The sequence below is a fragment of the Chiloscyllium plagiosum genome, unplaced genomic scaffold (genome assembly GCF_037043375.1).
Source record: "Chiloscyllium plagiosum isolate Xiang-an unplaced genomic scaffold, Cpla_swu_hap1 HiC_scaffold_17, whole genome shotgun sequence".
Taxonomy (NCBI): Eukaryota; Metazoa; Chordata; class Chondrichthyes; order Orectolobiformes; family Hemiscylliidae; genus Chiloscyllium; species Chiloscyllium plagiosum.
Window position 1 is genome coordinate 36,063,453 of NW_028270155.1, and position 116,310 is coordinate 36,179,762.

The following is a 116,310-nucleotide window of genomic DNA, read 5'->3' on the forward strand; positions in this document are numbered from 1 at the left end:
TTGAATGCAAAGCAGGCTTGAAAAGCTAAGTAACCTATTCTTGTTCATATGTTCAAATACAATCCACTCTTGCATTTATGAAAGATGCCTCCACATCTTGTCAAAATTGCTGCTGAGTACCAGAAACAAGTTTCAGAGTAAGTAAGTAAAGCAAAAACATCAATAATAAAGATATATTTAATTGTTTAGTTTATTTCAAAGAGAAAAATACTAGTGTTGCACTACATGAATCTGTGAAAAATTTGTAACTTGGAGGATGCAGTGAAGGATTGTCGAACACTGGCCCTCAGAAGTAAATGTTTTAAGAACTCATCATTTAAACCCCTCTTCTCAACTGTTTAAAATGATACTACGAAAAGCTTAAATTTACTTTTGAATAAAATATATCTCTTTCATAATACTGAAAACTCAAGATTGAAGCTTCAAGAAAATTTATTGAAAGTGCTTTGAACACTGCAATATAGCATGCAGCACCCCCTTAAGGAAAATACAAAATGCTGCATGTGTTTCAGATATTAGATGTCAATCCTTATTTGACGACGAGTTATCATTTATGCTACAATCTCACACCATTTAAAGATATTGTAGTCTATTTTTTACTATGCATTTTTATTTAAACCGTACTCAGTAGGCAACTAATACATGAAACAAGGTAAAGATATTCTCCATCGATGTTTTAACATGAATAAAATTCCACACTATACTAATACTTCACTGGCTGCTGCCAATTGAATGGCAATTTTTCCAGGAGCTGGTCCAAAAGACTCTGAGTTTCTAACAGGTTTGTGCCCCCCTATTTCATTGAGTTGTAAAATAGAGTGGTCATCAAAATGCACTTATGTCAGTTTATGGTGAAATCTCCTCAAGCTGAATATGAGTAGTAAGGCCAACTGTGACGATTCCTTCACCCATTAGCCAGAACTGAATTATGCTTCCAGATTCCTTCCATTCTCACAGGATGCATCTCTTTGACCATGTGCCTTCCCAGATTTTTGCTTGGGGTAACTCACTGAATGGATGCATTCTCCTCTCTCCCTAAATGGGATAGCTCTTGTCTCTCAGTGAGATCTCTCTCTTCATCCTTTCTTTTAAAATTTTCAGAAAGCAAAAGCCTGCCAAGAGTCAGGCCCAATGCCCCTTCCCATGTTTCAGGTGTAAACATTTTGTACCTTACTCTTAGTAACTTGAGTCAAGATGATAACCTTGCCACCTGACCTGTGTTGTCAGGTAGAACTGGAGACAGATCACATTGTCCTCGACATTACTGCATTTTACCTTGAATTAAAGAGTTTTCCCAAAACCTAATTATCTATACTATGCATACTATTATTGAAGAACTTCGGCTCTTGTACTAATATATACAGCTTCCGATATAAAGGGATTGTTCACATTGCTGAAAAGGCCCACATGCCTTCTTTCTTTCTCATTTATTCTTGCAAGAGAAAAGGGCACACAATGAGACAAGTGCCTCAGTTCACCATTCTCACTGCTCTTGAAGAGGCAGCAATAGGTATCCCAAGGAGGTACAACTAGAAGAAGTGGAAATTGGAGAAATAGGAATATTTGGAGGGGAGGATGGAGCAATATTTTAATTCTGCCACTGAAGAGGGTAGCATGCATTAGCACACCAGAGCTTCATCTGTAATGGAAAGCCTCAGCTCTGCAGAGACGTCTACTGTCAGCGACAAGTTCTCATAATCCCTATCTTATGTCACCCACAGGCTGACTGGGAGATGGGAAGGTTGCCAGTACTGCTGCAGCATCCCCTGTATGCATAGAAAATGTGGAATTTTGGTGGGGCCTTATGCATGACTAGGAAAGCTGAAGGTAAGTAAATCATGCATCACAAATGAACAAGGTGGAGATTACACAGCAGAGGCCGCTGGAGGAAGTTCTCTTTGGAGGATAAGTGACAGACACAAATATGCTCAGCTGGGCACAGAAGCAGGGCTTCTGATGTGAAAAGTGAGACAATTCTACTTTGATCAATTATATGAAGTGCATTGCCAAACAAGCCTTCCTGAAGCAGTTTGAGGTTATGGGTTGTGATGGAGGACTCCATTCAGTTCGTGCACCACTATGTATCAGTGTTTTGAGCACTGAGAGAACAGTCAACTTCATGTGGCCTCATTTTAAGTGCATTCAGATACAGTGCATGATATGCACAAAATGCATGCAATGCACTGCAGCAATAACAGGTTAGAGACAAAAAACTGCAGATGCTGGAATCCAAAGTAGATAGGCAGGAGGGTGGAAGAACACAGCAAGCCAGGAGGTGTTGAAGTTGGTATTTCGGGTGTAACCCTTCTTCAGGACTGGGGTGTGTGTGGGGGGAGCTGCAGATAAAGGGGCAAGCAGGGGGCAGGGTGGTGAAGTCGGGATAGGTGAAGATAGGTAGAGGCTACAGTCTGGGGTTGGTCAATGGGAGGAATGAATCCGGTTGGTGGCAGGAAAGAATGGCAGGGAGGGGAAGGGCTGGGAAGGGAGTCGGGGGATGGGGAGAGAGGGAAACTTGGGGAACTCTGTAGCATTAACTAGTCAGTTCATCCAAATGGATCAAAGATACATGGAGTGGTTGCCAACTGTGCCCAGCTTGTAGTCTCCTCTGTATCCAGAATGCCAAAAAAAATGCTGAGGCAGTCACTGAAGAGATGAGGATGCCAAGTCCAAAAGAAGGACCACTGACATCTGCATCTCAGTTACAAGCAGATACAAGAGAGAAGGTTGCCTGTATATCATGTGAAGCAACAACAGGAGCATCACTTAGAGTCACTGACAGTGAAGAGGCACCTTATCAGTCATTACATTGTGTTTCATTTGGGTGACTTTCATTTAGGCCTATGTAGATTACTATCTATTAAGGGCTATGGTGAGAGGCCAAGTAAGTGGTACTGAGGCCATGAAAAGATCAGCCATGATCTTATTGAATGGCAGAGAAGGCTTGAAGGGCCAGATGGCCTATTCCTGCTCATATTTCTTACATTCTTATATAATTACATTAGGAATGTTGAATTTGATTTGTGGATCCTCGGTCTTTGATCCCAGATAGGTGAGCTTCCACTTTTTAATACCAAAACTGGAAAAGAAAGAAGAAATACAAGCCTTTGAACTGGGACAATGACCCTGTTGAAGAGATGATAATGATGTAATGATGATAAGAATGGAATACTTCAAAATTGTGCATATTGTGAATGTGTTCTCACAAGCAGATCAAAGTGAATGCCAGAACATGCAGTCCTACTGGATGAGGAACACAAGTGAAACATGTCTGGATCAGATATGCCCTAGTGTTCACGTCATCCTGATGAGAACTTAGACTCAAGCTGGCTCCAGCCACACGCCCTAAACAATATAGCTACTGTACTGTTCTGCGTATTCATCCCATCTGATGAACTGTGGTGATGTAGCATGATCCACTCCTCTCTGAAAGGATATGTTGTCGACAGCAGACAACCATGATATGTAAGACCCTTGCATTGAATCAAAGACACACACATACACACACACACACACACACTCTCCTCCCTGCTTCCCCACCTCACCCCCCCATCCTACCTCACGGATCACCCCCTGTTGATGAATCTCACCGATTGCTTACTTTACACTTTTGTGGCCATATGCATGTGATTGATAATGCCCTGCACTCACACTTCATGTAATTTCCTTGCTGCCATGCAAACCTCCAAGGTCTATGCAGAGGCAGCAGCCTTCAGATGTGAAAGTTATGCATTGGCATGCCAATCAACAAGCATTAATGCAGTATACTTTGTTTGATTTCCACTTATGTAACAAAGGTGAGTCACTGAGTTTTTTTATTTTAATTACAGGATATGTGTGTCACTAGCTAGGCCAGAATTTATTAACTATCTCTCATTGTCCAGAGGACAGTTAAGAGTCAATCTCATTTCCATGCTCCTTATTTTTGCAAAGCATACAAGACATTGTAATTCCTGATGAAAGGTTTTTGCCCGAAACATCGATTTTCCTGCTCCTCAGATGCTGCTTGACCTGCTGTGCTTTTCTAGCAACACACTCTCAACTCTAATCTCCAGCATCTGCAGTCCTCATTTTCACCTAAGATACTGTAAAGACCAAGTGAGGAAGGGGAATTGGCTAACCCCAACTCCCATTCCATTTCTGTTGTTCACCTGTGGGAACATGAGGGACCGAGCATCCAAATTTATTGTAACTGTGACAATGTTGTCAGTTTAAAAAGATTATTTTGCCCGAGTTGTTTTGAAGAGAGGTTGTAAAGGCAAAAGTACCGAATTGACTACAGGATACTGCTTAAGTCAACAATCAGAGGACACCTTTAAAATGGGAGGGGTGTGGCTAATTCTCCCAGATCAGGCTTTCTAGTTTTTTAGGTGTAGCAGTGAGAAGCTGGTTGGGTCCCTGAAGGATTGCTAGCTTCAGTAAATGATTCCTAATTGTGAATTTCTCTGAAATCTCTCTTGACATTATTCCATCCTGGATTGGGAAACTGCAAGTAAGAATCTGTGATTGAATTTTCTTTTTTGCCAAGGGGTATGTTTACGTGATGTTACTATATTAGAACAATTAATTTGTCATAGGTCCTGTATCTATTATCCGGTTAAGTATTCCAATAGTTTAGTTATTCTAAATTCCTCTTTCTTTTGTTAGTATATTAACTATAGTGTTTAAATAAATTGTGCTTTGCTTAACATTGAGTGGTTTGACCAGTTGCATCACATCTGGAATATTCACTTCACAACTGCCTTGAAAGTAGGAAAAACAGTTACGGTCTATGCTACCATCTTAAAATATTTTGAGGCAATCTGGTCTGGCTTATAACATAACAAAAAGAGGAGAGGGAATCAGCAGTTCTCTTTTTAACTCATAGTTGATCACAACAAATATTTTGATTTTTTTTAGCACATGATTATCATACTTCAATTAGAATTTATTTGACTAAATCAAAGTTAAAGAACGAAATACAAGATTTTCTTGAGTGAAAGAAACAGGAATTTTCTTACCTACTGCCCAACAAAAACAACTCATCAAATACACACAGTATTGCATTTATGAAGAAGGACATAGAAAAGAGAAAAAAAATTAATTGTGGTTTTAAGTTCTTAGAATTCTGGATTTGTGAGGGTGACAGAGTCCTTACTATTGTTTTGTTTCTGCAGCAGTATCAATGTTTGCAGATATCCTTGAGTTCTCAGTAAATGGTTACACTCTCAAGCTGTTTTTCTTTTCTGACATTGACTTTGAGGTTGAGAGAGAGAGAGAGCTCCATCTTCTTGCTGTTATCAAATCATCTTTTTGTCTCTCAATAGTCTATATTTACCATTACCATTAACATCTCTATAAAGCTAATTTATACTTATTAAACATTAACAAATATTACACTGAAACAGTAATTCCACTTTGACAGCTACTGAGAGGTGCGTAAGGTAAGTGGGAGAGGGAATAGAATGGTAGGTAGGTGGGTGGATGAGGAGAGAGTGTGGGTAAGTGGATATGGTGGCAGGTGGGTAAAGAGTTAGAGACCAGGTGGGTGAGCAGGAGGGATGCTGGGTGAGGTGACAAAAGGGTTGCCTGCAAGGTGAGTGAGGAAGTAGGGTAGTGAGTGGGTAGGGTGGCAGGTGGATAAGGGAATATAGTGCAGATATGTAAAGGGGTGTCAGGTGGCTAGTGTGGCCAGGAGGTGACAGATTATAGTTGGAAAGTGTGTGTGAGAATAGAGTGGTGAAGGATTTTGGAACTGGTTATGAGGGGAGTAGGGGCGAAGTATCTGGAGGATGGGGATCTCAGCACAAATGTTGGGTGGCCGAGTTGCAATTTGAGAGTGGGTGTCAGTCTTATAGTAGCTTAGAGTCTAAATTCTGACTAATCTTCTAACTTTTCCTGGCTAACAATTAAATAACTGCAAATCCTTTGAAATCTCCAACTCCAACTCTCACTCAGAGTTGAGAATATTTTTAGAAGGGTTCCAGATGCTTTGTAATTGCCAATTGGAAGTTAGATTTCACGGGAATTACCACATAGATAGTGATTTCAGACTTCTAACAAGACCCGACATGCATCTTTTTGGGGAATGTCTAGTCTCTGACCATCTGGAGACGAGAAGATCACGATATTTACTTCTTCAGCTTCCCATATTCCCCAGTGCCATGTCAACTGTTACTTTACTATAGCAATATCCAACTTCTCCAGATCTAAGAATATTTCACTTCAGAATGGATGAAGTGTGTTTGTTTCTGTGAATTCTATCACTCTCCTATTTCAGTTGATATTTGAAAAGGAAACAAGTCTTTCACAGGGGATGGAAACGCTAGAAGTGTACCTTTAGACTGATTGCAATGAAATAAGATATTGATTTTATGGGACATATTTCATGACCTCTGTTGTACAATCTATGAACTACTGTTTAGAAATACTTCCTCTCGTCATATAAAAACACAGAAGTCAATTTATACACAGCACGATGTCATGAAAAAAAAAGATAATGACCACATTATTAGCATTTTCAATGATTTTGGAGAATTCCCGATTATCTTCAGGCCTGGAATCTTCTATGCTCATCTCAAGAGCAGATGGTTTAGCCTCGTATCCAAAAGTCACTCCCTGTGCATTGCTCTGTTTGTTAAATTGGGACTTTGGCTTCTACAAAGTAGTCTGAAGAGGGGATTTGGAGACTTTGTGGTCACTTAAATGACTGCTATGTATCAAGGAAATCAGCTGACCTCATTCCATCTATAGAACATCAAAGGATGGTCAAAGCAGTGATCTACACCCGCAAGTCAGCAAAGATTGGAGGAGGGCTTGTGCGAGGTGCATTGAGGGTCACTTGGAGTAGTATACGCATTTCGACTGTAAATTAATTATTATATAATTATTGCTACTTTGTATTTTGAACACTGAAACAGAATAAATTCAAACTGAAATTAAAACAGAAATTAGTGGAGAAACTCAAGAGGTCTGACAGCATTTGTGGAGAAAAAGCAGAATGAATGTTTCGAGTCTGGTGATCCTTCTTCAGAACTTATGGTAGCTAGGACAAGGTGGTATATATACTAAAGACAGGGTGGGAAGAGGGAAGCAATGAGTGCTATGGATGGAGATGGAGCCCAGTCAGTGAGAACAACAGTTTGGCAGTCAAAGGGATGGATGATGGTATGACAGGGAAGGAAAAAAAGCTGATAATGAGGACCATAAGTGGGTGAAAATGGGTTGGCTGTGCTGAAAGCAGCCCATGTCATGACAGGGCTTGGGGTGTGGGGTCGGTAAAGGACATCAAAGGTATTCAGTTTCTGAAATTATTGAACTCGATATTGAGTCCCGAAGGCTGCAACGTTCCCATGCAGAAAATCTGATTGTGTTGAGCTCTACTGGAGTATTGCAGCAACAGTGAGACATAAAGGTTGGTCGGCTATCATGATGGTGTATTGAAGTGGCAGGCAATTGGAAGCTCAGAGTCATTTTTGCAGACAAAATGTAGGTGTTCTGCAAAGTGGTCACCCTGTTTGCACTGAACAATCTTCCCAGTGTAGAAGAGACCACATTGTGTGCAGTTACTACAGTAGACTAGATTGAGTGAAGTGCAGGTAAATTGCTGCATCTGGGTTCTTGGATAGTGGAAGTGTGCCCAAATCAACATTTCTATTTTGGGCCTGGTGCAGTGCTTCAGTGAAGTTCAGCACAAATTGGAAGAACAACATGCCATTTTCCACTTGGGGACCTTGTAGCCGTCATAATTCAATATTAAGTTCAATAATTTTAGAACCTGATCACTTTCTCTAATGTCCCTTACTGAACCCTAGAGCCTTGGTCGTGCCATGACATGGACTGCTTTTAGTACCAACCAGGTCATAGCCTCTACCTGTCTTCACCTCACCCTACTTCACCACCCTGGACCCACCTCTCCCCACACCCAGCCCCAGTCCTGAAGGGTTACATCCGAAACATTGACTTCTGCACCTCCTGATGCTGCCTGGCCTACTGTGTTCTTCCAGCCTCCTACCTATCTACTTTGGATTCCAGCATCTGCAGTTCTTTTGTCTCGAACCAGTTAATGCTCCAGAGCATTGCATGCATTCTGTGCATATCATGCACGGAATCTGAATGCACTTAAAGTGATGTCACATGACCTTGACTGCTCTCAGTACAATCAACCCATTTTCTCCAATTTATGGTCCTCAATATCAGATTTTTTCCTTCCCTAGCATACTATCATGACTATCTTTGTCTGCCAAACTATCGTTCTCTATTTCGAGGCTCCTTCTCCATCCATCGCCTTATTGCTTCCCCCAAACACCGTCTTTAACATATATACCACCTTTTCTTAGCTACTACCAATTCCGAATAAGGGTCTCCAGAGTTGAAACGTTAACTCTGCTTTCTGACCACAAATACTGCCAGACCTGCTGAGTTTCTCCACTAATTTCTGCTTTAATTTTAGATTTCCAGCACGGGCAGTTCTTCAGTTATTTTAATGGTAGTTGCAATGTCGGCCAGTCGCCGATTGATGGCGCCGTGCAGCGTCACGACAGCCGTAGCCTCAGCAACAACGACCATGTTTGATATTTCTATTGTTTCTCAGATGAATTGAAGCGTCAAGAGGTGCGTGGGAGGTTGAATTCACAAATGTGAAGGGGTTTACGTCGTGCGTGTCTCTTGTGACAACACTCTTTGACCCGGATGCGTTTATTTGTACGTATTCAGTGTCTGACCGCATGTTGAGAATTCTGAGCTTCACAACCGGCTAGCAGTGAGAGACGAAAGGATTGGGAGGGTCGCATAATGGGCAAAAAAAGTAAAAAGGATAAAAAGGGAAAGGGAGCTGATAAAAATGCGGCCAAGATGGAGAAAAAGATCGTCAAACATTCTAAGAAGGAGGAGGTGAGGAGGGAGACTGGGAGAGAAAGAAGCCGGAAGTCAGTGGAAACTGTCGCTTTGCTCCTGGTTTCAGGCCTCAGACTTTGCAAAGATGACATTGTCATTAACAATTATAGTTCCAAAAAAAGGCACAATTTGCTCTTTTTTAAATGATTAATGTAAACCTTAAGATGGGAGTGGGGAAAGAGTAGACAGTTCATGTTTGGGGACTGAGACCTGAAACATCGATTCTCCTGCTCCTCAGATGCTGACTGACCTGCTGTGCTTTTCCAGCACCACCCTCTCAACTGTAATCTCCAGCATCTGCAGTCCTCACTTTCATGAAGCTAATCTTTGAGAGACCGCTGAGTGACCACAGACTTCATGCACCCACATCCACTTAATGCCTTACCTGTACCTTTATGTTGCTGCAGTGAAATTACTTTTCTTCCAAGGAGTTGATTCTACCTTGAGGTCAAGGAGGGGGCATTGTGAATGTGCCAACCTTTGTATGGGAGCTATCTATGTATAAACATGAAGTCATTGTTTTTGTGTTGCTCTGCATATAGCCTTAAACCCAGCTAGACAGTGTAATCTTTGTCCTGTTTTGACTCCTGATTGGTCTCAACACCAGGAGAACTCTGAAATGTTTGAAAAACAATTTTATGCCTACTTTAGATATATATTCCAAAAACACACGAAGACACTATTCATCTAGGCTTGATTTGATTTTGGAATTACTGTCAGTTTTAGTGTTTTCTAGAGGGAACTACTTTGCAGTTAGCCGACAGTAATGTTGTGTTTTCACTTGTTGGGTTACTTGCACGTGGCAAGTTTTTTAAGAACAGAACCAAATTGTGGAGGATTAAAAGTCTTTTTGGTCCATCAGTATCATCCCTCAAGTGAATCATTCTGATGTCTAATTTATATTTTGAATGATTATGTTTTTACTATGGTTGATAGATATTGAAGTGTTCTTAAGTTAAGGGGTTTTAACGGAAACTACAAATAGAAATTCAATTTTTAAAATAGTTTGTGCACTTGCATTTTAGCAATGTCAGTGTTAAAGTTTATTAACTAACTATCAATAAAGAATAAACTCAAATTGTCCAGCTATAATTTCATCCTTGCTTGCCTTTTTCCCCCCTTTTTGAATTTGGACCTGTGACAAATCAAAGTGAACATTCTGAATATTAACCTTCACAGCCAAAGTTATTTGAAATTGGACTGGAATTAGATATTTTCTAATTGTCGCGATGCTATTGCACAGCCCTGGATGAGGTGGGACTTGAACCTAGCCCTCCTAACACAGAGGTAGGAACACTAGCACTGTGAAATGAGAGCCCTTTGGACTGGAGTAGCATCGCCTCATGCTACTCACCTGTGCTTTGCATATCCACTTGTGTAATAAAATCATCATTGACCAGGTTTCCTCAAGTTATTTGCTGGTGGCCCTGCTTGAAGTGATTGGTGTTGCTGCACACTGAGGGAAATTCTTACAAAGTTGCGAATTTCTGTAATCATGGCAATCTTGCAGGGATTTCTGCAACCGATCTATAACCATGGCAATCCTGGAGAAAATTCTAGTAAGAAGGAATTTGGGAAAATGTAAGATCATAAGAAATAACCATCTTGGCCATACAGTCCCTTTGAGCCTACTCAATCATTCAATTAAATCACAGACATCCGTAACACCAGCTTGTACACCAGTCAATGAAGGTAAGCATGCAGGTACAGCAGGTAGTGAAGAAGGCTACTAGCATGCTGGCCTTCATAACAAGAGGGATTGAGTATAGAAGCAAAGAGATTCTTCTGCAGCTGTACAGGGCCCTGGTGAGACCACATCTGTGCAGTTCTGGTCTCCAAATTTGAGGAAACACATTCTGGCTATTGAGGGAGTGCAGTGTAGGTTCACGAGGTCAATTTCTAGTATGGCGGGACTACCTTACACTGAAAGACTGGAGCGACTGGGCTTGTATACCCTTGAGATTAGAAGACTGAGAGGGGATCTGATTGAGACATATAAGATTATTAAAGGATTGGACACTCTGGAGGCAGGAAACATGTTTCCGCTGATGGGTGAATGCCGAATCAGAGGACACAGCTTAAAAATACGGGGTAGACCATTTAGGAGAGAGATGAGGAGAAACTTCTTCACCCAGAGAGTGGTGGCTGTGTGGAATGTTCTGCCCCAGAGGGCAGTGGAGGCCCAGTTTCTGGATTCATTTAAGAAACAGTTGGATAGAGCTCTCAAGGATTGTGGAATCAAGGGTTATGGAGATAAGGCAGGAACAGGATACTAATTAAGGATGATCAGCCATGATTATATTGAATGGTGGTGCAGGCTCAAAGGGCAGAATGGCCTACTCCTGCACCTATTATCTATTGTCTAACACACAATTTATAATATAACACTTAAATCTCTAAAGTTGTCTATCTATGGAGGGGAGCAGGTTGAAGTGACTGCTTGGTGCGAGGGAAATACTTTCACCCCTTTTTTCATTATCCTGTCTACTTTTTTTTTTCAATCTGGTACAAGTGAAAGAATGCTTGGTCAGAAGGATTCTTCAATTTTTTTATTTGGTCAAACATTTCCAGATTTTGTTTTTAGAGTTGTTGAATTGGTAAAACAGATTCCTAAATGTAATGAAATGAACCTAAGTGATATTTTCTTTACACCAGAAAACAAAACTACTGTTATTTCTAAATATTTTTGCCTGGGAACGATTTTCAGCCAAAGTTTGTTTTAACAGCACCGTAATATTACTTGGATTTCCTGCAGTCCATTTTTTTTTCTTTGATTATCACTGGCAATTCAGTGGTAAAGTTGAACATGAAAAGAAGATGAATTTTGTTTTGTTGATTTAAAAAATTATAAGCTAATGATCCTTAGTGACAAATAACGTCCTTCTTTTCTGCACTTTCAACATGTTTGGTTGTTTTAATGGGTCAAAAGTTTATATTCAGTGCAGTTTGAAAGTTGCCAGCTTTTTGAAGCAGTTTTTAAATCTTTTGTTAATTTTCCATGTATGTAATAGAGGAATGACTGGGATGCTGATGTTGATTTTGCTAAGTGTACAAGGCATTAAATAAACAAATAAATGTTAGGGTATCCAACTGAGTATGTTGTACTATTATCACTTAAAATAATATAATATGACTCACTATTTTCACTGTTAATTTGAGTGTTTTTGTAACTCAGTGCCTAATTATCTTGGATGTACAATATGTCTCACTGGAGAGTGACTGTGTTTGTATCTGTGAATTCTGTCAGTTCTCAATCTCAATTAAGGTTTGAAGTGAAGTCTAAATTTCCACATGACAGAGAAACCAAAGGTGCCACACTTGGGTAGCTGCAGACAAATGACTACAGTAAAGAAAGAACTTGTATTTATATGCAAAAGCAAAACACTGAGGATTGGAAAGTAAAATGGTAAAGGGCAGAAATACAAAACTCTGCAGAAAACAAAGCTAGCATTTCAGATTGACCTTTGAGAAGAACAGAAGTTTTACTCAAATACAGAGGCAAGTAGGAGGAATAAAAAATGGAGTAGGAAAAATGAAAATCAAAATCTGAAAGCTGGAAGACAGGAGACATGGAGGGTTACAGTACAGCTGTCATGGAAGATCACTGACCTGGAAGGTAAACACTTTCAGTCTTTGTGGGTGTATGTTCATGATCTGCTTCAATATTTTGAGCAGTTATGAATGATGCAGACATTAGTGAGTGCCCCTACTTTTGACGTGGTGAATCTTTTCCTGTTTTCTTTCTCTGTATTTAAAACCTATTGCATTTTTAATTTTGTGTCAGTTTTCATAATGTTTAAAAAAAGGTATAGCAGGTTTTATACAAGTACAGAAGAAGAGTAAAGGGATAGGAGAGGAAGTAGTGAAAGAGAAAGTTTGTGACAGGGTCGAAACGAGGAGAGATCAAGAATTAAGGTTGTATGTTTGCTCGCTGAGCTGGTAGATTTGATCTCAGACTTTACCATGCTAGGTAACATCCATCAGTGAGCCAGTCCTGATGAAGAGCTTTTGTCCGAAATGTCGATTTTCCTGCTCCTCGGGTGCTGCCTGACCGGCATGCTTTTCCAGCACCACTCTGATTTCCAGCATCTGCAGTCCTCACTTTTGCCTAACATCATCAGTGAGCTTCCACTGAAGCGTTGTTGTTCTGTCACGCTTGTTATTTATCTATCTCGATTTGTTGTGGTAAGTGATACCATTTCTGGTTCTGTTTGTGAGAGGTTGGTAAATGGGGTCCAAATCTATGTTTGTTAATGGAGTTCCTATTTGAATGCCAGGCCTCTAGGAATCCCCATGCGTATCTTTGTTTAGCCTGTCCAAGGATGGATGTATTGTCCCAGTTGAATTGGTGTCCCTCTTCATCTGTGTGTATGGATACCAGTGATTATTGGTCATGTCTTTTGGTGGCTAGTTGGTGCTTATGTATCCTGGTGGCTAGCTTCCTGCCTGTTTGTCCAATGTAATGTTTTTTGCAGTCCTGTAGGGTATTTTGTATATGATGTTCATTCTGCTGGTTGTTGGTACAGGGTCCTTTATATTCATTAGGAGTGTTTCATTGTGGTAGTAGGTTTGTGGGCTACCATGATGCCGAGGGGTTGGAGTAGTCTGGTCGGCATCTCTGAGATGTCTTTGTATGGCAGGGTGGTGACAGTCTCTGGGCATGTTGTGTCTTCCTGTTTTGGTCTGTTGCGCAGGAATCAGCGGACTGCACTTATCAGTTACCTGTTGTTCCTGAATCCGTTGTTTTTCCTCGGCTTCTCATAGTTCCTGGGTGCTGCAATGTCCTGATGCAGCTCCGTTTGTGGGTGTTGGGATGATTGCTCCTATAGTTGAGTATCTGGTCAGTGTGTGTGGCTCTCCTGTAGACGCTGGTCTGCAGCTCTCCATTTTTGTTCTTATGTGATGTCCAGGAAGGGGAGTCTGTTATTGTTCTCTTCCTCTTTTTGGTGAACTTTATACCGGTAAGAAAATTGTTTATGTGTTTGTGGGTTTCTTCTAATTTGTTGCGTTTCATGATGACAAAGGCATCATCCACAGAGTGGACTTGGGCTGGATTGTGGGAAGGACTGCTTGTTCTAACCTAGGCATAACTGCTTCCACTAAAGGTCCTGATATTGGTGACCCCATAGGCATCCCATGGATTTGTTTGTAGATCTTGTCGTTAAAAGTGAAGTAGGTTGTGAGGCACAGATTTACGAGTGTGAAGATGCTGTCCATACTGATTGAGTTGGAGTTGTCTGGTATTTGTGTTCTTGGTTTATCTAGCAGTGATGTCAGTGTTTCTTTGGTGGTAGTGTTTATTGATTTGAAAAGGGCCGATACAATGTATTCCGGAGCAACGGGTACCCAATAAGCACAGTCCACCGATTCCTGCAAACAGACCTAAACAGGAAGACACAATATGTCCAGAGACTGTAGCCACCCTACCATACGTCAAAGACATCTTAGAGATGCCAACCTCGCAGCTAGGCATCATGGTAGCCCACAAACCTACTACCACCACACTGAACAGCTCCTGATGAATTTAAAGGTCACTGTACCAACAACCAGCAGAACGAACATCATATACAAAATACCCTGCAGGGACTGCAACAAATATTACTTTGGACAAATGGGCAGGAAGCTAGCTACCAGGATACATGAGCACCAATTAGCCACCAAAAGACATGACCAACTATCACTGATATTCATACACACAGATGAAGAAGGACACCAGTTTGACTGGGACAATAGATCCATCTTAGGACAGGCTAAACAAAGACACGCACGGGAATTCCTAGAGACTTGGCATTCAAACCAGAACTCCATCAATAAACACATTGATTTGGACCCCATTTACTAACCTCTCAGAAACAGAACCAGAAATGGTATCACTTACCACAACAAACCGAGACAAATAAATAACAAGCATGACAGAAAACCAACGCTTCACCGGAGGCTCACTGATGTTGTTAGGCAAAAATGAGGACTGCAGATGCTGGAAATCAGAGTCCAGATTAGAGTGGTGCTGGAAAAGCTGATGTTGTTACCCAGCGTGGTGATGAAACGTCTGAAAACAAATCTACTAACTCAACGAGCAAACCTACAACCTGATCCACAAAATCTCCAAAATCTCAAGAATTGAGAATCACAGTATAGCTTTGGTGAAAAGCCGTAAATCTGAAATGAATACTTAGGTACTGTTTGTGCAGGTTGTTTTCAGATCTGTGGAATATTTCCAGTATTTCTCATTTTAAATTGCGTTTATACAGCACATTTCAAGGCTGACCCAAAGTGTTTTGCAGTCAACCAGCTTTTTTTGGTAAGTGAAATGGCTGTTGTAAAGAAAGAAATATGTCCACTTTTTTTTAATATAAGGCCTCCCACAAATACAAATGAGGTAATGATTAAATACTTGACTATACCAATATTGGTTGAGGGACAGATATTTACCAAGAAACAGAGTTGGAAAACACTACCCTTCAAAACATAACCATGTGATTTTTAATGCTCACCCAAAACAGCAAGTGGCATCTCAGTTAAAATATCTAAAAGTTAGCACCTCTGACTGATGAAGCACTGTTCATTACTGTACACAAATGACAGTTTTGAAGTCCCTGAAGTTGCATTTGAAAGCATGTCTTTTGTCTCATACAAGAGTACTACCTTTGAGGCAAGGCTGTTAAGTTAATGCTATTGTCATTTATCTGTGAGCAGAATAGTCCGTGCAGGACAAACAAGAATCAAAAGAAATCCATTTTTTTTAAATCACCCATAATTCCATTAGGGAGGAAGTTCCAGGATTTTGACCCACTGACAGTGAGGAAGCAGTAATATATTTCCAAATTGGGATGATGAATGGCTTGGAAAGGAACTTGCAGATGTTTGTTTGCCATGCACTTACTGTCATTATCCTTCTAGATGATGGTTCTTGTAGATTTGGTACTTACTATCCAACAAGCTTTTGTGAATTTCTGCAGTATATCTGGCCAGTGGTACATATTGCTGCTACTGACCTTTGGTGGTGGAGAGTGAATGTGGATGTGGTGCTTTATCCTGGATGGTATCAAGCTTTTTGAGTTTTCTTATACCTATAAATCATCCTGGCAAGAGAAAAATATAACATCACGCTTGTGACTTGAACTTTTTAGATTGTGTTTTGGGTGGCATGGTGGCTCAGTGGTTAGCACTGCTGCCTCACAGCACCAGGGTCCCAGGTTCGATTCCAGCCTCGGGTGACTGTCTGTGTGGAGTTTGCACATTCTCCCCATGTCTGCGTGGGTTTCCTCCGGGTGCTCCAGTTTCCTCCCACAGTCCAAAGATGTGTAAGTCAGGTGAATTGGCCACGCTAAATTGCCCATAGTGTTAGGTGCATTAGTCAAAGTGGAAATGGGTCTGGGTGGATTATTCTTCGGAGGGTCGGTGTGGACTGGTTGGGCCGAAAGGCCTGTTTCCACACTGTAGGGAATCTAAGTGAATTACTTGCCCCAAGACTCTTAGATTTTGACCTCCTGTTTTAGCTGCATATTTATTTGCCTCATTCTATTTAGTGGTAATTCCCCCCAGGGGGTTGATAGTGGTGGATTTAGTGATAATAATTCTATTGAATGTTCAGAGGTGATAGTTTAATTTATATTGATGATGATGGTCATTGCTTGGCACTTCAGTGGCATGAATACTATTGCCACTCATGAGCTGAAACCTGGCTGTTGTCTAAATCATGCTATATTTGGACATGAACTACTTCAATATCTGAGGAGTTGCAAATGATCCTGAACATTGTGCAGTCATCAGTGAACTTTCCCATCTCTAACCTTGGAAAGTTATTGATGAAGCAGAAGAAGGTGGTTGGACTGAGGACAGTACCCTGATGAATTCTTGCAGCATGTCATGGAGCTGAGATGACTAACTTCCAACAACTTTAACTGCCTTCCTTTGTGCTACGTATGACTCCAACCAACATAGAGTTTCTCCCAATTGCAATTGACTCTAGTTTTGCTCCGCTCCTTGATACCACAATCAATGTGGCTTTGATATTGAGTGTAGTCAGTCTCACCTCCCCTCAGGAATTAAACGCTTGTTCACATTTTAAGCCAAGGCTGTAGTGAGGTCAGGACCTGGGTGGTTCTGCTGGAACCCAAACTAAGCATCAGTTAGTAGTTTAATGCAATGTGAATTCTGCTTTAAGATTTTACTGATGATCATCAGTAGATTGATGGAGTGGTAACTGACTCAATTGGATTTGTTCTGCTTTTTGTGTACAGGATATGTGTGCCAATTTTCCTTAGCTTGGCTAGGGGTATGGCATGTTCTGGAGTATGTGGCTTCAGTACTTCTGCTGGAATGTTGTCAGGCCCCATAGCCATGGCAGTATCCAGTGCCTTCAGCTATTTCTTAATATCACATGAAGCGTCTCAAATTGAGTAATGACTGGCATCTATGAAGCTAGGGACCTCTGCAGGAGGCAGCAGTGGATCTTGTACTTGGTACTTTTGGCTGAAGGTTGTTGTAAATGCTTCAGCCTTATCTTTTGCACTGATGTGCTGAGCTCACCCTTCTTTGAGGATGGGATATTTGTGGATCCTCCTCCTTTGGTGAGTTGTTTATTTTTCCACCACTGTTCATGATTACATGTGGAAAGACTTGTCAGCTGTTTGTGGAATCCTTAGCCCTCTATTCACTTGCATTTTATGTAGCTTGGCATGTGAGTAGTCCTATTTTGTAGCTTCACTGGGTTGGCACCTCATTTTTAGGTACGCTTGTTGCTGCTCCTGGCAGGTACTCCTGCATTCTTCAGTCGATCCCCTGGGTGGATGTTAATGGTACTGTAGGGATACGTGGAGACATGAGATTGCAAGTTTCATACTGTGCTGCTGCTGGTGGCCCACTGTACTTCGTGAATGTCTGAAGTATATCACATTTAGCGTGGTGATTGTGCCACACGAAATGATGGAAAGTATTCCGAATGTCAGGATGGGACTTATCACCACACACTCCTTAGGGAGACTCTGTCTTATTAATATTGTCATGGCCCCATACACCTGTGGCAGGCAGATTGGTGAGGATGAGGTCAAGCATGTTTTTTTTCTTCTTGCTAGACCCAGTCTAGCAGCAATGTCCTTGGGACTTTATCAGTTCAGTCAGTAGTGCTGTCAACAATCCACTGTTGGTGATGGACATTAGAGTCCCCCAATCTTGAGTACATTCTGCACCCTTGCTTCCTTCAAGTAATATTTAACATGGAGGAGTACTGATTTATCAACCAAGAGCTTCCTTGCCCATGCTTGATCTTGTGCCATGCAAGGTCATGGGGTTTGGAGTCAGTGTTTAGATCTCTGAAGGCATTCCCTCCTTCCTTTATATCACTCTGCTACCACCTCTGAAGGGCTTTTCCTGCCAGTGGGACAGGACCTGTGGTGATGGTGTTAACAGGGAATTGTCTAAGGTATTATTCTGTGAATGTGATGGTAAGGTTAGTCTGATGAGTCTATAGATATTTTGCCCAATGTTGACACTGGCCCCCAGATTTTAGTGAAGAGAAGTTTACATGGTTTGATGTCTTTTCAGTGTCTTGTTCAATATCACATCTTTCATATGCTTTCAAATATTTTTGGGGGCATTTTAGCAGTTGATACAAATGAGTGACTCACTGAGCCATTTCAGAGAGCAGTTAAAAGTCCATTACATTTCTGTGGAACTGGAATCACATGTATGCCAGATCATGGAGTCCTAAAGGGTAAGGATGACAGCTTTCCTTCCCTCAAGGACATAGTGAACCAGATGGCTTTTTAAGACAGTTCATAGTGGGTTATTAAGTCATCATGAGACTTTGTTGAACTCAAAATCCTCTATCTACCATAAACTAGTAGCAATATTACTACACCAGAGCTTCGTCTAATCCTGAACCAATTGGAATTCAGTAGCACTTTTCTCCCCTTTTTTTTACGTTTTTCTTTTTATTGATATTATTCATCTTCAGTCATATTTTAAGTTATGGTTGAAGTCCTGAAAAGAGTTTACTAAAAAAAAATTTGTTTGCTCCACTCAGGAAGATCTAGAAACTCTAATAGCTGAATTCAGGCAACTTGATGCAAAAAAGACTCAAATCACAGAGGAGGCTTGTGCTCATCCTTTGCCACGGTAAGTAATGAAAAGAGAGAAGTCATGTTTTTTGATTTGAATGTCTGTTTTGAACTTTGGCCTTTGTATCACTTCTTCCTTTCTGAACAATTGCTTAGGCAGAGATGTCATATTTTAAACTTTCTTTGGAATCAGTATACAAATAAAGCAACAAAGGAACATGAAAAGTCTTCAGCTCACTTTACCTCAATTGTTTTGTTTCAGAACTTGTTCTGATGACTGAAGGAGAATATTTATGGAAACATGTACTTTCTGTGCATGTTCCGTAATAGTAAAGATTACTAAGAACAGCTATCTTGAAGGAGGTAGAATTGTAGAATCTCCGGAACACCTGCACCAACCAACTCCACGGCCCCGTGGCCGAACACTTCAACACCCCCTCCCACTTCACCAAGGACATGCAGGTCCTGGGCCTCTTCCATTGCCACTTCCTTACCACCCGATACTTGGATGAAGAACGCCTCATCTTGTGCCTTAGGACCCTCCAACCCCATGGCATCAAAGTGGATTTCACCAGTTTCCTCATTTCCCCTCCCCCAACCTTATCCTAGTTCCAACCTTCCAGCTCAGCACCGCCCTCATGACCTGTCCTACCTGTCCATCTTTCTTCCTACCTATCTGCTCCAATCTCCCCTCTGACCTATCACCATTACTCCCACCTCCATCCACCTATTACACTCTCAGCTACATTCTCCTCCCACCCCAGCCCCACCCCCTCCTATTTATCTCTCCATCCCCAAGGCTCCCAGCCTCATTCCTGATGAAAGGTTTTTGCCCGAAACGTCGATTTTTCTGCTCCTCGGATGCTGCCTGACCTGCTGTGCTTTTCTAGCACCACACTCTCTAACCTCCAGCATCTGCAGTCCTCACTTTCACCCTGTAGAATTTTATAGTACAGCATGATGCTGCATACCAATGCTGCCACTCCAAAGGCCTTTCCCCACATCAATGAATTTTTTTTCTATTTACCTTTTGTTTAAACGGTATAATAATTTTGTGTTTCACCATCATTTCTGACAGGGCATTGTAAACCCGAAAGGTCATCTATGGAAAATATTCCTCTTAACTGTAACTTGTCTTTTTTCATTTTTCTGTTTTTGAAATGAGAAAAGTGTTTTAAAAGTCAAGGATTGGTGAGGGTTTTTGGTACTTTTTAAATGTAAGCTTCTTGATACCATTTGTGAGTATTGTATGCCCAGGTATTGATTCAAGCAGTGGGAAAAGCCTAGTTACGGATGAGCTGGGGGCAGGGAGCTGTATGTAAATGAAGATTTGACCAATGGCTAGTAGCTGATTGTCTGTGGAATAGTGTTTAGTTAATAACAAAGGCCTCCTACTTGCCAACAACTATGTGATTGGCTGCTGAACAACTTATATGTGGGTGTTTGGGCAGAAGCAATGAGATCTCTAGTAAATAAGAAGCTGATCTTCTGCATTTAAAAAGCAACTCAAACCTGAAGATAGCCACTTTATTGACCCTCATCAGTTGCTTGAAACATATGCACAAATTCTAGTTCTCATACAACAATAATGTTGTGTTTAGCATTATCCCTATTGCTATGTGTATGTGAAAAATGCCAGAAGCTTGAATTGACTTATTTGCTCATTGGACATTTAACTCAGGTGGCAATATCAAACAAGTATTCAAAAGAGGGCTCAGTTATGTTGGTATGTCAGTTTTGCATTACAAACTCATGAGGATAAGCGAATTGCATATACTTCATACTTCGACATAAATTAGGGGCTGTTGTGGTAGTGTCCCTATCTCTGATCCATAAGGGTTGGGTTCAAATCCTACCTGCTCCAGAGGTGTGTGATGATATTTCTGAACAGGTTAATTAAAAAATATCTCCATTCAAGTGCATATTTTGTAGGGAATCGTGACAATACTGAAAACCTGGGTGATTATCACCTGTATGTTAAGTTCCTCCTCAATACTTGGAAGCATTTTTAGGAATGAAAGACAGCAATTTATTGTTGAATGCTCCAGCAATAAAAACCAAAACTAAAGGAAATGGTGCAATATTGATATTGTTGCAGGAGATAAACATGCATTGTTTTGTAGAATATTTCCTTTGGTGAGCAAAAAAAGCAGACCTGGTATTTGCCTGTACTGAAAGCGCCAAATCTGGATAAAATGCATGGAAAGATAATGAAGTGAGGGTGGTAATTGCAGTGGCACCACCCATCATTATCTAACCTGGATAGCTTTGAGGAATTGGCAGCTATGTGGAAGAATAAATTTTAATGCAGAGAGGTATGAAGTGATTCAATTTGATAGGGAAAATGCAGTGAGACAGTAACAGTGCAGTTATACAGGGCATGTAGGAACTGTTTATAAATGTGCGCAATAGGTAGAGAGCATTTGACATTCTTGCTTTGTCCTTAGGGGCATAGAGTTCAAAAACAATTAAGTTATTTTAAATTTGTGTAAATTGTTAGTTTGGCTTCAGCTACAGTATTGTATCCAATTCTGGTCACTCCACTTCAGGAATATTTAGATGATACAGAAGATTTATGGGAATAGTTAGAGATGAGAAGGTTCACAGAAGATTTATAAGAGTCATAGTTATACAGCATGGAAATTTGTCTAACTTGTCCATGCTGATCAGATATTCTAAATGAATCTAGCCGTGTTTGCCAGCATTTGGCAATGTGGAAATGAAGTGGCATCCATTTTTTTGTATTGGCAGTGTATTTGGTTCACTCTTTTCTGTTGTCTGATTTTTCAGCTGTTATTTTAGAAATTATATGTACAGTCTCAACGGAAAATTCATGTTCAACAAGGAGATTTACAATTAAAAGTGGGAAATTGATGTAACTGTTGGTTAATTATGTTGTCCTTATGAAATTACTTCCAACTTTGACCCAAGAAGCTCCAAACATGGCATTTCTACCATGTTAACTCTGCATTATATTTTCAATCCTAGAAGTTATTGATCATCATTTGGTGCACATTTGCTCATTGCTGAAGAGGCCACGATTCTGCCACAAGAATCGCATGTGTGGCTGCCAGATATTACTATGGGTTGTTTCAGACATTGACATACATTGGTAGGATACTGTTGCTGCTGAAGATTGTGATGATGCATACTAGCCCTCTGGAGAAGTTGCCATTTTCTTTTGTTGCCAGCTGGTGATTCCGAGGTGTGATAATCAATAATGAGTTGTCATACTTGCAAGCATCCTTGAAGCTCCACTTTTGCATCCTCCTAAGCTGGTTCCAGCTACCTTCCCATATGGAAAGTCTTTGGATTTATGATCATGTTCTATCCTGCAAATGTGGCCAACCAACAAAGCCCCCTCTATTTTGGCACTAATAAATTTTAGAGTTCTACCTTTGAGAGAACTGCCACGTTCATGATTTTGTCCTACTGAGGTATACTGATAAAATGCCACAGACAGCAAAGATAAAATCATTGAAGTTCTTTTCTTTGTTCTAAGTCTGTGTATCATAGCTGCACAGCAAGAGACAGGGATTTTACTGTTATCAGGGTGGAGGGGTTGGATGGTTTGGTAATAAACCCTGCAGGGTTGGTTAAAACCAAGACCCTAGTTTTTGAATTCTAAATTGTTTTGTATTTTCCAATCAATATGCCAACCATAACATAACTGTTTTATATAGGAAAATGCATTGGCCAAATTAGATCTTTGCTTTAGGAAACATTTGGATAATTGAGCTGCATTTTGAATTGTGATGGGATGCACATCCTTAGTGGGTAACCAAAGTGGAGAAAAATGAAGTTCCTTAGTACTAGCATGCGTCATTTAAAAGAACATGCATATCTGTTTCAGTATTGTAAATTTGATATTTTTGTTTTTTTTTGACAGGTTGAATGCATCATTGTCACCTCACCCTGAGAAAAATGAATTCATCCTCTTTGGGGGTGAATACTTCAATGGCCACAAAGTAACGTATTTCACTTTTTTATGATAGCAGTTTTAGAACTCACCCTGGCACTTAACCTATATGTTGCTAGGTCAATAAGAAAGAAAAAGCTTCAGCTACATAACTCTTTCCAATGCCTCGAGACATCCCTAAGTACTCCATAGTCAAAGAAGAATGCTTAAGGTACAGTTGCATTCTAATTGCAAATGTGGCAGTTTGCACACAGTGAAATCTCACAATCACTAATGAGATTTATGATGAAATAATCTTAATTACTAGTGTTACTAAAGGATGAATTTTCATCTGGACATTAGATCAACTGCTGTGCTATTCTTTGAACATTTTAATGCAATCTTGAGTGTACAGCTTTTTACTGCTTCGTATGAAGGGCAGCACCTCTGAAAATGTATCAGTCCCTCAATTTTGCATTGAGATGCCAAATTAAGTCTTTAAAGTAAAGCTTGAATTTGCAACTTGCTGCTTCAGAGCAAAATTACTATCTCTGAGCCATGGCAAGTGATTTGTAATGTTAGATTGTATTTTTCTGGGATTGATGAGTGCAAAGTCACAAAAGCATAAATAAGTCTCGTCAAACATGCTTTCAATATAGCTTTTCCTTAGCATTCAGTTACTTTGTGCAGTCCTTTAAATAATAGGAAATTAGAGTGTTTAGGATAAGCCATAATGTTGTTTATATGCTTCAATTGATGTCAGCACATCATGGAATAATTCATTGTTTGGAACGTTAAGATGTGATAAAATAGGATATCAGTTCATTACAAGTGTATAAAATTTGGACAATCAACCTAAAATATGCATGTATCTCCAGTTGACATTTGAAAACTGCAAGTGACGGAGTCTCAAAAAAGTCCTTTTGACAATTCAAAGCAGTTTATAAACCACCCTGACACTGTTTAATGGACATCATTTTTGTATCTAATGAAATTAGAATATATTGCACATTTGGGCTTTTGTGACACAGTAATACTAATCCTCACTCTGATCCCGGATACCCCAGGTTTAAGTCCCTCCTGCTCCAGGGATGTGTAATACAATCTCTGGACAGGTTGATTGGAAAATACACACTGCAAATTCTACAGGTCTACAGTTCTCTTGGAGAAGCATCCCGAATTAGGATTTTATCAAGTTATGCCTTTCTACCAAGAACAGGAAAACATTATTGTGTAAATAGCAATAGGTTAGGAAAGGGGTGAGGGTGTCCTTGAACACCAGTCACTGAAATTAAGAATACAGGTGCAGCAAAAAGTGAAAAAGGCAAATATTGTAGTATGTTGGCATTCATAGCAAGAGGATTTGTGTACAAGTGAGAGATGTCTTGCTGCAATTGTACAAAGCATTGGTGAGACCACACCTGGAGTATTGTATGAAGTTTTGGTTTCCCTATCTAAAGAAGGATATTTCTGGCTATGGATGAAGCACAGTGAAGGTTTACTTGACTTATTTAGAGTCATAAAGTCATGCAGCATGGTGGGATGGCAGGATTGACATATGAAGAGTCATAGAGTCAGACACTGGATCAATTAGGACTGTACTCAGAGGTTCAGAAAAAGGAGTGGTGATCTCATAGAAACCTATAAAATTAAACAGGGCAAACACAGGAAGGATGTTCCTGATGACCAAGAAGTTCAAAACAAGGAATCATGTTCTTAGGATATAGGGTCGGCCCTGGATGTAGATTTGCTCGCTGAGCTGGAAGGTTCATTTCCAGACGTTTCGTCACCCTACTAGGTGACATCTTCAGTAAGTCTCTGGGCGAAGCACTGTTGATAATTCCTGCTTTCTATTTGTATGATTGGGTTGGCGATGTCATTTCCTGTGTTGGTGTAATTTCCTATTCTTTTACTCGGGGGGGTGGTAGATGGGGTCTAACTTGATGTTTGTTGATAGAGTTCCGGTTGGAATGCCATGCTTCTAGGAATTCTCATGCATGTCTGTTTGGCTTGTCCTAGGATGGATGTGTTGTCCCAATTGAAGTGGCGTCCTTCCTCATCTGTATATAAGATGTTTTGTCACCCTACTAGGTGACATCTTCAGCAGGCCTCCAGGCAAAGCACTGTTGATAATTCCTGCTTTCTATTTATATGTTTGGGTTTCTTTGGGTTGGCGATGTCATTTCCTGTGGTGACATTTCCTGTGGTGATGTAATTTCCTGTTCTTTTTCTCAGGAGGTGGTAGATGGGGTCTAACTCGATGTGTTTGTTCATAGAGTTCTGGTTGGAATGCCATGCTTTTAAGAATTCTCGTGTGTGTCTGTTTGGCTTGTCCTAGGATGGATGTGTTGTCCCAATTGAAGTGGCGTCCTTCCTCATCTGTATATAAGGATACTAGTGAGAGAGCCTCTCTCACTAGTATCCTTATATACAGATGAGGAAGGACGCCTCATGGCAGAGTATGCTCGAAGGATTGAGCGGCCGACTTCCTCTTCTGTTTTCTATGTTTACATTGTTTGAAATTTTACATAGAAATTGGGAGCAGATGTAGGGCCTCCCCTCTTTAAGGCTGGAAATTGTCTTGGAGAATGTGTCAGTTAATGATTGTCAGTTTATTGTAAAGCTAATTTGGCTAGTAAGCTTCGTTGGTGAGGCCTGCTCTGAAAAATGAATGAGAGAATAGCTGTCACCTCTTCGAATTATAACAGTTGCAGTACTTGTACATTTTTTTATTTCTGCAAAGAAGAGGGCTCCATGTATTAATGTAAGTACCTTCAGTTGTCAGTAATCATTTACTGAGGTATGATTGTCCACCTAGCAAGTTCTGTGTCTTGGTCACAGGTTCGTTGTGTCCTTGTACAATTACTGAACTCAAGACTGGAGTCTCATCTTCGACCACACGTTTGGCAGGTATTTCCAGACCTCAGGATTGCTGGCATTCTTTTCCCTGGTTCCTTTTCCTTGCTTCCTCTTGCCAGTGGGTGTTCTCATACAAGAGCTTCCTTCAAGTCTGTATCTTCTGAGCAAGGGTCTCGCAGGCCTTAATATCTATGTTGCGTTCCTAAGGTAAGCCTTCAGAGAGCCTTTGAAGCACTTCCTTGGTCCTCCTGTCATTTGAATGTTTTCCTTGAGCTGGATGAAGAAGATTTGCTTTGGCATTTGGAAACTAGGCATTCTGAGTACCTGGCTTGCCCAGTGAAATTAGTTTCAGTTGATTGTGACCTTGATGCTGGTGCGATTAGTTCCTTCAAGACCGCTGATATTAGTTAGCCTGTTGTCCCAGCTGATTCGGAGAATCTGTCCATAACAGCATTGTTGGTACTTCTCCAGGGCCTTGAGGTGGCGTCTATACATAGTTTTGGATCATATAAAAAAATCGTAAAGTTGACTGCCTTATACACAAGGGTCTTATATCAGGACAGATGTTGCAATCATCGAAGACATTCATCTTTGAGTGTCCGAAGATGGCACTTCTGGATAGGTTGCAGTGTTAGATTGCTGCAAGAATGTTATCCTTAGATGAAAGGTGGCTCCCCAACAGGGAAATGACCCCAGTTTGGGAGGACTTCTCCACTGATCTTAATGGAGGGTCTTGCCCTGGGACATTTGGTAAAGGACTTGAGTGTTGCTGAGGTTGAGTCTGAGACCAGTTCTTCGGTTTGCTTTGAGGTATTAAGCAAGGCTTGAAGATCCCTTTGCAAAGTACAGAGATGACATTTTAATCCACAGTCTGAAGTTCAGAGAGCGACGTCAATATTGTTTTCTTCTAGATTTTAACCAGTTGAGATCGTCTACAGGATAGATGGAAACTTTATCACCATTTTCCAATATGGAAGCTTGATCTTGATAAGATAAAGGATGGTGGTGATGCAAGTGGAGAAAAAGTTGGGGGTGATGACTGATCCCTGCTTGACTCCTCTTCAAAAGGTTCTGCTGTATTACAGGAGGTCGGACTATTGTTGACAATTTGCCATCTAGATGGAGGATGTTGATGAATTCCTCTGGACAGCTTGCCTTTGACAGGTCTTCCATAACACTCAGCAATTGATCTGACCAAAGTTTTTGACTGGTCAATGAAGACCATGTAGAGTGGTTGGTGTTGTTCCAGGCATTCCTCTTGGATTTGCCAGCTGTGATAATCATGTTCATTGTTCCAAGAAACAGAAACCACATTGGCTTTTTGAAGGATTTCTTCAGAGACAAGAAGTCGTCCATTAAGAATTCCTGCAGTGATCTTTGATGAGGGAGACTAAGCAGATTCCTTGGTCATACCCACAGACTACTTTGTTGCCTTTCTAGAAGAAGGTGGTTGTGACAACATCCTTGAGATTGGCAGCAGTTTCTTTTCTGTCCCAGATTTTAAAGAACTGTTGGTAGAGATGACTGATTAAGCTTTGCTGGAATCCCATCCACTCTTTGTGTTTAATGCAGCTTTGACTTCTGCAACATTTTGAATAACACCTAATAATAACATTCTGTGGAAGACCAAGATCATCTTTGGGGAGTTGGGGATTTCCTCACATGTGTCCTTAACTATGATTATATCATGGTTGAGGAGTTCTTTGACGTGTTCTCTCCATTGAAGGCTGATGGTTTCTCTGCTTGTCTCAAAAGGGTTCCATCCTTATCCTGCGCTGATTTGAAGCCAAGGGTATTTGGTCCAATCATTAGTGGCATGGAAGAGGCCCCAGGTGTTGTGATTATTGATAAAAAGTTGCAGCCCCTTTAGCTTTCTCAGTCCACCATTTAGATTAAATTAGATTACCTATAGTGTGGAAACAGGCCCTTCGGCCCAACCAGTCTACACCGACCCTCCGAAGAGTAACCCACCCAGACCCATTTCCTTTTTGATTTCCCTCCTCCTTCTTTGTGCCTCCACTTTTGCTGTTGGAGTTACCTTTGCATTGCTGATGATGTTTTACCAATTACAGAGAACTTTCCTCTTGTTGATGAAATCTTGGGTATTGTGGTCATTCTCATCGAGCCAGTGTTGGTGTTTCCTGGCCTTGTAGCTGAAGGTTTCTTCACCACATACAATCATGGCTATCTTCAGCTCTTTCTAGATTTCATCCACTAAATGAATGCTTTGGAGATTTTGGTGAAAACGTTGAAAAGGTTGGGGGTGATAGAGCCCTGCTTGGCTACTTTGCTTGGCTCTTAAAGCTGCTCACCATTGATCTTCTTTCTGAACAGTTTCTGCAGCTTATTTTAGTGGCATTTGATGGACATAGAGGAACTGATGCTTTGTTCAACTATCGACTGCAATGGTCATTGCTTTGATAATGAGGACATGCTTTTGGTCTGTAGATCAAATTATGTAGTTGATGATGTGTCAGTACTTTGCTCATGTATGCCTCCAAGAAGTCTTGAACTTCTTGTCTTTGTGGACAGTCTGTTGGTGATGACCAACTGTCTTGACCACAAAATGGGAGGAAGACCAATGTGGAAAATTCCCCAGGTGTCTTCTGTACATGAAATAAAGAACAAATCCAACCCATCTAATTACTGCCCAACAGCTTGTTCTTGATCATCAATAAAGTGAAGTAAGATGTCATCAGCAATGTTATCAAGCAGCATCTGCTCAGTGACGCCCAGTTTGGATTCTGTAAGGGTCATTCATCTGACCTTATTATGGCCTTGTGCAAACACAGACCGAACAACTGAGTTTGAAGTGAAAGTGACTTCCCTTGACTTCAAGTACCACGTTTGAGTGAGTTTAACATTAAGGAGCCCTGGCAAAACTAGATTAAATGGGAATTGGGGCAAACTCTTCACTGCTTAGAGTCATACCTGGCATATAGGAAAAATTGGTTGTGGTTGTTGGAGGTAAGTCATCTCTGCAGGAGTTCCTCAGGGTAGTGTTCTCGGCCCAACCATCTTTAAATGCTTCATCAATGCTGTCCCATACTCAGAATTGGTGATGTTCACTGATAATTGCACCATTTGTGACTCCTCAGATACTGAAGTAGTCCATATCTGAATGCATCAAGATCTGGACAATAACCAGGTTTGGGCTGATAAGTGCAACTAACATTCACACTACACCAAATCCAGTCAATGACTATCTCTAGTAAGAGACAATTCAACCACTCTTCCTTGACAATCAGAGGTGTTATTATCACTGAATGCCTCAGGATAAATATCCTGCAGAGTTACCATTATATGATGATTAGATGATTATTTATCAGAAATAATGTGCAGGATTATGAGGGATGTGACAACATAGGGGGGATGGTATTAAGTCAGGATGTTTTCTCAGAAATATTCCTGATGAAGGGCTTTTGCCCGAAATGTCGATTTTCCTGCCCCTCGGAAAAGCACCTGCTGTGCTTTTCCAGCACCACTCTGATCTAAACTCTGGTTTCCAGCATCTGCAGTCCTCACTTTTGCCCTGTTTACTCAGAAAGCCAGTGCAGCCACAATGTGCCAAATAGCCACAATGTGCCAAATAGCCACATTTGTACCATTACAACTCTTGAGATTCGGTGAAATGAGTGCAGCGGTAGATCGATACCTTCTCAAGGGCAATTATAAATACAGTGGCTACAAGAGCAGGTCAAAGACTAGGAATCCATGCCCCACTAAGTAACTCCTCAAATTCTGTCCACCTTATACAAGTCAGAAATGTGATGTCATTAAGAATACCATTACTTTTGAAGATCCTGAAGAAGGCTGCTCAAAAGTGGAGAAAGCTGTTGAAGTTCTGTCCTGTTCCTAATCCAAGAGCGAACAACTGAATCAAACTCGACCTTCTACATATCTCTCCAGTGATAATTCTGTCTCTATCACCTCTCGCTGAATGCCGCAGATCTCTGTTGTGTGGGGGAGTATGAATTCCTCTAGTTGGACGCCTTGCATGGGACACATTTTTAATGTAGGAATGCTGTTACACATCAGCAAGAAGGACGTTCCAGTTCCAGTGGCAAGGAAACTTTGACTGGGTCTCTCCTACTGCTGCAGTCTTCATCTGCTGTCACAGCTTCAGTGTATACAGTTGCACCACACTGTGAGTCAACTAAGAATCCTAAATTGGTTACCTGTAAAATTCTTAGCACAGTCAATATTATTTAGCAAATGTTGTAAGATAAAAAGCTTTGACAAAATTCTTCTAGTAGTACTCAAATAATATATAAGCATTTGTCATAATCTCAGGGCTATGCTATTTCACTGCTCTTTTGTTGGTGTAGAATATTCTTTATTGTCACATGTACTCCCGTATAGAAGTACAGTGAAAAATGTTTACAATGGCTGCCTTTAATAGCACCATCTTAGGTACAAGTACCTAGGTGCAAATCTTGAATACAAAAGAGGATTGAAAGGAAAAGTAGTAGCATTACTTAGTGTATAAAAAAAAGTTAAGGTAGTTGTAAAGAATAAAGGATTTATGTTACAGTCCAGTAAAGAGTTCCAAATAGCAGCAGTTCAGCATGGGATCTGACTGCCCGTGCCAGGCACAATCCCCTCCTATAGGAAGGGTGTTGTGAAACGTGAAAGGGTTGAGAAAAGATTTACAAGGTGTTGCCAGGATTGGAGGGTTTGGGCTATAGGGAGAAGCTGAATTGGCTGAGACTGTTTTCCGTGGAGTATCAGAGGCTGATGGGTGACCTAATATAGAGGTTTATAAAATCATGAGGGGCATGGACAGGGTAAATAGGCAAGGTCTTTTCCCTGGGGTGGGGGAGTCCAGAACGAGAGGGAATAAGTTTAGAGTGAAAGGGGAAAGATTTGAAAGGGACCTAAGGGACAACTTTTTTCATGCAGAGGGAATGAGCTGCTAGATGAAGTGGTGAAGGTGTACAATTACAATATTTAAAAGCCATCTGGATGGGTATATGAATAGGAAATGTTTAGAGGGATATTGCCCAAGTGTTGGCAAATGGGACTAGATTAATTTAGTTTATCTGGTTGGCATGGACGAGTTGGACTGAAGGATCTCTACAACTCATTAACTGTCCTGCTCCGCTCCCCTCCAACCTACAATCTGCTCCTCACTGGTAAGTTGCACTTCTCATGTACTCCGGACTCTTCCCCCCGCACAACTCTGGGACTGCTGCATGAGAGAATAAGTAGAAAAGGAACAAAAAGAACAGGCAGAGCAGAACAGCTCCTGCTGGAGCATCCTACTCTGCTGCCATCTTGCCGTTAAGTTATCTTGAATCTTCTGCCATAATTTTAGAGTGTTCTATCTTTATCCTAACTGACATTTAATCCCAGTCATCCGTAACCCCCATGCTTGAAGACCTATAGAATTTCCTAGACCACAAATGTCTAGATTTAGGCTTGTTGATCTTCATGTTCATTCACTGCTTTGTTTGCTGCACAATTTTTGTCAAGGTTTCAGCACCTACACCCCAGACTCTAGAATTTCCTCCTTACGCCTCTCAATTTTTCTTGTTAAGATGCTTTTTAAAACCAAGCTTTTAACCTTTAGCCTTTGGATTGGTGTTGGGCTATTACACCAAGTTGAAGGTTTTATATAAATGGTTGTTGAGAATAAATTCCAGTATTAATTTTAGTTCTTGACCCTTAGCAATTTCTTAAAGGAAAGAGAAAATAAACAATGATATCTATGTATCACAGATTGATTCTTCCATTTTACTGGTATGAGGATCTCTACACTACATTTGTGTAGGTCAAGTGTCCTGTTCACCTTTTGTTCACCATAAATGCTATTATGTGGTGTTACCACCCTGTTGAAGTGCAATAAAGAGCAACTTTGGCAACCCAAAGCTTGACATTGATGACAAAGTCCCCCATTGAGGAAAACAAAATTTTATGTCACCGCGATCTAACTACGTGACCAAACACCATTATCATTAAGTGATATCAAACTCTAGTTCAAAAGAAGTGTAGAGTACAAGAAAGAACAGGACAATGTGGGAAAATGTGATACTGACCTGTGAAGTTTTAATATAGGATTATTTCCATGCTAGTCAAGAAATTCTATGATTGTATAAATAGCATGCTATAGACAAAGCAAAATGATCCCACAGATAACGGGCTCAAACTCTAATGATTTGCAATATTCTGAGATGAAAAATGGTGTTCAGTTAACTAATTAAATGGAAGATGAGGCTTCTTGTGCTCAATAGTGGTGAAGAACATTGTGAGTAGATATGATAAAGCTAAAGTATTTGCAATCTTGCTCAACAATGTCTGTCTAAGGTGAATAATCCTCCTCTGATTCCTCCTGAGGACCCACCACGACTAATGTCAATTCTTAAAAGGATGATGTTGTACATACTCGCACATTGCAAGTCGTTTTCTCAAATTAGAAACTTTGCGGTGAATTGTTGTTGGAAGAAAGATGAATCCTCAGGCTATTAGATTTCAATTGTATAATTATGTTATGACGTGAGTCATTATAGCTCACTCTAAGAGTTTGAGTTCAACTTGCTGTTTATGCAGCACCTTTCACAACTTGAGGCCTTACCAAAATGCTTTACAATGAAGTATTTATGAAATGTAGTCACTTTTTGTGGGGCCTTGTAGCATTAATCGATTAATGACAACATTTTTTTTGAAATTTGAGAGAAAACTGTTATTCTGGTTGCTGAAATAGTTCTCCTGCTCTTCTTCAAATCTTGCTATATGCTTAACATCCATCATGGAGGGCAAATGGAACCTTAGATTAAAGTTTTGTCTGAAAGATGATACCTCCTTGTGTGTAGCATGTTGTATTTCTGGAACAGACAATACTTAGTTGTGAAATTTCCAGCTGAGAGGAAAATGGGTAAGAGGTTAATCAATTGTAAAGAAGTAAGGACTATGTTTTGATAATTTATAAAAGTGTTTGTCATGTGCTCAGGGAATAGCCAAATGGAATCCTGCTAATTGTACCTTGACTTCTACTTTTTTTCTCATTGTTCATTGTAGCTTTGTAGTCTGTCAGATAATAACTAATTCTTAGTTAATCAAGTGACTGTATCACAATTTAACTGAGCGGGGCGCAATGATGTTTGTGCCCCAATATTTAAGATGTCACAAAATGTATAAAATCCCATTTAGACCATCAAGGTGATAAATTTGCCTGATAGACTGACTGCTATTCAGTGCAAAAGTAATTCACACTAAGTTTTATCATTAACAGGAAATATTTGTTTCTTGATTAGTTGTCTTCAACAAATGGCCAGAGAAAGTAAAGGATTCCCGATGTACGACTATTGGACTTAAGCTATACTGGTTTTAAAAAACCAAAAAATACCTATTTATGACTAGGATAGACAAAGACTGAAAACAAAAGTCCAGATCTCAAGGGTGGGTTAACTCATTTGTTGGCTTCTTTTGATTCTGCTATTATGTCATACTGTTGGCTGCAAAATGATTGCTGTTCTTCATTTTGATAGTTCATCTATCTAGATTAGATTAGATTAGATTACTTTACAGTGTGGAAACAGGCCCTTCGGCCCAACAAGTCCACACCGACCTGCCGAAGCGCAAGCCACCCACACCCCAACATTTACCTCTTACCTAACACTACGGACAATTTAGCATGGCCAGTTCACCTGACCTGCACATCTTTGGACTGGTCTTATTTGAATTCTTGCCTTTAAGCTTTCTTGGTTTTGCTGTCTTCAAGCGCACAGGCATCTCTGGACAGAGACTGAAGTTTTCAGTTCACAAGCTCTAGATGTCTCTGGCTGCACTGCGGCCAAAGTTTGGTAGCAAACTGTAGCTCACCCAGTCCAAGGGCTGTTACCAAGCAACATTTCCTTAATTCAGTGACTCATGTGGTCACTCAATCACTAAGTAACAATCTCACTGCTTCACAGAGCGCCATTGGTCTTGCAGTGCTGAAAAAGTATACCATGTGATTCTTCCTTAGTTGCAAAACTCTCCTGCCATTTCAGCTATATAACAATATCTGCTTTCCATTTAGTTCATAGTTCAGAATGGAAGAACATGTGGTCCTTCCAAATGTAAGAGTAATATAAGAAATTATACATGCCTTGTGTGCACCTTTCCACACAGGTACTTCATATATTTGACAGTATAAGATTTCCTTTCTAAACTAATATACTTAATTAGAATTTTAAGAACTAATATAACAGCCTTTGATATCTGTTACCATTGCTGGGTGCTCTTCTGTGTTTACCTTAATGATAAGGAACTGGCGATACACCCATCAGGTACGTCATCTCGTGTTTTTGTCAAATGACGTGAATATTTGTGTATTACTTAACACTCTTAAAGCTTTCACCAAAATACTGAATGATTAATTTTTGGAATTTTAAAAAAAATGAATACTTTGTGTTGAACTGTGAAGTACATTTTACAAAAACCTGTAAACGTTTTGAAAAAATTCTAAAAGTTGGCTTGGGAGGTTTTTGATCAGTACTGTTTCCTATTTTGAGTAACTCACTCTCTGGAAATATGAAATTCTTCTGGTAGAAAACTGATGGAAGTGGATTGTTTGCTTACCTCTCTTGCCATGATGTTGGAACACAAGACTGATTACTGTTCTGATCTTGTCAGTTTCCTGACAAGTTGATTTGGTTTAAAATTAGTCCAAGACATTTGTCTAGATTTAGAGAAAATTAAAGAAATATATATTTGTTAAGCTGTTCTGCATTGTCAGATGTCAAAGAGCAATACATAAAAGGCTTTGTTAACTTTTTTCTATTATTGCAGACTTTTCTCTACAATGAACTATATTTTTACAATATCAAGAAGAACTCATGGACAAAACTGGAAATCCCAAATTCACCAGCTCCTCGTTCTGCTCACCAGGTATATTTGAGTGAAGGAAAGTAGAGTGTATGAGAGCGGCAACAATTTTTATTCTTTTTATGGTTTAGTCCTTCAGGCAATAATGATGACTGACTTGTTGTTATATGCGTATGCAATGCCAGCATATTGGGTGTATAGCTGCCTCCATCCTCCCCTTAATTACTGAGTCTACAGAGCCTACTTGGTGTAACGTGGTGCAGGAAAACCATGAAGTAGTGTAACAAGAAGAGGCTGGTGTCTTAAAAAGATATTGTTTGTTTCCACGATAGCAATCTGATCCAAGTTCCTACACATTAGATTAGCAGAATTAATACAAAGATAGTTTGGAGACCTAGGATAAGAGTTTAGTGACCTTCAAGATCCTACATTGTTCTGCCTTTCCCTCGTTCAAGCCCTTTTAACATCATCAGATTGGGTGTAAGCTTCATGCTATCTTCAACATTACTCCTTTCAGAACTGTTCCCTTACATACACTATCTCATATCTTACCACCTTCTGTCCTTTCCACCCCCTCACTCACTCAGTCCACCAAACTTTCTTACCAATATTAACATTTATAGATGTGTATATTTAATTACAATTGCCACAACTCCTCCTACCCCAAGCTTCTGACTTATAAATTCATATTTATAATTAAATTTATATAATATTTATATAATTTATATATTTATAATTATATATAATATTATATATTATAAATTATAAATTCGGATCATCTGGAAGTTTTACCTTTCCTCCAGAATGCATTCACATTGATTTTAATAGATTGGTAGATAGATCTTTGACTTGAGGCCTCCTGATCTTGATTCTCTTCTGGATCTTGTGAAGTCTGCAAAGTTTCTCTGCACGGGAGAATCTTTTATCTCTTGGATAACCTTAGCAGAGGATGTAGTTCTTGCTGAGCTAGGCAATTGATCCATTAGGAGAAAGTGAGGACTGCAGATGCTGGAGACCAGAGTTGAAAAATGTGATGCTGGAAAAACACATCAGGCCAGGCAGCATCCGAGGAGCAGGAGAATCGACGTTTCGGGCATAAGCCCTTCTTCAGATCCAAACAAGATCCATTACCTCATCTGGAGTGCCTTAAATCTCCTGAAGTTTCCTTTGAAGAGCAACCTTGCCTGCTGAAGCATGTAATTGTTCCACATCATCATTTGGGGAACTTTTTTTATCTCATGGAAAAAACATCTGCACTGATGAAATTTTGTTTGAAGGGTGTAGGATTTCTGAGCTTAGCAGTTTTTATGTTGACAATACTGTAGATCTTGTTCCAGATAATTTCTTCTTGACAGTGTCCTGAATCTGTGGATTTTGTACTTCTCACCTCAGTAGTTGCTTCCATGGAGTCTTATATGCATTGGTGAGCTATAACCTCATCAAATACAGTGTCAATCAAATACGAAATGTGTGTTTATTTGTTCAGTTTCTGATTTAGTATCTAGTTTGGAAACAATTCTATATGGTAAAACAACTGTTTTCTCCAAGGTGTACTGTGTCAATCTGGTCCATCTCTGAAATTAAATTGTCCTGACTATTATTTCTCTTGCCATTTCTTCCTAATGTGATTATTTGTTCTTTTAAAGATTTTCAATTCTGCAATGTCTCAATGCTGCTTTACTCTTCTTCCTATGAAAGCTTTTAATCCTGCAGAATATTGTTGGTGCTTTATTCTCTTTGTCTTAGACACTTCAAATTTTCTGTATAGCAATCCTGTTTTATTTTACTTAAAACCTTTTAACTCTACAGTTCATCATGTTTCCCTGTACAGATTACTTTTATGGCTAAAATAGAAGTTTCCCACCTTCTTGCAAGCAACATGGCAAATTTTTCCACCATTTGCACTCTTAAAAACAATTTCCGGCCTTTTCTCTGACTTTATTGAATAAATCCTGCTGCCTTGCAAATAAATCCTTTTCTCCTAACAGTTTTCCGTTTATGTTTTTGACAGTACTTCTAATAATGCCTGTTGCCTTACAGTTTTAATAAAGACTTGTGTTTGCCTTAATGGCTACTCTGAATGAGTCCCAGTTTCTGCAGACTTAATAATTTCTGCCCCCCACAACTTCAATTTTGGATCACCTGCTCTTAGTGCAACCTAAATGTTACTTTTCTTTCCTTCTTTTATTAGACTTTGCTGTTTAGGCTTCTAAATTTCCATTTTATTGCTTTAATTTTGGCTTGGTGACAATCCTGGTGCTACAAGCTTTTTAAATTCTATGATCATTAATTTGCCTTATTGCAGCTGTGCCATGTGGTGTCTGTCCACTGTGTCAGCAGCACTGATGCTCTACTGTAAGATGCTCTTCTTTTACTTCTAGCTTTTTCAATCTGTAACTATGTATTGTTTAGTCTTTTAAACTTTTCCCCTTGACCATCAAGAATCTCAACTCATGGAGCTTTTGACATTTGTTCACTCATTGGCTGAACTAAAACTCAGGATCACTCCCACAGAGTGCTGACATCCGATGCAATCTATAAATGCCTTGGAGTGACTGCTTCTCCAGTTCCATGGAGTTCCAAGCTCATGGTTACTTCTATGCTTCTCTTTCCAGGTTTGAAATATTTTTAGTATTGACTGTGGATACTTCTTTATCGACCTGGCTAGGAGATTGAGTCTTGTTAGCTCTTTGATTGTTCAGCTCCTTCTGTTGCTGGCTAACTGCCGGTGCCCTCCTAAAGATATAACTGGAAATTTATTTTAGGTTCAATGGAGTTAATTCTATACAGTTAAATTGGATTTTAATTTACACAGTCGCTGCCCATGTCATATTAGCATGTGGTAGAAGTTTTCCTCCTCTCTGTACAAGAATCTCAGGGAGTCCCTCTCCCACTGCAACTCCCAGGTCATTTCCTCTGCCCTGAAGCTCTTACTCTATGCTACTTTCTCACCACCCCCACCCTCCTCTCATTTATCTCTCCACCCTGCAGGCACTCTGCCTCTATTCCTGATGAAGGGCTTTTGCCTGCTCCTCGGATGCTGCCTGAACTGCTGTGCTTTTCCAGCACCACTCTAATCTAGAGTCTGGTTTCCAGCATCTGCAGTCCTTGTTTTTATCATATTAACACATGGCAAATGGTTGCCACCATCTTACTTTACAGACTGGTACGCAGGGTGGAGAGTGTGATGCTGGAAAAGCATAGCAGGTCAGGCAGCATCCGAGGAGCGGGCGAATCAACGTTTCGGGCACAAGCCCTTCATCAGGAATTGATAATATGACTGGTACACAGGGCCTACTTGGCCTGAATTGGTGAAGGAAAGCTGCTAGCTAATTTAAAGGGAAGGGCTGTGTCTTAAAAAGAGTTAGCTTGTTGTATGACAGCAACTAGGCATAAAGTACTTTAGGAAGATAGACATTGTTATGAAGACTGGGAGTAATAGAGTTGGAGCAGAGATGGAAATTACAGGCACCAATGCTTCACCAGGCTGTGGCCCAACTCCTGATGCACGCAAAGAGGGCTTTGCTAGAGCCCAGGACCTTGTCATAGAACAGTCTTCAGCATTAACTTTTTCAGAACCATTACATTATTTAATAATAATGTGATGTTTTACCTGTGAAAACGTTTTGACATTTTTATTTTATCATTGGAATTTCTCAGTTTTAAAAATTATTTCCTTTTAACGTGATTCCAGCTAATATTTTGAAACATATGGGAGGGGGAGGTGGTGGCATGGGGATTGGTGCTGAGGGGAAGATAGCTGAGAATGAAGGTGATAGGCTAGGGAGGAGGGTGGAGCGGATAGATCGGAAGCAAGATGGACAGGTCAAGAGAGCATGCCGAGTTGGAATGTTGGATCTGGGATAAGGTGGGGGGAGGGGAATGAGGAAACTGATGAAATCCACATTGATCCCGTGTGGTTGCAGGGTCCGAAGGCAGAAGATGAGGCTTTCTTTCTCCAGGCATTTAGTGGTAAAAGTTTGATGATGGAGAAGGCCCAGGGGACTTGCATGTCCTTGGGGGAGCACTTTAACTCTCCCTCCCAACTCCCCCAAGGACATGCAGGTTCTGGGCCTTCTCCATTGCCAAACCCTTACCACCCAATGCCTGGAGGAAGAATACCTCATCTTCCACCTTGGGACTGTCCAACCACATGGGATCAATGTAGATTTCACCAGTTTCCTTTTTTCCCCTCTCCCCACCTTATCCCTGATCCACCCTTCCAACTCGGCGCCGCCCTCTTGACCTGTCCTATCTGTCCATCTTCCTTCCCAGCTATCCACTCCACCCTCCTCTCTGACCTACCACCTTCAGCCCCACATTCTAAGCTACCTTCCTGCCAACCTCACCCTGCCCTCCCATTTATCTCTCAGCCCCCTGGCCACAAGCCTCATTCCTGATGAAGACCTTATGCTGGAAACTTCGATCTTCTAGCTCCTCAGATCCTGCCTGCACGGCTGTACTTTTCCAGCACCGCATTCTTAATTTGAAGAAATTAGCGTCAAATTATGGTATTGATCAAATTCTCGATTTCAGTATTGACTGACATATCCCTTTAAAAACTTGCAGCATGAGATCGAGTTTCACTTTTGCTTGTGGAGAGTTTCTGTTGGGCTTAGATCAGGAGCTGAGAATATGACTTTTAATTAATTGTGCAAAGTTCTGGTCACGACACAGGAGAATGGAGGAGGTTTTGGAGAAAGTACAGAAAAGGTTTATCAGGAGGTTGCCTGGTTTGGAGGAAATTAGTGAGGAGGAGAGATATGGGCGAACTTAGTTTGTTTTCACTTGAACATCGGAGACTGAGGGACAACTTGATGGAGGTTTACTAAATTGTGAGAGTTATGGTTGGAGTGAATAGTCAGGAGTCTTTTCCCTGGAGTAGAAATGTCAATTACTAGGTAACATAGATTAAAGGTTAAAGGGGGAACGTTTTAAAAGAGATGTGAGAGACAAAGTTTTTACATACAGAATAGCAAGTGCTAGAATGTGCTGTCAGAGGAAATGGTAGTAGCAAATACGTGGTCAGCCGAAGACCTGTTCCAGGTTCTGTACTGTTCTTTGTTGTTCTTCTTTGTTAAAGTAACAATGAAACATTTATTTATTTCCCAACAGATAAAAATTGTATCCGTTCATCATGGATTGTCACTATCATATGTTGTGTTGCCATCCTTTCTTCAATAATTCTTAAGAATTTAGTATAAAACTGTGTTTTGCAGGTGCTAGTGTAACATTATTTTATTACCATGATAGGCTGTGGTGGTACCTCAAGACGGTGGACAACTTTGGGTGTTTGGAGGAGAATTTGCATCTCCTAATGGTGAACAATTTTACCATTATAAGGATCTTTGGGTGCTATATCTTGCAACTAAAACATGGGAACAAATCAAGTAAGTACTATTTTGTACGTATTCTCATGATTAGGAAAAGGTTTCATTTGTTTTCCTTATGCATTATTGCTATATTTTTTACCAGGGTTGAATCTTGTGGCTAGTCTTGCCACAATTGACTTCCGACACCACAGATACATCACTGTGCTGAACAGTAGTTCAGTAGTTCTACAATGCTTGGACTGGAAACTACCTTTGCTTTTGTTTTTTAACTTTTCAAGGCGTATGTTTTCTTACATAGACATTACTTAGTAATTTGTTAATGGATGGTAGGTCAGAAGATGCAAAAGTAAAGCTAGAAATTGTGGTTTTTCTTTATATAGAAAATATTAAAGATACTCTCTGGGCTTTAGATCAGTACAGCAGACCACGTTGCGCTGGCACTTAACTTCCAGTCCGTGGCTCCATACTGTGCTAGTGGGGCACCATGCTGGGAGGCTGCTGCAGGTGACCAGAAGACTCCTATGAGAGGAGGCCGCTGCGCGTGGCCGGGTGGTTGCCGAGCTGGTAGGTTGCTGTGAAAGAATACTGCACAATGGTGGGAGGATGCTACAGGAGGCTGGGGGTCATTGCTGAAGGCCAGAAGTCATCACTTGCCGGCAGGGGATCATTGCTCCTCACCAGAGGTCACTGTAGATCAGGAGTCATCGTTGGAGGCTGGGAGTTGAAGGGGAGAAAAGGAGAAGGGGGAAAAAAAAAACCTGAAGGTAGAGAATCCTATTCTGCTGCAATCTTGCAATGGAGGAACATGGAACAGAGGAAGTAGTGGAGCCAAGTACAATTACAATAGTTAAAAGACGTTTGGACAGGTAGATGGATAGGAAATGTTTAGAAGAATATGAGCCAAATGCAGGCAAATGGGACCGTGCAGTTTAGGAAGCCATGTCGGCATGGATGAGTTGGGTCGAAGGGCTCTATGACTTCTTAAAGCTTATACATAATCTACAGTGCATAAGTCAGAAATGTGGTTGCATACTCTTCACTTGCCTGGATAGTGCAACTCCTACAACAGACAAGAAGCTTAGCACCATCCAGGAAAAAGCTTGATGGACACTTCATCCGCCATCTTCCAAAACATTCACTTTGCCACAGATGCTGAGTGGCAGCAATGTGCCTCATTGAGAAGATGTGCTGTAACAAGTCACCAAGGCTCCTTTGAAACCATCTTCTAAACCTGCAACCATTGTCAATGTGCAGGTGAGGGTGGCAGATGCATGGGAGCACTACCTCTTGCAAGTTTCCTTCTAAGCCACACACCATTTTGAATTGGAACTGTGTGTTCTTTTTGTTCCTTTACTTGGATCAAACTCCTTTCCAAGCACCTCTGTAGGGTGACCAACATACTAAGGACAGCAGCAGTTCAAGAATGCTGCCCATCACCACTTTCTAAAGGGCAATTAAGGATGGGCAGCAAAAGTTGGTATAGCCAGTGGCACCTATATCCCATAAATGAATTTACAAATAAGTTGTCTTGTGTAAAATTGAAGTTCTTTATTAATAATTTGGAAAATGAAATGAAGATATATATTTCGTAAACGAAGGTTCTTTACAAATGTAATTTCCAATCTTTTTTTAGATTAGATTAGATTCCCTACAATGTGGAAACAGGCCCTTCAGCCCAACAAGTCCACATCGACCCTCTGAAGAGTAACTCACCCCACCTCTGACTAATGCACCCAACAACTATGGACAATTTATCATGGCCAATTCACCTAACCTGCACATCTTTGGAATGTGGGAGGAAACTGGAGTACCCAGAGGAAACCCACGCAGACACTGGGAGAATGTGCAAACTCCACACAGACAGTCGCCCAAGGCTGGAATCAAACGTGGGACCCTGGCGCTGTGAGGCAGCAGTGCTAACCACTGAGCCACCGTGCCACCCCAGTGTTGACTAGCCATCACCCAGCAGGGATGAATTAGGAATAATTAATAGAATACAAGTTAAAAAAAACCCACATGTAAAAGTCATTTCTCCCTATATTTGATTCTGTTTCTAAGGTGATGCAGAGTTGAATCATTTACTTAGTTGAAAATTCTTGTGACGTGGTAGACAAGCACGCTTGTACATGCTTAGGCATTAGATAGAATCTACCCATGTTCTTTTTGCATGTAATCTATTCAGGTCACAATAGGGTGCTAATGGAGGAACAGTTCTATTGATCGAGATTGTTACTGTCTTGTGGCTGTGCAGCAGCAAAACACTGTTGAATTTATTTGCACCTAAGAAAATGATCATAACCTTAAAATAATCTTGTTTCTGATATTGAAATCTCACTATTATCACTTGTGAAGTTTTTTGCTGTTGTTTGGATTGATTTGCACATTTTAGGGAGTAATGTAAATTTGGTTGCACCCCTGCAAAGTGACAGAAATACTATTATTGTGTTATTGAATGATATTGAAGCGTCAAATATCTGTGCATTGAAGTGTTCCATAACCATGATGAAAATGTGGAACTCTGCCACATGGACTGGAGATAGCATTGGTGCATTCCATGGAACCTGGTTGGATATGCAAGGGAGTAGGATAAAGAGGTATCCAAACTTAAGTGGGAATGTGGCAGCAATTCATTTGAACTATAAATACTAACATGGACAGGTTAACCTTCATGACCTGTTTCTGAGCTGCTGATTCTATATAATTTAAATAAATGTATGTATGATATTGTAAACCCCCCAAAAAGTTGTCCAGGTTATGTTGATTTGATTTTGCAGATACAAATTTACTATTTTTAATGCAAAATGCTTTATAAATTCTGAATTGTCACATTGCCTTACATCTTTAGATAAGTTTGTCTGGGGGTCAAAATTACATATGCGGCTTACAAAAAAACTGCCTGTTGTAAATCTCTCAAGTTTTTGATCAAGTTACTTCCATCTAGACTTGAATCAGTGCAGTGCCAACACCAGAACATCTGTTACAAAAACTGGAAAAATTCATGCAGAAACTTGGCAGGTCTAGCAACATCTGTGGGAAGAAAGCAAATTTAATGTTTTTGTGTCTGATGAATCTTCATCTGACCTATTCAGTTTCTCCAGCAATTTATGCTTTTGTTTCAGATCTCCAGTGTACACAGTTCTTTGTTTTATTGTACCTGCACATCTGTATAATCCTGTTCAAATATTTGAATTACCCTCACTGCTAGGTTGCTTGGAGAAATCTTTCATTGGAACAAGTTCAGGTCTGCAAAAGGTGTGTGGGCGGTTAACAGCCCTGAAGATTTGTTTGGTTGGAAATAGTATAAAAATAGCCTGTAATTTTCAATGATTCAGAGCTCTTTCCTGTTGGCTGTTGAAATTGTTTGTGTTGCCATCAGCTGCTTGACAATGCTGCACTAATTGCATTGTTCCTGTAAAATACAAGCAACTGAATAAATGTAATACTGGATTATTATGAAGGAAAATAAACATTAAGAAATAATCGTTGGAGCAAAATAATTTTTAAATGCAGTTCCATGTGAAGAAAAAGTAACACACAGATTCAGAACACTGGACAATGTGTAGAATAGGGTCGAGTTACTCCTTCATATCTGATGGTGTAATCTGGTCTGAATCGACTGAACCAGTGCAGAAGTGCAGGAAATGTTAAATGTACCCGAGTTAAGGCCAAATCGATTTGAGCTCCAGTTCCTGCAATGTGTTATGTGAATTCAAGATCAAGTTCACCCAAATCAGTTCTTTTCCATGCATTGATCACGTCAACGTTGTGAATTTGTGCACTTTGCATTTGTTCAAGATTATTTTAAGGTTATGGTCATTTTCTTAGGTGCAGATATGCACAGTATAAGTCTTTCCATATCAAAAAATGTTAATTTGCTAAGGAACTATTGTGCTCTTTAAAAATGGTGAATGGTTCAGTTTTTGTACAAGTCATTTTCAGTCATTTTAAAAGATTACAGGCGTTGGACTGACACCTTTCAACTAATGTTATTTTTGTGTGATAAATCTGTTTCCAGCTATGTTACTAAAGTTAGTTACCAGTCTGCATCAAGGAAGACTTTTAATGGAACAAAAAATTAATGGTTACATTTTGTACATATTTTAGGTTGGGCAGTATCATTTCTGATGTATTTTGGCCATCATTTACTGTTTGAACCCAAGACAGAAATTCTGTTCCAATATTTTATATCAGAACAGAATGCTCATCACTTTGTAATTAGGATCTTTGCAAGCAGAGTGTTACAGACTCAGATGACAAGGTTCCCTACTTAAATTGAGAAAACACAAGTGATTTGTTAAATGAAGTTCTGTGTGGCAGGAAGCCAACATAAACTCAACACAGTATATTTTCATTTGTGTTTAAGTTTCAATTATTGTGCTTGGCAATAATGCACTGCTTCTGATGCTACTCACTTTGCTTTGTTATTCAGCTGTTGGGGCATGCTGATACAATATAATTTCGCTATTCTAACCTTTTCACACTGCAGGCTAAGTGTTCCCTGTAATTTAACATTGCCTTACAGTAACACACACTCTCTGTTCTTATCCTTGATCCAGACACTTGCTGTGCACAATATTAACTAGGTCCTTTCTCCTGCCTCCCTTGCATTCCTTTGTATGCCATTTCCCTTAGCTCTGCCCTCGCAGATGACAAGCAACATGAATTCGACTGGGACAACACTACTATTATAGGACAAGCCAAACAGAGAATAGCCAGGGAATTCCTAGAGGCATGGCACTCATCCACAGATTCAATCAATAAGCACATCGACCTGGACCCAATTTACCGACCACTGCAACGGACAGCTGGTACTGACAACCGGAAGCGGCAGATTTAAACCACTATAAATGCCGGAGGAAACATCACAAAAGCGCTTCACTGGAGGCTCCCAAGCACTGAGGATGTCTCCTAGACAGGGGACGAAACGTCTGCAACACAAATTCCCAGCTCGGCGAACAGAACCACAACAACGAAAACCCGAGCTACAAATAATCTCACAAACTCTGCCCTACCAGTTTGGGAAGATATCTCAGTATGTGCAGATCTTTCACTGTGTACTGGAAAGAAGCAGAGAGCAGAGATCGGGTTCAATTACAGGGAAGAGAACGAGATTGAACTGTTTGCAGACCCTGAGCGGGCCCCAGTTGGAAACCATTTCTCTTTGGGATTTAATAACATCTGTGAACAGGTTGATTAGGAAACATATACTACATGACGATGTATCTCTGAACCAAAAGACCTGAGTTCAGAGGGGTGTAATAACATTTTTGAACAGGATGATTTTTAAAAAACAATCCCCATAATTAGCGTGAGATAGGATCCCTGTTGAAGTAAAGTGGCCAATCAAAGGTTTCCAATTTGAGAAGCATAGTAGGTTGCAGTGGAAAGTAATTAAAAAGGCATTTCAACCTGAAGGTACACTCTCATCAATTTTTAAAAAATTGAAGTGGAACAAACAACTGTAGCCAGCCCACCATGATCGTGTGTTGGAAAGTAGATCATTTACAACTTTGCACACTTGGCATAACCTGTACGTCTAGCTGGAGCATTGCTTCACCCCAGATCCCCAGCCTGCAGCTAGGTACATTCACTCAGTCATACTGCTACCTTCCAGTACCTTTTGGGGAACTGAAGCTGACTGAAAAATCCTGTCTGGCCTCCTTCAACTTGGGTTAGCAAGGCTTTTAATGAGCCAAATTGCCTATTTCATAGGTGCTAATTCCCCAACAACCTCAAGCCTACCTTGACAAAATTAATTTGAATCAGGAATGGAGATGTCAAGAAACTGGCAGACTGATTGTTGATGGCCTTTTCAAGACCCAACTCCTCCTGTTTCAACCCTCAGCAGGGCTGCACAATTCAATCTAGTATGTAAGTGTTACAGACCCTGAAAGCTTATATTTTTGGTGGGTAATATCAGGTAAAGCCAACCGATAGCTGTTTTACAGGAGTGGGGCTGAAGAGGGGGGCTACAAGGAGTCATTGAGTATTGAGAGGACCGAAAGAATATATTTGTGAACTTCATATTGATCCTTACAATAGAGTAACAGAGAGTTTGGCTAGTAAAGTCACAGTGGTTGGGATGAAGAGATGGGGAGGCTCTAAAACAGCAATGAGCTGCAAAAGGGCCAATTTAGATTAGATTAGATTAGATTACATACAGTGTGGAAACAGGCTCTTCAGCACAACAAGTCCACACCGACCCTCCGAAGAGCAACTCACCCAGACTTATTCCCCTACATTTACCCCTTCACCTAACACTATGGGCAATTTAGCATGGCCAATTCACCTGACCTGCACATCTTTGGACTGTGGGAGGAAACCAGAGCACCCGGAGGAAACTGGGAGAATGTGCAAACTCGGCACAGACAGTTACCTGAGGCAGGAATTGAATCCGGGTCTCTGGCGCTATGAGGCAGCAGTGCTAACCACTGTGCCACCGTGCAACAGGCTCAAAGGGCTGAATGGGCTACTCCTGTTTCTTTCAGATATGGGAAGGCCTACCTTGGCAGTGAAAATCCTGGCCTTTGTGTTTTGCTTAACATACTATGACAGTTAAAGTTTACTGTTAAGACAGATAACATTTTAGTGTTCTGAATGGAAACGGAAAGACTTGTTGAATCTAGAGACAGATAGTTGAATTTAGATGGAAACTGATATTTTGGAGATGTAGAACTCTTGTAATAATGACCGTGTCTGTAGAAAGCTTTGTAGTTCTTATGGTTTTGTTTGCAAAGATCCCATGATGGTTTGTAATGCTTGGGTGGGTGAAAAAGAAATTTTAATTTGTTATTTCTCATGAAATCATAAGCATCTCTGTAAATAAGGCATTCACAATCTTGCTATAAATATCAACTAAAGGAAATAATCCTCCTTTGTGGCATCATACTTTCTAACAGGAAGTCTTTTCACTTGGGGTAGATTTATTTTTCCTATAAGCCATCTGAGTTACACTATTATGGATAGCGTTACATATAAACAGTTATTGAATATGCATGAATGAATTTGTAGGAAAGAATAGAAACCTAAGCCTATTGAAGTTTATGGAAACCTTTAAGGAAAATCAGGAATCAAATTAGAGGATATTTCTTCATTTTAATTTTACATTGTAGATATGTAACTTGATGTTAATATCAATGATTTAATCCCTGTTTTCTCTGTTACAGTTAATTCACTTTTGAGTCATGTCCCATAGGAGCCCTACCTGAGTATGACAGCTTTATTTTATGTGACATTTTTAACAAGAATTTAAATAGCTAGGACAGACAGTTTTAACTTAAAACCTCGACTTTAGAGACAAAGCACAAGAAGGCAGATTGCTACCTGAATGGCTGTAAATTGGGAGAGAAGAGAGTATCCTCGTCTTCCAGTCGCTGAAGATAGGTATGCAGGTGCAGCAGATGGTAAAGAAGGCAAATGGTATGTTGGCCTTCATTGTGAGAGGTTGAGTACAGGAGCAGGGATGTGTTGTTGCAGTTATACAGCCCTTATTGAGGCCACGCCTAGAATATTGTGTGCAGTTTTGGTCTCCTTTTCTGAGGAAGGTTGCTGTTGCTCTTGAGGGCGTGCAGCAAAAGTTTACTAGGCTGCTTCTGGGGATGGTGGGACTGATTGAGGAGAGATTGACGAGGTTAGGATTGTTTTTGCTGGAGATCAGGTGAGTGAGGGAGGATCTCATAGAGATTTATAAAATTCTAACAGGACTAGACAGAGTGGAGTCAAGAATGTGGTGCTGAAAAAGCACAGCAGGTCAGGCAGCTTCTAAAGAACAGGAAAATCGACGTTTCGGCAAAAGCCCTTCATCAGGAATGAGGCTGGGAACCTCGGGGGGGGGGGGGGGAATGGGGTGGTGGAAAGATAAATGGGAGGGGGCTGGGGCTGGGAGGTAGCTGAGAGTGCAATAGGTGGATGGAGGTGGGGATAATGGTGATGGGTCCATCCTTTCCCCCACCTCCATCCACCTATCGCACTCTCAGCAATCTCCCCCCAGCCCCAACCCCCCTCCCATTTATCTCTCAACCCCGAGGCCCAGCCTCATTCCTGATGAAGGATTTTTGCCTGAAACGCCAATTTTCCTGCTCCTTGGATGCTCCCTTTTCCAGCAACACAATCTTGATTCTTATCACCAGCATCTGTAGTACTCACTTTCACCTAGACAAGGTGAATGCAGGGAGGATGTTCCCGATGATGTGTGTGTCCAGAACCAGGGGTCACAGTCTGAGGATTCGGGGTGGACCACTTAGGATGGAGATGAGAAGATGTTTCTTCACCCAAAGAGGGTGAGCCTGTGGAACTCATTACTACAGGAAATAGTTGATGCCAGAACATGGAATGTGTTCATGAGGCAGCTAGATATAACATTTGGGGCACATGGGATCGAAGGTTATGGGGAGAAAGCATTATTAGGCTATTGAATTGGATGATCAGCCATCACCATGATGAATGGCGGAGTCGGCTCGAAGAGCCAAATGGCCTATCCTGCTCTTATCTTCTATGTTTCTATGTCTGTCTTACATAGCTTGTATTTCCTGGAACGGTTGGCTGTTAGCCTGAAGCCAGAGTATATATCTTGAGATCTGACACCCCACATTAATCATTGCTGACTAGGAATCGATTCCATTTTTATCCACAATCATTGGCATAGAATCCCTACAGTATGGAAGCAGGCTATTCAGCCCATCAAATCTACAACAGCCCTCCAAAGAGCATCCCATCTGGACCCACCCATCCCTGTAACCCTGCATTTCCCATGGTTAATCCACCTAGCCTGTACATCCCCAGACTCTATGGGCAATTTAGCATAGCCAATTCACCTACCCCTGCCCATCTTTGGACTGGGAGGAAATTGGAATATTTTGAAAAAAACTCGTACAAACACAGAGAGAAAATGCAAACTCCACACAGACACTTACCAAAGGGTGGAATTAAACCAGAACCCCTAGCACTGTGAGGCAGCAGTGCTAACAACTGAGCCACCGTGCTGCACATTGGGAGGGTGTGCAAGTTTGCAGTCAACCTGGCTGACTGCATTATGAACACATTTTCAGTAGCCATTAAGTCCTGGAGTGAGATTTGAAGCACAAGCTTCTGGCAAGGTGACACTATAGCTGAAGACCTCTTGTGAATAAAAACATGGAACATTGGGTAATTTCAGTGGAAGGAAAGATATTCCTAGTAATAAGTTTAAACAATTCAATCGGCCTTTAAAGAACTATGTTGATCAGTGATAAAACTTTGGTGCATCTTAGCAAAAGATTTTTGAGTGTTGAAGATGTTGTCGTCCTATGATGAAAATCTTGAAATTGTTCTCACTATCTATTAGGCACAGCTTGCAGTTTGGAAGCCATTAAGGATCTTCTTAGCTTTACTGTTTTATGGTACTTTTAACTGTCATGTAACTATTTTTTCATTGTTAGGGCAACTGGTGGACCATCAGGTAGAAGTGGACATCGGATGGTTGTTTGTAAGAGACAGATCTTGGTATTTGGTGGATTCCATGAAAGCACAAGGTAAGTACTGTGTTGGAGATAACTATAATTCTTGACAAACGTTTATTTAATACCAATAGCAAAACCAGTTTTTTATGAGCAAATTCACAAAAATTGTGCTTTGACCACTGTTGAATCTTCACTTGTTGCAACCATTTTGGTCAATTCTAGCACAGTTTTAGAAGTCAAATTTTTTTTACTGTGACAAAGACATAGTAAGAGCTACAAGAAGATAATACGAAGAAGTAAGCAATATTCGTTTAGTCCCAAACAGAGACAAGGCAGTAGGGCTTTGCAGAGATCTCGTGAGTTTGAAAAATAATAGGCAGAAAAGGAGCATCATTCCTTTTTGGTACGAATTCAGAACATAGAATGGGCTCACTTCTCAATTTCTCTGATTTCTTGTCAAGGTCACATTGTTGACAGTTGTAGAATGATGAAATCTGACCAGTTTTCTGATTCAGATGGAAAACAGTTATGACACTGATACTTAAATTTTATCAGGATATACGAATACTTAGGTGAGAGAGAAATCTGCTGGTTTTGCTTTAAGGTTTGTTCCTTAAAGAGGGCTGCTTTCAGCTGCATATTTCTTCAAGATTTCACCTCTAGGGTCTCTAAAAACTTGACCCCAGAGGCTGTTGGTAGACAATAAACAGCGCTGATCTAACACTTCTGTTTATTTGTCTATCATGCAATTAGACCATTAAAAATCTCTTTGAAAAAACTTTTATTGAACTCTTTCTTGCAAAATTGTCTGTTTTTCCAATAACTGATAATTTAGAATTCCTTTTTATCTTTTGATTTTTAAAGCTGAATTTCACCGAAAATTAGCAAAGTGTCAATTTCAGGGAGTTTTGTGGATTGTTTCTGTCCATATGCTCTACCTTGCATGCACCATACTTCTGTGTTGCTGTTCTCTTGTGTTCATCAGCAGCAAAGGTACTGGCCACTGCTCGGACTTTCTGGGATTCACAGAGCCATATTTAAACACCAGTAGTTGAGTACTACCAGCCAGCAGCTCTTTGAAGTTACAGTTTAGGAGATGATGCCCCAGCAATGCCAACAGAAGCAAATTGGTACTCAACTTGTAGGTTTTTGTGCACTGGATGGTGGAATGAAGGGCTGTCCTCTTTCCTCAGGATTGCTAGAAGAGACCACAGCACCAGACCCGGACTTTGCGAAAATAAAGGAAAGAATTCCAAGAACAAATGATCCACTGAGATTTTTGAGATATTTCTTCTTCTTCAGAAAATAATTGATTCTTGAAGGATTTCTTCAGGCAGAGATTAGTGAATCTGTGGAACTCATTGCCTTGGAAGGCTGTGCAGACCAAATCATTGAGTGTATTTAAGACCGAGATAGATTCTTGATTAGTAGGCGGATAGAGGATTACAGGGAGAAGGCAGAAGCATGGGGGTTAAGACACACATCAGCCATGATCGAACAGTGGAGTAGATTCAATTGGCCGAATGGCCTAATTCTGCTCCTATATCTTATGCAACAAAAACAGAAGTTGCTGGAAATGCTCAACAGGTCTGGCAGCATCTGTGAAGAGTGATCAAAAGTTAACACTTCTGATCTGATGACCTTTCCTCAGATGGTTTTGTTATGATCTTATAGAGACAGATTGTCTCAATTGATGTTAGTTGTGCAAGTCTCATTCAGAATAAACATACCCAGAACTTTGATTCTGTTCTGTCTGCATGACATTTCAGTTTCTGTATGATGCTGTTTAACAAGATTTTCATGGTGTTTAATGCAATTTGATCTAAGTATTGAAATAACTCTACAGCAGCTAGTATCCAAGTCACCTTTCATTTCCACGTGTAAAGTCCTTGATCCAGCTCTCCCACAGCCAGCTCTCTCAGTGAACAGAACCTCTGACACTCCTGTTTACATCTGTCATCCAGGGCCCCTTGATGGACCAGATTAATCGATCCAATCAGGGGAAATCATTCAATGACTGACCTCATTGCTATCACAACAGTATTTGCTTCACACGGTATACCACCACTTAAGTAATGACATTGAATGCTTGGTAATAGGTCTGCACAACACCAGTTACTGTATTTTTGCAATCAAGACCGTCATCAACATGGTTTTCATATGATGCATTTTTTATTTCAGTGAAAGTTATGTACATGATTTTTTATGCATGTTTTAGTGGTCACATGTCCAATGATTTTCAAAAAGTTTGATTTTCCCTAGAATTTGGATTGTCAATTAATTCAATACTTTATTATGTTTTCAAATATAAAATAGATTTTAAAGCATTGCCAAAATATATTAATGACTTTAATTGGCAAGTGTTGCTCATACTAATTCCTGAGAATTCAAAAGGGAAGTGTTTAATTTTGCAGTTATCTAAAGAAAGCCTCAAATTTGGAATAGCATTTCAATATTTTAGAAAATGTGATAAGAATGAAAATGACCCCAAGCATTAGGGCATTCCTATTATATTTGTGCAACACCAATATGTAGCATGAATAAAACTGTTTTATGATATATAGTGATAGTATGGAAGCATAGTCCTCGGCAAGAATGAAATCATGAAGTTAGAGAATGGTTCCAGTTACATAATCGTGTGAAGGTCTGATTCCACTGATGTACAATTGATTGTGGGAACAGAATTACCATGGTTTGCCACAAATGTATGCGGTTGTGTAAATTGGCAGCTGCCTGTTAATCATTGAACCTTATGAATCTTCTCCAAGTGATTCCGAATTGTTTTTCTATTTAGTGTCATTTACCTTTTTTCAATCTAATCATAATTAATTGTTTTATCTTAAAGCTAACAAAACCTTCTGTTTTCAAGAAAGAGTTAATATTCTACTTCATTGCAGTTATAAGTACAAATTAATTGGATAATATTATACTAAAATGGTGAGCTTCTCACCATTTAGACAGAAAATGTTTGATAAGCAATTCTTTATTTCAGGGATTTTATTTATTACAACGATCTTTATTCCTTTAACTTGGATACGTTCACGTGGTCAAAGTTATTTCCATCTGGGACCGGCCCATGCCCTCGCTCAGGTTGTCAAATGGCATCCACTACGGATGGCAATGTAGTGTTATATGGGGGATATTCAAAACAGGTAATTTGTTCATTTTTGTGAATCTTCTGTTTAAGTTTAGCGTAAAGCAACTCGAGACAGATATATAACAGTAGCAATTGCCTTGAAGAATTTACAGATATCTAATATAGTTTTCCTTTGATTTGTTTAAAAATGTTTCATTAGGAGATAAATATTTCTTACAGAACAACAGTTGAGATTGTGTATATGTTTAAAAAATTCCAGTCGTCATTGATTAATATTTCTGTCACTTGTTAAAATAAGTAATTACTAGTTTGAGAAAACTGTTAAAGCCATTAGGAAAGGAAAATATAGAAAGCTTCGGGAAAGCTGCAGTAGCCTTGGGGCCGCAATTGATTGATGAAATAATAGGCTTTTCTGATTAAAATTTGTTTCTATTTTAGTCACTGATAGCCATAATTTAATTTTTTAGTAATTAGTGCTGTCATCTTTATGCGTCAGTATTGTTTGGCTTACCCCATAATTAATTGGATTAAAAATTTAAATATTGATAAAATGGATAGTCAAGTAAATTTCAGAGGTGATGGGAACTATACATTTAACTTCAGTGCTTCTGAATTAAGCAAGGACATTAAGGATATTGGTCCTAACAATGTCCTCACTGTAATACTTGAATTATTTGCCAAAGTTAACTGCTCATTTGCCAAACTGTTCCAGTAAAGTTGTGACATTCAAGTACATTTAACAATGCATAAAACAATCAATGTAATCCTGCTGACATTTCCCAATCACAGTGCAGTTGGTGTTATGCAAATGGAAGAAGGAGCAAGTAGTTGAGAAAATGGATTTCATAAAAACAAATGAAGAATCTGGCAGCATTGAAAGTGGAGAAGTACATCAACCTTCATGGATCATAGCCTAGGTTATTGAGGGAAGTGTAAGTAGAAGTTGAGAGGCTTTGGCAGCCATTTTCCAAATATTATTAACTATGGAGATGCATCAGTGTACAAGAAAGATTGCAGATGTTACATTTCTGATCATAGACAGGGCAGGGGGAGAGGAGTGGGGAGAATAAATGAAGTACAGGCCAATCATCTTAATATCAGGGGTGAAAAGTCTTTCAAATCCACTTTGTAAACTATAAGGTAAATTATGTTTGACTAACATACTTGACTGAGGAAAGCTTGAGAACCAAGTATTTGGAGTGAAGAACCAGGGGTGACATGAGGAAGAATTTTCTTATATGCAGTAGATGGTAGGGCTCTGGGATGAGTTGCTGGAATTTGCAGTGGAGACAGATTCAATCAAGGTTTTTAAAAGGGAGTTGGATAATTATCTGAGGGAAATAGCTGAAAAGTGGGATTAGCTGAATTGCTCTTAGAGAACTGACACAGGTACCAGAGGCCACGTGACATTTTTCTTATTGTAACCATTGTATTGATCTTTGAAATAACAGGAGAGTTGATGTGTTTATAAATTTGAAAAGGCATTTCAAGAAGGATCAGCATAATAAACTTGTTTGCGATATAAAAGCCAATGAAATTAAATGGACTGTGGCAGCAGAGTTACAAAATACACACCTGCAAGCAGAGGTGTTTTATAGAGTGGAGGAGAGTAAGCAGTGGTGCCATTTTTAAGACAAGTGCTCTTTTTGTACTTATATTAATACTATAATGAATATGTGTGTGTGTGTTCATATGTAATCACAGGGCATAATTTCAAAGTTTACAGATGTAATAATACTCAACCAAAGTAAAAATCAATGCGAAAGCAGACATTGGGCCTGATTTTCTAGGGACTTACCAACTGAGTCCTTTGACCACTCTGCCACTTCTTTCTGAAAAAAAAACTTTGCATTTCTGATGAGATTCTGATCAAGGCCCTTTTAAAAATGTAGAGCCGAAGTTCTCACGTGATACATGAGTTGCCGTATGCTGAAGCTTAAAAATCCGGAATCACAGGCAGCCAGTTTGCCAACTGCTGTTAAACAGTTGGTACACAAGATAAATGTGATATTAGGATGTCAGGAATTAGGGCACCAGATTGACTAGGCATCTCCTGGGATGGAGGGAGGTCAGGTCCTGAGCAACTGAATTGGGATCTACTCCCAAGGTTAAGGATGCCAGGTTTGCGCCAAAATGGTTAGAAGGGAGCGAGGATCCTGAGCAGGAGAAGGAGGGGAGCAAACCAGAAGCAAGTTCAAGTAGCAGGGCTTGCAGATGTGATTGGGACAGAGGTAGGTATCAGGTCAGGGTCTGAGGGGTGTAAATGGTCTGTGGAGTTGCAGTTGGGAGTGTGAATTAAGTCATGGGTCAGTTGATTAGTTACTTGGGCCCTCCAAGTCTAAGCTGATCCGAAGCTACTGTCTAAACCTGTTGCCTAATTCCTAAGCATTTGTATCCCTCTGCTCCCCACTTACTCAGCATCTGCCCAGACGCATCTTAAATGAATCTACTGTGCCTGCCTCTACTAGCTCTGCTGGCAACGCGTCCCAGACACCTACCACCCTCTGTGTAAAGTATTTGCCGCATGTATTCCCCTTAAACTTTTCACCTCTCACCTTGAAAGCGTGACCTCATGTTATTGAATCCATCACCCTGGAAAAAGCTTATCTCTGTCTACCCTGTCTATACCCTTCATGATTTTGTAGACCTCAATCAGGTCTCCCCTCAATCTCCTTTTTCCTAATGAAAGCAAACCTAACCTACTCAACCTCTCTTCATAGCTAGCACCTTTCATACCAGGCAACATCCTCATAAACCTTCTCTGCACCCTCTCCAAAGCATCCACAGTATTCTAAATGCGGCCAAACCAATGTCGTGTACAGTTTTAACATGACTTTTTAATGGAGTATAAGAGCTGGCAGGTCAGGTAGTTATATATTTACTAATCTTAGTTTTCCTGAGTAACTATTGACTTGATTTCATTTGAACCCTCCAAATTCTCCAACTTAACTAAACTTTCAGATGGTTCCAGCAGGGAAACTTTTCTGGGCATAGGAGAATCTTCAAATTTCTGGGCAGTTCCTTGATGGTTTGCTATGTTGGTAATCTACAGAGACCCCTTGTGCAACTTTCATCAATGCTGGAATAACAACTGTGTGACTATTAGAAAATCCAAGATATTAACACAATTATATAATAAACCCAATACCTATAGGTCAGTTTAACTTGCTGATCAGAGAGCTTTTAGAAATGATGATCAGAATTAACAGCCACTTGGACAAAGCTAAATTAATTAAGAAAGCCAGTATAAATTTCAATAAGGCAAATGTACTTAACTAAATTTTTACGAAGGTTACAGAGAGGATTGATGAAGGTAATGTTGTTGATGTGAAATGATCGTCTGAACACTTTTGCTGAAGTGCCATGTGACTGGCTTATCTGCAATGTTAGAGTTTATGGTTAAACAGGGAAACACATGGCAGATGCAATTGAATGCAGAGGAGGCTGAAGTAATTCATATGGAAGAATGAGGAGAAGCAATAAAAACTAAATTGTGCTATTTTAGTTAAAGGAAAATAACTGCAAAAATCTAGAAATTTTCCTTGTGCAGGTTAGAACCGGATAAAGAGACAGTTACCATCTTTATCTTAATTAAATCTGCTAGTGACTTCATGTATTCAGTAGATTTTTTGTTGTACGTCAGATGTGTGAAGAATTAATTTTATAAGAGCTCCAATATTGAAATTTGCTGTTACTGCGTGGTATATCTTTGAAAGTTAATTCAGTAAAATCTAATTTTATTTGTAAAAGGTGATGCGAAATGCACGTTAATTTATTCTTTTCGTTTGTGTTTGATCACTATGATAGGAAAAGGATAATCTACTATATGAAAACAAATTCCACAAGAGCATTCCATGTTCATTTATTTGGATCCACATACTGGTGATCCCATAGGCAACAGTTTTATACTTCTATACAAGGCCTTGGAAATATTAGCCATAGTTGTCGATACTTGTAATCAACCATGTTCAGATGTTATAACACACATCAGGAGTAGGCAGGGCTTGATTGTGGAATTTTGACCAAGAGGTAGGGGTGCTACCACTGCACCACAGGAGACCTTCAGGAACATTATAGATATAAATGTTATTGCACAGAATCACACAATCACTACAGTACATAAAGAGGCAATTTAACCTATCAAGTCTGCACCAACCCTCCAAGGAGCATTTTACCCAGATCCACCCCTGCACCCGACATGGGTTATTATTAATGTGGCTAACCCATCTAACCCGCACATCTTTGGACTGTGGGAGGAAGTCGGAGCACCCAGAGGAAACCCATGCAGATGTTGGGAGAATGAGCAAACTTCACAAAGGCAATCACTCAAGCCTGGAATCAAACCCAGGGTTCCTGGCACTGTGAGGCAGCTGTATTAACCACTATGCCAACGTGCAACCCACATTTCTGGACCAGATGAGATGAACCTGGGTTTCCTGGTTCAGAGGTAGGGACACTGCCACTGCAGTACATAAGCTCTTTAGCTAGACTTATAAGCTTTATACATGACATACTGACAGAAGGTAACACCAGGTATTGTTCATGATAAATCTGAATAACGACACAGTTGCAGAACCATTTTCATGTGAACTCAACTACCTTCTCATTAACCTTTTCATTTTGTGTACAATTAGGTGTTTTGACCTTAATATCCTTATTTTTCAATTAATTGCTCAGTTTGTAAACCTACTTTGCATTATAGTTTGGTAAAGTAGAACCTGAATATATTGTAGAATAGTGGAAAATAATGACCTCTGATTGTTAAGCCTTGATAACGAGATGAAACTGAGATGAGCTCTACTTTTTCAACAAATACTTCAGTTCCATGAGCCTGGTGAAAATTGACTTGCTTTGAAAGAATTTGGCAAAGGCAATCTGTGTGGATTATAACATTGTTATAATGAGTCATTATGAGTTTAGAATGTAGGCTTCTGCTTTTGATATTAGATTTTTAAAACATTTTTTGACTTTTAAGCTCAGTTGATATAATACATTTTCTCTAAATTTGATTGTTTTATTGTCAGTGGAAGTAATTTTAATATCTTTCCTTTGTTGAGACGTTGTGCAGGAAAAATAGCAGTCTTCACAAACCAGCATATGAAGCATATTCCTCCAAAGTTGGCCTGTCCTCTCACCATGTCTCCTTCCACTTGTGCCCCTTTGTGGAGTTCTGTTCTCCAAAATGCATACCCCAATTCTACAGCATTCCTCAACATTCCAACTCTGCTTGTGCTATCCCCGACTCGCTGCTTTCTGTGCCACCTATTGTATGTTTTGAAGGGCCCATCAAGACATCTATTCCTGTCTCATTAGCTAGCAACTCTCCCAACCAATCCCAAGCCAATAGTCCCTCCCAGGTATCCTGGTCTCAGCCATTCGATCACCTTTTGCCTCCCTCCACTTGTGAAATTCTTTACTTGAAAAAGCCCTTGTTGTTTGTAGGGTATTACAGATGATTGTGTCTATATCATGCCCTTAATGGAAATCTGGTTAACGGGTGATGACACTTTCCCTGTTTAATGAAACTTCTGAGCTTTTATTTAAAATCCTTTTATCTATCAATCCAAGTTCCATATCAAGTTTTGTCAGCAAGATATCTTCACCACCTTCCTCTACGCTGAATATCTTCTCATCTTCAGTGATATCAAACACCATTTCAATTCAATCTCTGTGCTCTGTCTCCTTCAAGTTTACTATCCTCCAACCTCCTTTATTATCCATTTTCATATAAACTACGCTACCCATATCCATGGCCACCCTCTTTGCTTTGTCATATCACGTTGGTATATTGTGTCAATCACCGATGAGTCCATCTGTGATCACTTCCTTGAATAAGGACTATCTTTTTATTTTGCTGCATGTTTCATTGTGCATCGAAATGCACGTGTTTTGAAAAATGATGCATTTTGAAAAGGTTTGCTGTACTCTTTAAAAGCAAGTTCTCTGGCGCTCATTGTAAGTATTATTATACTGATATTTATTGAAACTGTGGGGGAAGTCCAATTGCAGATGAGCTGGAGGCCAGAGTTGCACATGGATAGATATTTGTTCAGTAACAAATAGCTGATTGATCTGGGCAATGGTGACCCCTTGTCGATAGCAAAGGCCTTTTGCCTGCCCAAAACTGAGATTGGCTCCCAGGTAGCTGAACAGTTTATGGGTGTTGGTGTTTGAGCAGAAGCCATTGGAGCTCTCAGAAAGGAAGGAGCTGTCCTCTTTATTAAAAATAAACCTCAAGCCGGAAGAAAGTCAGTCTATTTCTCTTGTCACTTACTGTAAACCATGGCTTTGATAATGTCTCTGACTTAATTGGTTAAGTATGAACCAGTCACCTTCTGCCTCCTGCAAGCAAGTAAAAGTATCTGGAGAAAGAAGATTGAGGAGCAGCAGATTCTGATAAGCCAAAAGGCTCACCTGGGTGAACTGTGTGAAGCCTTCCCAGTTTTTCCCTCCGCCCATGATACATGTGTTTTTGTCTGTCTATGTGTGTACATGTAATGGAAGTTTTAAAAGGGTAGTTGGAATTTTAATTGGTAGAGTTATATGTAAACAGCTCATAATTGTTTACTTGTAGCTAGATTCTATTTATATGTGCTAAAATGTAATTATGTGTTGATGGGGGAAACTTGGTCAGTGCTTCTTGTCAATTGAGTTTAAAAGACAAGTAAATTGGGGAATTTGCATACTTGCTTTTTCCCCTGCATTCCCCTTCCAACCCCATTTCCTTTCATGATTGCCCCTGAAGATACGCTCCTCAAGTCACTTTGAAATGTACTTCAGGTTCTCAACTGCCTGCCTATACCCCTCCATTCATTTTGCAGTTAGCAATCTGCTCAGACTCTCACTTTCACTTTGCCCTGGATTCCTTCAATATGGTCTTCCTTTCCTCTCACTTGAGTCTCCAGGGCTGGACTTGAATGCTTATGGCAGGATTGATTAAATAGGATGAGGACTCTTTGGTGAACTGTGCGAAAGATTGCAGACAGAGTAAGAAGATTGAAGAGCAATGGTTTATCATAATGACAGTCTCACAGAACATAAGGGTCAGTTCAGTACAATGGGAATGGCAAAATCTTTCTTTCCATTTCAAGGTCTTTGAACCCATTGTTACCTCCCACATCCATGTCATTTTTCCACAACTGCATATGTAAATCCTTCCAATTAGTTTTTCACCTTTGCTAGTCCTAAAATGTTCTTTATCTTCTAATGCTACCTGAAGCCTTTGACAGGATTAATCACTCAGTCCTCCTCCATACCTCTCCTCCTTTCTTTAGCGGGGTGGGATTGCCCTGACCTGATTACATTTTTATCCATCTCCTTCTCGCCAGAGAATAGCCTGCAATGACATTTCTTCCCACTACTGTGCCATTACCTTAGGAGTTTCATAATGTTATATCTTTGTCTCCCTCTCATTCTTCACCTACATGCTGTTCACAGATGAAATTAATAAAAAGCATAATGTCAGAATCCACATTTGTGCTGATGACTTGCAGCTCTTCCTCATTATGAGCTCTCCTGATGCATTAATTGTCCCTGATTTTTCATAGTAGTTGTTTGACATCTAGTACTGGATGAGAAAAAATGTGAAACGTCCCTCAATCCTCTGAGATCTTCTCTAATTTATGGCCTCATAAGCTGCCATTATTTAATTGTTCCACCATTGTTGACCATGCCTTCAGTTGTCTGCACTCTAAGCGCCGAGCTTTCTCCCTCAACTCTCTGCATCAACACACCTCCTTTCAGACATTTCACAAAATGTAACATTATGATGAAGTTTTAGGCATCTTCCCTAATATCTCCTTCTAGCTCTGTCAAATTTTTATAACAGTGTTTCTGTGGTGTACCTTGGGACATTTTACTACATTGGAAAGTAATATATAAGCAACTTGTTAATAAAGACATTTCAAGATGTTCTTAAACTAAACTAGAAGTAGATAATTCGATTCTCATTTAAAGCTGACTTTAATGTTTTAACCACTAGTTGAATGTCACAGTTCATTTTAGTAGCTCATGATGATATTTAGTCCATGTACGCTTAAGACAACTGAAAAAATGTAAGAAATTTTGCCTATTCTGTTCAAAACAATGGAAACTCTTCTGATTTCAATTATTTTTAAAAATTAGCTTAAAATACTTAAAAATACTGAAAATGCTGTCAGATTAATTTCAAATCACTCATGACCATATTGATAAACATATGAAGACATGTTTTTATAAATGAAACAGGTTATTTAATAGAACAACGCTGATGATGTAGTAAGGAGAAAGTGAGGACTGCAGATGCTGGAGATCAGAGCTGAAAATATGTTGCTGGAAAAGCGCAGCAGGTCAGGCAGCATCCAAGGAGCACCTGGACCAACCAACCCAATCGCCCCATGGCTGAACATTTTAACTCCCCCTCCCACTCCGCCAAGGACATGCATGTCCTTGGCCTCCTCCATGGCCAGACCCTGACCACACGACGCCTGGAGGAAAGCGCCTCATCTTCCGCCTAGGAACCCTCCAACCACACGGGATGAATGTAGATTTCTCCAGCTTCCTCATTTCCCCTCCCCCCACCTTATCTCAGTCCCAACCCCCGGATTCAGCACCGCCCTCTTGACCTGCAATCTTCTTCCCGATCTCTCCACCCCCACCCCCTCTCCGGCCTATCACCCTCACCCTCACCTCCTCCCACCCCCCCCCCCCCCTCAAATTCCCTCCCCCCTACCCTTTATCTCAGCCCACTTGGCACACCAGCCTCATTCCTGAAGAAGGGCTTATGCCCGAAACGTCGATTCTCCTGCTCCTCGGATGCTGCCTGTCCTGCTGTGTTTTTCCAGCACCACATTGATTCCAGCCTCGGGCAACTGTCTATATAAAATTTGCACATTCTCCCCGTGTCTGCGTGGATTTCCTCCAGGTGCTCCGGTTTCCTCCCACAGTCCAAAGACTTGCAGGTCAGGTGAATTGGCCATGCTAAATTGCCCATAGTGTTAGGTGCATTAGTCAGAGGAAAATGGGTCTGGGTGGGTTATTCTTCGGAGGGTTGGTGTAGACTTGTTAGGCCAAAGGGCCTGTTTCCACACTGCAGGGAATCTAATAAATCTAATTTAATAAATAAAATTTCTTAGGTGATGGGAGACGCATAGCAATATTAACTCCTCTATTTATGTAATGTGTTGGGACTCGCTCAGAAACAGAATTAGAAAAATGCATCAATATCTTCAGTAATTATCAATCCTCCATTAAACTTAAAGCCACAACACACAGGCAAACAGTATTTAAATAGGCACAAGACCATAAACAAAAGTTTACAAGAAAAGTTTTTTTTAAAAATAACTGTCATATGTCTACACATAAAAAGCAGTTACCCTTAATACTGAGGAACCTCGATTATCCAGCTGAGATGGGCAGGCACTATTTTGTTTGGATAGTTGATTATTTGGTTAATTGATTCAGTGCCTCTCCTCTGGGGCTCAGAGTTTTCTGAAGTTTCCTTTTTCCTCGCTCTGCCTGTCTTGCTCCCTCTCTCTGTCTCAGGCTTTGTTTCTGAGCAGACACACACTTGTGTGTAAGGGACCTGCAGCATTGCTGAACCCCCACCTCATCAGTTCTGTGGGATTGACACAGTGAGCACTTGCTATGTCCTCTCCCTATTCAGGAGACGAGGCAGCAGCATACAGTGTGTGAGCTCCTGGTCCCCAAAACCCGGTCCAACACTGCCTCCCATCTGCCCCCCAAACCCGTCCAAACCCTCCCCCTGTCCACCCCCAACCCTGTCCAAACTTGCCCCCATCCATCGCCTCCCACCATACGCCCCCCAAACCTGACTCCTGTCCGCCCCCCAACGCTGTCCAACCCTGCCCCCATCTGTCCCCTCCCACCGTCTGCCCAACTCCATCCAAACCCATTCTCCCCCCACCCCAGCCTCCCTGGAGCAGCCGGACTGGACACCAACGGTAAGACTTCTGCCTTTGGTATGGGGGATGGGGGTGAGTCTCAAATACGCACACACACCCCCCTTTTTACTGCAACCTTTTGACACATTCCACCTTTGCCCTGTACAGGACAATGTTGGAGAGATTATCTGAGGAAGTGGGGGGTGGGTTTAGGGTGTACCCCTGTGTAGAACTCCAGGGAAAGTGTGAGGAGAGAGAGGGTGGGTGGTCATGCATTTGGAGACGGTGCCTGGGCTCCCATTGATGACAGGAAGCTGGGAAAGTTTGGAGGGGTGGCTTCATTATTTAATGGCGATATTGGAAGAATAGACAGTGATGATTTCCATTCAGGAAACCAGGATGAAAAGTTGTGTCGGCAAGAGAGCACGTGTGGCGCCTGTATACCACTCCCATGTGAAAGGTGGTGCATAAAGCCATAAACAGTGAGAGCATTTTGGAAAGTCACTGCAACAATCATGGGACTTAAAATATATATTGGACTAGAAAGTAAGAGAAGAGCAAAGATAGCCTAAATGGGAAGTTCATAAAACGTTTTTGAATAATTTCTTGAACAGCATGTTCTGGAGGCTACCAGAGAGCATTCTATACTAGACTTGGTATTGTGCAGTGAGATAGTTGAAGGAATGACACTACAGTTCCAAGATAGTGGTGTGCGACTTGGAGGGGAAGTTCGAGATGATAGTGTTTCCATATTTCTGTTGCCCTATCCTAGGTTATAGAAATTACTGGTTTGGAAGATAGTGTTGAAGGAACGCATCTTGTTGATGACATAAACTGTTACTTCTGTGTTTTGGTGGTGGAAGGAGTGACTATTTAAACTGCTGGATAGGGTGCTGATCAAAAGGATTGCTTTGCTCTTGATATTTTAATATATCTTTGTTATCATTTCTGAGGGATCAACTGTACTGCAGGGCCATGTGTCAGCTGCTGCTCATTCTTGCCTGAGATGCAGACAACTATTCAAGTGTTGAAACAAGTGATACTCATGGATAACATTGCACAATGTTCATTTGTACAAAACAGTTGTTTCAAGTGCTTTCAGTTTTTGCTTTTATTTTGAGAGTCTGGTTTATTAGCACTTTTATTGACCTGTATTGGATAAAAGTGGGAAGTTATAAGTGATTTTCTTTCAGACCTTTCTTTATACAGCCTATTCGCATTGTAGTTCATTGGTTTCATGCTGAGTCTCAGAGGTGAGGTGAGAGTGACAGCCCTTGACACCAAGGCTGCATTTAATGGAGTGTGGCATTAAGAAGCCCTAACAAAACTGGAATCAATGCGTATCGGGGCAAATTCTCACTGGGTGGAGTCTAACCTGGCACATAGGAAGATGGTTGTGGGTGTTGGAGATCAGTGATCTCAACTCTAGGACATCTCTGCAGGAATTCCTCCGGATGGAGTCCTAGGCCCAACTATCTTGAGCTGTTTCATCAACAACCTTCCCTTCATCATAAGGTGGAAAATTGTGCTTTCATCAGTAAACATCACCATGTTCAACGTCATTTGTGACTGCTCAGATACTGAAGCAGTCCATTCAAAGGCAGTGAGATTTGAACAATATCCAGGCTTAGGTTAACTCGTGTCAAGTAACATTCATGCCACATAAATGTCAGGCAATGACCATCTCTAATAAGAAACAATCTAGTCACCACTCTTAGACATGCAGTGGTGTTACCATTGCTGAGTCCAAAACTCAAAACCCTGGAAATTACCTATGACCAGAAACTCAACTGGACTTGCCTTGTAACTACAGGCTACAAGAGCAGGTCAGAGGCTAGGGCTCTGCAACAAATAACTCCACTCCACTTCTGACTCCCCAAAGCCTGTCCACCAGATATAAGGCACAAATCTAGAAATGTAATGAAAACTGTACACTTGCCTAGATGAGTGCAACTCCAACAGCACTCAAGAACCTTGACACAAAGCAGTCCACTTGATTGTCACTGCATCCATTCTTTACACCAATAGCTCAGTAGCAACAGTATCCACTATCTACAAGATGCGCTGCAGAAATTCACAAAAAAATCCTCAGACAGCTGCATCCATACTCATGACCACTTCCACTTAAAAGGACGAGGGCAGCAAATACATGGGAACACCACAACCTACTAATTCCCTTCATAGCCACTCATCATCCTGACTTGAAAATGTATTGCCATTCCTTCATTGTTGCTGGGTCTAAATCCTGTAATTCTCTCCCTAAGGACATTGTGAGTCTACCTACAACACATGGACAGCAGCAGTTCAAGAGGTAGCTTACTGTCATCTTCCCAAGGCCACTAGGCTGGGCGATAAAATTGCTGGCCAGCCAGCAATGTCCATATCCCATCAATGAATGAAGAAAGGTTAGGCCAATTGTGTGATGGGTGGAGTAATGGGGATTGACTACTAGCACATCCTTCTATTCATAGTTATAACAGTAACATTGTACCTTTCTGTTTCAAAAAGGCAGAACAATCTTTTCTATAGACTTTGGCAGATCAACTGCTGAAGGTAGCCCATGAGGAAGCCTGCTTCAGTACGGGAAAATCTGGTATTATATCTTTGTCGCAGTCATAAGAACTGCTGTTACATGACCAGCTAAAATCTTAGAGATGAAATAGCAGATAATCCATGAAAATGAGCTGATTGGGTTTAGGATATGAAGCTCTTTCATGAGAAACTTTTATTAAGGGAACAAACCTGCAGTTACACGTGAAGCTATTAAAAAGGTAATTTTGTTGAAGTATTAACAAACCGATATGATTACTTTACCTTTATCCAGGGCAAGGATTTGTCCCCTTTGCAAATTCAGGCATGTTTGAAAGTTAAATCACATTTGGCAGTTTGATATTTGTGGTAAATGATTTTGTATTGTTTTCGTTTTTCCTTGCAGCGAGTAAAGAAAGATGTAGAAAAGGGCATTGTGTACTCTGATATGTTCCTCCTAAAAAATGAAGGCAAAGAATGTACAGGTATGTGCATGTGGAGTGTGATGTTGGTTGCCATATGATAGCAACTGCTAATTGATGAGTCTGTCACTGGCCCAGATCTTCGGCAAAGCAGCAGTAATCAGTAGTTTGCCACTCTGCTGGAACCCTTTCTTCTCTAGCTTCTGCTGTGTAATTATTATTAGCTCTTCCAAGCCCACCTTCTCCAGAGATAGGTCCATTTGTGAACTCCATCATAATACTCCACGGCAGTGATACAGAACTGTCCAAAGCCTCTGAGTAGCTCAGAGTCAGAAATGTTTAAGATGGACCCCAGGGAATTGTTCATCAGAAGTTCGAACTTCCTGGGCAGTTCCCATGAATGTGAGCATGTTGAATTTTCTTAGAGAGCAGAAGAGCTGGGCCATTTTGTAACCTATGGTTGTAGAATCAGAAATACAAAGTTTACAGAACGGAAGTAGATTATTTCAGCATCAGATCCATTTCAGTGTTCATGCTCATTATGAGCTTCACCTCTCAGTTCTTCATCATATCCTTCTATTCCTGTCTTTTTCATGCTTCCCTCGCTTCCTCATTAATGCATAGATGTCATTCACCTCAACTAGTTGCATAAAAAGCTTCATAATCTGTTAATTCTTTGAGTAAAGAGGTTTCTTCTTATTTCCCAGTAGATTTATTGTTGACAATCTAATGTTTATGTCCCCTTGAGCTAGTCATTCGCACAAATAGAAAATCTTCCATTACATAACAAGACCTTTAATAATTCCTTATTTTATCCCTTCGAGAAAGGAATCGCACCCTGTACCATCTCTTATACTTCTATATCCTTCTAATAATATGACACTAGAATTGTTAACCACCTGTGTTCTCAGGAAGCCTCTACACAAGTTTAACATCCTTGCTTTTCATTTTTCCTCCCGAGAAATGATTCAAGTGCTTATTTAATGCCCTTGCTGACTTATTTCACTACTGTATCTGTAGCCCTATCCCTTCATTGCATTAAGACACATTTTCCCAAGTATGTGTTACTGCTTTATTCTGCCTTCCAGAATATATTGCATCACATGCTAGTTATCCAGCAATTCTGCGAGCTTATTAATTTCTTTCTGCATTAACTACATCCTGACATTGGTGTCATCTGTAACTTATCAAATTATATTTGATTCACAAGTGCAAATCTTAATAAGAAAAATGAACAGCACTGATTCCAGCATGAATTCTTGCAGAGCACTATTTCCCAACATTTGCCAGCTTTATAGACCTCTTTATATCCAGTCTGCCGCTTGTTCCATTTCTCTACACGCTGTCATGTATCTGGTGACATTTCCATTTTAACTAGTATTTAATACTTGCACACATTTAAGTTCATCATTTTAAAGGAACAACTAGCTTATGCAGAGTAAAATTGGCATGAAAATGATGGCAAGACATCTCGAATTATATCAATGACTCAAACTTGTGGGCGCTTTTATAATTACCTGAAAATATCAACTTGGATAAAATATGATGTGGAGGTGCCGGTGTTGGACAGGGGTGTATGAAGTTAAAAATCACGCAACACAACACAACGTTAGAGTCCAACAGGTTTATTTGGAAGCACAGCTTTCGGAGCGCTGCTCCTTCATCAGGTGGTTGTGGTTGTGCATACTTCACAACCACCTGATGAAGGAGCAGCGCTCCAAAAGCTAGTGCTTCCAAATAAACCTGTTGGATATAACCTGGTATTGTGTGATTTTTAACTGGATAAAATATTGTTTCTTGAAGAATGACCCTTGGTTGAACTGAATTAAGTTAGATTCACCATAGGGTTTGTTCATTTGCCTTACCTATTCAAAATGAAAATGTTTGAAAACAATAGTTTTATGTCTATTTGAAAAAGTTTGTTTCAGAAAACAAAGTTAATTAAAAAGCCTGTTACCATTAGATAATTTTGCTTCTATAATGTTTAGATCTTGATGAGGCTGTATAAGGTAATTTGTTTGTGACTGTTAGAGTACCAATATTGGCTAACTATTTTAGCAAATATATTACAACATAGTTTAGATACAAGTGTTATAGCATATACTAAAATCCCCATTACAACTTATGATTGTTAAAAGAATACAAATTACCCAGCAGTGAACAGAAATAAAGGGAGGACAAGATTTCATCTTTTAAGATGCTTACTTAACAAACAAACTAAGTTTTAAGGAATAAGTTTGTATCACATGTAGGTGGTCTGGTTAAGAAGGCGTTTAGCATGCTTGCCTTCATTACTCAGACCTTTTGAGTATGGGCGATGGTCATTTTGATGGTCACTTAGGTGAGACCTCTTCTGGAGTACCGTGTCCAGTTCTGGTTGCCCTGTTTTGAAGGATTTTATTAAACTGGAGAAGGTTCAGAAGAAATTTACCAGCATGTTGCTAGGAATGGATGGTTTGAGCGATAGAGAGAGGCTGAATAGGCTGAGACTTCTTTCACTGTAGCATAGGAGGTTGAGATGTGACCCTATAGAGGTTTATAAAATTATGAGAGGTATAGATAAGGTGAAAGGCATGTATCTTTTTCCAAGGATGAGGAATTTCAAGACTAGGGGCCATGCTTTTAAGGTGAGAGGAGAAAGATTTAGAAAAGACGTGAGGGGAAACTTGTAGAGAGAGGAGGAAAACTTCTTCAAGGCAGGCATCCTTGCAAGAGGATTCGCAGTAGGGTTAAAATCAACGAGGTAAAAACAATGACTGCAGATGCTGGAAACCAGATTCTGGATCAGTGGTGCTGGAAGAGCACAGCAATTCAGGCAGCATCCGAGGACAGGCAAAATCGACGTTTCGGGCAAAAGCCCTTCATCAGGAATAAAGGCAGAGAGCCTGAAGCATGGAGAGATAAGCTAGAGGAGGGTGGGGGTGGGAGAGAGTGGCATAGAGTACAATAGGTCAGTGGGGAAGGAGATGAAGGTGATAGGTCAGGGAGGAGTGGGTGGAGTGGATAGGTGGAAAAGGAGCTGGGCAGGTCGGACAAGTCCGGACAGGTCAGGGGATCGAGTTTCTGGAGGTTAGAAGCTAGGATGAGGTGGGGGAAGGGGAAATGAGGAAACTGTTAAAATCCACATTGATGCCCTGGGGTTGAAGTGTTCCGAGGCGGAAGATGAGGCGTTCTTCCTCCAGGCGTCTGGTGGTGAGGGAGCGGCGGTGGAGGAGGCCCAGCACCTCCATATCCTCGGCAGAGTGGGAGGGGGAGTTGAAATGTTGAGCCACTGGGCGATGTGGTTGATTGGTGCGGGTGTCTCGGAGATGTTCCCTAAAGCGCTCTGCTAGGAGGCGTCCAGTCTCCCCAATGTAGAGGAGACCGCATCGGGAGCAACGGATACAATAGATGATATTAGTGGATGTGCAGGTAAAACTTTGATGGATGTGGAAAGCTCCTTTGGGGCCTTGGATGGAGGTGAGGGAGGAGGTGTGGGCGCAGGTTTTACAGTTCCTGCGGTGGCAGGGGAAAGTGCCAGGATGGGAGGGTGGGTCGTAGGGGGGCGTGGACCTGACCAGGTAGTCACGGAGGGAACGGTCTTTGCGGAAGGCGGAGAGGGGTGGGGAGGGAAATATATCCCTGGTGGTGGGGTCTGTTTGGAGGTGGCGGAAATGTCGGCGGATGATTTGGTTTATGCGAAGGTTGGTAGGGTGGAAGGTGAGCACCAGGGGCGTTCTGTCCTTGTTGCGGTTGGAGGGGTTGGGTCTGAGGGCGGAGGTGCGGGATGTGGATGAGATGCGTTGGAGGGCATCTTTAACCACGTGGGAAGGGAAATTGCGGTCTCTAAAGAAGGAGGCCATCTGGTGTGTTCTATGGTGGAACCGCTCCTCCTGGGAGCAGATACGGCGGAGGCGGAGGAATTGGGAATACGGGATGGCATTTTTGCAAGAGGTAGGGTGGGAAGAGGTGTAATCCAGGTAGCTGTGGGAGTCGGTGGGTTTGTAGAAGATGTCAGTGTCAAGTCGGTCGTCACTGATGGAGATGGAGAGGTCCAGGAAGGGGAGGGAGGTGTCAGAGATGGTCCAGGTAAATTTAAGGTCAGGGTGGAATGTGTTGGTGGGAAACTTGTTTACGTAGAGAGTGGTTCTCGTGGAGTGAACTTCCAGAGAAAGTGGTAGATGCAAGTACACCAACAACATTGAAAAGTCATTTGGATAAATACATGAATAAGAAATGTTTGGAGGAGGGGCCAAGTGCAGACAGGAGTGACTAGTTTAGAATGGGATTATGGTCAGTGTGAACTTGTTGGATTGAAGAATTTGTTTCCATGCTATATGACTCTATGGCTAATTTCAAATGGAAGTCTAATTTGTCCTTTAATAATTAACTGAAAATTGCTCTTTTGTTTGGGTGCAGTTTAATTGCAGCTATTTAAGAGGAATTTACATACTGAGCTGATGCTGGTTAATTCAACAACTGATTTAATCAAGTTCCAGAAGCCTTTGATTTGGGGGTCATGAATGGAGGGCTTCTGCAGTGCTGTGTTGTATGCAGTGGAGTACTGTTTTGTTACATTAGAGTGTAATTGGAATTTGTGGTGATCAGTCCCATTGTTTCTTTCGATAGTGTGTATTTCTGCTCTATAATTTGAAAGCAAGGCTTTAGGAAATCTGGAACACAAGGGAAAAGGAGCTAGTGGGGAAAGCCATTAAGGCTGTGCAAGAAATAAAAGTTGAGGCTGAGGCTTGAGGCCTACACACATACTAGTGAGTCTGGACAGAGAGAGAGGGAGGAGACTTGGGGATCAGAAACAAGGAGATAAAAGCGACTTCACTGGAAAAGTCATAGGTTCATTGATAGGTATGTAACTGCTAATTTGAATACCTATTCTAAGTTGTTTTCAGACCAAAGGCAAATTGGAGAAATATTTCACAGATTAAAAACTAAAGACCAGCAGGAAATTTAAAAATACAAATTTAAAATAATTAAGTAACGTTGAGATGCAGAGCCAGGCGATGTGTGGAAAGTGTATGATGTAAGAGCTGGATCCTTATCTGTAGCAAGTGTTGGTTGCTCAAGAAACCCTGACTAAGAATGGATGAGCTGAAGTCTGAACTTCAAATATTGCAACATCAGGGAGGGGAAGAGTTAGCTGGATGTTATGTTTCAGGAGACATATACATCATGTAGGTTAATACTTCAAATGTGGTCAGGGGTAGGAGGGTATGACTATAAATGAGGCAGCCAGAGGAATCCTAAATTTAGCATTGGAGGAACCTCAGCTCTTGACCTTGCTCAATAGGTATGAGATGCTCGCTCCTACATAGATGAGGAAGAGGACTGTAGAGAGGATGAGCAAACTGACCACTGCACTTTGGGACCGGAGGCCACTCAAGCAGGGGGATCAAAAAAGAAAGTAATAATGAGAGGGGATTCTTTAATTAGGGTAAAGATTGTATCCTTTGTAAGCAGGATCGAGAGTTCCCCCATAGTGTGTTGCGTTTCGAACCAGCTTGAAAAAGAGTGGGGGGGAGGAGGAGAAGGATCAGCTGTTATGGTCCATGTAGGGACCAACAACATAGGCAGGAGGTCCTATTTGGGGAATATCTGGAATAAGAACAAAAGAAAAGAACAGGAGCTCAGGGTTATTATTACCCATGTCACAAGTACAGAGAGAGATAAGGAAATTAATGAAGTAAACCATGACTAAAAGAGTGGTGCAGGAAAGAAAGGTTATATTTCTCAGATGCACTGGCATCTGTGTTGGGACTGAACCATTGGAACAGGCTCCACTTGAATTGTTATGGGACCAGAATCATAGTGGAAAGTAGCTCAAGAGGGGAGAGAGGGCTCAGGGGAGGTAACTGAAATTTCCAGAACAAGTAATAGAACAGGATATGAAAAGAGTCAGGAATCTAACTTCAGGCACAGCAGATAAAGGGAAAAATATGAGACCAGGTGGTCAACAAAGGACTGAGGATATTGTACTTAGATGCATGCAATTTGCAAAGAGTAAGTTAACTTGTAGCACAGTTTGAAATTGACAGGTCCGATGTTGTAGCCATCACAGAAATATTGCTGCAAGAGGATCGGGGACTAAACATCCAATGATATGCGTCCTATTGGGGAAAAAAAAACTCTTCCTGATGGGCAGAGGAAGCTGGATTTCCAAATTCCAAACTGGATTTCCATTTGCAAATGAGACTAAGCTGGCTGGCAGTGTGTGCTGTGAGGAGAATGCTAAGAGGCTGCAGGATGACTTGGACAGACTGGCTGAGTGGGCATATACTTAGCAAATGTAATATAATGTGGATAAATGTGACGTTATCCAGTTTGATCGCAAAAACAGGCAGGCAGATTATTATCTGAATGGAGGCAATTTAATAAAAGGTGAGGTGCAAGGAGACCTGGGTGTCATGGTGGAATGGTACCTAAGTATTGACATGCTGGTGGAGCAGGCTATGAGGAAAGCCAATGGCATGCTGGCCTACATAGCAAGAGGATTTGAGTATAAGAGTAGGCATGTCTTATTGCAGTTATACAGAACCTTGGTGAGGCCACACCTTGAGTAATGTGTTCAGTTTTGGTCTCCTAGTCTGAGGAAGGACCTTCATGTTATTGAGAGAGTCCAACAAAGGCTCACCAGACTGATTCCTGGGATGGCAGGACTGACCTATGAAGAAGGACTGGATCGACTGGGCTTGTACTGAAATTTAGAAGAATGAGTGGAGATCTCATAGAAGCATATACAATCCTAATGAGACTGGACAAGCTAGATATGGTAACAAAGCTCCCAATGTTTGGGGAAGTCCAGAACCAGCGGTCACCGTCTAAGAATAAGGGGTAAGCCATTCAGGACTGAGATGAGGAAGAATTTCTTCACTCAAAGTTTTGAGCCTGTGGAATTCTTTCCTGAAGAAAGCTGTTGGGGCCAGTTTATTAAATATATTCAAGATGGAACTGGATGTGGCCTTTTGTGGCTAAAGGGATCAAGGGGTATGGCGAGAAAACGGGAGTGAGATACTGAAATTGCATGATCAGCCATGATCATATTAAATGATGGTGAAGGCTGGAAGGGCTGAATGGCTTACTCCACCTTTTTCTCTGTTTCTATTACAGAAGTATACCAGAACTTGAGAGTCAGGATGCAGAGGTGAATGTTGTGGCCATCACCACAGAGGTAAAAGGTCTGAAGGTGGCTAAGTCACCCGGACCAGATGGACTACATCCTGAATTCTGAAGATGATAGCTGAGGAGATCTGGGAGGTGTTGGTGGTAATATTTCAGAAATTATTGGAGTCAGGAAGGGGCCCAGAGGACTGGAAATGGCTAATGTTAACACGCCTTTTTAAGAAGGGAGAGCACGGAAGATGAGTAATTATAGACCAGTTAGCCTGACCTTGGTGTTTGGTAAGATATTAGAGTCTATTATTAAGGACTAGATTATGGGGTACTTGCATGGCAAAATAGGGCTGAGTCAGAATGGCTTCATCAAGGGGTAGTCATGTCTGACAAATCATTTAGATAACTAGAAGCAGTGTTGAGTTGGGGAGGCTGCAGAACAGGTTTAGAGAGGGGGAAAAGAAGTGCCAGATGAAGTACAGTATAGAAAAGTGAGAGGTTTTACATTTTGGTAGGAGGAATAGAGGCACAGACTATTTCCTCAATGGGGAAAGTCTTCAGAAATCTGAAGCACAAAGGAACCTAGGAATCCAAGCCCAGGATTCTCTTAAGGTTAATATGTGGGATCAGTTGACAGGGAGACCAATGCTACGCCAGCATTCAATTCAAGGGGACTAGAATACAAGAGGAGGGATGTACTGCTGAGGCTGTATAAGGTTCTGGTCAGACTGCATTTGGAATATTATGAGCAGTTTTGGTCCCAGTATCTAAGGAAGAACGTGCTGGCATTGGAGGGGGTCCAGAGGAGGATCACAAGAATGAACCTAGAGTTGAAGGGCTAGCCATGTGAGGAGCAGTTGAGGGTTCTGGGTCTGCATTCATTGGAGTTTAGAAAGATTGGAAGGGGATTTCATTGAAACTTACAGAATACTGACAGGCATGAACAGAGTTGACATAGAGTCATAGAGATGTACAGCATGGAAACAGACCCTTCGGTCCAACCCTTCCTTGCCGACCAGATATCCCAACCCAATCTAGTCCCACCTGCCAGCACCTGGCCCATATCCCTCTAAACCCTTCCTATTCATATACACATCCAAATGTCTCTTAAATGTTGCAATTGTACCAGCCTCCACCACTTCCTCTGGCAGCTCATTCCATACACATACCCCCCACTGTGTGAAAAAGTTGCCCCGTAGATCTCTTTTATATGTTTCCTCTCTCACACTAAACCTATGCCCTCTAGTTTTGGACACCCTGACCCCAGGGAAAAGACTTTGCCTATTTACCTGATCCATGCCCCTCATAATTTTGTAAACCTCTATAAAGTCACCCCCTCAGCCTCCGACGCTCCAGGGAAAACAGCCCCAGCCTTTTGAGCCTCTCCCTATAACTCAAATCCTCCAACCCTGGCAACATCCTTGTAAATCTTTCCTGAACCCTTTCAAGTTTCACAACATCTTTCTGATAGGAAGGAGACCAGAATTGCATGCAATATTCCAACAGTGGCCTAACCAATGTCCTGTACAGCTGCAACATGACCTCCCAACTCCTGTATTCAATACTCTGACCAATAAAAGAAAGCATACCAAACGCCGCCTTCACTATCCTATCTACTTGTGACTCCACTTTCAAGGAGCTATGAACCTGCACTCCAAGGTCTCTTTGTTCAGCAACACTCCCTAGGACCTTACCATTAAGTGTATACGTCCTGCTAAGATTTGCTTTCCCAAAATGCAGCACCTCTGAATTAACTCCATTTGCCACTTCTCAACCCATTGGCCCATCTGGTCAAGATCCTGTTGTAATCTGAGGTAACCATCTTCGCTGTCCACTACACCTCCAAATTTGGTGTCATCTGCACAAGATATTTCCACTAGTAAGAGAGACAAGGATCTGAGGGCATCGCCTTGGACTGAAGAGATGCTTCTTTATAATTCAGATGAGAAGGAATTTCTTCAGCCAGATGATGGTGAATCTGTGGGGGCCAAGTCATCAATTGTATTTCTGCATTTAAGACAGAAATAGATAGATTCTTGATCAGTAAGGGGATCACAGATTACAGGGAAAAGGTAGGAGAGTGGGGTTGAGAAACATATCAGCCATGATCAGATGGCAGAGCAGACTCAATGGGCTAGATAGCCTACTTCTACTCCTGTACCTTATGATGTTATGGTCTAACCTGAAAAACAGCTAACAGGCATTTAATATATCAAGCTGAAGGAAAAGTAGTTTCTCATTAATGCAATCAAGATATCTCTTACAACAACTATCATTGTTCACCACATTTCAGGCAGATATATTGCTTTATATAGTCTGGTCACTATGACAATACCAGCTGTCCAGCAGGCTCATTTCTCTTACTCCGCTGGGTTAAATTTGCCAGTGTCCTTTGAAAATCATCCAATTCTACCTGAGTAAATCAACTTCCACCATAAGGCTTTAATGACTCCTTGTTCCTTAAATCTTCAGAAGTCTGTTCTATTCCATCATTTTTTAAATGGCCCTTTAGCTTTCACCAGAGTCCTCTTTGGCTGAATACGCAAGCATGGTTTTTCTTGATCTTCATTCAATATAAATGATAGTCAAAAGAGGATCAAATTCAATTATAACGTTCAAAAGGGAAATGAATGTGTATGCTTAAAAAGGAAAGATTCATAGGGCTATGTGATAAGAGTAGAGAAGTGGAACTTTTGAGTTGTCCTTTCAAAAAGCTGTCACTGTTGTGAAGGGCCAAATGGCATCCTGTGTTGTATGTTTCTCAATAGTTGTCTCCATCTCTCACTTACTCTCATTCGCACATTCTCTTTCTGCCTGTCTCTGTCTGTCTGTCTGTCTGTCTGTCTGTCTATCTGTCTGTCTGTCTCTCTCTCTTTCTCTCTCTCTCTCGTGTGCACACATATGCAGGCATCTCTGTATTCAAACAGCAGTTGCCCATTTGCTTTCGTTTGATTCCTGCCCTCCCTCACCCCCAAAACACATCAAACATAAGAAAGTGGGAAGTATTCGTTCACACTCCAGACTTGTGTATTGTTGATGATTGTCAGGCTTTGGGGAGTCATGGGGTGAGCTACTTGCTGCAAGATTCCAAGCTGCTGACCTGCTTTTGTAACCACCTGTATTTATATGGCAGTCCAGTTCAGTTTCTGGTCAGTGATAACCCCCAGGTTGTAGATAGTGAGAGTTTTAGTGATGATGATACCAGGGAATGTCAAAGGATGAGGGTTAGATTCTGTCCTTTTGGAGATGGTCATTGCTGGCACTTGTGTAGTATAAATGTTATTTGCACTTGTCAGACCAAATATGGATGTTGTCCACTTCTTTCTGCATTTGGACATGGAGTGCTTCAGTATTTGAGGAATCACAAATGGTGATGAACATTGTGCAATCATTAGCAAATGCCCTCAATTCTGACTCTGTGATGGAGCGAAGGTCATTGATGAAACTGAGCTAAGGAAATTACCCTGATGAACTCCTATAGAGATGTCCTGGAGCTGAGATGGTTGATGTGCAGTAACCATAACCATCTTCCTTTATGCTATCTATATATCTAACTGTTGAACAGTTTTCCTCTAATTCCCATTGATTCCAGTTTCATTAAAACTCCTTGATCCCACATTGTCAAATGTGATCTTGATGTCAAAGATAGTCAGGCTCACCTTTCCTCTAGTTCTTTCATTAATAAAGGCTGTAATGGGGTCAAAAGTTGATTGGCCTTGTTCAGGGCAGGTTGAGCAAGTGTTGCTTAATAGCACTGTTGATAACACTTTCCATAATTTTACTGATGCAGAACGCTGTGCAAAGGACATCTTTGGGCAATTTTGTACATCGTCAGGTAGTAACTAGTGTTGTAGATGTACTCGAACAGATTGGCTAGGAATGTGTCAAATTCTGGAGCATAAGCCTTCAGTACTATTGCTGGAATGTTGTCAGGGCCTATAGCTTTTGTAGTATCCAGTGATTCCAACCATTTCTTGATATCACATGGAGTGAATCAGATTGGCTGAAGATTGGTGATGCAGAAGACATCAGCAGGAGGCACACTTGGATCATCCACTCAGCATTTTTGAAAGATAGTTATGAATGTTTTAGCCTCATCTTTTACATGGGATTGATTAAGCCCAGTTGGCTGGATTGTTGGTTTGCAGAGCATTTTAATCTCAACAGTGTAGATTCAATTCCCAACACCGGTTTGAGGTTACCATGAAGGGCTCTCCTTCTCAACCTCTTCCCTCACTTGAGGTCTGGTGGCCCTCAGGGTAAATTCCCACCAGTCACTTCTCTCTCTAATGAGAGAGCAGCCCTATGGTCTGCTAAGACTGTGGCAACACAGTATCTTTTATACTGATGTGTTGGGCTCTTCCATCATTGAGGATAGGATATTTGTGAAGCTTCCTACTGTAATGAGTTATCTAATTGTCCACCACCATTCATGACTGAATTTGGCAGGACTGCAAACCTTAGACCAGATCTGTTGTTGTGAAATCACTTAGCTGTGTTAATCACTTGCTGTTTATAATGTTTAGCAATCAAGTAGTGCTGTTTTGTAGCTTCACCAGATTGACACCTCATTTTAAGGTATGCTTTGCACTACTCCTGGCATGCTTTCCTGCCCTTATCATTGAACTAGGTTTAATACCCAGCTTGATGGTAATAGTAGGATGAGGAATATGCTTAGCAATGAGGTTGTAGATTGTGATGGAGTATGATTCTGCGACTGCTGATGGCAAGCATTGTCTCATGAATAACCATTCTCGGGTTGTTGGGTATGTTCGAAGTCAGTCTCATTTAGCTCAGCATAATAAAGGGAATTTTCAATGTGAGCATGGGACAGTATTTTTCCCTGACAAGGACTGTGTGGTGGTCACGCTTATCTGTACTGTCACAAGCAGATGCAGCTGCAGTAGGCAGATAGGTAAGGATGAGGTTAAGTTTTTTTTAGCAGCAGGACTCAACTAGCTCAGTCAGACATGATGCTGTTGAGCCAGTCAGGTGATGGACACTAAAGTCGTCCATCCAGTGTACATTCTACATGGTTGTCACCCTCCATGATTCCACTAGGTGCTGTATAATATGGAAGAGTACTGATTCATCAGCTGAGGAGTGGAGGGTGTGGCATGTGTAGCCAGCAGGAGGTTTCCTTGCTCATGTCTGACCTGATGCCATGAGAGTTCGTGCAATCCAGAGTCAATGTTGAGGACTCCTAGAACTACTCCCTCATGTGTAACACTGTGCCACCATCCCTGCTGTGTTTGTACTGCTGGTGGAGCAGGACATACCCATGGGTGGTGATGGCCTGGTCTGGGATGTTGTATATAAGGTGATTCCATGAGTATGATTATGTTAAGCTGTTCCTTCACTTTCTGTGAGACAGCTATCCCAATTTTGATTTTCGGCCCCAGATATTAGGAGGAACTGCAGGGTTGACAGGCTGGGTTTACCTTTGTCATTTCCGGCGCCTGAGTCGATGCCAGCTAGTCCGTCCAGTTTCATTTTTCCTTTCTAGCGGTTCATACAATTGAATGGCTTATTAGGCAATTATGAATCGACCATACTCTGGAGTCAGACCACCAGATAAGGATGACATTCCAGATTTTTATTGAATTCAAATTCCATTTTTAGCGATGGTGAGATTCAGAGCATTATCTGGGCCGCTGGATGATTAAAAACCGCAAGAACTGCAGATGCTGTAAATCAGAATCAAAAACAGATGTTGCTGGAAAAGCTCAGCAGCTCTGGCAGCACCTGTGAAGAGAAATCAGAGTTAATGTTTTGGGTCCAGTGACCTTTTCTCTGGATGATAAATCCAGTGAGAACATCATGATGCCATTGCCTCCCATACATGAAAACTTTGAAAGGGTCATGCGTCGTGTTGCAACGGTCAATACTAAGGCTGAAAGCAAGACTGCATTGCAATTGGCAGAAGATTCTGATGCTGAACATGGGGAGTTTCATACTTTTCAGCCTGAATTAGGGCATTTTCTCAGGGAACAAAGCACATAGAAAGTGCTATAATCAAGTTTGTGCACTCCAGCATCGGACCTTCAAATTGCTTTCATAAACTTCACAGAATTTCATAACTTGTGGTCCATCAATCTTTATAAGTTTTTTAATATTTGCCAAGTTCAGATATACTTGTGTATATACTACTTTTATTCGTGACATCATCAGTCCAGCAGTAAAAGGATTTCTAAAGGTGAAAGAGGTCATAGCTTCCCACATATGTGAATAAAAGCTTAATCTATACAGCCAGGATAATCTATCAGTAAGGAAGAATGCCATTCTTTCAATGGGCAGATTATTTTTTATTATAGGATAGTTGTTTCTCAAGAAATGGCTTTGATCCCGTTTGAATCCATGCACAGGACCTGAGAGGAGGTTTAACAATATCCACACAGCCACCTGGGCCATAATTGAGATACTTGTACTGATCAAGCTGTGCTGTACAATATGCTTCTGCTAGAATTTCACATATGATCATGATCCTCCTGAACTATGGCAGAGGAAAATGTGAGTAAGAGAGCCTCATCCTGTGCCAACTGTGCATTCTAGTACACTGGATGCTTTTGGTCCTCAAAAGATATTAGATTCTCTAACACACTAAGTCCTCACTTAAGATTGTGGCTGGCATTCCTGAAAATGCAACTTTTAAGTGAAAAAGCTTGAAGCGAATAATGTTTTCCAATTTGAATCAATGTAAAAGCTGTAGTTAAATTCTGCAGAATTTCCTTAACTGAAAACAAGTTCTAACATTGCACCCTATAAACTGAAATACTTTGTATTATTAAATTCTTAAGTTGATAAATGAAAAATGTTATAAAACAAGATAAGGTTAGAAATCTAGAGCAAAAGGAAGGTGTTTACTATACCTGATCCTCCCTGCTGAATCTTATCACCCATCGGATTACTGAATATCCTACTCACTGCACATCCTGCACTCTGACGATCCTGTCACTGTAGATCTCTCCTTCAGCTGACCCGCCAATTTTGAAACCTCTGCTATTGCAAGATTCTTTTGTTACACCAAAACTCTCTCCAACTCTGTTCCCACTGCTTCCTTCTTCTAAACCATCACTATATTGAAAGAGGTGCAACTGTAGTGAAGACATTATTATATTAACCCCAGCTCAGCACTTCTACAAGCACTTTCACACCCTGGATTAGGCAAGCTGATCACTCACCCCTTTTCTAGTCGGTTGGCTTGCGGCCATGCCATTGGTTGACCACTTTTATTCAGCAGGGATGAGATCAGTCAACTGTACACTTCCAAGTCACTGCCATTGCCAAGAAGTCTAAATTCAACCCCAAATGTTAATCATGCACCACCTGTTTTGTGTAATTGAAGTTTTTTTATGCTCTTTCCATCTAGAATTCAAGGTTTTCCTTTTGTTTCCCCTTTTCCCCCCCTTTTTCCTACTTTCACATTAAATGTTGCACTTGAGATGTACCTTTATAACTCCTTGAACCGATCATTGCTGACAGCATCTCTGGCAGATGTGGCTCATAGCTAGGTCCTGTCCCAAGACACTAAGCATTTCAGTAGCCTCACATTTCCTTGCCACACATAGTTGAACTTTGCAATGTCTTTCTGTCTCAGTGAACAGATTCTACTAGCGAGGTCCACTTCGGCAATTGTTTATTAAATCTCTGAAAGTCCCATCTGTATTTTTATTAAACCAACAACTGTCACTTCTCAGTGTTCTATTTGTCTCTTGATGCTAACACAATCTTTCCCCCCTCTTCACAGGAGATTGTCACTTTTTCTCAATGTCTCTGCATTAAGCTGTCCTTTTATTCTGATGAAATATGAAAATTGGCACTTAATTTACAATGTTTCAATTCATATGAGCTTGGTTCCAGGCAGAGATTTTGAATGGCCACCATTTTCAATTAAAGTGGCACTTTGGGAGTAAACATTACAGTGTTGTAAAGTCTTCCATTCTTAAAACATTATTTTCTCCACATTTTTATCATTGGGAAATTTTGGTAGTAGTTGGATTAAATTTGATTTGGTAGAGGTAATGGAAAATTTGCCAAGTGAAACACAGAACATTTTTTCACTAGGAATTTAGGCAACTAAAACATGGTCACCTAAGCAGTGTTTTCACAGAATCACAGAATTGTTATGCTACAGCAGGAGGCCGTTCTGTCTATCACGCCTACATGAGTTCTGTTATCTAGTGCCAATCTCCTGCTTTTTCCTTATATCCTGCATGCCATTTCTATTCATATAGTCATCCAATACCTTCTTGAATGCCTCTATTGAACCTGCCTCCACCACATTTCCAGGCAATTTCCATTTGTTTGTTTTAAATAAATAAGTTATCTTTTATATTGCATTTGAAATGAGTACCTCTGTTCATCTCAGAAACCAATGTGTTTATTATTTGTTTTTCCTCAGACAAATGGGTCTGGGTTCGCCTCAACCCTACAGGACTAAAGCCATCACCACGATCAGGCTTCTCTCTGGCTGTTGCCCCCAACAACCGTGCCATTTTCTTTGGTGGTGTATATGATGAAGAGGAGGATGAAGACATCCAAGGAGAATTTTTTAATGACATTCATATTTATGATATGGTGAAGAATCGATGGTTTGCTGTAGAATTGAAGGGATACAAGGGAGAGAAAAAAAAACGAAGACGTGGAAGAAAAGAGGAAGATGGAACAGAAGTGAAAAGTGAAAAGCAAGACTTGCAGACTTCAACAGAAATAGTCAAAGAAATTGTAACTGAAGATGGTACTCTCATGACTATAAAGCAGGTCATAAACAACCCTGATGCCAAAGCAGATACAGAAAGTGAAGAGGAGAAGGAGGAAGGTGCTTCTGAAACTGGTCCCATCATTGAACCATGTGCTCGGTCCAATGCCATGGGAGTTATTAAAAATGGTCTGTTTTATATCTATGGTGGGATGTTTGAAGTGGGAGACCGGCAATTTACTTTAAACGACCTTTACTGCATTGACCTGCACAAGATGAATGAATGGAAGGTTCTGTTGGAAACTGATCCAAGTAAGTTTGTGGTTTTTACTGGTTCCATCACAAATCCATATGTTTATTTAAACTCCACTGGTTTGACATGGAACACTGTGGAATGAATCTTGTCCTTCATGGCAGACAACCTGCTGATGTGCTGGAAGATTAAGGATGAGCAAATATTTAGTGGTCCTATATGTCCAGAGGCGCATACCTTCAGCGGCAAGTAACTCATTGTTTGCTACTGGGGCAGCCATCACAATTGGGAATGCCTATCACCCCGTAAGAGCTGCTGGTCAATTCATCAGTTGGTTGGGTGGTTTGAGGGCAGGTGGTGCTATCACCACTAGAGTAATCATTGCCATGATGGGACCCCTTTGTGAGCAATAGGGTATAAGTAGTAAAGCACCACTCCCTCTGAGTTCTTTGGGAGACTACCATTGTTAATCTTGCTGTTTCTACACGTGATGGAGGACCATCTAAAGCAGGTGAAATGCCAGTGACAGCAGAAAGAATCCCTTAATTGTCTATATGAATGGTACATGTGATCTCTGGGCAGAGGACTGTTGTTCCCATTCCCTGCCACTGGCATGATATGGCATCTAGAAGGCACAGGGCACAACAACCCCACGTACACAGACACACACACCTCCGAGCATTAGACATAACAGCTGCAGCCATGTAGTCTGCCTTTCCATGTGATACATCCTACTGAGCCACCTATGATAAACTGACAAACGCCTGTTACAATCTAACAAGGTCTTAAAAGGATTAATGAATTGTAAAATAATAGTACCATCTAAAACTGTTAGTCTACACAGTACAACCAAACATTGTTGCTTATTTACATGTTTGAAGTTAATTTGCATTGATTTTCTCCAGTCTGCAGGTGTTGGAAGTATTACTTTCAGCTTTTAATGTATCAAGATTCATAACATTGGATGGAATTTTTTCATCAATTATCAGTTATTAAAAGGAAGTAAAACAGATGCTAATCCTAAGTGAAGTTTACCATCTGTATTGATTAACTTGATCTCATCAGAGATTAAAAGAAGAAAATCTGAGTTATTGTTTTTGGTTATTTAGTCTTTGTTGGAATGCCTGAAAAGTGGATGTTGGAAAGGGTAACCTCACAAACAGCCTGTTGAAGTTCATTGTTGCATTTGAATACCTCAACCATCATGATGTAATTTTCAGTTAGACAGTTGAAAGTTCTTTCAAATACTTCATCATCGATTTCAGTACACCAATTTATCTTTGCATGGAATAAAGTTGTTTTATTTCCAAAGATAATTTACAAAAATTATGCATGTTTGGAAAGCTGTTGGTACTCCAACAAAATTAGCAGAGATATTCTGAGAATTTGCAGTGATTTTGAGCAACAGAAAAACCTGCCAAAAACAAAAGTTGTTTTTTTCTTAGCAAGTCCAACCAACTTGTATTCTTCTGTCAGTTGTGTAATCCCAAATGTTTTCATTTCCAAAAATTGTTCACATTCTCTCATTTGAGTCACCTGGAGCTGAATTTTCATCCCAAGATGGCAGATGTGTTCACAGTTTCTTGCTATTGGATGGCATCCTAGTCATAGAATCTCTACCATGTAGAAGCAGGCCAATAGGCCCATCGAGTCCACAGTACCCCTTCAAAGAGCATCCCACAAAGTCCCACCCCATCCCTGTCATCCTGCATTTCCCACAGCTAACCTTTCTCGCCTGTACATCCTTGGACACTATAGGCAATTAAACATGGCTAATCCACCTAATCTGCACATCTTTAGTCTTTCAGCATTTTCCAAACATTCAGCCAATTATTGAAGAGATGGCTTCTGGACAGTTTTTTAAAAATGTATTCATGGAATATGGTTGACGCTGGCTGGGCCAGTATTTATTCCCTATGCTAGTTGCCCACGAAATGATGGTGGTGCGGTGCTTTCTCAGAATGCTACAATTCATTTGGTAAAGGTACCCAAAATGCCATTCAAAAGGAAACTTCAGAATTTTAACCCAGCAACACTTGAGGACCAGCACTATATTTCCAAGGCAAGGTTGTGAGTGGCTTGGAAGGAAAATTTCAGGTGTTGGTGTTTCTGTGTATATGCTGTCCTGGTGTAGATTAGATTACTTAGTGTGGAAACAGGCCCTTCGGCCCAACAAGTCCACACCGACCCGCCGAAGCGCAACCCACCCATACCCCTACATCTACCCCTTACCTAACACTACTGGCAATTTAGCATGGCCAATTCACCTGACCTGCACATCTTTGGACTGTGGGAGGAAACCGGAGCACCCGGAGGAAACCCACGCAGACACGGGGAGAATGTGCAAACTCCACACAGTCAGTCGCCTGAGGCGGGAATTGAACCCGGGTCTCTGGCGCTGTGAGGCAGCAGTGCTAACCACTTGTGCCACCGTGCCGCCAATATGGTTCTCCTACATAGGTTGTGATTGAGGATTTGGAAGGTCCTGTTTACTGGGCCTTGGTGAATTTCTGCAGTGAATCTTTGTGGATGTGGGACCAGTCAGGCCTGGATGGTGTCAAGCTTCTTAAAAGATGTTGGAGCTGCACTCATCCAGGCAAATGGTGAGTATTGCATCGCTCTCCTGGTTTGTGCTTTGTAGATGGTGGATAGCCTCTGAGGAATCAGGAGGTGAATTTCTTGCTGAAGAATTCCTAACCTCTGCCTTGCTCTTGTAGCCACAATATTTAATTGTCTGGTCATTGGTAGACTCCCAGGATTTTAATATTATTCAGTGATGATAATGCGATTGAATGTTAAGATGCGACAGTTTGATTATTTCTTGTTAGAGATGGTCATTGGCTGACACTTGAGTGGCACAAATGTTACTTGCCACTTGTCAGCCCAAGCTCGAATTTTCTTCTGGTCTTGCTGCATTTGGGCATTTTACTATTTCAATACCTGAGGAGTCACAAATGGTGCTGAACATTGTGCAATCATCAGTGAACAGCCCCACTTCTTACCTTATAATGAAAGTCAGGTCATTGATGAAGCAGCTGAAGATGATTGGACCAAGGACACTAGAGAAACTTGAGGGCCTCTTGTGGCAAGCATCCCTATCTTTGAACAAAATGGCCCACATTCAAATCCCACCTGCTCCATGGGTGTGTTGTAACATATTTGAACAGATTGCTTTTTATTTTATTCTAGCCTGAGTTACTTGAGAAATATCCAGAAGGCTACTTGCCCCAGTGCCAAGTAGCTAATTAGGGCAACTAATTATTAATTGATAATCTCTTTACATGCTTTCTAGATTTTTCAAGTGATGGGCAAGATCTCCACTGTCACTTGACCCCGTAATTGGCTTGATGGTAGCCTCCCACTTGAGGCACATCCTGCAAAATCATCTAGGATAGATCTGCTGGGCTGGAATTGCCTCAGCCATGACTGTATTTACTTTAATCAACCTTTTTGGACATGCTGTGACTCTCATCCTGAGCAGGTGGAATTTGTATCTGGATCTTCTAGATCAGAGGTAGGGTCACTACCACTACAAGACCTGTCAGACACAGCTACATGCTATCCCATCGAGCAGTTCTTTGTAGAGATGATCCATGGGCCTTAATTGGATGCAGTTCCTGAAAGTGACCTCTTAATTGAGTATCTCCTCAAAAATCCCACTATTTCTGGATCCCAAACCTGGAGTTCAGAACATCTGGATTGGGACCCTGAAACTTAAATTCATGTAATGAATTCTAGCTCTTCGAGGTGTTTTCATTTGTGATAGGAAATGCATCTTTCTGGAGTGTTTCGAAGAACTTCTTGGTATAGGTAATTCAATACTGTGTGAAGTATTAAAAGCTTATGAAATGTTTTCATACCATCATCCACTTGTTAGTGCTTGCCGAGCTTTGCAACGTGGACTCCCATCCTTCTTTACTCTCGAGCTCTTCTAGGGCTTTATTGAAACGTCACAGAGTCCCTACAGTGTAGAAGCAGGTCATTCAACACAATAACTCTACAACACTCCTCCTTTACAATACTCATCCCCCACCCTGATGCATCCCTCTACCGTATCCCAGTAACTCTGCATTTTCCCATGGCTAATTCGCCTAATCTATACATCCCTGGACAGTATGGTAATTTAACATGGCCAGTGCATGAATCTCTGCACATCTTTGACCGTGGGAGGAAACAGATACAGGAGAATGTGCAAACTTTACACAGGCAGTCGGCTGAGGCTGAAATCGAACCGGAGTCCCTGGTGCAGCAATACTAAACATTGAGCCACTGTGCTACCCCATGCCAAAATGTTTATAGAGGTTACATATTTTCCCAATAAGGGAGAAAGGGAAAGTAATTTGAAAAATATGTTCTTCCTCTCCCAGCTCGTGCATAGAGACATGTGTCAGGGTAATACCTGACCTATTTAAATTGAATACAGGAATGCAATTGTTTGGGATTGGGTATTTCAGCTGGCACACAGTTTTTCAGGATGGAGGGAATATCAGGCCTGGTCTATATAATGGTATTTGGTCTAAAATATGTCTTTGTTTGACTGATGAAGTTTTTTGTTTAGGAAGTTGATTTTTTTTTGTTTCACTCATGTTTGCTCTCTGCAGAGAACCAAGATTGGCTAGAATCAGATTCTGAGGACGAGGAAGAGTGTGAAGGAGCTGCAGGAGGAGAAGATGAAGAGGAAGAGGATGATGATGAGAGCAGTGAAGAAGATGGTAAATATGTTGAATAAATCTACATTGTTCTTTATCTTGGTAACTAGTCTTTGTCTGTGGTTTCTTCTGAAAGCTCATAAGCGAGGTTTGTATAACAGGAGCCAACGTGGTTCAGTGGTAGTGTATCAATGGGCCATAGGTTCAAAATTCATTCCAAGAGTTGGCCACAAAACTCTGTGGTATTCAGAGCAGTACTGAGAAATAAATATCATTGGAAATTCTGTCTTGACTGTTGTTATAGTCGTAGACAATCGAGTCAGAAACCGGAAGCCTGTTTGTGTTTGTTAGAGATTCCAGGTTGCTTCTATTGGAATAAAATGAGCAAACAAACAAATTTTACAATCTTAGAAAATTTAAACAATCTACAATATGAACCCAGCCTGACGGAACTAGAAGGCCACCTGACTTGATCATATAATTAATTTTTACAGTTGACTAACATGGTGGTTAATTGCTGAAATATACTCACATGATTCCACAGCAGAAACAATAAACTGCTACATACATGTACATAGAAGACAGTTAGATCTTGACATAAATATCGCAACAAGGTTTCAAAATCTTGTCTGACACTAATCTTTCACAGTTACTGAATTCTAGCGAAATTTCGTTCCTTTCGTGCTTTCAATCTTTTCTGAACTGCATCTTCCCCAGTTTCTTTCTGTTGGACTGCCTAAACAATTTTGTGGAGAAAACGTAAAACAATTTGTGGCTGTAAGAGCTGCTTGGTTTATTTATGATTTATTTTCAATCTTGAAGCTGATTTCCTCAAATTCCAGGAGCAGTAATTACTGTTTTATAAGTTGCATTGTTTTGGAACTTCGGGGGAAAAAAAAGTCAAAGCAGTGGCATTTTAAAAAGGAGGAAGAAAGACACAGACAGAGACCACTGGTCAATGATTCAAACAAGAAAGAAACCTGCACTGCTGTCTGACACAGCAGTGAATCTGCACAGCTACTTCCTTTGCTGTTTGAGTTCAAGTATCTCTGGACATTGGAGTGTGTCTAAGAAAAGTTAACAAACAGCTGACCTTGGGGGAACCTGTGTGAGGAAGCTCACAGCGCAGTAGCAAATAAGTGCATTGTTTTTAAGTATAACCTTGCTGTATTTTGTAAATCTACAATAGTGGGTAGAGTGGGTTCTTTTTTGATTGCATATTTTATTGAGATCTGTCTCTTGATTAAAGTTTAAAAATATAAAACATAGGTACTAAGTTAGCCTGGAGTAATGTTTATAGAGCAATGAGGTTATGCTATTTTCTGGGTCTGCAGATTGTTAGGTGCAAAGATGGCCTTTAATAGAGTAATGTGCTGTTCCTTTTGGCTGTGGGAGATTAGGGAGAATTCCATGTTACTGATGATTATGTCTGCATTAAGGATGTTTGGTTGCGAATCATATCTGATCGCATGGATCAGCTGGAGTGGTAGCAATGAGGAATTTACAGTAGCTAAGGAGTGTGATGGATGGCAGTTTCAGGAAGGTAGGAAAACCGCAGATACATTCAGGTAGATGGGTTACCTTCGGGAAAGGTGGCAGAGGGAGGCAGATAGTACAGGAATCTCCTGTGATGATCCCCATCTCAAACAACTATGCTATTTTGGAAAATGTAAGTAGTGATGGGCTCTCAGGAGAATGTAGCATGAACAGCCAGGTTTCTGATACCGAGACTGGCTCTAATGTAATGAGGAGCACATCAGGTTCCAAGCAGTTGATTGTGATAGGGGACCATCAATTAGGAGAAACTGAGAACTGCAGATGCTAGAGATCATAGTCGAGAGTGTGGTGCTGGAAAAACACAGCAAGTCCAGCAGCATCCACAGAGCAGGAGAATCAACATTTCAGGCAAAAGCCACTTGGGATCTTGATCAGGTGGGCCAATGGACTGAGGAGTGGCAGATGGAGTTTAATTTAGATTAATGTGAGGTGCTGCATTTTGGAAAGGCTATTCAGGGCAGGACTTATACACTTAATGGTGAGGTCCTGGGGAATGTTGCTGAACAAAGAGACATTGGAGTACAGGTTCATAGTTCCTTGAGTCGCAGGTAAATAGGTTAGTGAAGAAGGCGTTTAGTATGCTTGCATTTACTGGTCAGAACATTGAGTATAGGAGTTGGGAGATCAGTTTGCAGCTGTGCATGACATTGGTTAGGTCACTTTTTGAATATTAACTGCAATTCTGGTCTCAATGCTATTGAAAGATGTTGTGAAATTTGAAAAGGTTCAGAAAGCGTGGATGTTGCTGGGGCTGGAGGATTTGAACTACAGGGAGAAGCTGTTTTCCCTTGAGTGTTGGTGGCTGAGGGGTGACCATAAAGGTTGTTAGGGGGCATGGATAGGGTAAATAGACAAGGTATTCCCTGGAGTGGTAGGGTCCAGAACTAGAGGACATGTGTTTAGGATGAGGGGGAAAGATTTAAAAGGGACTTAAAGGGCAACTTTTTCATGCAGAGAATGGTGTGTGTATGCAATGAGCTATCAGAGGCAGTGGTGGAGGCTAGTACAATTACAAAGTTTAAAGGGTATCTAGATGGGTATATGAATAGGAAGGGGTTAATGGGATATGAGCTGAGTGCTGGCAAATAGGACTAGATTAACTTAGGATATCTGGTCAGCATGGACGAGTTGGACCGAAGAGTCTGTTTCCGTGCTGTATAACTCTCTGACTCTATGCTGACATGAGTGTTTCATAATTTTGATGGCCTATATTTTCTCAGTTTTAGCACCTTGCAAACTTGTATCCATCTTCTTGCTTGAAGATTCCACAGACTACAAACAGCAGAGGTGATTGCTTCCAATGAACTAAAAGTTTGATTTTTCTAAACTAAGACCTTCAGCCTTTAGTTCTGAGGTCAAAACATAGCTAATGGCCTTTACGTTTACTATATCTGTCAACAGGAAAAATGTGTACACAATAGAAAGTCAGTGGGTCTCCCAGGCACTTGACTGAACCCTCAAGCTTTCTTGGAACTGCAATTGTGTCACTATCCAAATGACTTTCTGACCTGTATTTAAAACTAACCTTCACCAAACTGACCCACATGCATTTGCCTCCATTTTGAAATCTAAACTCCCCAAAATAAGAGGGAGACAATGGCCTAGTGGTATTATCATTGGGCTATTTATCCAGAGATCCATGTAATGTCTGGCAACTCAAGTTCAAATCCCATCATGACAGATGGTGGAATTTGATTTGGAAGAGTCTAATGATGACCACAAAGCATTTGCTGATTGTCAGGGAAAATCCATCTGGTTCATTGAAGTCCCCTTAAGGGAAGAAAACTGCCATCTTGCTCATGTGGCCTTCATGTGACTCCAGACCCACAGTAATGTGGTTGACTCTTAATTACCATCTGGGATGGACAATGTTGGTCTAGCAAGTAATGTTCTCCTTCCGTAAATGAATTAAAAAAAAATCTTTGATCACTATATTGTGTTCTGACATCTAGAATTAGCACAGATAAATATTGGTATACAGACCTTAAGAGCATTGTCAAATGGCATATGTAGTCAAAAGAAATCCTCTGGAGTTGTCAGCAATATGTTCAGATAACAGTGACTCTCTGGATCACCAAATCTCCCTAAGACTTTGCATACTTTGCAAGGGGTATCAAATCTTAATTTTCGATGATTTAGCTTGTGAACATCCTCAAAAATTCCAAATATTCAGCCTGTTGACTTGATATTTTTGTCTTGCAAGTAGTTTCAAGCAATCGAACTTCAATTTTACACTGCCCTAACAACTGCTCACCATCCAGCTGCTCAGATTCTTCTCAGAAGATTGTGCCATACTGGATTTATCAGGCTGCAATCCAAATCCACAGAGCAGACAAATGTTTCATCTTACTTAAGTTGGCACTGCTCCGAGCTGGGATTTTCTGAACTCTGGCATTCTCAGCTATGCCAAGTAAATACTTAATGTGGGCATCCTTCACATTCCCTCTTAGCTGCATCTTCTCAAGTGGTCATATTCCTTTCAGCTTTATTGAGCTGATGTACCCAGAGCGGATGCCCAAACTGTGCAGCAGCATGGAGCCAACTAATAGCACATGAACACTTCATGTGGCATTTTCCCCTGCCTTGGACTAAAATTAATCTCTGAGGTACTAACATTGGGAAGGGTCTAGGATGCATTACGATGGTTGTAGCCTGACACTTCGAAGATCACTTAGAATCAACTTGGCTTTTTGAAAGAAAAGTTGTGTTTAACCTATTAGAGCTTTTTGATTAATTAAAGTTATGGTCGATAAAGGGGAACCAGTTGGTGTACTGCATTTATATTTCTAAATGCATTTAATAAGGACCTACATCAAAGTGAGAAAGTCTATAGCCTTAAAACTTATCCTTAAGCATTTAGACTAAAATGTAATGTTGAATTATAGAACACATTTGCTACACATTAGAAAGTAGACAGGCAGGGAGGCTTAAAAAAAGAACCCTATTTATGCAGAAGATAAAAACATCTGTTCTCACCAAGTGATAACGGGATGCTCTAAGGCAATTAAGAACATTTGCCTTAACATCAGTGAATCTGTTTAAACAGGATACCAAGTGATAACATTCACAGCTGTTCCCTTGTGAAATTAATGACAGTGTTTGATTCTAACCCCGAAACGAAACTCGATACTATCAAAAGCCTTGTAATTGACAGTCAGGTCCTATCAATTATAATGGATTCTTATTACCCCTTGCAAGCTAGGCAGACACATTTTCTGTTACAAGTCCCTGACTTGAGAGTTCAAAAGGACATGCGAGAGAGACCATTTTAGTGCTGGGACAGCCAATGCCAGTAGAAAATTAATTCTTTGCGTTTACTTGATAAGTATTGAACTTGATTGCATTTTTGAGACTTTATGATGATTTTGAGTAGCCATTACTGGTTATGAAATGTAAACACTGATAAAGGTAATATTGATGAAGCTTTAACTTACTTGCTATTAGATTAGATTACAGTGTGCAAACAGGCCCTTCGGCCCAACAAGTCCACACCGACCCGCCGAAGCGAAACCCACCCATACCCCTACATTTACCCCTTACCTAACACTCCGGGCAATTTAGTATGGCCAATTCACCTGGCCCTGCACATCTTTGGACTGTGGGAGGAAACCGGAGCACCTGGAGGAAACCCACGCAGACACGGGGAGAACGTGCAAACTCCACACAGTCGCCTGAGGTGGGAATTGAACTCGGGTCTCTGGCGTTGTGAGGCAGCAGTGCTAACCACTGTGCCACCGTGCCGCCCACTTGCAGACCATTCTACAGACCTTACAAACTGCCCCACTATTAATTCTAACTAATCAGATTGTGTGTCGTATTTGAATTTGAATCACAACCCTGAAGAAAACATGTTTAACTCGAGACTAATGAATCAGTTTAAATGAAACTTACAGTAGTATTTCAGCCTCAGGTACAGAATGATTCAGTGCTTAAGATAAAAAGCAGGAATCTGCTCCCAGCTTAAAATTATTCTGAACCTAAGAATTTTGAAGAAATTCTGACACAATCTGTCAGGAAGCCATTTTATGATCAAAAGTTTGCCCTCCTTGCTAAGAAGCCATTTTGTAAAGCAGATGTATCAGACATGCGAGCTGTACAAGGTTACCTTATGACATCTCTCACTTAATTTAGGCTGGTACTTCTTTATAGGAACTTATCTCGCCAGCAGATGCCTAACTCAGCTGGATTTGTTTTTCCCACCTGATGGATAGCTCAAGGCCTGTAGGAGTGATCAGTCAATCGCACACAAGTTAGTCTTTTACTGTTATCTGTTTAAGAGCATACAGCTTTTTGTATAAAGGAAGCCTGTTTGTGACAGTAAGAGTAGCTTGCTAGGGCTGTTAAAGAGCTGGTGCCCTACTCTCCTAAGTTATTAGAACCTAGTTGGTTTAGCTTGTAGGTATCAATGTTATGCTGTAACATTGTTATGCTGTAAACAGTGATGTTTTCCAAGTTTACGGTTAATGAGATCGAAATGCTGGTGGAAAACTGTCAGACCAGATTTCCGGTCAGTTGAACTTGAGCCTTTGAGTTGCAATATAGTGCAGTTTTCAGAATTTGAGCTGGTCAGAAAAACTGATATTTGGAACTTGCTAAGGTTCCTAGAAAGAGAGATCTATGCAGCTTGTCCTGCTGTAACATTCCTCAGACTTTTTCAGGAGAGAGAGAGAGAGAGAGAGAGCATTCTGAGGTCTTCTGCAAGCATTCTGAGGTCCCTTGTTGTTCCTAATATACCCAGGTGATCTGGGAAAACAAGAAAAGTCCACTATAGTGTTGCTAGGCAACCTTCAGCTCATGTCTTCCAAATGAAAGTAATGTAACAATTAAACTGTAAACCTCATCTTTTATTTCTCAAACCTTTCAGTTCCAAAGTTACTTGATTTTTCAATAATTAGGTGAGTTATTTCTCACATTACTGTTCAACTATTTCTCAGTATCACAATTTGCTTCAGTACACTTTTTAATCCAGAATGGCCGAACAATTTCATATTTAAGTTCCTCATTGTCCCCAAATATAAATGTATATTCTAATGGAAGAGAGAGACAGGTTAAACAAGTGAACACAAATTCAGCAGATGGAATATAGTATGATAATGTGGACTGGTCCATTTTGGCAGGAAGAAGACAAAACCGAATGCATTGTCAATTAAGGGACATTGCAGGGTTCTGTTGTACAGCAGCATCTGGGTGTCCTGGTACAAGTGCCACAAAGTCAATATGCAAGTATATCAATAAATTTGAAAGCAGATGGATTGTTGTTTACTGAAAGGGGCACATAAAACTAGGGAGGTCTTACTGCAATTGTACAGGGCATTCATGAGACCACATCTGGAGAATTGTATGCAATTTTGTTCTCCTTTAATTAAAAAAAATTCTTTAGAAACATTCACTCAGCTCAATTTTGGGATGAAGGACTTATCTTGTAAAGAAAGGTTCAACAATTTATGCCTCTATCTATGGGAGCTTAGAAGAATGGGAGGTTGTGTTATTGAAAACTTAAGATTTTGAGACTACATAGGCTGGCTATCTAGAAGAGATTTCTGCTTCTGGGGCAAACTGAAACCATGGAGTTGTTTAAGAGTAAGTATCTTCTCTTTTAAGGCAGCTAAGGATAACATTTTGCTCTCTGGGTATTTGAATATGGAACTTTCTTTCCCAGAAGGTGGTAGAGCTGTATCATTAAATTTATTTAGTGCTGAGTTAGAGTTTTGACAAGGGAGTCAGGGGTTATGGGGCGCAGACAGGAAAATGAAGCTGCAACCACAACAAGATCAGTTATAATCATAGAAAAGTCTCAAAGAGCAAATGGCCCTTTCTTGCTTCTTACTTTTATGTTCCTGACCTTGGAATTGTTTCCGTGACCCTATCAAAAACCTTGTAATGAGGCCTGTCCTTGTGCCCAGACAGGATCAAATGTAACCAGCCTTTGGAGCACATTGTGCTTAAATATTACAGCCTGACAGACTGCCAGCCTACATAGTATAAAAAGCTGCAAAAATGCATTCAAGCAGATGGCACTTCTTCAGGGAAAAGCAATGCTTCCAGTTGCCTAACCAACCTTCATCACTCAACCAACATCAGAACGCATTAGCTGGTCAGTTTTTTTCATCTGCTGTTTGCAATGCTGCACTTTTGTGTAAGTTTGTGTCTGTTTGGCACCAAACAAGTGATTACTTTTTGTGGATTGTAAAGCACTTAAGTAAAAGAATATGAAAGGCAATTGTTTGTTGCTTCTATAAATGCCAGTTTGCTTGTTAGTTTGCAACTTTAATTTTTCCTTCTAAAAGACTGTTCCAATCTATTGAAAATTGATTCATTTCTCTTGTATATTCATCAACATGATACGTAATGTGTTCCAGACCACATACTACTGCATTGTACAAAAATTAAGCTTGCAGTGTTGTTTTTAACTGCAAGAACTTCCTTCAGACTGAATCTTCGCATATACAGTTAAACTACAACCCTTTGACTGGCATGCGGAAAACTGATAACAATGACGCAGCAAGTATTGGAACCTTCTCACTTCTCAGTTTTACCTTTGTGGGGGAGAAATGTAGAGCGTTCTCGATACTTGACAAAGCATTTCCATCAATGTTTTTGTAGTTAGGTTTTAAAGATTTGGCATCAAAGTTGTGTTGTCATTTGCAAGTACTTTACGCTAATAATAATTACATCAGTGATTTTGACTTCCTGAGATTCTCAGCTCTATGAATAATGAAAAGATTGTCACTAGCAGAGACAGCCTTAATGATGCTAGGACTTTGCTTTGCAATTTCCAAGTACTAGTTAAATCTCCATTGTCCATGTACTCCAATGACCAACAATAGTAGTCATGATTTGGAGATGCCGGTGTTGGACTGGGATGTACAAAGTTAAAAATCGCATAACACCAGGTTATAGTTCAACAGGTTTAATTGGAAGCACCAACCTTCGGAGCGCTGCTCCTTCATCAGGTGGTTCTGGAGTACACAATTGTAAGACACAGAATTTATAGCAAAAGTTTGCAGTGTGATGTAACTGAACTTATACATTGAAAGATATCTTGATTGTTTGTTGAGTCTTTTATCTGTTCGAATACCATGATAGTTTCACTTCTTTCATGTGTAAATCACAAAACCTTTTTTTTCCCCACAAAGTTGCATTCTCAGGTTAACTGTAACGATTGGTGTTAGCTAGACAATATGTTGAAGGTGTTAGCCACCTGTGTTCTCTGTCTTTGCCATGATGTTTAGACTGATTCTAATCTAAAAGTGAGATAACAGAGTCTTACATGAATTCATGCAGTTTTTGAGCAAAGTACAATGTAACTGCAAGTCCAAATTCACCCCACAAACATACATGTGTATGTGTGCATGTGGGTCTTTGTGTGTGTGTGTGTTTGTCTGAGAGAAAGTGTATATGTGTGTGTATGTGAGTGTAGAGTGTCTTAAGTCTGAGGGGGTGCATGTGGGAGTGTGTGTGTCTGTAAGGGTGTGTGTGCATGTCTGTGTATACGTGTGTCCGTGTGCATAGGGGTGTCTGTGTACACGTGCGTGTGTGTGTAGGAGTGTGTGTGTGTGTGTGTATATCGTGCAATGGTGGTCACCTGTAGTGTGACATGAACCAGAGGTCCCGGTTGAGGCCCTCCCTATGGGTACGGAACTTAGCTATCAGCCTCTGCTTGGCCACTTTTCGCTGCTGCCTGTCCCGAAGTCCACACACACACACTCACACTCACACTCTCACACACTCACACTCACACTCTCACACACTCTCACACACACTCTCTCTCACACACTCTCTCTCTCTCACACACTCTCTCTCTCACACACACTCTCTCTCTCACACACACACTCTCTCTCACACACACACTCTCTCTCACACACACTCTCTCTCACACACACTCTCTCTCACACACACTCTCACACACACACACACCCTCTCACAGACTTAAGACACTCTACACTCACATACACACTCTCTCTCACAGGCACTCTCAACCCCCTCAACCCAGACAGACAGACAGAGACGCACACACGCACACACACACACACACACAGACCCACATGCACACATACACATGTACGTTTGTAGGGTGAATTTGTACTTGCAGAGTTACATTGTACTTTGCTCAAAAACTGCATGAATTCATGTAAGACTCTGTTATCTCACCTTTTAGATTAGAATCAGTCTAAACATTATGGCACAGACAGAGAACACGGGGGCTAACATCTTCAACATATTGTCTAGCTAATACCAATTGTTACAGATAACCTGAGAATGCAACTTTTTGAAAAAAAACTTTTGTGATTTACACATGAAAGAAGTGAAACTATTATGATATTCGAACAGATGAAAGACTCAACAAACAATCAACTTTTTTTCAATGTATAATTTCAGTTACATCATACTGTAAACTTTTGCTATAAATTCTGTGTCTTACGATTGTGTACTCCACAACCACTTGATGAAGGAGCGGTGCTCTGAAAGCTAGTGCTTCCAATTAAACCTGTTGGACTATAACCTGGTGGTGTGTGATTGTCAACAATAGTAGAGCAGTCTAGACTACAAAGATTGAGTCATATGATCAGCAGTCTTTGACAGTAAAGATTTCTGAAATTCCTTGGCTGGAATTCTGAAATATGTTTCTCAGATGCACTGAAGTTTCGTTCCAGGTTGGTCCTGAGACCCGAGGGGAAGGATCCTTTCAATCCTTATTAATTAATCCCTCTAAAAGATGGCAGACCTTCTGTATCTGAAGGTGCATCTCTTATTGATCCATCCCTTAGTCTGGTATGCCTATTTATTTCAGATAGCTCAGTTTACTTCAGAAATTATTTTTTGAGAGCTACTGAAATGTGATAAAGCAACACTGTTGTGCCATCTTTCTGCTGAGGGAATTTTGTCAATGTGCTTTTGCAGTTGGTATTGCATTCTGGGCAATGTGAACAAATGCAGTTATGCTGCCTGCAAGTGGCATAGTTGACCCAAGAGTCCACAACATCATTACTGAATGTAAAGAAGATGAGCATCATTTTATTGCAATGGTGAACTTTGATTTTGATTAACATCGAAATATAGTTCAAACTGGAATATTGTATGTAAGAGGATCCAGTTCAACAGAAGTTGGCCTTGCTTTTGAGATTGTAAGAGAATTTGAAATTATAAACTATTTCTTTTGCTTTGTTAGGAGATGACCATCCTCCAGTCCAGTCAGAAGAACCTTATTCAGAATACTTGTCACGCACAGAATCATACTGGATTCAACTAGCCAAAGATAATTTGGGCCAAACTGCCAAAGAGAAAAAAGCTTTGAAGATGGCACAAGCAATGGCAAAGACATTTTATGATGGCAATGTTTGATGGTCAGAATTATGCAGATCTGAATTCTTGTCACTAATCATTTGTTAATATGCTGAAGTTTATTGTTCATTAAATTTATTCAGATATTTTGTTTTCTACTTTGTAAGCTTCAAGCCAATTTCAGACAACTTCAACGTTGTTACCATTTAAGTATGTTTTCTGAATCTCGTTTCATTAACTTTACTTCTTCAGCATCCCATTGATTTATAGTGATTGTACTGCTTTTTCAATGAGTTTGGTTTTAAATATATTTTGGGTTTTTCTAAATACTTCATGGCAAAGTCAAGGTTATTTGTGAATATCCCTTTAACTTTACTGTAATATAGAAGAAAAAGAAAAATAACTTTTCTTGACCAACATTAATTATTTGCACATGTACTTCAGGCATAAGACTCAAGTTTAATAGTAATTATTAAATGGGAAGCACTGTCCATTTGGTTTGCACATAGCAGTTAAAGAAATCAACAAGAAAATGAGCTTGAATTGTATTTCAATCTTAGACTCAACCACTAAAATGTACATGTTTTGATTTGGGGAGTTTCTCCAGATTTTGTTTCCTTTGCTTGGTTGGAAGAGCACTTTTGTACTAATTAGGAATCAAACTATGATATTATTTTGCCCTTCAAATCTGTGCCATTGTACCCTATCTATTCCTCTTAATATTTGAAAACTTTGATCAAATCATCCCTTAACCATCTAAATTTCCCAACATATAATCTCATTTGTACAAGAATACCTCATCATTTTAACCTTCTGAAATCCAGGTATAATTCTACCACTGATTTGTATGACTGAAGCAAGACTTCTGCCATCTTATATTCTAAATCTTTAAAGGCCCAAGTTTCATTAACCTTTTTGATTATTTTCTGTGCCTGTTCATGACAATTTAATGATCTTTGGACCTTTTACTATGCATAGCTTTACATCATTTACTAATTAACTTGGTCAATACTTTTTGGGTTCAAGGTACAGGACTTCATGTGTGCCTATATCAAAATCTATTTACTTAACCTTTCAAATCTGGTTTTATGTTTCTACTTATATAAGAGTAATGTGGCAGGTATTGAACAGGGTGCTGGCAATGACTTGTTACTGTATTTTATTTGCATAGCACCTTTAATGCAGTAAGACATTGCCAAGGCACTTAACAGAAGTGTTAACATACCACTTATTTTACTGTTAAATACACTATAACTTAAGCCATAATCTGTTCTCTGGATCTCTTTCATTAGCAAATCAAACTGACAGGCCGCATCTCTCGCATCTCTGACTAATGTGCTGGCTTTATTGGGAAGCACAACTTTTGTCAGTAATAAGTTAGCACTAAAGAAGAAAAAAGTACAGTATGCAATCTCTGACAATATGGTTGTTTTCAAACTGCTGAAATATCAATGCATAAATCAAGGCTCAATTACAATTTCTTAAACAACATTGGAAGCCGTGATAATTTTCACCTATTTATTATGTTTGGGAGGTACTGGTAGCTATAAATATAAATGGCCTTTGAAGACTGCAATACCTTTCAATAAGATCTCAACTGATACCCTGTCTCAATTGATACCTTTTCAATTGATCCAGTGTCCCTTGATTTCTTTAGAATCCAAATCTATTTATCATGAATATACCCAGTGACTGAGTATTTACAGTAGAGATTTCAAAAAGATTACAATCCTTTGAAATATTTCATCTCATTTTTGTCCTAACTGGCCATATGTTATTGTAAGACTGTAACCCCTAGTTCTAGACTCCCCAGCCAGGAGAAATATCCTCCTGACATGTATTCTGTTGACCCCTTAAGAAATGTAAACATTTCTCTACTTTCTAAACTCTAAGGAATAAAACAAAACAGTTGATTCAGTCACTCCCCAAAGAATAATCCCTGATTCCATGATAAAAGCAAAATATTGCGGATGCTGGAAATCTTAAAAGCGGAAAAGGCTGGCAGAATTCAGCAGATCTGCCAACCTTTTTGAGAGAGAAACATTTCAGGTTTGTGCTTCTTCAGAGTTGTTCCACTGAGGCAAGTTTATCCATCTATAACTGAAGAAGCCAAAACTATGCAGTATTCTAGTTGTAGTCTCACCAAGGTTCTACATATTTGCAGGCAGCCTTATTTACTCTTAATTGTAAATTTGTTAGATTGACAGGAATGTTGAAAGTGGTGTTCAACAAGGATTTAGTACTTGGTTCAGAAGTACAATTTCAAAATTAATGGATAATATCAGATTGGAGAGTAGATGATACAGTGGAGGACTGCAATGAAATAAAGGAAGTAATTAACACATTTGCAGAATGATTCAATAATTGTCAAGTTAATTTTGTGGATGTAGGAAGCAGAAGAGTGATCTTTATAGAGATTTATAAAATCATGCGGGGCATAGATGAGGTGAATAGCCAAAGTCTTTTCCACAGGGAAAAAGCTTTTCCCAGGACCCTACTGCTAAGTGTATAGGGCTTACCCTGATTTGTCTCACCAAAATGCAACACCTCACATTGATCTAAACTCCATCTGCCACTGCTTGATATTGGTCCATCTAATCAAGATCTTGTTGTACTCTGAGGTAACCTCCTTCGCTGTCCACTACACCTCCAACTTTGGTGTCATCTGCAAACTTAATTACCATATCTCCTACATTCACAACCAAATCATTTATATAAATGACGAAAAGCTGTGGACTCAGCACTGATCCTTGTGGCATACCACTGGTCACAGGCTTCCAGACTGAAAAGCAGCCTTTCATCACCACCTCTGTCTCCTACATTTGATTCAGTTCTGTCTCCAAATAACGTGTCCTCCCTCTATTCCGTGTGATCTAACCTTACTAACCAGTCGACCATGAGGAACCTTTTTGAATGCCTAACTGAAGTCCATAAAGATCATGTTCACTGCTCTGCCTTCATCAATCCTCTTTGTTACTTCTTCAAAAAACTTGATCAAGTTTGTGAGACGCAGTTTCCCATGTACAAAGCCAAGTTGACTATCCCTAATCAGTCCTTGTCTTTCCAAATATATGTACATCCTGTCCCTAAGGATACCCTCCAACAACTTGCCCACCAATGTCAGGCTCACCGGTCTATATTTCTCTGGCTTTTCCTTACTGCCTTTCTTAAATAGTGGCACCATGTTAGCCAACCTCCAGTCTTACGGCACCTTACCTGTGACTAAATATCTTAGCAAGGGGTCCAGCAATCACTTGGAGAAAGTGAGGACTGCAGATGCTGGAGAGCAATTTTCAGCCCAGCAATCACTTCCCTAGCTTCTCACCTGATCAGGTCCTGGGAATTTATCATTTTTGTGCATTTTAAGATGTCCAACACCACCACTCTGTAATATGGGCATTTTTCAAGATGTCACCATTTCCCTACATTCTATATCTTCCATTTCCTTCTCTACAGTAAACACTTGCAAAATACTAGTTTACTATCCACCCCCCCAAGCATCTCCTGCAGTTCCACACACAGATGGCTTTGCTGATCTTTAAGGGGCCCTGTTCTGTCCCTAATTACCTTCTTGTCCTTAACGTATTTGTAGCATCCCTTTGGATTCTCCTTAAATCTATTTGCCTTTTATAAGTTTAAAACACAAGCTTTTGATCCACTCTTCCTCAAATTGAATATGAAAATCAGCATTTGACAAATCACTGCAGCTTGGGGTGTCTATAATGAGCTCATTAATTAATTTCCTCTCCGATCTGGTATAGTCTACACCCTGGTTGACATAAGAACATGCTGTTTTAAAAAAACTGCCCTGGAATAACTGTATGGACTCATCATCCAGGCTACTATTGCCACCCTGATCTAGTCTATTGGCATACCTTTCTCATAAGATCCCTTTATCTTTTCCTGTATGCTCTGTCCTACTGTTTGGTTTGTGTTACAATGTACGTAAACAATTTCCAGCAAAATGAATTCAGCATCCCTTCCCTCCATGGCACCAAAGCAGTGTGCCAACTACTTTAAAATGTATCCCTCTTGGGTTTAAGGAAATGAGGATGATGCAGTAAAAAGGGGAGCAATGCATGTTGGAGGCATATGTGTTTTACTGGGGACAAGTAAAACACTAATCATTATTTAATAGAACAGCCCTTCAAACGCAATCTTGCATCCTGGCTGTCAAAATGTATGCATACTTAAATATTCTAATCCCAATCTTTGACATGTTGTAGTAATTTGTGGTAATGGCTGTTAGATTGTGTATATTTTTATTTGCACTGTAACCTGTTTCATTGCAAGTAATATGTGTATTCAAATACAAAGCCTTTAGTTCTGTCTTTTCACAATTTTTGTAATTTTATCTTTTGTAATCTGTTGTTATACTCAGGTTTGTACATTCTGTCCTTCAAGTCATGCTCTGATCACCATTTCCCTCATTACGATCTTGCTCTCTTCCCTTGCCTGCTATACTGAATTTATCAAGTATTCCCAAACTTGTTCTCTCAGCCACATTGTTTAGTATAGCCCTGTCTATTCCCCTAGTTTTATGTTTTGCAAGAACATTGATCCCAGCACAGTTCAGGTGAAGATCTGGTACTGCTCCCACTTTGCCTATTGCTGGTGCCATTGCCCCAAGAATCTGAAACCATTTCTCTCACACTGATTCTCTGTTTACTACAATGTTTTAGCAGGTGTCGAAATGCTCAATCATTGCCTCATTTCTGCTCTTGACCCCAGTAAAACTCATACTGTCCCCCACTCTCATTGATCCCCTTTTTACAGTTCATTTTTATTTCCTTATGTCCAAGAGGCACAAACTTTCAAGTATATGACACACAACACACAAAGTTGAACTATTTGTTGGCAAATCTAGCTGGTCTACATTAAGCATTACTGTGAAGCACTCTGCTAGAACTGGGCATAGTCATAGAATCAACGCCTTGCAGAATTGGGAGATTTGATCCACGTAGACTATCTATAAAACAATCCAATCAGTCACTCTACCCTTGTGGCACTGCAAGTTTTATTTCCCTCAGGATCCCATCCAATTTCTTGTGGCAGTCATTGACTTTGGTTTCACCACACATGTAAACAGAGGTACAGAGTTACAGTTCTTTGCGTCCCCTTAAATCCTTATCCCGCTCCCTACAAAATCAAATGTAAACAGCTCTTATTTGTTACATTAACTGTAAGATCATAAAACCATAAGACATAGAAGCAAAAGAAGGCCATCAAGTCTGCTCTATTCTTCAACTCCACTTACCTACATTTTCCCCATAACTCTCCATTCCTTTACTGATTGCACTTAATGACCCAGCCTCAACAGCCCTCTGTGATAAAGCTCTCAGAGGGTACAGATTCAGTACCCTCTGAGAAAAGAAATTCCTCCTCTCTGTCTTAAATGTGCAACCCCTTATTCTGACATTATGCCCTTTGATCTTAAACTCTCCCACAAAGGAATGAGGACAGATCTGACTGGAGTGGACTTTGAGGATAAACTTGCAACTGATGTCAAGACAGACAGCAGGAGACAGATATATAAATATATAAAATGAGAGAAGCCAAAGTGAACATAGGCTCCTTAGAGATTGAGGCTAGGGAAATAATAATAGGGAAACCTGTGAAATGGAAGGAGAGTTGAAAAAATACTTTGCATCTGGCATTATGCTGGAAGACTCCAGACACTAAATATTCAAAAGCCAAAAGGAGGAGAGGAAATAAATGTATCTATTTAATTAACTTGTAACTCTCGCTAGAGAAGAAGTACGAAGGAAACCTTAAGTCCCCTGGACCTGATGGGATATTTATATTAAGTGAGTTAACTACCAGGAATTTTTAGATTCTGGAGAAGTACCAGAAGTTTTGAAAACTGCCATAGTCATACGGTCACAGAGATGTACAGCATGGAAACAGACCCTTCAGTCCAACTCCTCCATGCTGATCAGATATCCAAACCCAATCTAGTCCCACCTGCCAGCACTTGGCCCATATCCCTCTAAACCCTTCCTATTCATATACCCATCAAAAAGCCTTTTAAATATTGCAATTGTACTCTCCTCCACCACTTCCTCTGGAAGCTCATTCCATACATGTACCACCCAGTGTGTGAAAAAGTTGCCCTGTAGGTCTCTCTTATATCTTTCCCCTCTCATCGTAAACCTATGCCCTCTAGTTCTGGACTCCCACACCCCAGGGAAAAGACTTTGTCTATTTATCCTATCCATGCCCCTCATAATTTTGTAAACCTCGATAAGGTCACCCCTCAGCCGACGCTCCAGGGAAAACAGCCCAGCATGTTCAGCCTCTCCCTATAGCTCAAAACCTCCAACCCTGGCAACATCCTTATAAATCTTTTCTGAACCCTTTCAAGTTTCACAACAACTTTCTGATAGGAAGGATACCAGAATTGCATGCAATATTCCGACTGTGGTCTAACCAATGTCCTGTACAGCCATGACCTCCCAACTCCTGTACTCAATACTGTGACCAATAAAGGAAAGCATACCAAATGCCGCCTTCACTTACCTTCCTGTGATTCCACTTTCAAGGAGCCATGAACCTGCACTTCAAGGTCTCTGTTCAGCAACACTCCCTTGGACCTTACCATTAAGTGTTTAAGTCCTACTAAGAATTGCCTTCCCAAAATGAAGCACCTCGCATTTATCTGAATTAAACTCCATCTGCCACCTCTTGGCCCATTGGCCCATTTGATCAAGATCCCATTGTAATGTGAGTTAACCTTCGCTGTCCACTACACCTCCAATTTTGGTGTTATCTGCAAACTTACTAACTATACCTCTTATGCTCACATCCAAATCATTTATATAAATGATGAAAAGTAGTGGACCCAGCACCAATCCTTGTGGCACTCCACTGGTCGCAGGCCTCCAGTCTGAAAAATAACCCTCCACCACCACCCTCTGTCTTCTACCTTTGAGCCAGTTCTGTCTCCAAATAGCTAGTTCTCTCTGTATTCCGTGAGATCTAACCTTGCTAACCAGTCTCCCATGGGGAACCTTGTCAAACGCCTTACTGAAGCCCACATAGGTCACATCTACCGCTCTGCCCTCATCAATCCTCTTTGTTATTTCTTCAAAAAAACTCAATCAAGTTTGTGAGATGTGATTTTCCCACGCATAAAGCCATGTTGACTATCCCTAATCAGCCCTTGCCTTTCCAAATACATCCTGTCCCTCAGGATTCCCTCCAACAACTTGCCCACCACCGACGTCAGGCTCACTGGTCTATAGTTCCCTGGCTTGTTCTTGCTACTCTTCTTGAACAGTGGCACCATGTTAGCCAACCTTCAGTCTTCCGGCACTTCACCTGTGACTATCGAGGATACAAATATCTCAGCAAGAAGCCCAGCAATCACTTCCCTAGCTTCACAAAGAGTTCTAGGGTACACCTGATCAGGTTCTGGGAATTTATCCACCTTTATGCATTTCAAGACATCCAGCACTTCGTCCTCTGTAATATGGACATTTTTCAAGATGTCACCATCTATTTCCCTACAGTCTATATCTTCCATTCCTTTTCCACAGTAAATACTGATGCAAAATACTCGTTTAGTATCTTGCCCATTTTCTGCGGCTCCACACAAAGGCAGCCTTGCTGATCTTTGAGGGGCCCTATTGTCTCTCTAGTTACCCTTTTGTCCTTAATGTATTTGTAAAAATCCTTTGGATTCTCCTTAATTCTGTTTGCCAAAGCTATCTCATTTCCCCTTTTTGCCCTCCTAATTTCCCTCTTAAGTATACTCCTACTGCCTTTATACTCTTCTAAGGATTCACTCGATCTATCCTGCCTGTACCTGACATATGCTTCCTTCTTTTTCTTAACCAAATCCTCAATTTCTTTAGTCATCCAGCATTTCCCATAACTACCAGCCTTTCCTTTCACCCTAACAGGAATATACTTTCTCTGGATTCTTATTATCTCATTTCTGAAGGCTTCCCATTTTCCAGCCGTCCTTTTACCTGCAAACATCTGCCTCTAATCAGCTTTTGAAAATTCTTGCCTAATACCATCAAAATTTGCCTTTCTCCAATTTAGAACTTCACGTTTAGATTTGGTCTATCCTTTTCCATCACTATTTTAAATCTCATAGAACTATGGTGGCTGTCCCCAAAGTGCTCCCCCGCTGACACCTCAGTCACCTGCCCTGTCTTATTTCCCAAGTGTAGGTCAAGTTTTGCACCTCTAGTAGGTGCATCCACATACTGAATCAGAAAATTGTCTTGTACACACTTAACAAATTCCTTTCCATCTAAACCCTTCACACTATTGCAGTCCCAGGCTATGTTTGAAAAGTTAAAATCCCCTACCATAACCACCCTATTACTCTTACAGATAGCTGAGATCTCCTTACAAATTTGTTTCTCAATTTCCCTCCGACTATTAGGGGGTCTATAATACAATCCTAATAAGGTCATCATCCCTTTCTTATTTGTCAGTTCCACCCAAATAACTTCCCTGGATGTATTTCCAGGAATATCCTCCCTCAGTACAGCTGTAATGCTATCCCTTATCCCTCCTCCCTTTCTATCTTTCCTGTAGCATTTGTGTCCTGGAACATTAAGCTGCCAGTCCTGACCATCCCTGAGCCATGTTTCAGTAATTGCTATGATATCCCAGTACCATGTTCCTAACCATGCCCTGAATTCATTTGCCTTCCCTGTTAGGCCCCTTGCATTGAAATAAATGCACAATGTAGCATCTTTATTTAAAACAAGTGAGGGAGAGAGAAAACATGTGTCTATAGTTCAAATGGCATAATATCTGTTCTTTGGAAATTTAATCTGTTATAAAGGATGTAATAGTATTTAGACATGTATAAAATTAGTAAGCAAAGTCAACATAGCTTTATGTGCTTGATAAATTTACTAGAATTCTTTGAGGAGTTAACAAGCACACTAGATGAATGTGAAGCAGTGGATGGAATATAATTGGATTTTCAGAAGATGCTTGATAACATGCCACACTTTAGGCTACTTATTAAGATGTAGGTATGGTATCGGAGCTCGTATATTAGCATAGTTATAGGATTGGCTAATAAAAGAAATAGGTTTGGGATTAGTGGGGTATTTTCAGAATGGTAACCTATATCTCATGGCATGCTGCAGGAGTCAATGCTAGGGCTTGAATTATTAGTGTAAGGATGACACAAAGAGTTGCAGACGGGTATAGACAGGTTAAGAGAGTGGCAAAAACTTGACACATGGAATATAATGTGGGGAAATGTGAGATTAGGTGCTTTGGAACGAATAGAGGAGATAAATATTGTTTGAATGGAGAAAGACTGCAGAAAGTGACAGAACAGAAGGATTTGGGAATCTTTGTCCACAAAAACCTAGTATCCAAGTTCAGTGGGTGATAGGAAAGGCAAATGGAATGTTTGCCTTTATTTCAAAGGGAACAGGGTATGAAAGTAGGGTGGTTTTGCTAAAACTAAACAAGGCACTGTTTAGACTACAGCTGGAATACTGTGAGAAGATTTAGATCCCTTACCTTAGGAAAAATATACTGGCATTGCAAGCAATCCAGAGAAGGTTCACAATGCTGACAGCAGGTACGTTGTGACTGTCTTATTAGGAGAGGTTGAGTAGATTGGGCCTGTCTTCATTGGAATATCAACCTTACTGAAACATACAAAATTATTAGATGACGTGGCAGGGTAGATGCAGAAATGTTATATCTCCTTGTGGGAGAGTCTAAGCCCAGAGATGAGGAGGAATTTCTTCTCTCACAACGTTGTAAATCTATGGCATCCTTTACGACAGAGTGCTGTTGAGGTTGGGTCATTAAGAATAATCAAGGCTGAGCTAGACAGATTTTTAATCATTAAGGGAATCAAGAATTATGGGGAAAAGGATTATCAGAATCGCAGAACAGACTCCATGGGCTGAGTGGTCTACTTCTGCTCCTACATCTTATGATCATATTGCCTTGACCAATACATTTCTTTTCAAATTAACTAGGCTATATTGTCACTGAAGCAAACAGATAGAACTTATTATTTTTAATAGTTTACCAATTGACTTACAATATTTAGCAGTTTCATCACCAAAGAGACAGGAAGGAAGCTTTTATTTCTCAGTCAAGTAACAAAACCTCTCATTCTTCTAAACTTCAATGAGTACAGGCCCAACGTATTCAATCCCTCCTCAAAAGCAACTCTCTTCATACCTGAGACCTTTCTCTGGACTCTTCCAGTACCAGCATTCTTTTAAATATGGGGATCAAAACTTCACAGTATTTCACCTGCGGTCTAACAAGTATTTTTTGCAATTTGAGCAAAGCCTCCCTACTTTTATACTTTATTCCTTTCAAAATAAAGTCCTTCATTCCATTTGCCTTCTCTGTACCCGCTGAACTTGGATACTGGCTTTTTGTGATTCATAGGTGAGGACTCCCAAATTCCCCTGTACCATAGCTTTCTGGAGTCTTTCTCCATGTAAATAATGTTCAACTCCTCTATTCATCTTGGCAAAGTGCATAAACTCATATATCCCCATGTTACATTCCATCTGCCAAGCTTTTTCCTACTTGCATAATCTGTCTATATCCCTCTCCAGACTCTTTGCATAATCCTCATCAATTGCCTTTCCAACTATTTTTGTGACATCTACAAACTTGGCTATAGTATATTTGTTTTTCTTATCCAGGTCATTAATATATATTGTAAATAATCTAGAACCTGTCATAATTTTGTACACTTCAATCGAATCACCACAATCTCCTTTGACCAACCTAATCTTGTCGGTAAACCTCTCATCCCTGAAATCATTCTAGTTAATCTGCTCAACACCTCTCAAGAACTGTCACATATTTCCTGAAGTGTGATGATCAGAATTTGATACAATATTCTACTTGTGACCTAACCAGTTGATAAAGCTTCAATGTAACATTCTTGCTTTTTCAATGTTTCTATCTAAAGTTCAAGGTCCCATACGTTTTACAAATTATTCTCTCAATACATTCTCTCACATCCAAAGACCATCCCCACTGCAACCCCCACCTTCTCTGGTCCAACTGTCTTTGCACACCCTTTAGATTTGTTCCATTAAATTTGCATGACCTCTTCTTAACCCTTCTGTCAAAATACATCATCTCCCTTTTTGCTGTATTTGATTCGATCTGCTATTTATCTGCTCATTCTGCCAGCTTATCTATATCTTGCTGTCTTACTCTTTGCCATATCTCCAAGTCTGTTGTGAAGACTGAAACTATGTATTTCTGCTGCCTTTGCTTCCTTTGCCCTATCAAGCCATGTTTCCCTCTACCCTAAATCTAAACACATATTATTTTCTTCGATCTCCCCCATGTTCTTTCTGAGCTTATTTTCTCTGTGTGATTTAGTTCTTCTTTTGTCTCTGTTCCCACTGAACTGACCATACATTTCCGTTTGTCTTGGCCGACTTTGGAACTGGTTCTCTTGTTACTGGCCCCTTCCCATTCAAATCATCAAAAATAATCCTTTGCCACTCTCTCCTCAGGAATGGTTGAAACTCCTTCAACTTTTCTTTCTTCTTCCATGTACTTGGATGTGTGTGCTCCTATATCTGTGTCCTTCTTGCCTATGACTCCATTACACTTAAATTAGGTTTCCACTCCTGGTATATCATTGAATCAACCCTAATCAAAGTTACAAATGATATCATCTGCATATTCTTCTTGACCTGTCTGCGGTCTACTTTCCCTTCTTTAGTGGTGACTTAATTTTTCAAAGTTAAAAATCACGCAACACCAGGTTATGGTCCAACAGGTTTATTTGGAAGCACTAGCTTTCGGAGCACTGTTCCTTCATCAGTTAATTGTAGAGAATAAGATTGTAAGAGACAGAATTTATAGCAAAAGTTTTGTTATAAATTCTGTGTCTTACAATCTTATTCTCCACAATCACCTGATGAAGGAGCAGCGCTCTGAAAGCTAGTGCTTTCAAATAAACTTGTAGGACTATAACCTCGTGTTGTGTGATTTTTAACTTTGCACACCCCTGTCCAACAATGGTGTCTCCAAATCTTAATTTTTCAAAGTCTTTATTGTTGTGATCTTGCAGCATAAAATTTGATATGTTTTGGTGCTTATTCTACAGATTATTAAATTCAAGCTCCGAATTATTGAAATTGATCAGTCATGTTGCAGCATTGCTTTTAAGTTTGCGGACAAAGATATGAATCCAATCCTGGGTTTTCTCAACTCTGGTGAGACAATTTGGAGCCACTCAGTTCATTCAGTTGTGAGAATAGTAAAGAATAGCACAAAAATGCAAATTAATTGATGACTATTCAACTTAATTTCTGAACTGACGAAAAGAAAGCAAAATGTAAATACTCATAACCTGAAATTAAAACAGAAAAACAAAGACAAATGCAAAGTAGGACATTCAATCTGTGGAGATAGAAAAGAAACGCTGACATTTTGACGTTCTCACTGTGTTCCACCTGTTAAATATTTTTGCCTGGTTGGAAAGTGGTCAAAATTTTATTCTTCAACATTGTTGTTCATAGTTCTGTATATCCAAAGGTACAGATAGTGAAATAGTTTTGGATTCTTTTGGTACTGTCTTCTGACTCAAATGGCTTAGCTCATAAAATAACTGGAACATTCTTCAAAGAATAAAATGTAAGCAGACTAGTTATCATGCCATGGAGAGTCAGTCATCGTATTGGATTAACAAAATAATCTCGGATGAACTAGATAATAAAGTACTGATTATAGTCAGAGGTTTTGACTATGTAGGAAGACTAGAATTTTTCACCTTGGTCAAGGTCGAAGTGCAGGAGACATGTAAATATTGAGTTATGGGAAATTTTAGCACTAAGAACAGAGATCATATGAACAGAGAAAATATAAATACAATGTGTGTTTAAAATATGAGCTGCAAACATTCATTTGAAAGCTGCAGTTATAATTATTACATAAAGTGAGTTGAGTTCTTCAGTAATTTAATGATTGCTTTGAGATAGTGAGGCATCTCTTCTTTCTCTGCCTCCCTATTACGGTCTACCTCCTAAATACCTCTCCTTCAAGTGTTATCACAGGGTCAGTGCTACAACTTGACATTCAAATATTCTTCAACAATGAACTCCCTGACAATGCACAAAAAGCATCTGTAGATTGTTAGCATGATACAAATGAGGCTCAATCTACATTTGAGCAGATGTCATCCCCTACACAGGCCATAAACAACTATGTATGCTGTCCCATGATACTGTCAATACCAGTCCAGATCCAACTTCTGAAAAATTAGCAAGCATTTTAGTCATTTTTCTTCTCATATTTAATTTCCTACTGAACTGATAGTTGTTAAGAAGAATACTAGACTACCCTGGAAGATTGAGTTTACATCCCATATTTAATTAAAATTTAGCATTCCGAAGCTCTCGTTCTGTTTGTTAATAAATGGATGATTGGAGCTAGTACTTTGGATAGGTGGAACATCCCCAGTTTGGGAAAAAATGACTGCCTTATGGACTTTGCCAATTCCCAAACCAGTCAGAGCTGGTTTAATGGTGTTGGGTAGTGTTTCACATACTTTTCTTCAGTTCTTACACAAAATCAGGAGGTAATTAAGCCATCCAGAGTAACATTATGATTTTTAACCATCTCAGCCCTTATTTCATCTTTAGTCTAACTAGTTACTCTGAGTTTTTGCTTTCACTATTCTGCTTGAAATTCACTCCAAGTGTCGATCACTCTCTACATTCAGAAGACCTTCTCGATATAAGTCGTACAATTATCATTTGCTACTTAGAAGCTATACGGTCTTGAATACTTCCATGAATTAGCTTCATTGGTAGTCCAGTTCCATTTTGATTCCAGATGAGATGTAACAGAATGAGGTAATGAGCCACTTTGATTTGTATGATGAGGAGAAAAAGAATTTGCTGTCAAAGAGACTGTAACAAATCAAGCTTTCCATCTTGTCAGTTATTCATTGCTCCTGTTGGAAAGGTCAGCTGATGGACTGGATTGCTCTCCCTGTTGAAGGATATGAGATAATTTGGAGGGCAAATAAATGAAGTAAATGTTGCACATCGAAAAATCTTGTTTCATAACACATTTGCATCAGTTTGAGTTTTTAGAAGATTATAAAGGATTTGGAGTCACCATCAATCTTTTAGTAGGAGTTGCATGAGGTTAACAATTAATTGCTGATCATACACAGAATAAGATATGTTGGTTGAAGACGCAACCAGAATTTGTCTTTGCCACTTTACGTTTTTGTTTAATTGCAGTATGAATCCAAATAAAATTTATACTTAAGTAGTGTGCGAGAAAAAATATTTTTAAAGCTTGAAATAATTTTAAAAGTGGGCATCAATCACTTCATTATTGCAGGATTATTGTTTGTGCTGAAGTAGTATCAGTCATTACTGTGACAAATAGTGGAATCTGTTGCTATGTTGGTTTTTGAAAGATAATGCCTATGTAATTAAGTAAGAACCCAAGACACGATTATTATATTGAACAAACATGAACTCCAAGTATATCTTATCATATATTGATAATTGAAGAGCATTGTTTACATCTTCATAGTTATTGAAGGAATATAAGTTGGGTAGCTGTAGTTTTAATACTATTGAGAGAAATATTTACAAATCAAGCCATATTTTGAGGGACGCAAAATGAGAAACAAACATGAAACAAAGACAAAGACCTTGTGTAACTTTGAACTATTTCTTTAAAATTAAATCAGAGTGAATATAATTTGTAAGTCAACATTCCCTTTTAAAGCATAAAATCGTCACATTATCAGAGAGTAAAGAATGAATCCTCAAACATCTGCTTACATGCAAAAAAACATTTTTAGGTTGAAAAAACTGACAAATTCAAACAATTGAACTCTACTTTGAGTCACAAAAGGCAACAACTTGTTTATCATAATAGGCATTTTTGTGCTGTCTGAGGCAAAGTGTATACTTGAACAAAGTTTTAGTTTTTATGTTATCAACTGCAAGTAACTCTGTCATGCAATGTTCAACAAAGTTTAAAATAACACAGAAACCATAGTTGTACATTGGAGCTTATTTTCCATCTGGAAAGCATACAGAAACAGAATTGTATAATTGAGATTCATGGTGCCTTCACATTGTGATTTAAAAATGCAGTATCTGATATCCAACAAATACATTTCAGACTGATTTCAAAAATCATTTATCTATGAATATAAATTTTAATTCAGCTGATTTGGAAGTCAATTATAAAATAATTGCTGCAATCAAATTCAAATTTTGTAAAGGAAATTTGGAAGTAAGTACATTATCACGTTTCAAAAATTGACCAACAAAGGACTCCAAAACAGAAAGAGTGAATATTTAATGCAACCTTTGTTAATTAGAATCTTATGGATCCTACAGTGATTTACAGAGCTTGAATTTGTAACAATTGGACTTATTAGACCAAATTTTAAATGCCTGTACAGAATTTTGTAATGACATCAATCAATTTGAAGGTTGCTAATATAACTAACTGGAGAAATAATATTTCTGTACTGCTCAATGATTTACTACAGTTTGCAGTTGAGTTCTAACCAAACTTGATGAAAGCAATACCTTCTCATAGGCTGACGTGTACAATGCCGTAGCTTTCCATGCTCTGTGCAGAGCTGCAGCATGCAGACTGTACATTAATTGGCTAGATTACAGTCCATGTACTTCATCAAAACCCCAGCATAATAATTACAAAGTAGGTCAGTTGGTGGTCTTTAGCAGTCTAAAAGCTTGTTGCATTTTATTCCTGTAGATGAACTGTTATATTAATGATACATGCAAAGAAATTCACAGGGCCATTGAAATAGTCATTACTTTTAAGATTGCACTAAAAATGAAACATATATCTATATATTTTCCAAGTGTTTCTCTTTTCTGCCAAAGTCTTCTTTATTGTCATATACTTTGTTCAAAGGATCAGGGCCTGCAGTGGTTCTGGACTTCTCAATGACTGCAGATTGGCCAGTAGAAGGCACGCTTGTAGTTGGACAACATGTACAATGCTAATAAACTGCTCACATTGTATCAATGATTGCCAGTCCTGGGTCTGAAACAGTAAAAGTGAAAAAGGATTGCTGATACACTGGTATCACTATCCCATGAACCCACAAAGGGTTTCAGTCAATTCTTCTCTGGCTGTAAGCTTTACCAGAATATTATCGGCCAAATAAAAGTGTCCATAAATGCATAGAGAATGGAAGGGTGGTAGTCTAGTCTCCAGGTGATTCCTGATTTTAAAGAAAGAATTGTAGATAGTACATTGATAAAAGTCTAATTACCAACATTTAGTTGATTAAGCCTCTGTGAAGCACCTTGGGAATTTTTCTACGTTAAAGATGCTGTTTAAGTGCAAGTTGTTATTAGTGTAGTATTTCTGACCTCAACAATACAACTGCTGGATATCCTTGATCAAAGGAGTTTACTTTGTCAATTATAGTAGAAGTGTTAAATCATATAATGATGTTTCATTTCGATTCTTCATTGAGCCCTTCTCTCCATAGCATTCAGAAGCATTTGCAGTCTAGGTGAAGGACTCTCAAGTATATAGTGTCCCCATAGATGATCAGTTAACAAAATAAAGAAAAGAATCTTCAATATTCATGGTTTTCTCTATAACTTTAGATGTAGTTCACAGGTAAAGCAAGATTTCCGTTTAGTACCCTTGGAATTCTGAATCTTCATATCCAGATATAATTTCAATAATTTTATGAGACTAAGATGACACATTTTTGTACCAACTCACTGCACCTAAGACTTGAGTTCATTCCTGTAATTCTCATTTAGCCCGTTCCTAAATTGAGATGAGTCATTGAAGGGAAGCAGTAATTGGAAGCTGAGGAACAAAGAAGAGGGAAAATTTCAAGGATCATCACCCTGACCCACTTATCCTACAGCTGATTATAGAGTGCTAATTTTTTGTGCTAATTACTTTGACCAGGGACAAAGTAGTGAGGAATTAATTAAAATGTATCGCTTTGGAAATAAACAGTAAGATTATAGTTTACATTTTGTGATGAGGCTTTTACAAATTTGACTTGAAAAGAATTTCAACAATATTTCAAGGGAGGAAAGACACACTGTACATCAACCCTGCTTTTAGTATCAGTCAGATGATGGGAAACACTTTCATCATATTTGAGGCACTTATACAATCAACCTGGAAAGAAATTTGGTGGCCTTTCCTACTCTGTTGACCTTGTTCTCTTTTCTGATACCAGGAACTGTTCAACCACATAGAACAGCTAACAGTAATCATCTAGTCTTTAAGGTAAATTCAGATAAATGAAGAAAATCCAAATGTATTTCCTAATCTGAATATTACTAAACCATGCTCATCATAAAAGTGAATATTATAATCTAAAGTAAAGATGATCATCCAGTTACATCTAAGATTAAAGATTTGATATCCTCAATGTAAGTAATGACATTGGTTTCAACTGTGGAAGTGAGTTGAATGTTAGCATTGAGTATTGTTGTTTCAAGGCTGTTAAAAAAACATAATGAATTTTTAGAGACTTAAAGGTGAAAGGCGACATATCTGCTCATTTCCATCATGAATGTTATGGGAAAATAGCTTTTACTATACAAGCTGATATTACGAGTGTGAAAATCAATCTTTGAAATACTATCTCTTAGCAATATTTACAAAGTGATTGCCAAGGAACAAGCTTAAGAGGAAAATTTCTTCAGCTCCTCCATTGCTCTTTGCTTTCTCCATCCACCCCAGTTCCTCATCCTCCAATTGTTACATGCTTACTTTCTTTCTCCCACCAGATATTTAGCGATCCAACATTTTGGGCAGAAAGTGTTAAAATAATTGTTTACCCATGTTGAAGGTATTATTTCTACAGAATCAAGATTACTATATTTATATCATGCTGTAATCAGAAATTGTAAGAAATTTTCACTGATGATTCAAGGGCCTGAGATGAAGCATTGATAAAAAAATACTTTGGCAAGTGACGTATGTTGCCTTATTTTACAGGGCCAATGAAGATTAATTTCAATATACTGTTACCAAATCTCAGAAAGTTTGAGTTAAATGTAGCTCTCTTTGAATAGTTAGTGGAAGGACAGCAAGAAAGAGATTTTTCTTAAAATATTTTTTAAAATTCTTACACTTCTTTAAGGACCCGGTAAAGTTCTGTCAAGAGCCTTTTGAAAACAATGATTAATTAACATTTTCTAGTAAGGATGGACAATAACTTTTTAAAAAATTAACTACCCCAGTTTTATTTATTGTGATGTCCTGCATATTAGCATAGATAATTAACATAGCTCTGAGCTTTAAAAAAATTGCCACTCAGATGGGCAGAAAACCCATCTGATACTTTTAAAAGATAGAATTTCAGATTAATAAGAAACTCAAGAATCTTTTCTTAAAAAAAATTAGAATGATGTAAAAAAATCTCCAAAACATGAGGTCTCAGATTAAAGGAGCTGTTGGTCCTTGTCATGGAGGAAACATTTATATGAAATTTAACAAGAAATATTTTCTCTAGAGCACATAAATATGTTAAACCCACAATCCAAGCCCTTACAGGATAGAAAATCAATAAGTTGGAGATCTTGAAAGAGATTTGGATGAAGCCTTAAGCATCTGACAGAGGCATATTTCACAATTTAGTGAATTTCAAAAATGGAAAAACTTTGGATTCAGTTTACTATCAGGGAAATGATCAATAGCATCTGGACACTGACAACACTAATATGTTTTGTTGTGAATGTCCTGTTCATTTAAGTGCATAGGTCCTTCAAATTTCTTTCACGTGTCTGTTCATGTGCAGCAATGTAATGGGATTGATCTGTGTTTGGCCTATGTGGGAACTTCGGTGTTGCTGCATTGTCAGGTGACTACAAAAATCAGAAGGAAGCTTGATCATTGGTCTCTTCTAAAGTCATTATTATGATTGTAACTAAAACTGTCATTCCTTTGACTTAGTTGAATTAAAAAAAGATGTACATGACAAAGTGGAATAACTTAAAGACGGCAATACAGACATATTGGTAAAGATCCACGAGGGATAAAACAATAGAGGATATGGGATAGGGTCAGATACAAAGGAGGAACATGATCATAAGAAACATAAATATTGGCATAGACTATCTTAATCAAGAACAGTTTGTTCTATGTGCAATACGAAGTCTGCGGCTGAAATGGTTTTGAGTGTGTTGCTGGAAAAGCACAGCAGGTCAGGCAGGATTTGAGAAGCAGAAAGAATTGACGTTTTGGGCTGGAGCCCTTCTTGATGAAGGGTTCCAGCCCAAAACGTCGATTGTCCTGCTCCTCAGATGCTGCCTGACCCACTGTGCTTTTCCAACAACACGCACTCAACTCTGATCTCCAGCACCTGCAGACCTCACTGGCTCCTGGCTGAAATGGTTTGTTTGCAGATTTTTAAAAACATAAGCAAATAGACAAAAAAACTTGAGTTAACAATTAGTTTACATTTTGAAGGGAGGAGTCACTTCCTGTTGTTGTTTGTTTATGTAATTTAAATGCCCTATGACAATATATATGTGTCACCTTTATACTAAAATTCTTACTGCAAGGTGATATGACATTCTAATTTTTTATAG

At 40.1% G+C, this 116,310-nt stretch overlaps 2 protein-coding genes across 3 annotated transcripts; both read left to right on the plus strand.

Annotated features, from left to right (window-relative positions):
* Positions 1-8,677: 8,677 nt before the first annotated feature.
* On the plus strand, positions 8,678-34,560 carry LOC148147313 (kelch domain-containing protein 4-like). Its single transcript, XM_087995840.1, has 5 exons — positions 8,678-8,868; positions 18,899-18,990; positions 22,822-22,900; positions 32,943-33,087; positions 34,462-34,560. Exons 1-4 carry the CDS (start codon positions 8,770-8,772, stop codon positions 32,970-32,972), a joined length of 300 nt encoding a protein of 99 aa, XP_087851966.1. The 5' UTR covers positions 8,678-8,769; the 3' UTR covers positions 32,973-33,087; positions 34,462-34,560.
* Positions 34,462-108,517, plus strand: LOC122558350 (kelch domain-containing protein 4). 2 transcript variants are annotated; one of them, XM_043706814.2, is made up of 8 exons: positions 34,462-34,560; positions 39,751-39,887; positions 49,247-49,339; positions 52,260-52,419; positions 65,181-65,259; positions 80,702-81,310; positions 85,853-85,963; positions 96,627-108,517. In XM_043706814.2, the coding sequence occupies exons 3-8, from the start codon at positions 49,284-49,286 to the stop codon at positions 96,797-96,799; spliced, it is 1,188 nt and encodes a 395-aa protein (XP_043562749.2). In that variant the 5' UTR covers positions 34,462-34,560; positions 39,751-39,887; positions 49,247-49,283; the 3' UTR covers positions 96,800-108,517. The 2 variants fall into 2 exon arrangements, with proteins under 2 accessions (XP_043562749.2, XP_087851965.1); XM_087995839.1 differs by lacking the exons at positions 34,462-34,560; positions 39,751-39,887; positions 65,181-65,259.
* The last annotated feature ends 7,793 nt before the right edge of the window (positions 108,518-116,310 follow it).

Coding starts and splice junctions, on each gene's coding strand:
- LOC148147313 (XM_087995840.1), top strand. CDS start 8,770: ATGGGCAAAAAAAGTAAAAAGGATAAAAAGGGAAAGGGAGCTGATAAA. Junction 8,869..18,898: donor AACATTCTAAGAAGGAGGAG/GTGAGGAGGGAG, acceptor TGCTCCACTCAG/GAAGATCTAGAAACTCTAAT. Junction 22,901..32,942: donor AATACTTCAATGGCCACAAA/GTAACGTATTTC, acceptor TTTCTTGATTAG/TTGTCTTCAACAAATGGCCA.
- LOC122558350 (XM_043706814.2), top strand. CDS start 49,284: ATGGTTGTTTGTAAGAGACAGATCTTGGTATTTGGTGGATTCCATGAA. Junction 52,420..65,180: donor ATGGGGGATATTCAAAACAG/GTAATTTGTTCA, acceptor TTTTCCTTGCAG/CGAGTAAAGAAAGATGTAGA. Junction 81,311..85,852: donor TCTGTTGGAAACTGATCCAA/GTAAGTTTGTGG, acceptor TGCTCTCTGCAG/AGAACCAAGATTGGCTAGAA.